This window comes from Aquarana catesbeiana, linkage group LG08 (assembly GCF_042186555.1).
Source record: "Aquarana catesbeiana isolate 2022-GZ linkage group LG08, ASM4218655v1, whole genome shotgun sequence".
NCBI lineage: Eukaryota > Metazoa > Chordata > Amphibia > Anura > Ranidae > Aquarana > Aquarana catesbeiana.
The window spans coordinates 154227283-154371461 of NC_133331.1; the positions used below are offsets into that span (position 1 = coordinate 154227283).

General features: G+C 42.9%; 1 protein-coding gene across 2 annotated transcripts; it reads left to right on the plus strand.

The window, feature by feature from the left end:
- Positions 1–30629: 30629 nt before the first annotated feature.
- LOC141106129 (acyl-CoA desaturase-like) lies at positions 30630–114436 on the plus strand. Of its 2 annotated transcripts, none has more exons than XM_073596579.1 (6): positions 30630–30779; positions 78032–78293; positions 87325–87455; positions 91051–91256; positions 96737–96969; positions 107892–114436. In XM_073596579.1, exons 2-6 carry the CDS (start codon positions 78050–78052, stop codon positions 108089–108091), a joined length of 1014 nt encoding a protein of 337 aa, XP_073452680.1. In that variant the 5' UTR covers positions 30630–30779; positions 78032–78049; the 3' UTR covers positions 108092–114436. The 2 variants fall into 2 exon arrangements, with proteins under 2 accessions (XP_073452680.1, XP_073452679.1); XM_073596578.1 differs by lacking the exon at positions 30630–30779 and adding an exon at positions 52857–53182.
- Positions 114437–144179: the final 29743 nt, after the last annotated feature.

Sequence of the window (144179 nt, forward strand, 5' to 3'; positions counted from 1 at the left end):
CTTGTGACTTTCTATCAGTGTCTGCTTAAAGCTTGTAGGATGAGTTTTCATTCTACTCTGACTATCCTATGATGCTGCAGGACCCCTGACCCTCTGTCTTGGCAGTGCTGATTGGCACTATGCAGATCACATGCACTCTTCCAATAAAAAAAAAAAAATCTCTAGCAATACACATCAAACTGGGCATGTGCAGCATGACTCCAAAGGCTCTGTCTTAGCAGGAGATGGATTGGGAACAGAGGAAGAAGGGGAAGGATAAGAGAAGACAGGATCAAACAGCCTTTTTACACGACACAGATGATTAACCCTTAGGTTCCACAGTGAGTATAACACGCATGCTTTACTGCATATACAGACTGATTTTACTGTTGTGGGTTTAGTAACACTTTAACTCTCACTGCAGGCAACTTAGGCTCAACTGAAACACATTAGGGTCCTTTCACACTGATCAGTTTTTGATGCACTTTTGGTGTTTAAAAAAACACAACAAAAATGCATTAAAAATGTATCCCTTTAAATCCTATGAAATTTTTGACACCAATGTGTTGCAGGTGCGTTTTTAAAAGTCTTGCATGCTGCATTTTGGTTTTTCATTTTTGAAATTAATAGAAAAGGCATGAAAACGCATCAAAAATGCACCGTTTTTGCATTTTTGGTGCGATTTGAGTCCCATGTCCATGTTTCACAAGTACATGATTGGAGTCAGGCAACCAGAAACACACCAAAAATACATTAAAAAATGCAAATGCGATTTTACTGCGTTTTTTTCAACAGAGCAGTGTGATAGGGCCCTTACTCTACAAATTGGGGAACAGACAGGTAATGTCTGTTGAACCTAAAGGTTGGTAAAAGCTATAAAATTGTGTTTGTGGAGGCTGACAAGTGTTTGGCTTGAACAGCCTGATAATTAGGACTGTGAGTATGAAGTAAGAGCCAAGACACGGCTAGGTTTTTGTTAATTGTCATTTTCCTATGAAGCACAGTACTGCACCTGTAAAAAGCCTGTGTATACAGTAGCACCAATAACTCACCACTGTTTGAATCACATCCTTGGACTGGTATTTAGGCCTGAAAAGGTGACTCACCCCAGGGAGCATTGCACCTGCTACCCATCCTCAGCTCACATATGGATGTGTGCAGCTTTAGTAAGAAACTACTATTTAAAGGACCAGTACCTAGACTTACAGGAAATGGAGCAGATCATGAAACAGTTGATGTTGTCAAAAGCAGCACTGCAGCAAGCAAACAGTGAACAACAACAGACAAAAACCCAGTATCGAGACCTGATTAATATGGTGCAGGAACAAACACAGATGTCGTTCAGACAAAATCAACAATATGACAATGCTGTCCAGGAGTAAAAACAGGTGCTGCACAAGCAGATTAATGTAGTACTTTGTACAAGAACCAGTTAGCAACTGTTGCAAAGATGGATAGAAAGGAAGTAACAAGTGGCAGTGCAGACGCTTGCGGAGAGGTCTCTGGGAAAAGTTGCAGGTGTTCTTTACAGTTCCTCAACCATTCGCGTTGCCTGCTTTCTGTCCAAGTTAACAGTTGAGGATGACCCAGAGGCCTTTCTAGTAGTATTTGAAAGAACTCCCAAGAGGGAAGGCTGGCCTAAAACATAGTAGGTAGGACTTGTGGCCCCTTTGCTAACTGGGGAATCACAGAAGGCCTATTATGACCTGGAATCTACTGATGTAGCGGATTATGACATTGTCAAGTTGGAAATATTGGCACGGGTGGGTGTTACCTTGGCAATATCAGCACAGCAGGTCAACAGCTGGTGTATATATTCGGAATGTATAATGCGCTAATATTAACTCCCAATATAACACGGTGTAACCTCCTAATGGTTAATCAGTGAATCGTGCAAAATAATCAAATGGAGCCTATTATAAATAACATAGCATCCTTCACCATAACAAAATCCTAGAACTAAATATCAATGTGATAATAAATTATTGAACACAATAAAAGAGAAAGAAAGAATGATGAGATACCGTATTTATCAGCGTATAACACACACTTTTTTTCCCTTAAAATCAGGGGAAAATTGTGGGTGCATGTTATACGCCGATCCTCTGCCGATTGTGAGCCTTTTGGCGGCTTTCGGCCACTCTCGGCGGCTCTCGGCTGCTTTCGGCCATTCTCGGCGCCTCTCGGTGGCTTTCGGCCATTCTTGGCAGCTCTCGCAGTCCCGCGTGAGCCTGCGAGAGCCGCCGAGAGCGGCCGAAAGCCTCCGAGAGCGGCGGCGCCATTTTTAAACGGCAGCTCTGCAAATGACACAGGGGCAAAGCTGCAATGCAATGACACTCACAAGACTGCAATGATGGACAAGACTACAGATGGACACTCACAAGGCTACACTGACACTGACAACGTTGCAATGATGGACAAGGCTACAGATAGACACTGACAATACTACACTGACACTGACAAGGCTACACTGACAAGGCTGCAATGATGGACAAGGCTACAGATGGACATTGACAAGGCTGTATTGATGGGCATTTAAATGTAAGTTTTTTTCCTTAAACTTCCCTCCTAAAAGTTTTTTCCTTAAAATTCCCTCCTAAACTTGGGGTGCGTGTTATACGCCGATAAATACGGTATATTAATGTGATGAACCACAGTGCACAGATATCTTAATAGGACAGCATACCGCTGTGAAGAAATATAACGTCTTTGGTGATTGATGAATATAGACAGGCTTCAATGAGTAATCCCCAGTGATAGATGGCTTGCTCATATATTCAGCTGCTCATTAGCATGGGCTGGCTTCTGGCTTTCAAAGAACTTCCGCAGTATGAAACAACAAAAAAAGAGACCATTGCGCAGGGAGTATAATATATATTCCCTATAAGCTAAGGGTAAACTTCACTCACACTTTTCAGCAGAATAAATCGCATATGGTAAGGTCAGTTGCATAAGGTCAGTTGCATACTGGGATCTCCTCACACGCCAACAGTGCACACACAGCACTGCTCGTCACTGGCTCCTTCCGACCGGTTTCATCACTAGACACGTGACTTTTTTCATGAGGTCAACAACTGGACCTTTCAAGTCTCCAAGATCTCAGATGTTTGACCTTATCCACCTGGTGCAGATGTTGTTGCAACCGGAGTCTGTGTCTAGGCCACAAATAGTGGAGTGGGTGATCACGGATCGTTACCTAAGGTCATTGCCCCTGCAAAAATGGGTGAGTCAAGGGGATCCCAAGCTGGATGATATTCTCATGGAGCTTGTTGAAAGGTATTTTGCAGCTAAAGACTCTCCCTGTAAGCCCACAGACTTTCCACCCATAGCCACGATCTCCCCCAGCAACCGGTAAGACTGTTCCAGGGAACTAGGTCTTGGCAAGGAGACAGGGAGGAGAAACTCTGGGGTTAGATCTGGAGATCAACATTGCAAGTCAGGAAGGCCAGTGCTTGTTATAAACCTAACTGGGGAAATAATAAATGTTTACTTTGCCAGGAACTTGAACATGCGGCAACAAACTATCCATTGACTGATGAACCTATGCATTGTGATTTCTGTTTCGGGGATAGACAGCAGTCACTGTTTACCAAAACCATGTAATACAAGGGCCTGCCTGTTTGCATACAAATAGAAACTCTTAAGGTTTGACCTCATATTATATGGTTTTGGTAAATCTGAAGCCAAAAATCTGCAGAAAATCTAATACTGTGCATGGGGTCCTAGTTTCTAAGGTCTTTGATGTGTTCTCTACATTACAATGGTGTTCACTGACACGGCAGCAGGAGAGGTGTGTTTTTGCTTTCTTCATACCATGTTCCACATTTATTAGAAAATTTAACAATGTTGACAGGTTTACATTACATGATACAATAACATAAAGGCAATACAGCTACCAATTGCTCACAGACTGCCTGTGTGACTGGGTGATTTTTAGCTGAAATATGAAGGAACATCCAAACTCTGAAATTTCAGAACATTTTCTCCTCATGGCTTAACAATAAGAAATTTCCAAATCACATACAATTATATTGTCAGGGAGTGTCAGCTAAGCTTTCATGGGAAACATCTGAGAACGAAAGAGTCAAATCAAGTGGGCTATAATACAAAGCTGAATAAAACTGTTAAAAGGTTAGAGGCACACCCTGTCTGTAGGGTTATTGGCTCTTGTCGTCTGTCACAATTACACAATGGATGAGTCACTACTTGTATGATTATTGTGGCCATATGAAATGAAAAATGTATAAAAAAGTGTGACCATACAACATTCTAGCTTTATAGGATATATGTAAAAAAATGAAATAATAATCTACATATGCACCTCCATGCTGTAGCATTAGTGTCACAATGTAGCTGCCCCTCAAGCTCTCACTGGAGTACCAGTGGGGCAGGGGATGGGCACGGTTGGCTCTGGCTCTCAGTCTCAAGCAGACAGCTAGGTGAATCATGAAAAAATGGTCAGGATCACTCCCAAGCCTGGGTCAGCCCTACCAACTGATAGTAGACCATAGCCTATTTTATCAGCTGACTGTGGGTCACAGGAGAACATATAGAAATGTACTCCTGTGACTCTAAAGAACAGTATGGCCAAAAAAGTTTTGGCCATACTTTTCTTTTAAACAACAGGAAATAGGTGACCTTTATAAGGTACATAAGAGTCAGTCCACCAAAAAATTGGTAATGCATACAGGTTTTGATAAATGCAGAAGAGGTTACCAAACTTCCATTTCTAGTGGGCCTGCACAAGAACAAGAGCGTCTGGATTACAAAAAGATGGGCATGTAGGGGTTTGAACGGTGGGCTCCTCCTCCATGTTCCTCTCATCAATGGGTGGCAAGTGTGGATCACATAGGAGGCCTACCCCAGGGTGGACCCTTCTGGGCTACCTCACGGACCTTAGATAGGGTCACTGCCTTACACATGGGGTTCCTTTGCTCGAACACATGACTAAACTCTAGTTGACTTCCTTGATGTTAATGTACACCAACACCATGATCACTGATGCAATTAGGAGGAACATGCTGAGCCAATGCCCTCTCCACCTGTCTAGCGTATCTCCCCTATCTCCACTACCTCACTCCCAGTAAGAGAATGGGGCCCAGTTGTGCACCTAGCACGAGCTCCATGCGCGCACTCACTTAATTCTTATGCCCTGTACACACGGTGGGATTTTCCAACGGAAAATGAGTAATAGGACCTTGTTGTCGGAAATTCCGACCGTGTGTGAGCTCCATCACACATTTTCCATCGGAATTTCCGACACACAAAGTTTGAGAGCTTGCTATATTATTTTCCGACAACAAAATCCTGCATTTGAATAACTAAATGCTTAATAACACATGTATACACTGTTTAACCTGTAGGAGGGTAACCTACTGTACATTTAGTTAGTACCCAACTGCCCAGGTCAGGGGGAAAGGGTTAATGTCTTGCCCCCTTCCCGATGTGTTTGCAGGCTTTCTCTGGATTCCAGCCTCCGTCCCATGTTCTATAAAAGAGAATAGGTCTGGATCCTAAAGGGACACACAGGGATTTACGTAATGGGGACACATGCAACTAGGGATATGTGCAGAGACTTGCTGGGACCTGTGGTCCACTCTGGAATGCTGATTCGTCAGAATACCCCAAGAGCATGAACCTCTATGTTTGGGCATTTTAAAGTATGAACTTTTCCCAAAAAGGCTTTACCTATGCAGGCAGCCACAGTTAGGTTCAGTTAGGAGAAAGACGTTATTGCATGTCATACATGTTGTGCCATGTTTATAGTAAAAGTTGATTTAATTACTCGGAACCTGGTCTGAAGTTATTCAAGGGGTGTATGTGGGGTATTCGGCCATTCATAAAGAACTTGGGTCGATGACAATCACATGGGGCATGTGTAACACCACTACGACAGAGGTCCATTTGGCAAAACAAGAAGGAAAAAGTAGTTGCCATGAGTAATCGCAAGAAAGAATAGCAACCAGTCGTTGGTGTGGTACCTGGTTAGGTGACAGGTCCTCTGGTAAAAAGGGGGTCGTGCTCCGACTTCCTCCCTAGATGTATGTCTCTGCCGGTCACCAGGAGTGGACTAGCATTACAGAGATCTACGGCCTGATCACTAGGTATGGGAAGAGAAGAGTTAAGTATGAGCATTAGGGATGAGCTTCGCGTTCGAGTCAAACCCATGTTCGACTCGAACATCGGCTGTTCGATCGTTCGCTGAATTGCAAACGTTATGGGCCGTTCGCACCAAATTTGTGTGGCGCGTCACGGCCCATAATTCACTGCGGCATCACAGTGCATTGCTGGCTAATGATTGGCCAAGCACTATGACCCACATGCTTGGCCAATCACAGCGCCGTCAGTAGAGAGAGCTGTAATTGGCCAAAGCCAGGGTGGCTTTGGCCAATTATGGCTCAGGGGGTTTAGAACACGCCCCACACTATATAAGGCCGCCTACACAGCGGCCCTGTGTAGTGTGTTCCAGCGTGCTTAGATAGACAGAGAGACAGTGTCATTTCATTTGAGTTAGCTAGATTAGGCAGGACAGTCAGTGAGTTAGCTGCACTTGCAGTGTATTGTGTGTATATATATATATGTGCATCCCAGGTGTTGTATATATATATATATATATATATGTATATATATATATATATATATATATATATATATATATATATACACTGTATTCAGTTTAGCTAGATCCGTTCCTGTTATCTTCCTACTGGCAGGCAGGCTAGTCTTGTTACAGTATTTACAGCTACCTGAAGAAAATTGCTGGTGTTTTTTTGATCCTATTAGTACCACAGTCAGGCAGCTAGACTATTTAGAGTTAGTGTAGTGCGTCCTCCCCACAGTGTTCAGTTAAAGCTACAAGTTAGTTTAGTGTGACCTCTGCACAGTGTTTAGCTAAAGCTACAAGTTAGGGTAGTGTGTCCTCCTCACAGTGTTCATCTAAAACTACAAGTTAGTGTAGTGCGACCTCTGCACAGTGTTCAGCTAAAGCTGCAAGTTAGTGTAGTGCGTCCTCTGAACAGTGTTCAGCTAAAACTACAAGTTAGTGTAGTGCGACTTCTGCACAGTGTTCAGCTAAAGCTACAAGTTAGTGTAGTGCGTCCTCTGAACAGTGTTCAGCTAAAGCTACAAGTTAGTGTAGTGCGTCCTCCTCACAGTGTTCAGCTAAAACTACAAGTTAGTGTAGTGCGAGCTCTGCACAGTGTTCAGCTAAAGCTACCTGTAGAAGGTTGGTGGTGTTTTCCTGATCCTATCACTACCGCAGGCAGCTAAATAAGCTACAAGTTTGTTTTTTGTGAGCTCTGCACAGTGTTCACCTAAAGCTACCTGTCGAAGGTTGGTGGTGTTTTCCTGATCCTATCACTACCGCAGGCAGCTAAATAAGCTACAAGTTAGTTTTTTTGCGAGCTCTGCACAGTGTTCACCTAAAGCTACCTGTAGAAGGTTGGTTGTGTTTTCCTGATCCTATCACTACCGCAGGCAGCTAAATAAGCTACAAGTTCGTTTTTTGCGAGCTCTGCACAGTGTTCAACTAAAGCTACCTGTAGAAGGCTGGTGGTGTTTTTCTGATCCTATCACTACCGCAGGCAGCTAAATAAGCTACAAGTTAATTTTTTGCGAGCTCTGCACAGTGTTCACCTAAAGCTACCTGTAGAAGGTTGGTGGTGTTTTCCTGATCTTATCACTACCGCAGGCAGCTAAATAAGCTACAAGTTAGTTTTTTGCGAGCTCTGCACAGTGTTCAGCTAAAGCTACCTGTCGAAGGTTGGTGGTGTTTTCCTGATCCTATCACTACAACAGGCAGCTAAATAAGCTACAAGTTACTTTTTTGCGAGCTCTGCACAGTGTTCACCTAAAGCTACCTGTAGAAGGTTGGTGGTGTTTTCCTGATCCTATCACTACCGCAGGAAGCTAAATAAGCTACAAGTTAGTTTTTTGTGAGCTCTGCACAGTGTTCAGCTAAAGCTACCTGTAGAAGGTTGGTGGTGTTCTCATACTACAGGCAGGCAGTTGATTTTGCTAGCTGCAGTATCAGTCCATTAGTATGTCTGGAAGGCCAACAAGGAGATGCAGACAATCACAAGCCAATAAAAGAGGGCAAACAGACTCTGTGTCTAGAGGCAACAGTGCTGGTCGTGGAGACGGTGCATCCTCATCAGCACATGGCCGTGGGACATGCTTGGCCTTTTTTTCGGCAGCTGGCCGTGTTGGGCCACAACATGCGGAAGACTTGGTCGAGTGGATGACCAAGCCATCCTCATCCTCCACATCCTCTCTCACCCATGCTCAGGGTACTTTGTCTGGCAAAGCAGCTGCCAACGCGGCCTCTTCCCTCGGCTCAATGGCATCAGTGACTCCTTCCCTAGCCCCACCATGTTCTCCTGAGGAGTCCCTCGAACTGTTTGACCACAGTGTTGGGTACATGCTCCAGGAGGATGCCCAGCGTTTAGAAGGCTCTGGTGATGATACTGAGCTAGATGAAGTCAGTAACGTGAGCACGGACAGAGGGGGTGCCCAAGAAGGACAGCAATCTGGCAGTCATGCTCCCCCTGCTGCAGCATACTGCCAGGTTTGCTCCAGTGATGAGGAGGGAGGGGATGATGAGGTCACTGACTCAACGTGGGTGCCTGATAGGAGAGAGGAGAAGGAGGAGGCACATCACCAACGAGGCAGGATGCCCTTCAGGGGCCAGCCTAAGGGCAGCACACTGACTGCATCATACCCCAAAGCTCCGCATGTGCAGGGCGCTGCTGTCTCTGCGCGTTATTCCAAAAGTTCTTTGGTGTGGGCCTTTTTGAGACGAATGCATCAGATCGCACCGCTGCTATTTGCAACATATGTCTCAAGCGTATCTCGCGTGGCCAAAACATCTCCCGCTTGGGCACCACATGCTTGACCAGACATATGTTCACCTGCCATGCAGTTCGTTGGCAAGCGTATCTAAAAGACCCACACCAAAGAACAAAGAGGACCTCTCCTTGCTCCTCATCAGCTGAGATCTCCAACCCCACTATACCTTCAGTCCTCTCTGAGACCTGCACTGAGAGGAATGAAGGTGTAGAATTAGGTGTGTCACAGCCAAGTACTTGTGGGCAATCTGCTTTCGGTACACCGACGTCAGATTGTACCAGGCAAATTTCCCTGCCCCAGCTGCTGCACCGCTGAAAGAAGTTCGCTCCTAGCCATCCACATGCCCAGCAGTTGAATGCTAGCTTGGCAAAATTGTTAGCACTTCAACTGCTGCCTTTTCAGTTGGTAGACTCTGCCCCCTTCTGTGAGTTTGTGGAATGTGCGGTTCCTCAGTGCAGGTACCCAAACGCCACTTTTTCTCATGGAAGGCGATTCCGGCTCTCTACCGGCATGTGGAAGGCAATGTCTTGGCCTCGCTGGACAGGGCGGTAAGGTGCATATTACCGCTGACTCATGGTCCATCAGGCATGGACAGGGACGTTACCTAAGTTTCACCGCACATTGGGTGACTTTGCTGGCAGCTGGGAAGGATGCAGGACAAGGTGCAGTAGTGTTGGAGGTTGTTCCGCCACCATGCCTCCAAAATGTCACTACTAATGATTGTGACACACCTCTCTCCTCCACCCCCTCCTCTTCTTCTTCCTCCATGGCCTCTTCCTGTGCTTTATCCTCGGAACCAGCGGTGCTCCGTAGCAGTTCAAGGGACTATGCAGGTATGCAGGCCAAAAGATTCCATGCGGTGCTTGAGCTGGTGTGCTTGGGGGACAGGAGCCACACTGGGGCAGAGGTTCTGTCAGCTCTGCAGGGGCAGGTTCAGAGGTGGTTGACGCCACGCCAACTTAAGGCAGGAATGGTGGTTTGCGACAATGGCACCAACCTCCTCTCTGCCCTCCTACAGGGACAAATGACCCATGTGCCCTGTTTGGCTCACGTCCTTAACTTGGTGGTGCAGCGGTTCTTGGGCAGGTACCCGGGCTTACAGGATGTCCTGAGGCAGGCCAGGAAAGTCTGTGTGCATTTCCGCCGGTCATATAATGCCAGTGCTCGGCTGGCAGACCTCCAAAAGGAGTTTAACCTGCCCAAGAACCGCCTAATCTGTGACATGCCCACCAGGTGGAACTCAATGTTGGCCATGCTGCAGCGGCTGCATACGCAGCAGAGGGCCATCAATGAGTACCTGTGCGACTATGGCACCAGGACAGGGTCAGGGGAGCTTGTTTTTTTTCCCAGTTTCCAGTGGGCCATGATCAGGGATGCATGCACTGTCCTGTCACCATTTGAGGAGACCACGAGGATGGTGAGCAGTGACAGTGCATGCATCAGTGACACTGTCCCCCTTGTCCACCTGTTGGAGCACACGCTGCGTGGAATAATGGTCAGGGCACTTGAGGCAGAACAGAGGCAGGAAGAGGAGGACTTCCTTAGCTCTCAAGGCCCCCTTTATCCAGACAGTGTTCCTGCGTGCCCGTCGATCACACAGGAAGAGGACGAGGCAAGGAGGAGGAGGAGGATTGTGTCAGTATGGAGGTGGAGCCTGGCACTCAGCATCAGCAGCAGTCTTTAAGGGATCAGTCCCAAGAAACACATGGACTTGTACGTGGCTGGGAGGAGGTGGCTGCGGACCATGTCGTCCTTAGTGACCCAGAGGACTCCGGACCGAATGCCTCAGCAAACCTACGCTGCATGGCCTCCCTGATCCTGCAAAGCCTGCGTAAGGATCCTCGTATTTGTGGTATCAAGGAGAAGGACCAATACTGGCTGGCAACCCTCCTTGATCCACGTTACAAGGGTAAGGTTGTGGACCTTATCTTGCCATCGCAGAGGGAGCAGAGGATGAAACATCTTCGGGAGGCCTTGCAGAAAGGTCTGTGCAATGCGTTCCCAGAGACTGGGAGGTTACAAACTCCTGTTTCTGGACAACGCGTTGCTGAGGCTTCGGTCAGTCAAAGAAGGAGCGGTGGAGAAGGTGGCCATCTGACCGATGCGTTCAGACAATTTTTTGGTCCGCAGCCCCAAGGTATGATCGGTTCCAGCAACCATTGCCAGCGTCTGTTTTACATGGTGCAGTAATACCTAGGGGCAAGATCTGACTTGGACACCTTTCCCACCGAAAATCCTCTGGGTTACTGGGTCTTGAGGATGGATCACTGGCCAGAGTTTGCACAGTATGCAATTGAGCTACTGGCCTGTCCTGCATCCAGCGTTCTTTCGGGACGCACATTCAGTGCTGCTGGAGGCTTTGTAACCGATCACAGGGTGCGTCTGTCCACTGACTTGGTCGATCGACTGACCTTCATAAAAATGAATCAGTCTTGGATCACCACCAGCTACCAAGCACCTGATGCTGATGTAACCGAATAATTTTTTTTGAAATCTCAGATCCCTTCAAAGACTGCCTATGCTGATGCTGAGTGACTATCCTGAGTAATTATCCTCTTCCTCCTCAATGATCACGCTGATAGCTTGTAAGAACATTTTTGGTTCTGGGCACCACCACCAGTGCCTAAGGCCCAATTTTTCAGCCCCTGTTTAACAGGGGGCATGTAATTACAATTTTTGATGCAATACTTTGCAGCAGGGCTCGTTCCTGCGTTCCAACTAGAGTATCTGTGAGGGGTTGCAGTGTTGTGGCACCAGCACTAGTGCCTATGGCCTAATTTTTCAGCCCCTGTTTAACAGGGGCGTGTAATTACGATTTTTGATGCAATACTTTGCAGCAGGGCTCATTTCTGCGTTCCAACTAGAGTATTTGTGAGGGGTTGCAGTGTTGTGGCACCAGCACCAGTGCCTAAGGCCAAATTTTTCAGCCCCTGTTTAACAGGGGCGTGTAATTACAATTTTTGATGCAATACTTTGCAGCAGGGCTCGTTTCTACGTTCCAACTAGAGTATCTGTGCAGTGTTGTGGCACCAGCACCAGTGCCTAAGGCCCAATTTTTCAGCGCCTATTGAACAAGGGCGTGTAATTAAAATTTTTGATGCAATACTTTGCAGCAGGGTCCGTTTCTGCGCCCACCAAGAGCGAGTGAGGACTTACAGTGTTGTGGCACTAGCACCACCACCACCAAAGGCCCAATTTTTCTGCCCCTATTCAACAGGGGCATGTAATTACAATTCTTGATCTAATATTTCACAGCAGGGCCCTGTGAGGGCTTACAGTGTTGTGGCCACAACAACACCTAAGGCCCAAATTTCTGCTGAGTATATAGGGCAGACCCCTACTTTCAAACATCCAACTTACAAACGACTCCTACTTGCAAACGGAAGGAGACAACAGAAAGTGAGATGAAATCTACCCCTAGGAAGGGAAATTCTCTCCTGTAAGAGTTGATATGGGAAAAACGTTTCTCCTTTCCACTGATGCTTTATCACTAATCCTTGTTTCACAAAAAAACCCAAATTTTCAAAAAACATTTGTCATTGGGACAAAAAGTGAGGTGAAATCTTCTGAAGCGGAGCACAGACAGCAAAACAAATGTCACAGAGGTGATAACCCTTCTCTATGTTTTCCAAAAAGCTTAAAATAGATTTTTTGGCTGGAGCTAAACACGTTAAAAATGTACCAGTTCAAAATTACAAACAGATTCTACATAACAACAAACCTACAGTCCCTGTCTGGTTTGCACCGACTGTATACTGCTGTTCAGAGTATATAGGGCCTGGTGGCCCCACGCCTTTCCTTTTTTTAATTTAGGTGCGGGGTTCCCCTTAATATCCATACAAGACCCAAAGGGCCTGGTAATGGACTGGGGGGTACCCATGCTGTTTGTCTCACTGATTTTCATCCATATTGCCAGGACCCGACATTACATTAAAGCCGCAAGCAGTTTTAAATGACTTTTTTTCCTTTAAAAATGACATTTTGTGCAGGGACTGTTCTAAGCACGGGAAACACGCGCCACTTTACAGGCATACTATAGACACCCCCAGGTATGATATTTAAAGGAATATTTCACTTTTTTTTTTAACTTTAAGCATCATTAAAATCACTGCTCCCGAAAAAACAGATGTTTTTAAAAGTTTTTTTTGCATTGATACATGTCCCCTGGGGCAGGACCTGGGTCCCCAAACCCTTTTTAGGACAATACCATGCAAATTAACCTTTAAAATGAGCACTTTTGATTTCGAACATTCGAGTCCCATAGACGTCAATGGGGTTCTAACGTTCGTGCAAATTTTCGGTCCGTTCGCAGGTTCTGGTGTGAACCGAACCGGGGGGGGGGTGTTCGACTCATCCCTAATGAGCATGCATGAGGTCCATGCTATATGCTCGGAAGGACCCTATTCTGTTACTGGGACTGAGGTACGCTGACTGGTGGAGTGGGCAGAGGCTCACCATATCTCTCCCAATGCAACACATATATCAGTACATGCGTGTAGGACATGGGACAAAGCAGCTTATGGAGGAACTCTGTATTTTGGTACTGCACACACGTGGCTCATCTCTGAGTTGGAGAGCCGACTTAATGTTTGATTCTTCACATGACTGCGGCCACTCCTGGTCCTGGGCATTGGTGAGCATGCCTTTGGGTTAGGTTTTACCCTACATTCCTTAGACCTCTGTGCAGAATGGTATCACAGTGTTTCCTTATAAAATGTGGCAGAAATTCTAACTCTTCTCCATCATATTCAACACTAAAAAAATACTTATAGTTAGAGATTGGTTTCATAACTGGCAGGACATTAATGCATCTACACTTCCGTGATGTCTTTCCATGAATAAGGCTCAATTCACAGAGCTAACACACCAGGATAAAGATACTTATTTTCAAAAAAGTGAGTTTGTTTTTTTAGTTGAGTGCAATGAGCTTTAAAAATGACAGTCATGAAGATCCTTATACCTGTGTTAAAGTATAATCATTCTCTGATTTATAAGCTCAGACTTCATCCTCACCACTCTATATGTACAGAGGATGGAAGAGCAGGACTATGCTTAATCCCCATACACACGGGCAGAATGTAGGGAGACATTTGCCGGTACAAAAAATACCGGCCGACATTCTGCCTGCGTGCATGTCGGTCTGTCCATCAGAAGCCAGCTGTACGGCCAGCTTCTGGAAAACCATCACAGGACCAACTCCCGATCAGCGCTCTCAGTCAATGACAGAGAGCATTGATCGGAGTGTTCTGGCGGGGGGACCGTCCCCCTGTCAAAAACAGCTCAGCGGGGGAGATCGCTGGACTAACCTCGCATGATTAGTACAACAGCTCCTAACTGGAGCTGAAAGTTTTTTTTTTCGTACAACCCACGGGGTTGCACGAAATAAAGAACTGTAGTGTGTACCAGGCTTTAGTGATGGTGATGTAATTTATTGAGGGGAAAACACAACCTTTACTCTTTTACTCGTATCAGCCGATAGTGAATTATGAAATTCAGCAGTTCTGTACTTTGAAATGTAGAAGGACAACATTGTGTCATCCAGACCATACTTTGCACAGTATTAAATGGTGTTGTAAAAAGGGCTTTCTAATCTTGCAACACAAATCACATTAACATAAGTGCAGTAAATAGGCAAAAAAAAAAAAATAACGGATTTATTAACTGATTATTTGTAATAATATTTCAGCCATGTACAGTTGCTGGTTTCCTGGTGCTTAGCCTATCCTGTAAATAAATATGAGCAAACTAAAAGTCAACCTGACTCAAGTACACATTTAATCAACACAAAGACAATCTCTACCCCTCACACTCATACTCTACATATCATCAACAGGGGATACCAGCGCTTGCTCAGACTCCTATTAGACTCATAATGATCCAAGTCACAAAAAAAAAAAAAAAGGCAGCACGTGATTTCTGATCACCTATGTGTTCTTTATTTTGTCCTCAGCTTACAGTCATAGCATGGCAAAAATGATAAAGCATTTCAGAAAAAACTAAAGCTATACTTATAAGTAAGGCCACATCCACTGAAACATGCATGCATTGCTACCATGTTCTTTCTGTAAGCTTAGGACAAAGTAAAGGACACATAGAAGATCAGAAACCGTGCGTCAGCCTTCTTTTTACAAGTACGCATCGGGGTAGATTTACTAAAACTAGAGCAATCAGAATCTGGTGCAGCTGTGCATAGTAGCCAATCAGCCTTTAACTTCAGCTTGTTCAATTAAGCTTTGGCAATAAAACATGGAAGCTGATTGGTTTCTTTACAGAGCTGCGCCAGATTTTGCCCTCTCCAGATTTAGTAAATAAACCCCAATTTGGTTTGTCTCAACATCCAGTTTATACTGTGACACCGTGATATTTACGTCAGAGTGAGCACTTGCAGTGTGTGGACATTCTGTTTGCCTCTCCCTCCTTTTAGTCTCTTGGATGTGTGTATATGAAGGTGGGATCCTGCACCACAGCTTGCTGAGGTCTAGCTAAGCTGGTTTAGATGAGCTTTGCTAATAGGGGTACATGTAAGGTTGCCAGCTCATCCCTTTAAACCTGAACACATGAATTACACAGGTTTTGTGGCCAATTTAATGCAGATAAGGCATTAAGTGGGTTTAATTATCACCTTAATCAGCCACTGAACCTGTGTAATTAATATGTGTTCGGTTTTAAAAGGTTGAGGTGGCAACCCTAGCTGCATGTGACCTTCTCCCGTTACTTCCAGGCCAGAGTGGTCCATTGCTACAGAGAAGAGGGGAGATAGTTAATAAACTTATGTATGTACCAACACAGATCAGCAACTAAAACACAGAAGCCATGGGGCCTGTATCAAGGTGTGTTTTCTTATATAATACCAGTGTTTGTGTTTAACAGTTTTTGCACGAAAAATATGCTTCAAAAATTAAATGTCACTTCTACACAACCCCATATGAACTATGGGATTGATTTACTAAAGGCAGACTGTGCCCTCTGCAAGTGCAGTTGCTCCAGAGCTTAGTAAATGAGGTGAAGCTTGTCTTTGCGAAGAGTACCCAATCACGTGCAAGGAAAGAAAAAAAACAGCATTGTTGCTTGCACATGATTGGATGATGGAAGTCAGCAAAGCTTCTGCTCCTTTACTAAGCTCTAGAGTAAACGCACTTTGCAAACTGCACAGTCTTTTTGTCTTTAGTAAATCAACCCCCATATATAAAAAAAACTAGCTGTCCATTTTTCAGATATTGAAACTGGTGCCATCAGTTGTGAAAATCTGTCTGGTTACTGCTGCTTTGCAGTCAGTTACTGTTAGTCCCTTGCAATATTACTAAGAGCAAACATTTACAATATGTGATTATTTCTTTAATTTTTGCTTTGTCTGCCTACCTTATATGTATAACTTCAGCAACAGAAGTGAAGGAGAGCAGGTAGAGGAGTTCTAGAGAGAGGAGTCCTAGGAGTTTCTGTAGTGCAAATAACACCTGCTGTTTCTCTGCAGGCTCTAGAAAGGTACAGTCAGGTCCATAAATATTGGGACATTAACACAATTCTAATCTTTTTGGCTCTATACACCACCACAATGGATTTGAAATGAAACAAACAAGATGTGCTTTAACTGCAGACTTTCAGCTTTAATTTGAGGGTATTTACACCCAAATCAGGTGAACGGTGTAGGAATTACAACAATTTGTATATGTGCCTCCCACTTTTTAAGGGACCAAAAGTAATGGGACAATTGGCTGCTCAGCTGTTCCATGGCCAGGCCATGTGTTATTCCCTCATTATCCCATTTACAAGGAGCAGATAAAAGGTCCAGAGTTCATTTCAAGTGTGCTATTTGCATTTGGAATCTGTTGCTGTCTACTCTCAATATGAGATCCAAAGAGCTGTCACTATCAGTGAAGCAAGCCATCATTAGGCTGGAAAAACAAAACAAACCCATCAGAGAGATAGAAAAAACATTAGGTGTGGCCAAATCAACTGTTTGGAACATCCTTAAAAAGAAAGAACCAGTGAGCTCAGCAACACGAAAAGACCCGGATGACCACGGAAAACAACTGTGGTCCCCTGATTTGTATGTAAATACCCTCAAATTAAAGCTGAAAGTCTGCAGTTAAAGCACATATTGTTCATTTTATTTCAAATCCATTGTGGTGGTATATAGAGCCAAAAAGATTAGAATTGTGTTGATGTCCCAATATTTATGGACCTGACTGTATAGCACGGAGTAAAATGGAGGTTCTATATTAGGGTTGCCACCTGTCTGGAATTCACCCGGACAGTCCGGGTTTTGAATCATGTGTCCAGGTTTCAGTCCGCCTGAAACCGGACACATTATTCGGACTAATGCCACCCAAATTCTCCCTGCAACCACCTGTAAATCTGGATTTGTTAATGGTACTAGAAGATACGTTTAAGAAGTTCTGCTCAATGTGATGAAACAGAATATTGACTAATATAAGGCTTTAAAAATGTTAAAAAGGTTATCACAGTGCAAACAAAAGCATCATTACAAAGGTTATTCAAAGTCACCTACATCTGGCAGGAAGCTATCAGGCATTTGTCATTAACTATGCACGTGCAAATCTCATAGCTAGATCAGCAAACAACATGTTATACAACAATAATCGTATGACTGCATCGTGATCTGTGTCAGACATGTAAATACTGTAATTGAATTACACATAGCTCAAAAATAACATTCAACTTTGTAATGCTTTATTCTGCAATTTACATCTCATGTTAAAGAGAGAAAACGTGTATTTAAAGTATAACTAAAGGCAAAACTTTTTTTTTTTGTTTTGGATAGAGTGAAGAGGGATTAGAGCATCTGTCATTTTTTATTGCTGCCTGTGCTCCCGTTAAGGAGATTCACACTCTCTATTTGTCATTTTTACCATTATCATTGAAAGTGAAGGTTAGAGAAAACCCAAATTTTGGGTTGTCCTGAGAAAAGTAATAGAGAGGAAATCTTCTAATGGGGACCTGGAATCCCCAAGAAATTCCCTTAATTTGCAATGATTTTTTCTCACTTCCTGTTTGGCTATGGGACAGGAAGTGAAGGAAAATGTCTGCGATGGGACACAGATGGCAAAAAAAATCTGACAGGGGGGAGGGTTCCCTTCTCTATCCAAAATAAGAAAAAAGTTTTGCCTACAGTACTACTTTAAGGGAAAAGGCAGTGTCCAGTAACCATACAAACTACAAGTAAATTTATATATTGCAAACTCGTCAACTGTACCATTTCACCCAGCACATTTCCAGTTTTTTAACAAGCACATCGGTCCTTAGGGCATTAGCCATTTAAAGTGTTACTGGCTCTGTCGATCGACTGCTGTACAACCACCCTGTCAGTTTTTTTTCTGAACAATCAGTGCTGCTGACTATAGCTGGAAACACTGATCTTTGTGTTCTGATGGAAGAGAAGGCTCCCCACCGTGAGAACCACCTTAAATGTGTGGATGGGGGAAGCAGCACATTTATTTTTTTTATTGGTCAACTCGCTGGTTGAACCAAAAAAAAATGTATAATGTATGGCCTGCATTATTGGCTAACTTAAAGTGGAATTTCACGCTTATCATGAAAAATACGACAAAGGCAACCTTTTTTCTTTTCCCCCCTATTCTTCTCATGGTGGCCATTTTGATAAGGGCAGATGAATCCTTCCTGAAACTTTGCCTAGAATTCTGGGTCTGGAACATGTGACAGGAACTTTCCCAGATGCACCTGTAAAGTAGAAAAAAGTATCTGTAAGTAAAAGCAAAAAATGTGTTTAACTAATTCCTCTAATATGATTTCATTGCATGCAGAGCCATATGCTGATGTGATTTTTAGTGAAAGAGGGGAAAGGTTTGCTTTAAAGGGTCTACAGAAAATATGTAAGGTGAACTTACACTGGACCCCCTCCCCATCCCCCCATCCCCCCATCCCACTGTACCGTAGTCCCGCAATCCCCACAATATCAGGCACCTGGGGCGTCACTTTACTGGTCTGGGGATTTAAAATCCTTCTGGCTTTCTCTCCTCTCCTCCAGCGCTGACAGGACGGACTAGGCGGATTCTGATTGGTCAGCGCCGCCCATGTGACTGATTAGAATGCCTCCTATCTGTACATGCTGAGAGGTATGGATAGGAGGTTAAGCCATGGGGATTTCGAATCCCCGGGTCGGTGAAGCGGCAACCCAGTGTCTGACAGTGGGGGATTGTAGGACTCTGGAACAGCAGCACTGGGAAGGGAGGGGTCTAGTATAAGTACAGATTTTCTGTAAAGGTGAACTTACACTTTTAAAGATACAAGCTGAAGCTCAATCTCAAGCCTGAAGAAGGGAACTATGTTATCCTGCAAGCTTGCATGCTCAACAACTTAAAGAGGATATTTACCCTGTAAACAAAAATCTAAAAGTCAGCAGCTACAAATACTGTAGTTGCTGACGTTAAAAAAACACACACACACTTACCTGTCCCAGGATCCAGCAATGTCCCCACCCAACCCTGCTTTTACTGGTCTTTGGGTGCCGACAGCTTAAAGTGGTGTTCCACCCAAAAAAAAAAGCATGAATTTTTTTTAAACTCACCTCTAAATGGCTGTTGCTAGGGAGTCCCTCGTAGTCTGCCTCCTTCAGTGCCTGGGCTGGTGACACATTACAGGTCCCAGATGACTGAACGGCCAATCACGGCGTGCGGCGCCGCTCGCGCATGCGCAATGGGCGCCCGGCTGTGACTTTACAGCCGGGCATCCACAGTTGCAATGCCGGCGCTGCTGAATGGAGGGGGAGACGAACGGTGCTTCTATCCCCCGCATCGCTGGACCCTGGGACAGGTAAGTGTCCGATTATTAAAAGTCAGCAGATGCAATATTTGTAGCGGCTGACTTTTTATTTTTATTTTTTAAATGGGAACGCCTCTTTAACTGTGGGTAGCCGACTGTGACTCCTTGCTGCTTCACAGCCGGCTGCCCATTGCACACGTGTGAGCCGTGCTGCACCACTAAAATGCTCCCGCAGTATCCTGTGACCTGTGACTTTACCCAAGAGGCTGCAGTGGAAGGGGGGTGGGAACCTCCTGGAAATGGAAGCGAGTCAAAATCAACCTGTCAAAATCAGATACCCGCTCCCCCCCCCCCCCCCCAAAAAAAAAATTCCAAATGTGGAAGGGGGAAGAGGAGGAAAAGCAGAACTTCCTCTTTTGGGTAAAGTTCCACTTTAAGTTAACTAATCAAATGCATCATTTAAACTCCAAACTTTTTGTGCTAATCAATGGATAACAAGGTACAATACTCCATTAACTTTTAAGTCCAATAAAACAAGCACATATGGTCTTATCAAAGTCACTTCAAAGTCGTATCAATGTTGGCTAGTGTGAAAGGATCCTAAATGCTAGCTCTTATGTCAATGATTAGGCTCAAAGGGGTTGTAAAGTATCTTAATACATTCAGTGCATTAGGATAAAAAGCCTTCTGTGTGCAGCAGCCCTCCTAATACTTACCTGAGCCCATCTAGATCCAGCGATGTTGCAGGACTCCCCCCAATATTGGCTGAGACAGCAGTGCACCGTCATTGGCTCCCACTGCTGTCAAAATCAGTCAACCAATGAGGAAAGAAAGGGCAGGGCCAGGACACAGCTCCGTGTCTGAATGGACACACAAAGCTGTGGCTCAGGTCCCCCCATAGCAAGGAGTGCCAAAGAGGGACCAAAGAAGAGGAGGATCTGGGCTGCTCTGTGCAAAACCAACTGCATAGAGCAGGTAAGTATAACATGTTTGCTATTTTTAACTAAAACCTATTTTGTTAGAACCCCCCCCCCCCCAAAAAAAAAAAAACAAAACAAGAATTTAGTATTACTTTATATTATTTTGACATAATTGATGCTATAAAAAAATTTGACCCACATGCATTCATCAAAGGAGACAGTAACCCATAAATGAGCAATGGGCTACAACCGTGTTCTTTGTAAAAACTGGCAGGAGTTGATGCCAGCTGTGAATGGAATATGTGCTAAAATTGAGCGGTACACCAATGAGGGGGTGCACTCTGAAAAAGAAAATAAATTGTAGAGGGCCATATAGTCATTTTTATTTTACTGTAATAATTAGGTTTTTCCTATTCTTTTCTTATTTTTTCAAATACTTTGTAATAAAATTATATAAACATAAGCACCAGTAAACCACCACTGGTAAAACCAACCACTATGTACAGTAAATATTAGAAAGATGCTTTAATTGTAAATCCTATCCCATACTGTAATGCTTTACAACAAAAGAAAAACAAAGTATGTCTGTGTCACTTGATTTAATATAATGGATTATAAACTGGCACAGCATGATGATATCTCTGTGTTCACAGTAACTTTCCCCACGTAGTCATGTATACCTCCTCATTATATGTTAAGCATATGATGCTTACCATGCTAATATTGTAAATTAGACCTCGATTTAAACTTTAGTGCTATCAGGAGACCATCGGGTGTATCCTGATGAACTTTGAAATGTATTCTGACTACACAATATATCATCCTGCCCTTACTGGCCCAATAGAAAGCTTACATATCTTGCAACAGAAGTCTTGACTGTGACATTAGTACACAATGAGAACACAGACTCTATGAACTGATGTGTTGTAATAATGGTTCATGCATTTATTTTTATCATTACCATTGGCCTCTTAAACTCTTTGTTAGGTTAGCAGGCAGAGAAATACTTATAAAGAGCAATGTTGGGGCACAAAGAAATCAATACCAAGTATTTCTCTGCGTAGGGTTCTTGATACCAAAGAGAGAAGTATTCATCTACACCCCTGTCCTAGCCTGACTGACTCATTTATCTAAACATAATGGCAAAACTGTTTGTTAAAGTGAACGTCAAGCTAGAAACATTTTTTTTTTTTTTTTTAGGTTTGGATAGAGTGGAAAGGACTAGAACCCCTATCTGGCTTTTACTGCTACCCAGGGCTTTCTGTCCTGCTATTAATAGCTTTACCTGGCAGGAAGCAGGAGACAATCTGCAACAGGGACACAGACAGGGATTCTAGTCTACCTCTCTTCTACAAAAAAAAAAAAAAAAAAAAAAATAGTTTTTAATTTCTTTCTGTTACCCACAGAGAGTTCATCTCACATCCTATGTGGTAAAATTTTGTCAGCAGTAGTGAAGTGAGGTTAATTCTCTCTAATGGAACTTTGGGATGCACCGATGCCGAGATCGGTAGTCACGCAAATGCTCCCATTACCGAAACCGATACTTTGCAGTGCAATTTACGTCAGTACAAAATGAATGGGTGCAAATCACACTGCAAAGAATCGCATAGAATTTGAACAAGAATCGGATGTTTCGCTCCTGTGCGTGTATATAGAAGGGCAAAAGTGCCATCTAGTGGGCAGTTTTTTAAAAATGTTAGAACTCACAGTACATATCTGGCCAAATGCAAAAAAAAATCTACATAGGTGTCCCGGTCCCGCCTATGATAGCAAACCACGGCCGCTGGAGGTACTAACAGGGCTGGAGGAGATGTAGAGGTGGTCCGCCCCCAAGATGACATCACTTCCGCCCTATACCCACGGGGTCCTGGAACTTCTCCTCCAGCCCTGTGAGCACCCCCAGCTGCCGTGATTTGCTATCATCGGTTGGACCAGGACACCTACGTAGATTATTTTGCATTTGGCCAGATATGTACTTTGAGTTCTAACATTTTTAATAAACTGCCCACTAGATGAGGCTTTTCTCTTTCTACACACACAGGAGCAGTGGGGGAAATCGCATTTGATTCGGACAGGAATCGCATTGCATTCCTTCTCAAATCACATGTGATTCTTTGCAGTGGGATGTGCACCATTTTTTTTTGTATTGATGCAAATCGCATCGCAAAGTATCTGTACTCGGTATTGGTGAGTATTTGACTGAAAGTATTGGTATTCGCACTCGCCGATAAAAAAAACGGTATCGGTGCAACCCTAGTTTTAATCTTTACGACCTAACATGCACTTTACCATTTAAACACCTGTCAGTTTACTTTTACTAACTGTGTCCCAAGTTTTAGTTTACATACACTTTAACCTTCCTATCGGTATTCCCGAGTGTGGCTCGGGGTGAATTTTTACTACCAAAAGCGGTAAGCCCGTGCCACACTCGGGATTGCAGCGCTGGATTCAGGCAAAGTTACTTACCTTGTCCCCAGGATCCTGCGATGTCCTCTCGCTGTGTCCACGGGCTGTGTCCTCCGCCCCGATGTACTGTGTGCTGGGCTCCATTCCCTGCGAGCGTTGCAACGCATGGGGGTGGAGCCTGGTGGCAAATTCAAAAAGTGCAAAAAATAAAACACATACATTACACTGTAATCCAGGGGTAGGCAACCCCTGGCACGGGTGCCGCAATGCAGCACGCAAAGCCTCTTATGCCAGCACTTGACTCCCTCCCCATCAGCAGCGCAGGGAAGTGTCAGTGAGACACCAATGCATTCCAATTTCAGAATTCCCCATATGGCATCTGCACTGGGGGGGGGGGGGGGGGGCACCGTGCCCCCACACGTTGTAAAAGATGGGAAACATTGTTTGGTTCTCTGTAGCTGCGATTGTCTGCTGGGGGTGGGTGGTCCCTGTTTCCAGGAGGAGGAGGACTGTCTTAGCCAATGCTGAAGCCAATGGCAGTCCTGCTAGCCCCGTCCACCACCTGGAGGAAGATGAGTCACTTGGTTGGCACTACCAATCTGAGAAAGAAGGAATTTCACTGTGATTGAGAAAACCACAATCAGGTGACAGTTTGTGGAATTACTGTTGAGGTTCTGGGAACTTTGTTGAAATTATTCTTGAACCTTTGCATCACTTACTACTGAACCCATGCACTCTGTGTCCCTTTAAAGTGATTGTAAAGGTAAAAAAAAATGTAAAAAAAATAACAAACATATCATACTTACCTCCACTGTGCAGCTCGTTTTACAGCGAGGCCCCGAACATCCTCTTCTGGGGTCTCCCAGCGGCCCTCGCGGTTCCTCCCCACATCTGATAACCCCCTAGGAGAAGCGCACTCCCGGAGGTTACCTTGCGGGTACGCTCCCAAGTCCAGCATTCGAAGTCCATAGAGGCCGAATGCAGGACTCGTCCCCGCCCCCCGGTGCCCATGTCATTGGATTTGATTTGACAGCAGCAGGAGCCAATGGCTGCGTTGCTATCAACATATCCAATCAAGAGCCAAGAACCCCGGGTAGAGAAACTGCACATTCCCGCCGGGTCAAGTTCGAGGGTTCAGGTAAGTAAACCGGGGGGGGCGTTCACTGACAGGTGTTTCTTTACCTTAATGCAAAGGATGCATTGAGGTGAAAAAACACAAAGGTTTACAACCCCTTTAAGCCACAGCCAGTATTCAGCGCAATGAAAATCACACCCAACCACTTTTTCTCAGCAGCGGGGGCCCAACTTATGATCCTGCACACATGCCCACTGCTTTCAGAAAATGCCCCTGACCTGTGCTCATTGATGCGCATCCATTCCAGATGCTTGTATGTGACATCACATACAAGCACGTGGGCTGGATGCGAAAAGGAGATCAGCAGGATGAGTGTGCCAGGACAGGAAGATGTGTCTCATCTCTGCTTCCTTTCACCACTCTGCATATCACGGATATCATAGATGAGAAAAGGGTACAGCGGTGGAGCAGATGAGCAGGAGGGTACAGCGGTAGGGAAAATGAGCAGGAGGGGTTCAGAGGTGGGACAGAAGAGCAGGGTACAGTGGTGGAGCAGGTGTGCAGGGAGGTACAGTGGTGGAAGAGATGAGAAGGAGGTTCAGCAGTGGAATAGAAGAACAGGGGGGTACAGTGTTGGGGCAGATGAGCAGGGGGTTCTGTGTTGGGCCAGATGAGCAGGGGGTTCAGTGTTGGGCAAGATGAGAAGGCGATTCAGTGGTGGGACAGAAAAGCAGGGGGTAGAGCAGTGGGTCAGATGTTAAAGGAGGTGTATTGGTGAGGCAGGGGAGCAGGGGGAACAGAGGTAGAGCAGAAGAGCTGGAGGGTACAGAGGTGAGACAGATGTGCAGGAGGTACATTGGTGGTGCAGATGAGAAAGCGGGTTACAGTGGTGGACAGAATGAGAATAAAACACTTATTTACCTGGAAAACATATTGAAAAACAAACAAATATCTTGTAAGGCAGCCCGGGAAAGACAGACACTACACTTAGGCAGGCTCCTCCGCTCTAGGCAGCTCCTGTCACGGTCATGTTGGCTCTGAGCCTGAGACTCCGAGTCCGACGTGACTGACTTAATGACATCACTCGTTGCTAGACGCCAGGCGGCCCAGGCGCTAGCAACGAGTGCAGGGTTGCCAAGCCAATGGCGCAGCTCCACCCACCTCCAGGCTCCTCCTGGTCCGTCCTGCGTAGTCCTGCGTAGTTACACATTAGAGTCTCTCTCTCTGCGCTGCTGAATGGCTGATGAGACAGAGAGAGAGACTCGGGCAGAGCAGCGCTGCAGCCAAGTGAGGACCAGTGTGAGTCACCACTGTTTCATCCGATCTAGCTGAAGATATATGAATATATTTAAAATGTAAACGGGCGGGGCCCATGGGCTTGAGCCCAGTCAAGCCGAATGGTAAGTCCAGCCCTGTCTATATACAGTTGATCAGGGGTGTCCAAACTTTTTTCAAAGAGGACCAGATTTGATGAAGTAAACATGCGTGAGGGCCGACCATTTTGTCTGACATTCTTTGCACCATTAAAATTCCTTCTAAGTTTGTTTGTTCGAGCACTAATATACTGCCCAACAAGAATTCTCTTGCCTTTGTGGCTGTGTGTGGTGAATAGATGAGCTTGGGAGTGTTATTTGGATATATATATCTTTTGTAAGCCCCAACGAATCCCCGAGGATGAGCTCGGGTGTGTTATTTGGATATACCCTATTTTTCAGCGTATAACGCGCACCTTCACTTTAAGAGGAAAGTTTCAGGAAAAACTAAAATTTTAAATAAAGAACTGTGAAGCAAAATAAGGGTCAGTGCCCATCTGCAGCCTCACCATTGCCATGAATGCAGCCTCACCATTGTCATGAATGCAGCCTTATCATTGCCATGATTGCAACTTTACCATTGCAATTAATGCAGCCTCACCATTGCCATGAATGCAGCCTTACCATTACAATCAATGCAGCCTTACCATTGCAATCAATGCAGCCTTACCATTGCCATGAATGCAGCCTCACTATTGCCACAAATGCAGCCTCACTATTGCCACAAATGCAGCCTCACCATTGCCATAAATGCAGCCTTACCATTGCCATGAATGCAGCCTCACCATTGACATGAATTCAGCCTTACCATTGCCATCAGTGCAGCCTGATCGATGCCCATCTGCAGCCTCAGAGGGGACAGGGAGGGGGCGGGATGAGCGCCAACAGATTACATACAGGAGAATCTCCTGTTTAGGATATAGAGGTGGAGGCGTGGAGGCAGCTGCTGCCACTTGCCTAACCACGCATACACCCTATGGATTAGAGATTGGGACTATCTCGGCAATTGTTAATGACATAAGAGTAAGAAAAGATATGTAAAAAAATATAAACTTTAATAATTACAAACATTGCAGACCATTTTTACAAAATAGTACATATATAAATACTAAAATCAATTAGATACACCACACTTGACATAAACATTGACAGAAAAAAACGTAAAGTTTCTTGTGCAGAGGGGTATATAGGACTATAGGAAACAATCCTATACACCCCTATACACCCCTCTGCACCCCTATGTCACATATATATATATCGAAATTACCAGGGGGGCCACATTAAACCGGAATGTGGGCCGCAATTGGCCCGCGAGCCAGTCTTTAGACATGCCTGCAGTAGATCTTTATTTAGACCTAATTTTGAATAGTGTGTTCAGTTCTGGAGACCTCACTTACAAAAGAATATTGATAATAGTCCAGAAATAAAAAAGGTCTGAGGGATAACAATTATGATGACAGACTTCAGAAACGTAATGAATAGCCTTGAGGAATGAAGGGAAAGGGAAGACTAGGATGGTAATATATGAAACCAAGATCAAGAATATGAGGACATGACCTCAAGCTAGCAGGAGGAAAGTTCAAAACGAATCTTAAAATCTTATGCTGGCCATACATTATTTTCTTGTTTTATTTCCTTTAGATTTACCTTCAACTATATAGTACAAGGGCCTGCCTTAATTCAAAGTGCTTAGGTGTGACCTCATATTGCATAACTCCCAACTTTTTGAGATGGGAATGAGGAGCACCTATCAGCAAAAGTATGCAGGCATAGAACACACCCCTTGCCACTCCCCTTTAAAGGAGAATTGTACAAAAAAACAAGATTGGTTGAACCCACAGGTGCTTTTTTTACCGCTACTATTCCTTTATATTGGCTTTTGGAATTTACAAATGCAGCAATTTAGACATCAGATGAAAGGTTTAGCGCTGGAAAACACATTTTGATAGATACAAAGTGCATTTTATATACAACTTTATAGATCAGACCAAAATGAGGGACAAATGAGGAGGAATGAGGGACAGAGGGACATTGCTCCAAATCAGGGACATTCCCTCAAAATCAGGGACAGTTGGGAGCTATGATATTGTATGGTTTTGGAAAATCTAAAGGAAAATTGTACAAAAAAAGTTGTATAATGTATGACCAGCTTTAGAAAGTATTGTTTTACTAAAAGAGTAGTTGATGCTACTTCCAGCAGAGGTAGTGAATCAGTCAACAGACCAGCTGACACCAGAATGAGGTGCTGGAAAGGCACGCTTTGCGCTCTTTTTCCACACCGTGTTTTAAACACACTGCCTTTGCGATCTGCTGTGGGTGCTAATACATTGTTAACAGCACCCCAATCAGAAATCTCAAATGCAGATTGCATGGTACTGCAGCATCATGTTAATTGGTGCGGCGCGTTTTTCAAAAGTAGTGCATACACTTTTTTTGTGTTGAAAAGCGCACTGCAGTGGAAGGCACAGTAACTGCACAGGAACACAATGGGATTAATTTACTAAAGGCAAATAGACTGTGCACTTTGCAAAGTGCAGTCACTCGAGAGCATAGTAAATGAGGTAAACCTTCACTTTGCAAAGAATACCCAATGACGTGCAAGGGGGAAAAAAACAGCGTTATTGCTTGCACATGATTGGATGAGGAAAGTCAGTGGGGCCTCTGCTCATTTACAAAGCTTTAGAGCAACTGCACTTTGCAAAGTGCACAGTCTATTTGCCTTTAGTAAATCAACCCCAATGTTTCTGGTGTGAGTTGGCCATACACTGTACAATCTGATTGAACAATCTCCTTTAGCTCTACCATCAACTATGTAGTGCAAGGACCTGCTTGATTTGATACATATTGAATAGAAGATTGTTCAGGAGCCCTCCTATTCCATAGTTTAGATAAACCTAAAATAAATTGTACAGAGATTGTACAATCAGATTGCATAGTGTATGGCCAGCTTTCGTAGATTCAAACATGCTTGGGCCAAACATAGATCTATACTCAGACAAAAAAAGCTTAAAAAAAAACAAACAAACAGAAAAATACAAAACATATATATAAATCAAGAAAAAAAATGGGGCAGACTCAACGTGTAATTTTCCTGCCGTCACTCTTCTATGTTTCTATATAACAAGAACCTTTGATGCTTTCAGCTGTATATTTAACAGACCAAAAGGGAGTAAATAAGAGAAGTTCATTGTTAGGGTTCACATACACTTTAACCAGTTCCCGAGCAGCTCGCGTACATATATGGGGGCAGAATGGCTCCCCTGCCCGAAACCCTGTACAGGTAAGGGGTTCCTTTAAGAGCCGACAGAGGGCTCGGCAGAAGAAATGATGCGCATGGCCAGTGGTCGCAATCGCCGCCAGCCACATGCGACTGCCTGCACGAGCGCCAGCATGGGGATTTGTGCGTGTGAACACACAAATCCCTGTGCTGTCAGAGAGGAGACATTACCTTTATTCCTACAATGTAGGAACAGCAAAATGTCCCCTCTCCTACTCAGTCCTATCCCCATACCCTTAGAACACATTGAGAGAACACATTTAACCCCTTAATCGCCCCCTAGTGTTAACCCCTTCCCTACCAGTGTCATTTACACAGTAATCAGTGCATTTTTATAGCACTGATCGCTGTATAAATGTCAGTGGTCTCAAAAATGTGTCAAAAGTTTCCGATGTGTCCTTTGCAATGTCGCAATGCCGCTAAAAATTGCAGATCACTGCCATTACTAGTTTAAAAAAATGTTTTAATAAAAATACCTTAAAAATGCCATAAATCTTTCCCATAGTTTGTAGACGCAATAACTTTTGCGCAAACCAATCAATATACGCTTATTGCAAATTTTTTTACCAAAAATATGTAGAATAATATATATTGGCCTAAACTGATGAAAAAATGTGTTTTTTTTAAATTTTTTTAAATTTGGGGATATTTATTATAGCAAAATTGTCACTTCTTTTTGTTTATAGCCCAAAAAATAAAAACCGCAGAGGTGATCAAATACCACCAAAAGAAAGTTCTATTTGTGGGAAAAAAAGGATGCAAATTTCATTTGGGTACAGCGTCGAATGACCGCGCAATTGTCAGTTAAAGCGACACAGTGCCAAATTGTAAAGAGTGCTCTGGTCAGGAAGGGGGTAAAATCTTCTGGGGCTGAAGCGGTTAAGATAACACTTAACACCCTAAAACATAGCCACAGCACTAAGTTAGCCCCTTTAAATCCATACATACTCATACCTCCCAACATTTTGAGATGGGAATGAGGGACATCTACTACCAAATGTATGTAGGCATAGGACAAGCCCCCTAAAGGAGAATTAACCAAAAAAAAGGTTAATGAAATCCACAAGGGCTTTTTTTTACCACTACTATTCCTTTATACAGGCATACCCCACTTTTAAGTACACCATGGGGTTTATTTACTAAAGCTGGAAAGTGCAAAATCGGGCTCCCTTCTGCATAGAAACCAATGAGCTTCTAACCTTGGCTTGTTAAATTAAGCTTTGGTAATAAAACCTGGAAGCTCATTGGTTTCTATGCAGAAGTGACCCGATTTTGCACTTTCCAGCTTTAGAATAAAAATAATACTATTGTGTACTTAAAAGTGGGGTATGCCTGTATATGCTTTTAAAGTGTACAAATGCAGCAATTTAGAAATTGGATGAAAGGTTTAGCACTGGGAAACACTTTTTGAAAGATAAAAAGTGCATTTTATATACAACTATATAGATCAGACCAAAATGAGGGACAAATGAGGGGGAAAGAGGGACAGAGGGACATTGCTCCAAATCAGGGACAGTCCCTCGAAATTGGGGACAGTTGGGAGCTATGCATACCTTGTCATCACCAAAACTATTGAGCCATCCTGTATAAAGATCAGGGTCACATTCACTTAGACCCTGGCCCAACAACAAGCTCATTTGTGTCCTAAAGTCCTTCTCGGGGCAACACATGACCTACTGACCAGCAACACAGGGGCATTTTTTACTCCCACTGACCACTGACGTAAGGGCATTTTTAACTCCCATTCACCACCAATGTAGAAGTATTTTGTATTCCCACTGACTACTGTCTGACCCCCGAAACAGTGTGATGGACAGTAAATTGGCCTTCATTTAAAAAGTTTGGGGACCCCCTGTGCTTCATACCTTTATTCCTCTATAATATTTGATTAAATAATGAAAATAGCAATGCATACAGTATTAATATAGATATCATAGAACTGTGCTTTTTTTTTATTATCCCATTTCATCATAGTTTGCTTTTGTTATTCAGTGAAGCTGTGGAATGTTCATGACACATCTGTTATCGAGTCAGTGGCAAGGTCACTGAGATCGGATGTTTTATCTATGCCAGGAGGATGGACTTCTAGATAAGGCACATGTAGTTGTGGGTATAAAGCTGGAGATAGGATCGCTGTCTCCTTATCTGAATCTGCTATAGAGATATCTCCAGTCCCTGTGGTCCAGATCTCATTGATTTGCTTCAAGACTTTCACTAACCTGGTAAGTACAGCAGACTTTCTTCAAACTGCATTAACTGCAGCAAATATTTTGTTCTGTATTATTAATACAATAATCTGATAAAGCCTTAAAATAATTCTACCTAACTGTATCTCACAATATGTCTGTTAAAGCGATCACATTACTTTACAGTGTGCTGTTCTACTCATGCGGGCATCTACCAAAAATGCCTCCAAGAATATTGTAGCTATAGTTAGATTTCAAGCTTAACAATGTGTATTTTAATTTGAATCTAATATTCAGCATTTTGTTGACCATTTGGGCATATACAGTTTTCTAAGATTTGATTCTAGAGCAACTAGCATAGGCGTTACGCAGCGGCATAGGGTTTGATTCACTAAAGGCAAATAGACTGTGCAGTTTGCAAGTGCAGTTGCTCCACAGCAGAGGTAGGGAACCTGGGGCCCTCCAGCTGTTGCAGAACTACAAGTGCCATCATGCCTCTGGAAGTAATTGTAACTGCCAGCTTTGCCTCATGGGAAATGTAGTTCCACAACAGCTGGAGGGCTACTGGTTGCCTACCCGTGCTCCAGTGCATAGTAAATGAAGTGAAGTTTCACTTTGCAAAGAATAATCACATGCAAGGAAAAAAAACAGCATTTTTGGTTGTATATGATTGGATGATGGAAGTTCTGTTCAATCTGTATGGCTGAATTTGCATCACACAGCCATCAAATGTGGTTTGCACTGCAGTGCGAATCACATGCGATATCACACAACGCACTAGTGTGAACCGCGTTCAGTGTTTCCCAGTACTAAACCTTTCATCCAAATTCTAAGTTGCTGTATTTGTAAATTTCAAAAGCCAGTATAAAGGAATAGTAGTGTTAAAAAAAGCAATTGTGGGTTTAACTAATCATTTTTCTTTGTATAATCCTCCTTTAATGGGGCGTGGCGGGGGTGTGTCCTATGCTTACATACTTTTGCTAATAGGTGTTCCTCGTTGCCATCTCAAAAAGTTGGGAGGTATGAAAGTGTCACTAAACCCACAACATACAAATCTCTCTGTATTACATGCTGTTCACTCAGTCACTATGAGATTTGTTTTCTGTATTCTGCAAAAACTTGATTGATCCTGCTACTCTCTATCTCCACCTTCTGTTCATATTCACGTTCAGATAGGGATTTTGCAGCTGTGGTGGCAAATCTGCACATGCTCAGTTTTCAGTGAGTTTCTATGCTGAGCATTTCCTCCCCATCACATTAGAGCAGCCCATATGACTATATAGTCACACATATGGGCGTATACACCGTGGTAAATGACAGCCCACTCCCTCCCTCCTTCTCCATGCCAATTAACCAGCTAAACACAATGGGGGCGGGATATTACATGTAGAATAATGGAGGCTTCACTTCCCTCTTATTCTAAGACACAGGCTGGAGGGGCGTGACACAGCCTGTGACTGGCAGAAATACACCTACACCATGTTATTCCTACAAAATTCCGTATTTATTGGTGTATGACACGCACCCCAATTTTAGGAGGGAAGTTTAAGGAAAAACTTAAATAAAGAACTTTGAAGCAAAATTAGGGTCACAACTCATCAATGCACCCTGCTCAGTGCCCATCTGCAGCCTCTAAATTGCCCATCAATGCACCCTGCTCAGTGCCCATCTGCAGCCATTAAATTGACCAACAATGCAGCCTGTTCAGTGCACATCTGCAGCCATTAAATTGACCAACAATGCAGCCTGTTCAGTGCCCATCTGCAGTCTCACCTTTCCCATCATTGCAGCCTCGCCAGTGTTGGATTATCCCTGCTGTCTCTGAGGGAAGAGGTGGAGCGAGAGCCGCTGAATTACACAGAGCCGCGGTCTCATATGTACCCGGCGCTCCGTCAGTCACAGCCACGCCTCCTGGCCCTGCTAAAATGATAGACAGAACAGTGGTCCAATGCGGGGGCCAGGAGGCGTGGCTGTGAGTGATGGAGCGCCGGGTACACAGGAGATCGCGGCTCTATGTAATTCAACGGCGCTCACTCCTCCTCGTCCCTCAGAGACAGCAGGGATCGGTGTATGACACACACCCACGATTTTCCCCTGATTTAAAGGAGGAAAAAGTGCGTGTTATATGCTGATAAATACGGTAATAAAGATTTGATTTCAAATATATATTTGTATGTCAATTTAAAACAGTTTATTTTTATTTTCACTCTGTATTTCAACGGCTGTTATCTTTATTATTTTGAACATGTGACCAGCTGCAGAGGACTAGAAGAGCCTCCTGCTTATGTTTCCCTGCAGACAGGCTGGGAAAGATCTGGGCCATATGACAGTTGTATATCAATTAGGAAAAAAGGTACTTAGATCTTTTTTATTAAAATAATTATAGTGCCATCATCCACTTACAGAAATAGTAGGGACAATGTAAATTAAACAGTGTTTAGTATTAAGTAGATGTCACCAAGACCAAGGGACACCTGGTTGTACCCATTGCAGAAATATGCTGATTCATAGCTGCAGCTTTTCTTGGCTGTGAGCACTTTCCCAAGACAAGCACCGGCAGGAGGAATGCAGAGGCTGATGTGCCCCCCCCCCCCCACCCCCCTTCCGCATTCTACACAGAATTGTAAAGTTAAAGTTAAAATGATAGATCATCTTTAAGTAGATGTCACCATGACCAACGGGCACCTGGTTATACCCACTACAGAAATAGGCTGATTCATAGCTGCAGCTTTTCTTGGCTGTGAGCACTTTTCCAAGACAAGCAACGGCAAGAGGAATGCAGAGGATGATGTGTCCTCCCTCCTTCCGCATTCTACACAGAATTGAAAAACAAAAAAAGTTACAATCATAGATCATCTTTAAGTAGATGTCACCGTGAGCAATGGGCACCTGGTCATACCCACCACAGAAATACGTTGATCTTGGTGGTTTATGGCCCTAGACAGCAATGTGAATGAGGCCTAATGAGGTTATTGGAGCTCCACACTAGCCAAGCTGTTTTACTGCCAGTCCTTGGGCTAACAGTTGGTAAATTACTGTGTGTTTTTTTTTTTCAACCTGATGAACAATGTAGATTGCACATCTTGTAGGCTGGGTGCTGGTTTTTGTATTTTTTTATCCACTCCACTGTAGTCTTGGCATCTTTAACTGGTTGGGAAAGAAGTCAATAAAGTTCATATATCTAGAATGTCACAATTTCTATTCCTTCTGAGTGTACAGTGTACTCATGAGATAAGTGTAGCATTTAACTTATTTGAAGCCAAATTCACATCAAGTGTATTTGAATGAATCTGTGATGCAAAAAGTGTTTGTCTTTCTCTAATACTATAAATGTCAGGATCTTAGGACTGCATTCTGAAAATGTAATTAAACAATTATCAGCCACTTCACTGGTTCTTGGGTCTATAAGTGACCTCCGCTTACTGGCAACTGAACAGGGCACAGGTGCACATAAGTGCTAACTTTCACATCTAAAAATGTTTTAGATTCAAACAAACAAAAATCAAATGCTAATATCGGAGAGCTGCAGGTGGATTAAAATGTATCAAATGCCAGTATACATTGTAGTTTAACATACAGGTATACTGTAGTTAGGTGTCATAGGGCTCATTCAGATGGGTGCCGTGACCTGTCCTGCGTGCTGAGACGCCCATAGAAGTGGGTGTGCTACTCAACTGTGCCTCTGTTTGTTGTCCTTGTCAGAAATAAATATATCATAGTTCAGAGTGGAGGGAAACGTTGCACAAGGCTAAAATCAACAGAGATGAGGCTGATTTACTAAAAGAGTTGAAAAAGGTAAAACAGAAAAAGAGTGAAGATTTACTTCATGTATCCAATTATGCGTTGATGAACTATATAAACCAGAATTTGCTGTTCACATAATTGGAATAAGTGAATCTTCACTCTTTTTTTTTGTGTGTGAACAGTCTCAATGGCAGCAGTGAGCTACTGTAAGATCACATTACATGCATCCTGTTCATTTTGAGTTTATCTCCCCTTTTAAAATGTCAACCAAATTCAACAAAGTAACAAAAGGAGAAAAGGTCATCAAGAAAGGGCATTTGGGATAGGCACAGTTAAACAGGAGTGTTTTATTAAGCAGCAAAGGTCATGTGATTTATAGGTACTTGTTAAGTTGCCTGGACATTGTTATGCTGTAACCCGTGGCAACAACCAATCTAAAGTTAGCTTCTATTTATAAGTTTAGTGTATTCTACTGGTCAGTTTTAATGCAACTTTTTATCCTAATTAATTTGTCATCATACCAGTCACTGAACGTTTTACAATACATTTACAATTGTCATAAGCAATCCCCATTCTGCACAGAGTTCATTTAGTACTCTTCAAACAGCAGTCACATTTTTGCTAGTTTTATTATCTATCTAATCTATCTATCTACAGTAGTTGTATAGACATTCACACTAGTACCTAAACCAACAAGGGAGAGAAATATGGAGAACACCACTGAAGCAGGTTATATCAGTCTCCAAACATCTGCTGCTTGAAAAAAACATTACACAGCTCCTTTTCATCAGCTCAATGTATCTTGACATATGGTAGAATCAACCATCCAAACTTTAATTTACATTTCCTGATCAAAGTTCTTGAGAGTAGAAGTAATATAATCAACATGTCCTTTTGAATCCATCAGTTGTGATAGAATTTGTAAACTCAACAGAAATACTGAAAACACTTCCCATCTGCGGTGCTGTTACAAAACAAAAGATTTGACAGGATTTAGTAAAGAATCCTTAATTTTTAAATGCAGTTACTCAGAATTACCAATAATTATCCCCTAAGTGAGCAAAGTGAATTCTAACTATTTCTATTTAAAAAATTAGCTCCACTGCACAACTTCATTACTGTGGATACTCTGATATTTTAATGTAATTTCTTTTGTTTTGTTTTAAAGTAGATTTCCATCCTAAACCTAATTAGACCTAAAATGCCCCTCTTCCTTCAGCACTAACCTCTGTAATAAAAGATGCATATACTTATCTATTCTCAGCCTGCTCCAGTCTGGTCATGTGATCCCTTGTGTGAGCCAATGGCGGGTGTGGGGGAGAGTAGGGAGCGCCAACAACATGGGAGCCTATGGGTGATGTCACTACTCCCAGGCATTCCCAGTCGCTGACAAGCACTCTCTCTTCTCCTCTGCAGCTGACGCTGGCTGACACAGGGGATCACTTGACCTGGCTGGAGTGGGCTGAAAATAGGTGTGTATATACATCATTGTTACACAGGTTAGTTAGCACAGGTGTTAGGAGGAGGGCAGGAGGATTTTTAAGAATGGTAAGGTTGAGGCTGGAAATCCAGCATCTTCAAATGGTCTTGCAGACTACAGCTTCCCCTCTCCGCAACATGTAAGTACAAGGCGAAGAGGACCCGACAGGGGCACTATTGAAAGAAAGGCTATGTAGCTCCAGGCTGGGCCATACGATAATTATCACTGGAATAGGACAGAGGTAAATAGTTAAAGGGGTTGTAAAGGTTCTTTTTTTTAAATAACAAATATGTTACACCTACCTGCTCTGTGCAAGGGTTTTGCACAGAGTGGCCCTGATCCTCCTCTTCTGGGGTCCCCCCAGCAGCACTCCTGGCTCCTCCCTGCATCGAGTGCCTCCTTGGAGAACCACATTTCAATGGGGCACTCATGCAGGCGGGCTCCTGAGTCCTGCTGCTGCGTCCATTGACACAGAAAGTAGGACTTGGCCCCACCCCCCGTGTCACTGGATTTGATTGACAGCAGCGGGAGCCAATTGCTCCCACTGCTATCAATCTATCCAATGAGGACCCGAGACCGTGGCTTGTGCTGCTGGGTTCGTTCTTGTCGGGTTCAGGTAAGTAAAAGGGAGGCTCTGGGGGGCTGCTGCACTACAGAAGAATTTTTCACCTTAATGCATAGAATGCATTAAAGCGAAAAACCTTGAAGGTTTACAACCCCTTTAACTTGGTTTGGATGCACTGGGAGTAGAGGTATTCCATAATGGACAACTTGTACAAAAGGTACAGGGGTATTTTTACCTGCTTCTAGGCATTGCATACTGCCATTCTGTTTTCACTGTTGCTCTTCACAGAAACCCCATCCTGGGCCCGAGACATGCTGCATCAACCTCACTTTTGCCTGCCGATAGATTAGTTCTTGGAGTCTTCTTCCGTCCACCTCCATAACAGTGTATGTGAATTTGTTTACACAGTAGCCTCCCTGGCGGTTTTCCCGAGTGTGGCTCGGGGTTAAATTTCAGCACCATTAGCGGTAACCCTGAGCCACACTCGGGATTGCATTGCAGGATCCTGGTGTGGTATACTTACCTTGTCCCCAGGATCCTGCGATGTCCCCCTGCTGTGTCTGTGGGCTGTGTTCTCCTCCCGAAGCCTCTCTGTGCCGGGCTCTGTTCCCTGCTAGCATTGCAACGCATGGGGGCGGAGCCTGGCGGCAAATTCAAAAAAGTGAAAAATCATAACACATACAGTAATGTAATCTTACAAAGGAAAGGAATATACCATGAGTACAAATAAACATGTTATAGTGGCGCTACGCAACCACAAGGCGGCAGTAGATTCCAGAATATTGGATAATACGATGGCAACAGCCCTAAAACAACATAACAGATGGGACGCAACAGTATTATATTTGAACTTTTTCGTAGATAGTGTCACAGAGGTGGACAGAAGGAGATTTGTAGCCAAGAAGTTGGTTATAGAGTTCTAGCACAGCCTTACGTGGACTTAATATTAAATGTTCACACTATACCATTTGAAGTGATTAAACAAGAGCTTTCCAGAGGGAATGAAGGCGCTTTTAGGTCAATTTTATTTATTTTTTGTAGATTTTGAAGCTTTTAGGTTCTGATCACATTATTGCGATTTCAGATGTGACTTGAGTCTTGTTTTCAAAGGTGCCCATTCCCATCGAGGCAACTCAACATGGCACAATTTTGGGAGAGGTTCCTGTACTACTTTGGTGTGATCCCAGCATAATTTTGGCCCCATAGAATTTGCAAACAGCATCTAAAGTTGATAATCGCACTGAAAATCGGATTGCAGCAGTGTGAAACTAGTCGTAAACTGATGTGTTATATCTGCTTTTCCTATATATACTATGTATACAATGAAACCAAATAAACCTGTGCTTAGTGACCAAATTCTCACAGCTGAACTCACAAAACACCTAAAACCAAATGTATGATAAAAATAAACCCAAATAAAACAATGCTACAGAGACACAGCATTTTATTTGTGTTTATATTATGTATACAGTCTTTTTTATTATGTATAGAGTCTTTTTTTTTCAGATAAATCATTCCCAGAGTACTATGGGTCAGCTCAAGAAGAGACAGACACCTGTAGTTATCTGGTTTCCATCTAGCTCTGACCACTGGAGCTATTGTAAATTACCTGCATTTTACAACACTAACTACCATGAACTGCACTGCAAGTAAACAGGATCCTACAGCTCCACCTGCTGGCTGGATAAAAGACTACATAATAATAAAATGCAATATTTCATATTAATCACTTCAGCCCTGGGGGGATTTATCCCCTTCCTGACCAGAGCATTTTTTGCGATTCGGCACTGCGTCGCTTTAGCTGACAATTGCGCGGTTGAGCGACGTTGTACCCAAACAAAATTGACGTCCTTCTTTTTCCCACAAATAGAGCTTTCTTTTGGTGGTATTTGATCACCTCTGCAGTTTTTATTTATTTTTTTTTATTTTAGAGCATCAGAGTGCAATGCAGAGGGACTACTTGTAAAATTGGAGCTGTCGTAGGAAGCAAGAGCCGATGCCTCCTCTGTAGTTGAAAAGAGGGGGGGGGGGGTGGCACTTTAAATGGAGCATGCGCGTGCAAGTAATTAGATGAATGGATAGGTAAACTTAATATTTATTAGTTCATAAATGAGGTATAATATGGTAATATATTGAAATCCAATCTGATTCATACATGGTAATGATACACAATCAAATAAAGTTCATGTTATAAAACAATTATAATACAAAGTTTGGCCAATATGATCTGGGCCTCTCCAATCCCCAACATATAGAGTAAACCAAGCTATACAATAGAGTGATACACATGGGGGTTATTTACAAAAGGCAAATCCACTTTGCACTACAAGTGCAAACTACAAGTGCAAAGTGCACTTGAAATTGCACTGAAAGTGCACTTGGAAATGCAGTCGCTGTAGATCCGAGGGGGACATGCAAGGAAGATAAAAAACAGCATTTTAGCTTGCACATGATTGGATGATAAAATCAGCAGAGCTTCCCCTCATTTCACATCTACCCCTCAGATTTACAGCGACTGCACTTCTGAGTGCACTGTCAGTGCAATTTCAAGTGCACTTTGCAATTGTAGTTTGCACTTGTAGTGCAAAGTAGATTTGCCTTTCGTAAATAACCCCCATAGTCCTCTGTAGTGATGGCTTCTGTCCCATGTGGAGTGATACCAACTGCACTGCATCTCTTATCCCATCTAGCGGTCTCCAGAGTGGTGCCAGCAGCAGGAAGGAAGAGATTTTCGTGTCAGTGTGAAGCAATACACTGGGCATAATAGTATAAGGCTGCGTTCACTCTGATGCGCTGCGGTTTGCTCACACCGCGAGTGCAGTGCAGGAAACTACACTGTGCCCGGTGATCTTTAACTCCTCCCATTTTGTTCAGGTAGATCTTCACCTCATTAAGGTTGCCTACCCCTGCTCTAGAGCTTAGTAAATGAGGTAATGCTTCACTTTGCAAAATATACTCAATCACGTGCAAGGAAAATTGAAAAAACAGCATTTTTACTTGCACATGATTGGATGATGGAAGTCAGCAGAGCATCTGCTCATTTATTAAGCTCTGGAGCAATTGCACTTTGCAAAATACACAGGTATTTGCCTTTAGTAAATCAACCCCATTGTGAAATAGGTGTGCCGAGCAGAGCTGGGGGGGTGTTAAGGAGACTCATTACTTGGTACACCGATAGCCACCTGGGGTGACCAGTTTCCTCCAAAAGATATGCCCCCGCAAGAACAGCAATAGAGGCAAATTTCCTAACCGCGCTTGGTGTAAAACAAACAAGAATTAAAAGAGAAGCATGATATTTTTTTTTGTTGCTGTTTTATACTTACCTAGGTGGATGCAGCACCAGCACCTCTTCAGTGAGAACTGAGCCATTGAACACCGCTGATGGCTCAGATCTTTCAGCTCCCCGGGCAGAGAGCTGCTGACTGTCAGTCAGCATCTCTCCTACTCTGCTCCTCCTCGCTCACTGGAGCTGAACTGTAGAGGGGCGGGGAGCGGCCGTCTCAGGCTCTCATTGGCTGAGACGCCTATATGTTCAGGCACCTCCAGACTTTATTATCGGAATGATGCCATGCACTCCTGTGATCCATAGGAGAAGCCCAGCCAAACAAGGCTGGACTTCTCCTTTAGGCTGCATTCACACCTGAGTGTTTCAAAGTTTTTACTGCGATTTTGTCACGTTTTTGTCGCGTTTTTGTTCAGGCACCAATGTAGAAGGCAGAAAAATGCTCATAATCTGCCCCAAAGAAGCTCATGTTCTTTTTTGAGCTTGGGGTGTTTTTCAGGCGTTTTGCTTCAGGTGCCAAAACGCTCAGATGTGAACAGGTGCCATTGAAATGAATGGTATTTAGCTTGTTGGGCATTTTTCAGGCGTTTTATGAGCGTTTTATGAGCTGAAAACACTCAGGTGTGAATACAGCCTCAATATATGAAAATATAGTGATAACAGCAGCACTCATTGATATTTGAATACCCAGTATCCACTTTCAACATAAAGAAACACAGGGGTTAATTCACTAAAACTGAAGAGTGCAAAATCTGGTGCAGCTCTGCATAGAAACCAATCAGCTTTTTATTTTTATTTTTTTTGTCAAAGCTTAATTGAACAAGCTGAAGTTAGAAGCTGATTGGCTACAATGCAGAGCTGCACCAGATTTTGTACTTTCCAGATTTAGTAAATCAACCCCAATGTGTTGTGCTGTTATAAGTCCAATAGGCAATTAAGTGAAAATACAACAAATTCTGTTGTGATTAAAAACACTTTAACCACTTGAGTTCTGGATGGTTTTACCCTCTTCATGACCTGGGCATTTTTTGCTATTTAGCAGTGCGCTACTTTAACTGGTAATTGTGTGGTCATGCAACACAGTGACCCAAAAAATGTATTCTATATAATACGGTATATATTATATTATGTTTTTTTTTTTTTTTTTTTTTTTTTTTTACATAAATTGAGCTTTCTTTTGGGGGTATCTGATCACCACAAGGTTTATTATTTTTTATTATATAAATGAAAAAACACCATCGATTTTGAAAAAAAACAAACTGTTTTTTACTTTTTGCTACAACACATATCCAATAAATTAAAAAAAAAAAAAAATCACGTATCTTCATAAATGTAGGCCAAAATGTATTCTGCTACATGTCTTTGGTAAACAAAACAAAAAAAAATCCCAATAATGTATATGATTCTGTTTTTTGTGAAAGTTATAGCGTCTACAAACTATGGTATATATACTGAAATTTTTATTTATATTTTTTTGAATACTAGTAATGGCGGTGATCAGCGACTTATAGAGGGACTGCAATTAGTGTGGCGGGTAATCTGACACTAACTGACACTGGTTGGAAACTGTCTAACTGACACTTACATCACCAGTGATCAGTGATAATACTATACACTGTCACTATACTAATGACACTGACTCGGAAGGGGTCTACATAGGGTTTCCACCTGTCCGGGATTCACTTGGACAGCCTGGGTTTTGAATCATGTGTCCGGGTTTCAGTCCACCTGAAACCCGGACACAATATTCAGACAGGAATGTGGTGCAGAACAGGACCTGATAGGAGGGTGAGGGAGCACTATGCATGCCACATTACTATTCTCTTTGGAGCGCGCAAAGGTGTCCCAGGTCTGTTACAATCCTATAGTATTTGCTGTGCACCGCTAAAGTGTTCGGGTTTGGCTTGTGGAAAAAGTGGCAACCCTAGGTCAACATCTCGGGGTAATCAAGGGGTTAAATGCATGCCTAACAAGTGTTAGGGTGGGTTCACACTGCCACAACTTGGGATCTGACTTGTGAGACCCCAAGTCGCATGACATGTCAAATTCAATATTAGTCAATGACAGCTGTCTTAATTAGCACTACTGAACTCGCTCTAACTTTAGACTTCTATCCGACTTCTATCAAAATAGTATTCAAGTTGCCAAGAAGTCACCTGGCTAAGTCGCAGCACAGGTTGCAGCAGTGCGAACCAAGCCTTAATGTGTGCTGCTTTTTACTAACAAATCTGTTTCAAACAAAGCAGAGAAGTAAGAAACAAAGATCATTCCCTCTGTACAGAGCTCTGTGTTGTTTGTCACAGCAGGGAGGATTCCCTCATCCAATACCGAATGTGTGGATGGGGGAATTGGGTCTGTTTTCTTTCATCTGTACGAAAAAAACAGTGCCATGTATGACCAGTTTTACACTTAGATTTACAAACGTACATAATAACAGAATACAGGTTTCTAGGAATACTGTGCAGGGACACGCTGGTGGCCAGAACCACTGCTGAGGTGATTATCATCTTCAACCAACTGCACCAACCCTGACCCATAACTTCACATCAATCTTACTGCACTAAGGTTCCAAACTAACAGCCTTATATTTGTACAGATGACGCTTTAAGCCGGCCATAGATGGTTGAAATCTCGGCTGGTTCAGCAGGGACCGGCTGAGATTCGAACCATGTATGGGCAGGCCGATTGTACCCAAGTTGATTGATTCATCGAAGTGAAATGTTATCATCTATGGGCAGCCTTCGGCCCCTTTTACACATGCAGACCATTTGTCCGTTTTTCATCTGTCCGTTAATGGACGAAAAACAGACATCAATTTACATCCATTTACATCTGATTACATCCGCTTCCGTCAACATGCAATTTTTGGAATGGATCAAAAACATCTGTAAACGGACATACAGTCCGTTTTTGTATGAAAAAATGACTCAGGACTCAAGTGGATAAAGTGTAAGTTCACCTTTACAGTAAAATCTGTAAGGTGAACTTACACAGGACCCCCACCTCGTCCCCCCCCCAGGTCCTGCTGACCTGCATGGTGGCAATCTCCCCGTTCTGAGCCACGGTATATCCGCCTCTTCTTCCCCACTGAGAGGACTGGCTACGTGGCTTCTGATTGGTACGCGCCGCCCCTGTGATGGTGCAGACCAATTAGAATGCTCCTAAACGTACCTCCTGACAGGGTATGTTTAGGAGATTAAGCTTCAGGGATTTCTAAGTCCCGGGGCCGTGAGGCGGTTATACCGGGGCTCAGAACGGGCGATCGCCGCCATGCAGGTCAGCAGGACTGGGGGGGGGCAAGGTGGGGGTCCTATGTAAGTTCACCTTACAGATTTTTCTGTAAAGGTGAACTTACCCTTTAAGGATTCTAGCTGGCAGATGTAAAAAATTGATGTAAAAATGGATGCAAAACTGATGACAAACTTATGTAGAGTTCATCCATTTTTTCTTTGAAAAAAAGGGACTAAACTGATGAAACGAACGTTCCACATATGTGAGAGGGGTCTTACTCATGGAGTGGGAGCACGAGGACTCACTCTAGCAAACCAACTGCCGCGGCTGCCGAGCTGGAGCCAAAGGGGGTGTACCACGGCACAGGACAAAAGAATATCAGCCATTAAATCAAGTGGTACGCATGGCTCATCCTAAGCAGATGGGTGACATGGGATAGAAGGCAGAAAGCATTTTACATTGTATATATAATAAATCCAAATCCAGACAAGCAATTAATTTGAAATAAAATATTTTATTGAATAAATATTTTGGTTTAATACATTTTCTAAAATATTTACAAATAATTTTATTATCACTTAAAAGTATAGATAAATAAATAGATAAACTCCAAAGACATGCTGGTAGGTTAATTGGATCCTGTCTAAATCGGCCCTAGTATAGGTATGAATGTGAGTTAGGGACCTTAGATTGTAAGCTCCTTGAGGGTATAGGGACTGATGTGAATGTATAATATATATATGTAAAGCGCTGCGTAAATTGACGGCGCTATATAAGTACCTGAAATAAATAATAAATAAATAAATAAATAAACTCAGCCACTATGACTCAGGCTTAAAGCGGAGGTCCGCTGAAAAAAAAAAATATTAAAAGGCAGCAGCTACAAATACTGTAGCTGCTGACTTTTAATACATGGACACTTACCTGTCCAGGGAGCCCGCGATGTCGGCAGCCGAAGCCGATCCGTCCTTCGGCTCTCGGCTGCTGCCACCGCCATCCTCGGTAAGGGAATAAGGAAGTGAAGCCATGCGGTTTCACTTCCCGGTTCCCTACAGCACATGCGCGAGTCGCACTGCGTGTCCTCTCAGGTCCCTGCTGTGTTCTGGGACCTGTGTGTCTCCCAGAACACAGCGGGGGAGGACAGGTTAGGCGCCGGAAGTGGCATAGGTCACCGCAAGCGCCGCGGTGATCTATGCCAGGAAGTGGGGCAAATACCTGTATTAGACAAGTATCTGCTCCCTCCTCCCCCCTGAAAGGTGCCAAATGTGACACCGGAGGGGGGTAGGAATCCAAAAAGTAGAAGTTCCATTTTTTGGTGGACCTCCACTTTAATAATATTCTCTCTTCTGAATAATCAAAACAAACTTACCCCAAAGACAAAGATCTGAACCACATAAAAAAAGCCACGACAAGGGAGAGGGGGGGGTGGGGAGCTGTCCTCTTCACTTTCTTCCGGCAACTGTCAATGGTCTATAAGCAGTAGTCCCTATTTATAGGGGTATTTTGCAGTATACATGCATTCATTGGTAGGTTAACTGATCTGTCCTATATTAAATTTAAAATTTATACAATTTTATTGGATAACTCATGCTAGCCTATGAATTTATCCCATTTTCAAAACTATTGGGATATATTTAAGACAATTACCGCTGCCTCAGATCCCATGAGGAAAGGAGGGGCCTATAAATAGGCTCCCCCCCCCCCTTTTTCTTTACAATCCTATAAGGGGAGCTGCTGGTAGGTAGAAGGTGTTAACCGCTTCAGCCCTGGAAGATTGTACCCCCTTCCTGACCAGAGCACTTTTTGCAATTTGGCACTGCATCGCTTTAACTGACAATTGCGCGGCCGTGCGACATTACACCGAAACAAAATGGATGTCCTTTTTTTTGCCACAAATAGAGCTTTCTTTTGGTGGTATTTGATCACCTCTGCAGTTTTTATTTTTTGCGCTATAAACAAAAAAAAGAGCATCAACTTTGAAAAAAAAGCAATATTTTTTACTATTTGCTATAATAACTATCCCCCAAAAATATATAAAAAAATTAATTTTTTTCCTCAGTTTAGACCGATATGTATTCTTCTACAAATTTTTGGAAAAAAAAAAAATTGCATTAAGCATAAATTGATTAGTTTGTGCAAAACTTCTAGCGTCTACAAAATAGGGGATAGATTTATAGCATTTGTATTATTAATTTTTTTTTTCATTAGTAATGGCGGCGATCTGCGAATTTTATCGGGACTGCGACATTATGGCGGACACATCAGACATTTTTGACACTATTTTGGGACCATTGTCATTTATACAGAGATCAGTGCTATAAAAATGCAATGATTACTGTGTAAATGACACTGCCAGTGAAGGGGTTAACCACTAGGGGGCGGTGAAGGGGTTAAGTGTGTCCTAAGGAGTGATTCTAACTGTGGGGGGGAGGGGCTAGACCTCACATGACAGTGATCACTTCTCCCAATGACAGAGAGCAGTTATCTCTGTCCTGTCACTAGGCAGAACGGGGAACTGCTTTATTTACAAAAGCATCTCCCCATTCTACCTCTCCCTGACATGATTGCGGGCACCCGGCGGACATTAAGTCCGCGTGACCCATGGTCAAGGAGACCGCGGCGCGCGTGCCCACAGCACCGCTTCTTAAAGGGGACGTACCTGTACGCCTTTTTGACCACCAGTGCCATTCTGCCGACGTAAATCAGTGTGTGCTGGTCGGAAAGTGGTTAAACACCGAGGAGAACAGAAGGTATTGATGGAGTGGCATACTGAGGTAAGGGAAGCTGCTGGTAGTAAAGGAGAGGTAACACACTGAGGTAAGGGAAGCTGCTGGTAGTAAAGGAGAGGTAACACACTGAGGTAAGTGAAGCTGCTGGTAGTAAAGGAGAGGTAACACACTGAGGTAAGTGAAGCTGCTGGTAGTAAAGGAGAGGTAACACACTGAGGTAAGGGAAGCTGCTGGTAGTAAAGGAGAGGTAACACACTGAGGTAAGTGAAGCTGCTGGTAGTAAAGGAGAGGTAACACACTGAGGTAAGTGAAGCTGCTGGTAGTAAAGGAGAGGTAACACACTGAGGTAAGGGAAGCTGCTGGTAGTAAAGGAGAGGTAACACACTGAGGTAAGGGAAGTTGCTGGTAGTAAAGGAGAGGTAACACACTGAGGTAAGGGAAGCTACTGGTAGTAAAGGAGAGGTAACACACTGAGGTAAGGGAAGCTGCTGGTAGTAAAGGAGAGGTAACACACTGAGGTAAGGGAAGCTGCTGGTAGTAAAGGAGAGGTAACACACTGAGGTAAGGGAAGCTGCTGGTAGTAAAGGAGAGGTAACACACTGAGGTAAGGGAAGCTGCTGGTAGTAAAGGAGAGGTAACACACTGAGGTAAGGGAAGCTGCTGGTAGTAAAGGAGAGGTAACACACTGAGGTAAGTGAAGCTGCTGGTAGTAAAGGAGAGGTAACACACTGAGGTAAGGGAAGCTACTGGTAGTAAAGGAGAGGTAACACACTGAGGTAAGGGAAGCTGCTGGTAGTAAAGGAGAGGTAACACACTGAGGTAAGGGAAGCTGCTGGTAGTAAAGGAGAGGTAACACACTGAGGTAAGGGAAGCTGCTGGTAGTAAAGGAGAGGTAACACACTGAGGTAAAGGGAATTGCTGGTACTGATGGCGACAGGTAATACTCTGAGTTACAAACAGCTGCTGCCAGTGTAGGAAGAGGTAATGTAATAGAGTAAGGCAAACTTCTTGAACTAAAGGAGCGTTAATACTCTAAAGTAAGAAGATCTGCTGGTGGTGAAGGATAGGTGATACTCTGAGATAAGGTGAATTGCTGGTTGTAAATAGGGGCAATACTCTGAAGTAAGGGGAATTGCAGGTGGTAAAGGTAAGGTAATGCACTGAGGTAAGAAAAACTGCTAGCGGTGTAGATGGGGTAATACACTGAAGTAAAGGAAGCTGCTGGAAGTGAAAGTGGGGTAATACACTGAGGTATAAGGAATTGCTGGTAGTAATGTGGAAGGGGGCGCTCTCTAAAATAAGAGGCTCTTCTGGTAGTGAAGGAGGTGTAATACATTGAGGGTATAGGAATCTGCTGGCAGTGTAGGAGGGGTAATACTCTGGGGTAAGGTAAATTGCTGGTTGTGAATAGGGGGTAATACTCTGAGGTAAGGTGAATTGCTGGGGAGGGGGGCTCTCTAAATAAGAGGATCTTCTGGTAGTGAAAGAGGTGTAATACATTGAGGGTCTAGGAAGCTGCTGGTAGTGTAGGAGGGGTAATATTCTGAGGTAAGGTGAACTGCTGGTGGTGAATGTAATACTCTGAGGTAATGTGAATTGCTGGTTGTGAAGGAGGTGTAATACTCCGAAGTAAGGTGAATCACTGTTTGTGAATAGGGGGTAATTTTCTGAGGTAAGGTGAATTGCTGGTGGTGAATAGGGGGTAATACTATAAGGTAAGGTGAATTGCTGGTTGTGAAGGAGGTGTAATATTCTGAGGTAAGGAGAATTTCTAGTAGTTTATAGAGGGAAATACTCTGAGGTAAGGTGAACTACTGGTTGTTAATGGGGTAATACTCTGGGATAAGGTGAATAGCTGGTGGTGAGTAGGGGGTAATTCTCTGAGGCAAGGTAAATTGCTGGTGGTGAATAGGGGGTAATTCTCTGAGGTAAGGTAAATTGCTGGTGGTGAATAGGGGGTAATTCTCTGAGGTAAGGTAAATTGCTGGTGGTGAATAGGGGGTAATTCTCTGAGGTAAGGTAAATTGCTGGTGGTGAATAGGGGGTAATTCTCTGAGGTAAGGTAAATTGCTGGTGGTGAATAGGGGGTAATTCTCTGAGGTAAGGTAAATTGCTGGTGGTGAATAGGGGGTAATTCTCTGAGGTAAGGTAAATTGCTGGTGGTGAATAGGGGGTAATTCTCTGAGGTAAGGTAAATTGCTGGTGGTGAATAGGGGGTAATTCTCTGAGGTAAGGTAAATTGCTGGTGGTGAATAGGGGGTAATTCTCTGAGGTAAGGTAAATTGCTGGTGGTGAATAGGGGGTAATTCTCTGAGGTAAGGTAAATTGCTGGTGGTGAATAGGGGGTAATTCTCTGAGGTTCCAGTGGAGTGGCTGTTTATCCCTGGGTCCAGGATCCCTTCAGCTGTTCACTGCTGTTATCAGAGCTAGCCTGGACTTCACTGAGAGGAACGCTGTTTACAGGAAAAATTTGCAAGTAGCTGTTTGTGTTCTTAACTGATTTACTGAAGTAATGGTTCTCAGTGAATCTCTGTTGTTGCTGTTATTATTATTATTGATGTGGGCAATAATATATATATATATAATATCACACCCAAAGAGGTACAGCAACCACAACTTCTAATCTAGACCGAATCAGATGTGGATCCCTGACGTCACGGGCTCTGCTGATGCCACTGCGTTGCTTTGATTTTATCCAAACGCTTTTAATGTCTTCTCAAATGTGAGTGACCATTTTAGCATTTTCAATAAATGTTTTACATCTAAACGGAATCACACTATGTGGCCCAATTTTTTCTCCTTTTGCTATATGTCACACTGAGAGGAACTGCTCACGAATTCCGGTTGCTATTCATATGGTGGATACTCACTGATGTCGCAATCATCACGGAACCACATCCGATTCGGTCTAGATTGGAAGTCGTGGTTGCTGTACCTCCATGGGTGTGTTACACCAAAAGTTTGGTTGACTCATCAGGCATACGCCTTGTTGGGTTCTACCTGTCTGGTAAGCCTCTTTCCTTACGGTGGTGGATTATCTACAGAAAAGTTCACATTCATTTATAGTCACCATTTTGATGTCACGTGTGAAAAAGGTGCCAGAATTAATGGATCAATATCATATGGCACTGCAATCGGAAAACGCATATTTGGTTGCCATTCATTTTTAATGGCACCTAGAAAGCGGTGCGGTTTTGCCGTGATAAATCATGCAGAAAACCGCAACACATGAAGCTTGTTGCCCAAAAAGGAGTAGGAGCTTCTTTTGAGTGATAATCTTCACACATTGTGGTTTGCCGTGATTGCTGTACGATTTATCATGGCAAAACCGCACTGCATTTAGATGCCATTAAAAATGATGGCACATGAATATGCTTTTTGCGACTGCAGTGCAGTTTGAGATCGCAGGCAGAATTGCATCTTTTCTCCCCGAGATCTCAAAATGGCAAATGTGAATAGAGCTGTAAAGCGGAGCTCCAGCCCCCCTCCAAAAATTTTAAGTCAGCAGCTACAAATACTGTAGCTGTTGACTTTTAATATTAGGACATTTACCGGTCCAGGGAGCCCGCAATGTCGGCACCCCAAGTTGATCCATCCATTGGCTCTCGGTTGCTGCCACCGCCATTCCTTGTAAGGGAAACCGGCAGTGAAGCCTTTCGGGCCAACTTTCTTGTGGCAAGGTCTCCCGGAAGTGGGGATGGGTACCTGTCAAAAACAGGCACCCACTCCCCCCGAAAGGTGCCAAATGTGGCACCGGAGGGGGGGAGGAGGCACTTTTGAGTAGAACTCTGCTTTAAGCCTCATACACGCGGTGAGCATATCGGATGAATGATCGTCCATCTCTTTGTGTATGCTAGTCTCGTATTGAAAATGAAGAGGTTACGCAGTTTACGAAAATTCTCATACGACAGAATACAACTTTGGATGTGATGTAATGTATTGCAGTGTATTTGTATTGTATTTTCAGATGAAAACTGCATTGATTAAATGTAAATCATACGATCTGGTATCATACAGTAAAAATTGTCGTGTTTGTCCCTTTGGATAATTTTGGATGAACTGTCGGGGATTGTCTATGGAAAGCTCTGTACTAATGATCAGATTATTGTATGATCGCTTTAAAAGCTGTATTTTTCATCTGATTTTCTGATGGCGTGTACGGCAGTGGTGGTGCGTCCATTAGGGGTGCCCGGGTGCCGCCCCCTCTGTCACGCCATACCCTCTGTGTAGAATGGATAGATTCATGCATAACATGAATCTATCCAATGTCTTTGTAGCCATCCCTTATTCAGGCGTTGGGCCCCTTTCCGGACGCCGGGCGCTTGAATTACATCGGCAGGAGTGTTTTTTTTTAAGCACCTGATTAGAGCCACAGGCTCTAGTAGTCTTCAAAAAGGTGGACTTGGAGCGCAGAGCATTGGGCTCAGAGCCCACCCAGGTGTGTTAGAAAAATGAATATCCGCTTTTCTAACACTTAATTGCCTCTCAGCCAATCAGGAGACGTGGGTCTAATACCTGTCCCCGAATTGGCTGAAGGCACAGGTGCTCCAATTCAACGCCTAGCAGGAAAGAAGAAGAGACAAATGGAGGACACAGAAGCCGCCACCTGACCCGCTGCTCATCCCACAGCTCACCGCCATCACCCGCTGCCTGATCCCCCACCAAGATGGGGTAAGTGTCGGGCAGGCAGCAAGCGAGCGGGGGGGACACAGTGGCTGCATTTGACGGGCACAGTGGCTGCATTTGGCGGCACAGTGGCTGCATTTGATGGGCACAGTGGTGGCATTTGATGGGCACGGTGGCTGCATTTGACGCACGGTGGCTGCATTTGACGGGCACAGTGGCTGCATTTGACGGGCACAGTGGCTGCATTTGACGGGCACAGTGGTGGCATTTGACGGGCACAATGGCTGCATTTGATGGGCACGGTGGCTGCATTTGATGGGCACGGTGGCTGCATTTGACGGGCACAGTGGTGGCATTTGATGGGCACAGTGGCTGCATTTGACGGGCACAGTGGCTGCATTTGACGGGCACAGTGGTGGCATTTGATGAGCACAGTGGCTGCATTTGACGGGCACAGTGGCTGCATGTGACGGGCACAGTGGCTGCATTTGACGGGCACAGTGGCTGCATTTTATAGGCACGGTGGCTGCATTTGACGGGCACAGTGGCTGCATTTGACGGGCACAGTGGTGGCATTTGACAGGCACAGTGGCTGCATTTGATAGGCACAGTGGCTGCATTTGATAGGCACAGTGGCTGCATTTGATGCGCACAGTGGCTGCATTTGACGGGCACAGTGGCTGCATTTGACGGGCACAGTGGCTGCATTTGATGCGCACAGTGGCTGCATTTGACGGGCACAGTGGTGGCATTTGACGGGCACAATGGCTGCATTTGATGGGCACGGTGGCTGCATTTGATGGGCACGGTGGCTGCATTTGACGGGCACAGTGGCTGCATTTGACAGGCACAGTGGTGGCATTTGATGGGCACAGTGGCTGCATTTGACGGGCACAGTGGCTGCATTTGACGGGCACAGTGGTGGCATTTGATGAGCACAGTGGCTGCATTTGATGGGCACAGTGGCTGCATGTGACGGGCACAGTGGCTGCATTTGACGGGCACAGTGGCTGCATTTTATAGGCACGGTGGCTGCATTTGACGGGCACAGTGGCTGCATTTGACGGGCACAGTGGTGGCATTTGACAGGCACAGTGGCTGCATTTGATAGGCACAGTGGCTGCATTTGATGCGCACAGTGGCTGCATTTGACGGGCACAGTGGCTGCATTTGATGCGCACAGTGGCTGCATTTGACGGGCACAGTGGTGGCATTTGACGGGCACAGTGGCTGCATTTGAGGGGCACAGTGGCTGCATTTGACGGACACGGTGGCTGCATTTGAGGGGCACAGTGGCTGCATTTGATGCGCACAGTGGCTGCATTTGACGGGCATAGTGGTGGCATTTGACAGGCACAGTGGCTGCATTTGATAGGCACAGTGGCTGCATTTGATGCGCACAGTGGCTGCATTTGACGGGCACAGTGGTGGCATTTGATAGGCACAGTGGCTGCATTTGATGCGCACAGTGGCTGCATTTGATAGGCACAGTGGCTGCATTTGATGCGCACAGTGGCTGCATTTGACGGGCACAGTGGCTGCATTTGATGGGCACAGTGGCTGCATTTGACGGGCACAGTGGCTGCATTTGATGGGCACAGTGGCTGCATTTGACGGGCACAGTGGCTGCATTTGATGGGCACAGTGGCTGCATTTGACGGGCACAGTGGCTGCATTTGATGGGCACAGTGGCTGCATTTGACGGGCACAGTGGCTGCATTTGATGGGCACAGTGGCTGCATTTGACGGGCACAGTGGCTGCATTTGACGGGCACAGTGGCTGCATTTGATGCGCACAGTGGCTGCATTTGACGGGCACAGTGGCTGCATTTGATGGGCACAGTGGCTGCATTTGATGGGCACAGTGGCTGCATTTGATGGACACGGTGGCTGCATTTGAGGGGCACAGTGGCTGCATTTGAGGGGCACGGTGGCTGCATTTGATGGGCACAGTAGTGGCGGCATTTGATGGGCATGGTGTTTGCATTTTATAGGCACGGTGGCTGCATTTGATGGGCACAGTGGTGGCATTTGATGGGCTTTTCAGTATTTTTTAATTTGTTTGCACCCCCAAAATTTTTGAGCACCAGCCACCACTGGGGGCTTTACTGATCAATACACAAGTTTCCATACATGTGTGTGTACAGGACCATTACAAACAATGGGCTGTATTTCGATCAGTAAGAAAGATGCCAGAATGCCTAAACAGGTGATCGCAGGGTGAGTGGAGGGAGGAGGCGGGTGATGTACGATTGGTCGGGTCTATGGAGACATTATAGCAGCCAGGGGTCACGCAGAGCGACCACATCCACGTAACGTGTCAGCACGTAGACGGTATGTATGACTGTTCATCTACACGTAGAATCAGGCGATGAGAGCGCTGCGTAGGTAACTATAGGTCTCCTCCTCCTCCTCCTCTTCTTCTCCAGGAGTGAATGGTCGGTGAATCCCCCGGGGCTCTGCCTGTCATTCACACACAGCGCACTTGTAGTGCAGCAGACTCGCAGTCAGCAGATTGCTGGCGGCCAATGGACGTGCCTGCATCGTGTGGCACCAAATTTCTCTGAGCCAATAGGCGGCGGCGCTGTTCCTGGAATAAATTTGCAGGCTGTATTATCATTTCTCCGTCACCAGCAGCAGCAGAGAGAGGCAGAGCCGTGCTGGGGATCAGAGGAGACAGGAGCTACTGACATCTCTTCACCACCCAACTACAGGACAACAACCCGACCATTGTCCTCTACAGCTGGAGGAAGAAGCCCCATCCTCACCTAGATACACCAGGTACACTCACAATACTCCCCCCTCCCCAGGTACTCCTAATACTCCTCTCATTATTACTCGGGCTGCTCCTGCAGAGGAATGACGACATGACATGGTGGATCAACCCCCCTTTTCTCTGCTCTCTTCATGTATACATGGACTTGTCATGTACACGGAGCAATTATCTATTCTGAACCATTGATTCCATAGGACTTTTTAAAAAAATATATATATTTTTTATTTTTATTTATTTTTTTATTTTTTTCATGTAATTAGCTACATTGGATGTCTTTGAGATGGGATCAGTATATCGTGTATGTCCCCTGTGTGTAGTGATGTTCTATGTGGGCATCCATGAGAAGGCTGAATGAGTGGGGTGATATTCATGGTCATGGAGGAGAGGGGAGAGGAGAGGAGAGGAGGGGAGAGGAGAGGAGAGGGGGGTGGTCTATATAGGACACACTGCGCTTAGGATGTGATGGAGCTGATTCATTCTAGGTTAATGAAAATGTAGCAGAGAACGCCACTTTCAGGTCTATTTATAGCAACGTTAAGCCTAACAGAACAAATTGTCATTTCACAGCCCTATTCCCTCGCCTTCCTTAGGCTTTGATGATCTATTCTGCCCTCTTTTTTCTCTACTCCGCATGACAACAGCAATACTGCCTTTCTTAACGACTGAATGGAAAGAGGGAATGTGCAGGCTTGCCGTTTACAAGAAACAATGCCATATTTCAGGAAAGTTCTGTTGCAACCGTCATCTTTTGTTTGTATGTGTATATAGTTCACCTGATCCCTTGTTGTACATTCATCTGGAAACCATGTTTATGGTGAAACGCAGCGAGTGTCATACAGGCCTTTGCTCAGACACATTTAGGTGCTGCAGTCATTTTTTTTTTCACATGTGTAATAACAGCTCTGATGCAATGTGGTGTGTCAGGATTACAGTGGCCAACATCAGACATCACTGAGAGGGCCAGATCCACTGCGATTGTAAGCTCACTTGCTGGGCCACCCATCTCTAGCAATGCAGGAGAGCTGCCTTTTCCTGATTTACTAAAATAGACCATGATGCACTGTACATGTGCATGGAATGACTGGAAATCTGTTCATTCACATTCAATAAGATTGTTGTGTTAGGATTTTAGGCTCTCTTGCTGGACCTTGATTTTTGGGAACAGGGATTCCATACTCTGATTTACTAAAACTGAACACAGTTGACATGTACAAATTCATTAAAGTCATGTTTACACGTCCATGGTTGTAACATATATTTATTTCCATCTGGGGATCAGGGATTTTAAAACAAGTATAATTATTTTAGGAACGTATTAATGCAGTTGTAATGTACATCATTTAGGTAAAATACACTCACCAGCCACTTTATTAAGTACACCTTGCTAGTACTGGGTTGGACCCCCTTTTGCCTTCAGAACGACCTTAATTCTTTGTGGCATAGATTCAACAAGGTGTTGGAAACATTCCTCAGAGATTTTGGTCCATATTGACATGATAGCATCACGCAGTTGCTGCAGATTTGTCGGCTGCACATCCATTATGGGAATCTCCCGTTCCACCACATCCCAAAGATGCTCTATTGGATTGAGATCTGGTGACTGTGGAGGCCATCGGAGTACATTGATCTCATTGTCATTTTCAAGAAACCAGTGGTGAGATGATTTGATCTTTGTGGCATGGTGTATTTTCCTGCTGGAAGCAGCCATCAGAAGATGTGTACACTGTAGTCATAAAGGGATGGACAAGGTCAGCAACAATACTCAGGTAGGCCGTGGTGTTTAAACAATGCTCAGTTGGTACTAAGGAGCCCAAAGTGTGCCTAGAAAATATCCCTCACACCATTACACCAGCCTGAACCGTTGATACAAAGCTGGATGGATCTATGCTTTCATATTGTTTACGCCAAATTCTTACCATACCATCTGAATGTCGCAGCTGAAATCGAGACTCATCAGACCAGGCAACGTTTTTCCAATCTTCTATTGTCCAATTTTAGTGTGAATTGTAGCCTCAGTCTCCTGTTCTTAGCTGAGATGAGAAGCACCTGGTCTTCTGCTGCTGTAGCCCATCAGCTTCAAGATTCGATGTGCCGTGTGTTCAGAGATGGCATTCTGCACATCTTGGTTGTAACAAGTGGTTATTGAACCAGTCTGTCCATCCTCCTCTGACCTCTGACATCAATAAGACATTTTCATCCACACAACAGCCGCTCACTGAATAGTTTCTCTTTTCTGATCATTCTCTGTAAACTCTAGAGATGATTGTGTGTGAAAATCCCAGTAGATAAGCAGTTTTTGAAATATTCAGACCAGTCTGTCTGGCACCAACAACCATGCCACGTTCAAAGTCACTTAAACCCCATTTCTTTCCCATTCTGATGCTCGGTTTGCATTACGGCAAGTCGTCTTCACCACATCTAGATGCATTAAGTTCTTGCCATGTGATTGCTGATTAGCAATTTGTGTTACCAAGAAATTGAACAGGTGTACCTAATAAAGTGGCCGGTGAGTGTACATTCCTGCAATTTAGTTGGAAGCAAAACTCCATGCAAGAAGTTAAAGTGATAGTCAAGGTTTTTTTTTTTTTTTTTTTCTTAAAATGAAAAAATAAGTTTTACTTACCTGCTTTGTGCAATGATAGTCACTTACCTCCTCTTTGGCAGTCGCTCGCCTGTACTGTCCGCTTCTCCTTCCTCCGTGTGCTTCCTTAGCAAGCCGTGTGCAAGGGTGGTTTACAGTCTGGGCGCACTCACAATACGGGCTGTGTGTGTCCATAGACACCCACAGTGTCGGTAAGCAGCTTTCTGACTCCCTCCTCACAGGAGTTTGACTGACAGCAGAGTGTTCATACTCACAAAACCGATAAAGCATTTTTTTTGTGTAGAGTGAAATATACCTGGTTGAGCCTGCCTTCATCTGTCCTCTACTGAGCATGCTCATATTTCACTTCCCTTCTAAGTTCTTTATTTCCTCTTTTTGCTTTATCTGTGCAGCCCACATGACTACAGAATCACACATGTGGGCATATACATGGTGGTAAATAACACTCCTCTCCCTCCCTCCCCTTCCATGTCCTATGGCTAAACACTATGGGGGCGGGATATAGTGTGCTGATTACATTCACTAAGACACTCACAAAAAAGCTTAGTTTAATATAAATCAGTATTAAATATATCTACTGTAATCACTATTACCTGTAAAGTAAAAAAAGAGCCTTGGATGCAGATGCTATCTGAAAAGATAGTGTCAATCATCTTTGACTCCACCTACACCATATTAATTCACAAAAAATACACATTTGATGTTTAATAAAGATCTATAGGAAGCTATCAAACCGTTATTTGATATTTATAATTTAATTTCAATTGCTCTTCTCAAACTGTTTATTTTTTTGTCATGTGACTGGCACAACGCCAATCAAGGTTGGCCAGACACAGACTCACACAGTAGAGGGCATACATCAGCACAGTAATAGAAGCCTCTCCCAAAGATCTTTCCCTGCAGATGCCAAAAAAACAGGGAAAAAATCATATGACCACACAACAGTGCTGCGGAAATAAGGTACTTAGAGGATTTTTTAAATAAACAAAATACAGTGGCATAATATATACGATTTATGTAAACAAATTATGGCAATTTAGGCTCCTTTCACACTTATGTGACTTTTCCTGCAACTTTAGACATCTGAGTCACATGACAAGTCGTACCCCATTATTCCCAATGATAACCATTCATATCTGTGTAACTTCAAGTCGCACCAACTTCTAAGTAGTCTCTGTACTGCTTTGGTCCGACTTGGATGCGACTTGGGGTCCATAGACCTCAAGATTACACAGGCATACCCAGAAGTCGCAGCAAAGTTGCGGCAGCAAAGTCGTGGCAAAATCGCGACTTTCAGGTCACGGCAGTGTGAAAGGGGCCTTAACACTTCTCTGTTTAGTATCACTTAACTCTCCTGTCAGCAAGCTTTCAGTGATAGATTGACAGCGCTGTATAGTGCAGTGGTACTTGATTGGTCTGCAGTGCCGCTACTCCCAGTCTGCACATTGCTGTGCAGGGATTATAGGATGCTAAGACAAAAGTTATTGTAGGTGCTAATAGTGTACATTCTGTATGCAAAATACATTTAAAGTGATTGTAAAGGGTCGTTTTTTTTTGTTTTTTTTCCAAATAACAAACATGTTTTGCACAGAGTAGCCCCGAACATCCTCTTCTGGGGTCCCCCGGCGGCTCTCACAGCTCCTCCCCACATCAGATAACCCCCTAGGAGAAGCGCTCTCCCGAGGGGGTTACATTGGGGGCGCGCTCCCGAGTCCAGCATTTGTGTCCATAGACACGAATGCCGGACTCGGCCCCGCCCCCTGGCGCCCGCATGATTGGATTTGATTGACAGCAGCAGGAGCCAATGGCTGCGCTGCTATCAATCTATCCAATCAAGAGTCGGGACCCCGTGGAGAGATGGACATCGCATCCCCGGTGAGGAGATGAAGGGGTTCAGGTAAGTAAAATGGGGGGCTGGGGGCCGGTGACTGCCAGGAGTTTTTTCACCTTAATGCATAGGATGCATCCTATGCATCTCCTAATTTATCAGTACCATCAAGTAGCTCTGAGGCTTCTACTACTTTTGGCTGCTTAGCTTTCTGTGTTTTCAATGGGGTTTTCAAGGCTGGACCAATCAGGCATGGAGCAGCCCACCTCAAAAACAGGGCTGGACGACCTCATACTGAAATGAAATAAGCAGCCCTCCAGTTGGTGTTAGTTCTTGTAAAACACTGTCGAAAAAGCTGATCAACATGCATAGGATGCATTAAGGTGAAAAAACACAAAGGTTTGCAACCCCTTTAACTTTTTTTTTTTGTAACACATAACTGGATTAAATGTTGATCTGTTATATCTTCCCGAAGATGGGCTGTAATGGAGATCTGTGCTAATAAAATGTAGTCTGTCATTGCTGAACTCTTCATATGAAAATGCTACTTGCCTGGCTATAATTCTGATCAAGTAGCCTTGGTGCTTTAAGTCGCCAACCTGGAAAAAGCACAAAATAGGGGAGTTTAACTTTACTTCAGATTAAAGTAGCTGTAGAAATAGAAGGCTGGCACAATACTTGTTGTGGGTCAGTAACTCAGTAAGTTTTGAAGTTAGAGAAAGCCAAACAACTAGCAATTTAGAAGGTCAGAAATGGAAGCCTGTGTATCTCTTTTAGCACAAGTTTCCTTGAAAAAACTGATAATTGTCATCTAGTATTTCATGTATTTTTTTTTTGTCAGTAGCATTTCATTTATATTTATATTTGAAAAACTTAATACTACTGTCATGATACTCCTTTCTTGGAAACTAGTTGATCAGCTTTTTTGACAGTGTTGTACAAGAACTAACACCAACTGGAGGGCTGCTTATTTCATTTCAGTATGAGGTCGTCCAGCCCTGTTTTTGTGGTGGGCTGCTCCATGCCTGATTGGTCAAGCCTTGAAAACCCCATTGAAAACACAGAAAGCTAAGCAGCCAAAAGTAGTAGAAGCCTCAGAGCTACTTGATGGTACTGATAAATTAGGAGATCAGTGGGGTTCCAAGTAGGACAGAAATACCGCATGTGGACAGGTTTTCCACTTTCTTTATGAAAATGAAATATCACATCTCTAATCCAACATTTTCTCATAAAGTCTTGTTTTTTTTTTTCTTTAAAAATAACAAGCACGTTAAATTGACCTACTTTGTGCAATGGGTTTGCACAGAGCAGCCCAGGTCCTTACTTTTCTCTGGTCTCTTGGTCCCTCCCCCCTGCTGAGTGCACCCAAGTCGAGCCGCAGCTCTCTGTCCATTCGGACGTGAATCTGCAGTTTGGCCCCACCCCCTCTCTCTCCTAATAGGCTAACTGACCTTGATTGACAGCAGCAGTGGACATTGTTGGATCGAGATGGGGCTCAGGTAAGTGTTAGGGGGGCTGCTACACACAGGAGGTTTTTTTTTATCCTAATGCATTCAACGCATTAAGATAAAACACCTTCTGCCTGTAGAATGACTTTAACTCTAATATAGTAAAAAAACAGTAAAACATTTGCTAATGTGGACCTGAAGTCTAAACTTTTGAGCCAGTTTGATAAAATTAGCATCCAAATACTTTCCATTTGGTCTCTGGGCTGCTCATACAAAGGCAATGCCTCTGACATTTTCTGTCTCTGAAGTCTCTGGCTTTAGACTGGAAACAAAGGGGACTCTGCAGCTTGTAGGACCCAGAGAGAGACTGTGCCAGATCACAGGTAAGTGTTTGGGTGCTCTGTTTAGCTTATAATATGAAGAATGTAGGGAAAGGAGGGCATATGAATCTAAAATCAAATTCTGACAAAATGTTCCATTTAAGCTTTCAATAATATTCATTAAACCTTCCACTGCTTGTGCATATACATGCCCATGTACATAAGTCTAAATTAGCCTTCAGCCAGATGCCTTCCATTTTCTTCACGTTGCAGTTACTAACTATGCAGACCTCATCTGTAATCCACACGCATGCTTGCCGGATATCAGATATATGTATATAATGATCTATCATATAATTAATTACTCTCACTTTCATTATGTGCAGTTTGAAAAGCATAGCTGTGCTGAAATCAGTGGAGAGGGCAGCCTATCTTTATAATAATGTGAAAAAGTAAATGTATTTATTGGTTTTGGGTGTGTAGTGCTAATTATGGGAAATTAAAAAAAATATTTTGAATTTGTTTACAAAATGTATACTTTACAATTTTCTTTTTACGTTCAACAACTGCTTCCAACAAATCTAAAATGTATAAAGGCCTTGTGCAGGATGAAGCCATCTTTAGGATGAAGAATTTGTGGCTTCAGCCAGCACCAGGCAAGCAGATTTCTCTCTTGAGATGGAATGACTGGGGAGACAACTGCCTATCGTCTTTTGCACTAGGACCAACCACTATTTGTTGTATGGCTTTCCTGGTGGGCTGAAGCAACTCAAATGTAGTTATTGTTTCTCCTTTCTTCTCATGAAGAAGAGGGAAGTATCCGCCAGTTTAAACAGAGATTACAAATTATAAAAATCTCCATGTGCTATATAGCTAGCACTTTTAATATCAATATTGGCTCCTAGTGGTACTCAATAGGGTCTGATCAGTACATCTAAGCCGGCCTGCTTTACTTATTGTTCAAGTGATCATGACAGAGATTGGTCGCCAGGCACTGCCTTGTTTGCATTCCGAGAAAATATGATTAAGCAGGCATCAGTTTGCCAGTGAGGAGGAAAGAACAAGACTCATCCTTATTGGTTGTATGAGCTGAAGTAAATAAGACTTAGCACTCCATAGAAAAGACTGCCATTGCTATATGTAATATGGATAAAAGCATTTTGACATTTTTGTCCAAGAATTCTTTATCCTTCACTATAGCATCAATATCACAATAATCTATAGTATTATGTCATAAGTAAAATAATGGCTCTTCCATTTTTGGAAAAATAGGTCTCTGAAATGTGTCTCTTTGTTATGTCTCTTGCCTATTTATAGCATTGGCAATGAGTCGTGCCACTGTAAAATATTGGTAACTTGGCAACCAGTTTATAAATTATTGCATAAAAATGGTTAATACTAGGGCACAGTTATCTGTATCAAGGTAGGCTTGGAAGATGGTCATCAGCAGACTAGATGTTCTGCTCAGATAATCATTTGGAACCCAAACATCTCTAAGGCCCCATACACACTTATTAGATTTTCTGCAGATTTTTGTCTTCAGATTTACCAAAACCATGTAGTGCAAGGACCTGCCTGATTGCATACACATTGAAACTCTTAAGGTTTGACTTTATATTATATGGTTTTGGTAAATCTGAAGACAAAAATCTGCAGGAAATCTAATAGTGTGCATGGGGTCTTAGTCTGAAGGTAGCTTCCATATTTTACATGTACAGTATGTATACTTAGAACAGTCTGTTTATTTTATAGTTCTCTAGGGAAACCTGTCTGGCTTGAGATTTGTCTTTCATGTAAAAGTGCATTTTAGTATTTAATATAGTGGGTCTGTCACATATAAATGTGAGAAAAAAACATGATAAGGCTTTATAGAAATTTCAAATATATTAACTACAGTGTATTTTCATAGATATAATATTGTGAAAGAATTAATAGCTATAATAGTAGGAAGAAAACGCCTTGTAGTGGTAATACAATGTTTACTGGGTTGCAAACAAACTGTTACATCATCATCATCACAAGGTAAAAAGGATCCCCTTTCTTGTCTGAAAATGGATTGTGAAAGAACGTATCTACTTACTGTATTCATCATCTTCCCCTTCTCAGTAAATGATTGGTGGCTGGAATTGAGAATCGCCTACTACCTACTGTATCTTATCTGCATGTTGAGCCTCCTAACTGAGCTATTCCTTTTGGAGGAAGATCCTCTTCCTTGATACACAAGCTCAGCACAGTAGTGGCTCATGATATGGAGTTCCTGTTAGCCCACCCTGAACCTGTGGACCATAGAGTGACCCATTCAAAAGACCTGTCTACAGCTTGTAATTGTTCAGTTTCCGTGGTCACCAATTTTAAAAGTAATGGGTATGAAAAGGAACCCTGTAGTGGTAATTTATAAGCCACCCACCTCTTACCACCAGTGTTAAAAGGGAGGAACATTATAGGTCACCAAACACTGACAGCCCAACCCCACATTTTTTTTTTTATTCAAGTCTTATTAACCCCATACTGTAAGTATATACTTAGCTGTTTTTTTTTCTCAGTAGCATTTGAATTGTTGCTTAAAGTGGTTGTAAACCCTTACAACACACTTTTACCTACAGGTAAGCCTATATTAAGGCTTACCTGTAGGTGCTATAAATATCTCCTAAACCTACACTGTTTAGGAGAAATTTACAATTCCCCGTACAAGGTTTTATTCTGCGCATGCGCTGACCTATTCGGCGCATGCGCACTTTAGAAATCTCACGCTGTGCCGTTCCAAGGGAAGGTCGTGCTGTGACTGGCGGCTCTCTCACGCACGGGCGGGAGTGACGTCACACGACTCTGGCCGGTCACAGAGCCAGAGTCCGCGACCCCGGAAGGAAGATGGACACTTCCAGCCGGTGAGGAAATCAGGGACATCGCAGGCTCCTGTGTCAGGTAAGTGACACATAATGGGCTACTATGCGATGCATAGTAGCCCATTATGCTTAACTTTTGCAGGGAAACAAAGAGGAAGTAAACCCATCAGGGTTTACTTCCTCTTTAAAACATACATTTTTACATCTAGGTGACATTGAATCATGGTGGGATTAGCATACTAAAATAAGTGCTTTATTCATAAATAATGTATATTCTTTATTGTTAATTCTCTGTTAAAGCCAAAAGGGGAAGCCCCGCTTGTTCACACCCACCCCACCCTCCACTGCCACATTTGGCACTTTTTTGGGGGGGGGGGGGGGGGGGCGAATACCTGGTTTTGACAGGTACCTGCTCCAACTTCCAAGTAAGATCGCCACAGAGATCTACGAGCATTTCCAGCCCCTACTCCCCCCCCCCCCCCATTCAGAAAGCGCATCGCGACTGGCACATGCACAGTAGGAAACTGGCTGTGAAGCCTGAAGGCTTCACTGCTGGTTTCCCTTACTTATGCCCCGTACACACGAGCGGAATTTCCGTCGGAAAAATCTTGGATGGCTTTTCTGACGGAATTTGGCTCAAGCTTGCGCACACACGGTCACACAATGGATAGTAAATAAATAAATGTAGCGCTGTGTGCAAAATTATAAATTTAAAGTGCAAATCTCTAAAATAAATAAATCCTACATATAAATGAATAGTCCATAAATTGAAAAAATGAAGAAATAAAACATGAAAAACTCTTCTTGTGATCAGTGTATCCACGCAATTCCACCACAGTGATTGTTCGTCCTCAGAAGGAGTGCACACCACCACCAGTAAAAATGCGCGCTCACCTCCCAGATGTATCAAAACTCATATGCAGATCTCCCCACAAGCTCTTTGCTCTCACTTCCTCTTCCCAATCAATGGTGGGTAATCCAGATGGCTCTTTTCTTAATGGTAACTCAGCTCATTAATAACCAGACACGATCACACAAAACTTCTCGGAACTTTCGACCGCCAAGAACGCGGTGGCGTACAACACTATGATGAGCGAGAAAATGAAATTCAATGCTTCTGAGCATGTGTCGAATTGTTTCCGAGCATGCGTGATTTTTTGCGCGTCCGAATTGCATACAGACAAACGCATTTTTGGATAGGAACTTTTTCCGACCGAAAAATACAGAACATGCTCTCAATCTTTTGCTGGCTGGAATTCTGCCAGCAAAAGTCCGATGGAGCATACACACGGTCGCAATTTCCGACCAAAAGCTCTCATCAGACTTTTGCTGACGGAATTTCTGCTCGCGTGTATGGGGCATTACAATGCCGGCGCCTGCAGCCAAAGCTAATTGATGAATGGGCTCAGGGTGCCGACATCGAGGGATCCCTGGACAGGTAAGAGTCCTTATATTAAAAGTCAGCAGCTACAGTATTTGTAGCTGCTGACTTTTACATTTTTTTTTCCAGACTGGAGCTCCTCTTTAAAAAAAAAAAAAAAAAAATACTTCTCATTCCTTGGGGCTTTTAGGTAGTTTTTCAGGTAACATTTATGATATACATACAGTATTTTTGATTCCTTTCTTTGCAAGAATAGATAGCTGTTATATGCAGGAAGTGTGATACACTTCCAAGTACTTCCTGCAGGTTATTAGTTCACACATGTGCACACCACTTGCGTCCTGCATCAAATTATCCTCTCTGTTATGGTCCGGATATGAATGGCTAGATCCATGATAATACGTGTTTCTAGTTTCATCAATCAATATTTTTATATCTGTCATTCAACAAAAATATATTTCCTCTATGTCAGGTACAAACAGGTACAAAATCTAGCGACTCTAGTCAGATAAAGCCCTATAAAGCATAGTCCAATTTGCTCCAGTGGGGGGAGAAAATGCTCCCTCCTGATCCCTTGAAAGAAATCAGATATTCCCTGGATCAACAATCTTTAATGTGTTTACATATAAATGTTAATATCCAGTTATATTTGGTGCATTTAGGAATGCATAACATACTTTTTTAAAACAATCTACCAAGTTGGGATAAACTATTTCTTGAGGGAGTCTATTCCAAATTTACACAGCTCTTACTGTGAAGAAGCCTTTCTGTATGTGGTGGTTTAATTTCTTTATCCAGGCAAAAAGAGTACCCCCTGTCCTTTATAATCACCATAAAGTAAATAACTCTGCACCAAGTTCATTATATGAACCAGTATAAGCCTATAGATTTTTGCTTACACATTAGCAGTGTGTGGGGGGTCTCCAAGCTTTCTAAACAAAGGGCAAGATAACAGTCCTTCAAGCTTTGAGGGGGTCGGACTGCGGCCAGTGATGCCCTGGCATCAGTGGGAGTAAGTAATGCCCCATCATTGGTATTATTAGGAGGAATAGTGCCTCACTGTTGGTATGAGTGGGAGAAATAATGCCCCAATGATGGTGTCAGTGGGAGGAATTGTGCCTATCATTGGTGTTAGTTGGAGGAAAAGTGTCCCAAGGACCTGATAAAGGCAAGCAAAGCACCGCATCTGGCCTTCGGGCCACAATTTGGAGACCACTGGCCTACACTATTGTTTTTTAACAAAAACTTTCCTATGCGGATCAAACTCTCAAGTTTCTCCCGACTAAAGAGGTTAAACTAACCAGTCTGTAGTTAACTTGGTAACTTTGATACCTTTTTAAATATGGGAACCACATTGTACTTGTGCCATTCAGGTGGCACAAGCCAGTCATTAACCATTTAACAACTGTCCTATAGTGGCCGTTCTGTGCAGAGTCATATATATATATATATATATATATATGTGTGTGTGTGTGTGTGTGTGTGTGTGTGTGTGTGACTCTGCACTTCTGGCTTCTGGGTAGGGAGCGAGCTCGTGGCCCTTCTGCTGATCAGTGGATTCTGGCCAATGGATGTCTGCTGGTACCCCCCCGAACATCAAGGAGAGAGGCTGGATGGAGCTCTGCATATGTAAACAAGGCAGAACTCCGTTCTGACAAGGGGAAGTGATGGATTTTCTTTCCCTTTTCTTTCCCAAAGCAGGGAAAAAATCCATCACACCCCTTAGTAAAAGCAGCACACAGTACACAAAAACACTGGATAGGCACACATTTAACCCTTTGGTAGCCCTAGATGTTTAACCCCTTCCCAGTCAGTGACAGTACATATTTTTAGTGTCACAAAGTGTCAGAATGTCCAGAAGTGTCAGAATGATCGCTATCAGTACTAGTATAAAAAAAATTAAATAAATAAAAAATCCAATATGTATCCCATAGTTTGTAGACTCTGTAACTTTTGCACAAACCAATTAATATACGCTTATTGGGAATTTTTTTTAATAAAAATATGTGGCAGAATATAAATTGGCCTAAATTTATGAAGAAATTAGATTTTTTTAAAAATGTGTTATTGGATATGCTTTATAGCAGAAAGTAAAAAATATTCATTTTTTTTTCAAAATTGTCAAAATATTTTTGTTTATAGCACAAAAAAATAAAAACCCCAATGGTGATCAAATACCACCAAAAGAAAGCTCTGTTTGTGGGGAAAAAAATACATAACTTTTATTTGGCTACATCGTTGCATGACCGCACAATTGTCAATTAAATTGACGCATTACAAAAAATGGCCTGATCATGAAGGGGGTAAATCTGGAGGTCAAGTGGTTAAAGAATCTTTAGAATTGAAAATCCCACATCCATGCACAAGTGGACATTACACTTATGAATGCAGTGTTCCGACCGGAAGTTACACTTACAAATGCAGTGTTGCGCCTTACGAACAACTTCGACTTACGAACAAACCTACAGTCCTTATGGTGTTCATAACTCAGGGACTTCCTGTATACTTAAATCCCAAAAGAGGGGAGGGACCTCTGTGTACTATGATGTACTCCAAGAAAAGGATTTTACAGGTAAGCTGTAATAAAAATCCTATTTTCTTTATCGTACATCATGTGACACAGAGCAATGCTACTTGAGGGGATGGAGAGACAACCCGCAGGGTACCCCCAGACTTGAGGACTTATACTGCTGCCTGCAGCACACTGCGCCCGAAGGCGATATCCTCATACCTCCGTACATCCACCTGATAAAATTTTGTGAATGTATGCACTGAAGACCAAGTTGCGGCCTTACAGATCTGAGCCATGGAGGCCTGGTGACGCACTGCCCAAGAAGCACTAACCGCCCTGGTAGAGTGTGCCTTAACTTGAAAAGGGGGAATCCTGCCCCTTAAATTATAAGTTTGAATTATAACTTGCCGAATCCACTTAGCGACAGTGGATTTCGACGCTGCCTGTCCTTTCTTAGGACCCTCTGGCAGAATAAATAAGACATCAGTCTAAAGAATCTGAGCAGTTGTCTTTGAATAGATTTTCACTGCTCTCACCACATCAAGACAATTTAGTGACTTCTCTTCCCTGGAACATGGTTTTGGAAAAAACAATGGCAGGACAATATCGTGGTTCAGGTGAAAACCTGAAACCACTTTAGGTAAAAAGTCTGGACGAGGGCGTAACACCACTCTGTCCTCATGAATAATCAAATATGGCTCTTTACAAGAAATAGCAGCCAATTCCGAAACCCACCTTGCTGAGGATATAGCAACCAAAAATACAAACTTCCTTGTCAGAAGGACTAAGGGAATATGCTGTATCGGTTCAAATGGCTGTTTTTGTAACACTGACAAAACTAAGTTCAAGTCCCAAGGGCTCAAAGGTGATTTAACTGGCGGATTAATCCCCATCACCCCTTGCATAAAACCCTGGACTAAAGAATGCGTAGCAAGCGGTCTTTGAAAAAAGATCGATAAGGCTGAGACTTGGCCCTTAATAGTACTCAAGGCCAATTTCATCTCTACGCCTAATTGTAGAAAGGCAAGAATTCTGCCTATGATATATCTCTGAGGGTGTCAACCCTTGGATTCACACCAGGAAACATAAGCCCTCCAGACCCTATAATATATAGTTCTGGAAACTGGTTTCCTTCCATTAATCAAAGTAGAGATAACTGACCCGGAAAGCCCACGTTTCTTCAGAATTTAAATTTAGCGTTCGTAAAGTAGGATGGGATATCGGTCCCTGTGAGAGCAGGTCTGGCCTTAGTGGAAGGGACCATGGATCCTCCACTGCCATCTTTACGATTTCTGCATACCATGACCTTCTGGGCCATGCTGGTGCTGCCAGAATTACCGGTTTTCTTTCCAGCTTGATCCTGCAAAGAAGTCGAGGCAGCATAGATCAGCGAGAACTGATCCCACGGTATCACCAACGCATTTGTTCTGCATGCGATTGGATCCTTTGTTCTGGACACAAAGTTGACCAATTTTATGTTCAACTGGACGCTAGAAGATCTACGTCCGGAGTCTTCCATCTTTGACAAACAGCCCGAAAATATGTCGGGGTGAAGAAACCATTCCCCTGGGAATAATCTGCTGGCGGCACAAGTAGTCCGCCTGTCAATTCTCTATTCCCAGAATGAAGACTGCCAATAGGCACGGAATATATCTTTCTGTCTGCCCAAGTTAGAATATGGTTCACCTCTCTTTGCGCTGAGAGTCTCTTGGTGCCCCCTTGGTGATTGATATAGGCCACAGCCATGGCATTGATGGATTGGATCCTGACAGGACAATCCCTTAACCTGAAAGTCCAGGCTTTCAGAGCCAGTGTTAATTTCGATGACTAAAACATTTTAGTCGACTAAAATACGACTAAAACTAAAACAATTGAGATGACTAAAATACGACTAAAATGGCATTTTAGTCAAAAGACTAAGACTAAAACTAAATTGAAATTTGACTTCAAAATTAACACTTGCCTTTAGTGCATGTTCATTCCTCAATACCTTAAATAATAACATATGAGATTTTTCACTCCAGCAGTATATAGTGAGTTTGGAAATTGTAGAGAAATGTTAACTAATGAATTACAATTTAATTACACCCATTCGATTTCAGACAACTAAAAATGAGTTTTAGTCGACTAAAATGTACTGGAGATTTAGTCGACTAAATACAACTAAAACTGAAACAATTGCAGAAGACTAAAATGGGACTAAAACTAAAATACCATTTTAGTCCTAAGACTAAAACTAAATCGAAATTTGCTGCCAAAATTAACACTGTTCAGAGCCAGACGCACTGCCTGAATCTCTAGGATATTGATGGGCAAGGCTCTTTCGGTTCTTGAACACTGTCCTTGAACAGTTGTGTACTCTAGTACTGCTCCCCAACCTGAAAGGCTGGCGTCTGTCGCTACCACTTTCCAGATGACTGGTCTGAAGGATTTTCCTTTTAGCAGATTCTTTAGTAACCACCGGTTGAGGATTTGGGACACCCTTGGGGACAGCCGCATTGGCAAGTCCAAAGCTTGAATCGTTTTGTTCCAAGCAAATAGAATACTGTTTTGAAACAGTTTCGAATGGAACTGGGCATAGGGAACTGCTTACAATAAAGGCCACCATCTTTCCTAACAACCTCATGCAAAGGCGAATGGAGGCATCTCCTTGATCTGACCCTCCGCACCAACTCTCTTATGGAGTTGTTTTTTGCCTGGGCAAAAACACCTTTTTCTGGGCTGTATTTATGATCAGACCCAAATACTCCAGCTTTTTTAGCGGTTTTAAGGGAGACTTCTGTAGGTTGAGAACGCAACCCAGACTTTTCCAGGTAACTGGTTGTAATGCGTACACTTTACTCTAAACACCGATTGGTCTATTAGCAATAGATCGTCCAGGTATGCCAAGACTGTTTATGCCCTGTGCCCTTACCCTGGCTAGAGGTGGGACTAGCATTTGTGAACACTCTGGGTGCTGTAGCTGGCCCGAAGGGTAAGGCTACAAACTGAAATGCTGTTGTTCTACTTCGAACCGCAGAAATCTTTGGTGAGCGGGAAATATATGGACATGCAGATATGCATCCCTGATGCCGATAGATGCCAGAAGTTTTCCTCCTTGTAGGATAAAAACTACTGACCTGATCAGCTCCATAGAAAGGAGCAGATCTTCAGGAACTGATTTAAATTCTTTTATATCTAGAATGGATTTGTTGAATTTTTGCGTGGATCTGTACATGTACAGGAAACGCATGAAAAAAGGCAGTGAAGATTTTAAGGAACCTAAGAAGAAACAGAACTGTCAGCTGACTCTACTAGAGGTAGCTTTAAAGAGACACGAACTATCTCTGTAAGTTGGTACCAGCAATCTCTCAGATTGTGAGGCTGAAAAAGGTTCAACTCCAGTTGTTTCTTCCACAGAGGTGTAATCGGTTTGCCTTTCTTCCTGATCACCTGAGGGTAACCCCTCATCCTCTACCCACTGTTCCCTTGATAAGGGGTCTAAGGTGGGGGAGTGGGATCTAACACGCTTCCTATCCTTTTGGATAGTGGATGCAATTAAAGTCACTAATTTTCCTTCTAGGCCCTACAGGGTAGAGGAAAAAACGCATTTTCAATCATGTATACAGGGGCTGAATGTTTTCTGTACCTGGGCCTGACCCTGAGGCTTTCATCTAGAGTCTGACGGTGGAGGCCGTCGCCTCTGCCTAGAGGCAGATGCCCCTGGCACAGGGGAAGGCCCAAATAGTCTCTCCCCATGAAAAAGGAAACTAGTCAGAAGCTTTTTGCAAGGTGCTTCAGCTGACCAACTTTTTAACCACAGGGTCCTACGCATGTGTTTTAGCACAAGCGCAAGGGGGACGCTTGGTGAATAGAGTCTTTCATGGCGTCTATGGCAAAACATAGCACCTTTGGTAGTTCGGCTAACTCACGGGCCTGTTGTGCAGGGACCTCCTTAAGGGCCTCTTTGAACTGGTCCTTTAGGGACTGACAGATGCCTATTGCAGCGGCTACAGGCTGAGAAACGGCACCTGCCGAGGAAAAAGAGGATTTTAACAGAAATTCCAACTTTTTATCTGTTGGACCCTTAAGCATTTGTGCATTGTATACTGGACAAGTTAAATTTTTATTGATGCTGGAAATCGCAGTGTCTATTGCTGGTACTGTCCATCTTTTGTGAATTTCTCCTCCATGAATAGAGAACGGAGAAACTCTTTGGATGGGGAAAAATGCTTATCCAGATGATCCTATTCAGCATAAATAAGCTTTTCTAGTAATGCATGGACCAGAAATGCATGAAAAGGCTGTAAAGGTTTTAAGGAACCCAAGGAAGAGACTGAACTTTCAGCTGACTCTGTTACGGGTAGAATGAAAGGGGAACGAACCATCTCCGTAAGAGTTTGTACCATCAATCTCTCAGATTGCGAGGTTGCATAAGGTTCTTCAACTGTTGTTTCCTCCGCAGAGGAAAAAACGGCTTATTGTTCTACGTGATCGCCTGAGGGTAATACCTCATCCTGTACCCACTGTTTCCTTGGTAAAAGGTTTGAGGTGGGGAAGGGGGGTCTAGCACGCTGCCTATCCCCTTGGATGGAGGATGCGATTAAAGCCGCTAATCTTGCTTCTAAGCCCTGCAGGGCAGAAGAAAATGCATCTTCAGTCACATATACAGGGGCTGAAGTGTGAGAAGCAGTTGCACCACTAATAGGTTCCAATGACTCACCCTGGCTTGCCATATCTGGGATCTCCGGAAAGGATAACAGTGTGGAGGCATGACTGGAGTTCCCAGTACCTAGGGGTGGCATTTTTGACACTCTTGTGGTAGCTCTGGAAGCCACAATGCTAAGCACAAAAGCAGAGGCACTTTAAGACAAATATACAATTTGCTGAGCAATAGTCTAGCAATAATGTTACCATACAGATCAATTTCTGATACTGAATAACAATTGTATTTCCTGTTTACATGACCCAGCGCTCCTGTGTGATAGCCTCTTCACTTCAGCTGCTCTTGATAGAGACTTTCTGTCATAAGAGCATCAGCTTTATATGAGAGACTTCAGGTGTGAGCCTGATTACTTCCCAGTATGTGCGCCGTGTGCTCCACGTGGACACTGAGTCCTGCATACGGCGCCGCCTGTCTTAGACCACGCCCCCTTTCAGTGACCTGCCCTCCTCCTTTGAAATTAACTTTAGCCCACGTGTGTGGCACGCATTCGGGACTGTAATGCAGACCCGAAGGAGGAGGCTGCCGCCGCCATCTGGCGCTCCTGGCAGTTTCACTGTATGGGCGCAACAAGCTTTAACCTCCCTGGCGGTATGATTATTTCGGATTTTAGGTGCTGAAAGCGGTACAATTATTTTGCATGGAAATTTGGCGTTTTATATTGTAGGTCTGTAAATCTTAACAATAACACACTTAAATCTGTCCAAACCAGAGTCTAGTAGATATCCCGGGTATGATAAAGTTTGAAACACAAAAACATAAATTATAATATAATAAATAAAAATAAATAATTAAAAAAAATTAAAAAAAATAGTAATAAAATAAATTTCCCCACAAAACTCAATTCTGCAAGTGTTCTAATTTACTATCGCTGTTTTCTAGCTGGTCTAAAGCCACTTTTGACGTAAAGGGACACTTTTTGATTGCTATGGACAATCTCCAGTTTCCAGGCAGAAAGAACAGTGTATATCATGTAAAACTGCATGCAGGGCATGGGCCAGAGCACTGGGGACAAAAGGGATGTGAAATCATTTCATACAGTACTGTAATCTGTAAGATTACAGTACTGTATGTGTTATGATTTTGACATTTTTTTGAATTTGCCGCCAGGCTCCGCCCCCGTGCGTCGCGCCGCTCGCAGGGAACGGAGCCTGGCACGGAGAGGCTTCGGAGGAGGACGGAGCCCTCGGACACTGCGGGGGACATCGCAGGATCCCGGGGACAAGGTAAGTAACGCTGCCCCAGGATCCTGCAATGCGATCCCGAGTGTGGCTCAGGGTTACCGCTAATGGTACTGAAATTTAACCCCGAGCCACACTCGGGAAAACCGCCAGGGAGGCTACACAGGCAAGTAAAACATGATAAAATGTTATTAAACTGGCTGCTGCTAAACCGCCCAAACCAGAACCAAGCTCCACTTGATGAATAAAAAAAATAAAAAAAGCCACGCCGCCCCGCACCCCTCAAAGGGGGGATATATATATATATATATATATATATATATATATATATATATATATATATATATATATATATATATAATTATTTTTATTAATTTTATTTTTCTTATATATATTTAGCAGTTGAAACGTATATTCTCAATAAGTGTAAATCAGTTTAGCGCTGACACATTGCCAAATACTTAAAATATGCAATACTACCCAAATGATGTAGTACAGCTTTTACATTGCTGTACCCCCCATCCCCTTAGGTTCCCCAATGGGGGTGGAGAGGAACATTTTGTTCAGTTCAAACCCCTACGTGCAACTGGGACCACACGAGCTGTTGTAGCTGAACAGAGCTGCTGAGAAACAACGTAATAAGGTATCTTTACTCCTTCTAGAGGAGATTTTAAGGCATTGCAATGTTTAATATATGGAAGAAAATGCATAGGTGCACTTTTTACAGTTCCTAAGCTTCTTCCCTTACCCTCATCCTCGCTGCAGGATACTGCTGAAACAGACAAATCCAAACTCCACCCATCACAACGGGCAACGTTAGTAAACCTTCAAAGACCGGGTCCCTTTTAATAGGGGTTCCACTCCTTTGGACCTGTATAGCACCCCTCAGGACAACTTTAGGTAATGTAGCAAAACCAAAAAAAGTCCTGGGTCCAGCCCTCAAAGAGCAGCGTTACAGACAAAACCTTGCTCTTCTATGCGAGGCCCGGGTACCATCCTGTGGCCTCAGTGGCTTGGATGGATCCGGCTGTGGAGGTTATTTAAATCCAGCATGGATCCCTCCTGGAGCTCCTCAGAGCACATCTTCACTCGTGACCAATACCTTACACACTGGCGAAAAAACTGATGTGCTCCTGGAGGGAGGAGGGGTTATATAGGGACTGAACGTCCTTGATTGGGTATACCAGTGTCAACACCTGAAGGTGGCCCATAAACCATTAAGTAATTACTTAGGCTCTGTGTCCAATGATGTATGATAAAGAAAAGTTCTTTTGTACAAAGCCCACTAACATATAGCAACCAGTACACAACATTTATTGTTGGTCACTAGCAAATAGAAAGGTCATTGAGATAATATCTGTAGGAGTTTATGGATATAGAGATGTGTGTGACTTTTATGATTCACTCTGGTTACTCTGGACCTGCAGCTAAAGTAAAATTAAGTTATTTTTTCTTTTTGGTTTCCCCCAAAAGCAATTATTGACAATTTTTACTTACTGCTCTACACTCCAGTGCTTCCCCCTCAGTTCACCGCTACTCTTTGGCTGGAACAACACTCTAGTCACAAGTCACTATGACTTTTTTCCTGGACTTACAGTACGCCAGGACTGAGCAGCTCTCACACATCATTACATGACCGCTACTACTACCACTATGGGTTAGGGGGAGGCAGCTCTCTGGAGTTAAAGGTCCGCTTTAAAGAATGTAAACGCAATCATTTAAACATAGGCGCTTTAATATGTCAGTATAATTTCAAATATAATTTTCAGTCATTTTACATTGGTAGCCTTCACTAAAATGGTTATCCTGCCATGAAGGGCCTGGTTTTAGACACTCCTTATTATAAGCTGACAACACTCTCACCCTTTATTCCAGTTCCTTTCTGGTTGTCATCCTATAGCATAGGCTTCTGATGGAGACTAGACAGTTTCGACACCCAGTAGGTAGGCAGAGTCCACTGTTGTAACCATCATGAAACCCATCCTGATTAATTCCCTGAAGCCATTGCTGGTGTAGAAACATAGGGCTTCAGTAAGGCTGCAGGAGATCAGCAACACCTAGATGCACCTAAGGATGAAAAAGGTGAAAACAAGCATATTATCTGCTTGGTGCCAAAGTACGTATATATATACAGCCTGGGCAGCAAGCGGTTATACCAAGATCATGGCTGCACAAGTCTGTTTACATCCTCCTGTCCGTAGGCCGTTAGAACATCAGGACTGATCAAATACACACTATATTGTCAAAAGTATTGGGACACCTGCCTTTACACGCACCTGAACTTTAATGGTATCCCAGTCTTTGTCCGTCGGGTTCAATATTAAGTTGGCCCACCCTTTGCAGCTATAACAGCTTCAACTTTTCTGGGAGGCCGTCCACAAGGTTTAGGAGTGTGTCTATGGGAATGGTTGACCATTCTTTCAGAAGCGCATTTGTGAGGTCAGGCACTAATGTGGACGAGAAGGCCTGGCTCGCAGTCTCTGCTCTAATTCATCCCAAAGGTGTTCTTGAGGTCAGGACAGTCAAGTTCCTCCACCCCAAACTCGCTCATCCATGTCTTTATGGACCTTGCTTTGTGCACTGGTCCAAACCATTTGGTGGAGGGGGGAGTTCCATTTACGGGAACTCTTAAGGCATCAGCATGCCAAGTGGGCAGCACAGTGGTGTAGTGGTTAGCACTTTCACCTAGCAGCAAAAGGGTCGCTGGTTTGAATCCCAACCACGACACTACCTACCTGGAGTTTGCATGTTCTCCCTGTGTCTGCGTTGGTTTCTTCCGGTTTTCGCCCACACTCCAAAGACATGCTGGTAAGTTAATTAGCTCCTGTCTAAATTGGCTCTAGAAAAGGTATGTATGAGGTATTATTTACCTTCTCTTTCCTTATCACAGTTTTTCTCAATTCATTTGACACAGGCATAGCAGGAGAATGTAAAAGTATTGCATATAGGAACTAACTGAATCTGTTGCATGCATTTGACATAACAAGAAACCTGTTGCATGTCTTTTATAAATTTGGTGAAGAACTTTAATATGGCCATACAGCCAGAAAAGTATTGCACATACTGTTTTGGATCGTCACAAATCTATACTACATACAGTTAGGTCCATATATATTTGGACACAGGCACAATTTTCATACTTTTGGCTCTGTATGCCACCAGAATAAAATAAAAACAAAGCAATTCAAATGAATTTACAGTGCAGACTTTCAGCTTTAAGGCTACATTCACACTACAGCGTTTTGAATCTCGGGCGGATCTGCCTGTGATTTGACAGTGCTGATGTATGAATGACAAAACGCGGAACTTGCATTTGAGATGGCATTCATTTGAATGACTCCTCAAATCGCGGTGCAGATCTGCCGCGATTGTCACGTGATAAAACGTGCTGCAAACGCGACAACCCGCATTGCGGGATGCATGTTGCCCAAAAATAGTTCAGGAGCTACTTATGGGAGACATGCATCCCGCGATGCCGGTTGCCGTGATTGCAGCATGTTTCGCAGCAGACCTGCACCGCAATTTGAAGTGTCATTCAAATGAATGGCATCTCAAATGCGAGTTCCACGTTTTATCATTCACACTTCAGCGCTGTCAGATCGCGGGCAGATCCCACAATGGACATTACCAGAGACTGGGTTTCCTCCTTTCTGATGCTTTGCCAGGCTCTAACTGCAGCTGTCTTCAGTTGTTCTTTGTTTATGGGTCTTTCTGCCTTTAGTTTTGCCTCCAGCAAGTGAAATGCATGCTCAATTGAGGTGAGATCAGGTGACTGTCTTGGCCAGTGCAGAATATTCCACTTCTTTTCCTTCAAAAGCTCCTGGGTTGCTTTTGCAGTGTGTTTTGGATCATTGTCCATCTATACTGTGAAGCGCTGTCCAATCAACTTTGCTGAATCTGGGCTGACCGTATATCTCTAAACACTGCAGAATTCATCCGGCTACTTCTGTCTTCTGTCACATCATCAATAAACACCAATGACCCGGTGCCACTGGAAGCCATGCATGCCCATGCCATCACACTGCCTCCACCATGTTTTACAGATGACGTTGTGTGCTTTGGATCATGAGCTCTTCCAAGCCTTCTGTACACTTTTTTTTCCTGTCATTCTGGTACATCAATCTACATTAATCTTAGTTTCATCCGTCCGAAGAATGCTTTTCCAGAACTGGTCTGGCTTTTTTAGTTGTTTTTTGGCAAAGTCTAATCTGGCTTTTCTATTCTTCAGGCTTATAAATGGTTTACACCTTGTGATGAATCCTCTGTATTTGCTCTCGTAAAGTCTTCTCTTGATTGTAGACTTTGACAATGATACGCCCACCTCCTGGAGAGAGCCCTTCAGTTGACTGGATGTTGTGAATGGGTTTTCCTTTACCGTAGAGAGGATCCTGCGATCATCCACCACTGTTGTCTTCCGTGGACGTCCCGACCTTTTTATGTTGCTGCGCTCACCAGTGCATTCTTCTCTCCTCAGAATGTACCAAACTGTTGTTTTGGCCACTACTAATGTTGCTGCTATCTCTCTGATGGATTTGTTTTGTTGTTGCAACCTTACAATGGCCTGTTTCACTTGCGTGGACAGCTCCTTTGAATGCATGATGTAGGTTCACAGCAATAGACTCCAAATACCACACTTCGAATCAACTCCAGGCCTTTTACCTGCTTAATTGATGAAGAAATAACAAAGGAGTAGCCCACACCTGGCCATGAAACAGCTTTTGATTCAACTGTCCAATTACTTTTGGTCCCTTGAAAAAGGGGGAGTGGCTATACTTAAGAGCTATAATTGTAATTCCTAAACCCTTCCTCCGATTTGGATGTACATACCCTCATATTAAACTTGGGAGTGTGCACTTTCAGCCCATATCCATTATATAACTATACCTTGAATATGTATTGGTAAATACCTGGAAAAAAAAAACAAAATTGTGCCTGTGTCCAAATATATATGGACCTAACTGTATGCCAAAGTAAATTCAGTAGAAGTGAATATTTTAAAGCTGAATTCCAGCTCCAGTCAGGAGCTGTTTTACATTTGTGTTTCTGTCTAAACTTACATAGCTCTCCCACATATCACTGACCTACCTGGTTTTCTCTGCTACAATTCAGGAACATGTACAGGTATTGTCCCTTCTCCAGTAAGTCCTTTGTTACTATATGAGCACTGCAGCAGTCTGAGTTCTGCTGTACAGGGGACTGCAAGAGGCTGATATCAGGTCAAATTAAGAAACTTATACTGCTTGTAGTGTATTGTTCTAAAGTTCAGCTTTAACGTGTTACTAAACCCCCAACAGTAAAATCGGTCTGTATACCTGCTTCAGCCCCGAAAGATTTTACCACCTTCCTGACCAGAGCACTTTTTACAATTTGGCACTGCGTCATTTTAACTGACAATTGTGCGGTCGTTGGATGCTGTACCCAAACAACATTTTTCACACAAATAGAGCTTTCTTTTGGTGGTGTTTGACTACCTCTGCGGTTTTTATTTTTGTGCTATAAACAAAAAAAGAGCGACAGTTTTGAAAAAAAAAACAATATTTTTTACTTTTTGCTATAATAAATATCCCCAAACTTTTTTGAAAAAAACTAATTTCTTCATCAGTTTAGGCCAATATATATATTTCTACATATTTTTGGTAAAAGAAATCACAATAAGCGTATATTGGTTTGCGCAAAAGTTATAGCGCCTGCAAACTATGGGAAAGATTTATGGCATTTTTATTATTATCATTTTTTTTTACTAGTAATGGCGGTGATCTGCGATTTTTAGCGGTACTTCGACATTGCGACAGATAGATCGGAGACTTTTGACACTTTTTTGGGACCATTGGCATTTATACAGCGATCAGTGCTATAAAATTGCACTGGGGGGGCACTCTGCGCATGCTCAGCTTGGTGTATGTGATCAGCAGGGTCCTGGGTTTAGTAACACTTTAACACTGCACTGTTTCCATTACACATTTTGTATAGCATGGATATACTTAGATGTGCTTATCTTAGTCTCTTTAAGAATTATAATATTTATTTTGTTTTGCAGATTTCTTTTGTTAACATCATGTATCGAGGGAGTCAGACTGTGGGTACATGTGTGGAAAATCCCAGTGTAACTGCTGAGGATATTGGAGCACATCGTGGAATGACGGATGATATATTTGACCCTTCGTATCAAGAGCAGAAAGGTCCCAGACCTCCCATGAAAATAGTATGGAGAAATGTCATACTAATGACTTTACTACATGCCTCAGCAGTATATGGGATTTTTCTTATACCATCAGCAAAGCCTGCTACCTTGGTTTGGGGTAAGACATTACACACTTTATGTTCACTAATATCAGGTGTTATCATGTCAGAACACATGCTTGTTCGAGGTCAGAGACTCACTGGGGATGATTTACTAAAACAGGAAGCAAATCTGGTGCAGCTCTGCATAGAAATCAATCGACTTCCAGTTTTTTTTTTTTTTTTGTCAAAACTTAATTGAATGAGCTGAAGTTAGAAGCTGATTGGCTACCATACAGAGATTCACTCTCTGGTTCTAGTAAATCAACCCCACTGTGTAATAAAGCAAGGATAGTGATGACAGCGCCAGAACCTGAATCTTCAAATGATCAGCAGCAAAGGTGCTTAGATTGATTATTAAAACAAATGAACAAATCTTTCTTAGGGTCATACAATTTTTGTTCACTTAATCTTAGGTTTACCAAAACAATGTAATCTGAACCTACCTATATTATCCAATTCATTTGTATCCAGTCAGGCATGCCTTACACTACATAGTTGTTGGTGGATCTAAAAGCGATACCCATATTTAGCCACTGACCTTGGCAAATATTGAACATGCGTCCATGTAAGGGCACTGACGTCACCAGCATCCCGCCCCTTTCTTTATGTGTGCTATGGGATGGGGAATGACCTGGCCCACCGCTGACTTGAGTCAAAAAGAGTGCAGCTTAGAAGTTCAAACAGAGATGAGTTTGGTGGATGCCCAAGCTCATCTCTAATCTTCATGATTCATACATTATGCTTTAGTAGAAAATGTTTATCCGTTCAGGATAAGAGAACAGTGAGAGTGGCTGCACAAATATACTAGTTTTAGTTCAGTTTTTAAATTCTTCCATGTATTCCTTTTAGAGTCATTCTGACCCCATGAACCATGGGGTTGTTTATTGCAAAGAGCAAATCTAAAATGCAGCGTAAAGTAATACAACATAGCAACCATTCGGGTGCTATATTATTGATGTCAGGTGATGGAAAGATGAATGCTGATGGTTTGCTTTGCGTTATTTCACTTTTCTCATTTTCTTAGGGCTCATCCAAACCATGTCCGTTGAGCTGAATTGATCTATGTTAATAAACTCAGGCTCAACACAAGGACACATAGAAAACAACTGTGTATCACCTGAGGACAGTGACTTCACTGGGTATATGTAAGGCCCCTTTCACACGGGGTGGATCCGACCAATCTGCCTACTCAGCGGGGCATCTCCACTGATCCCCGCTGAGTAGGAGGATGATAGGTCCGCTCCGCTATGCAGAGCGGACAAGGACAGAGCCCGCTCTACTCTATGGGACGGTCGGATGAAAACATCCAATTGTCATCTGATCAGACCCACTGGACGGATGACGAACGTATCACCTAACGTCTGTTTTCAGCAAATTTAGTCGAATCGGGTGTTAGGCGGGTGGCAGCGGACACATATCCGCTGACATCTGCCTCCTCGTAGAGGACAATGGGTGGCCCGATCGGGTCTGCCTGAAAAATGCACAGGCGGACATGATCGGTCCGATCATGTGAAAGGGACCTCAGACCCCTTTCACACTGGGGCAGTGCGGGTGTTAGCGGTAAAGCGGAACTTTACTGCTGTTATAGCTGTGCCATTAAGCCACTAGCGGGGCGCTTTTAACCCCCGCTAGCAGCCGAGAAAAGGTTAATAGCGCCTGTGTTGCGGCTTTGCCCAAGTGCTTTTCTGGTGCTTCGGCAGCGCTGACCATTCATTTCAATGGGCAGGGGCGGTGTAGGAGTGGTGTATACCCAAAGATGCTGTTTGCAGGACTTTTTTCCCCGTCCTGCAAGCACACCACCCTAGTGTAAAAGCACTCAGACTTTCACATTGGGGTGGCTTGAGAGGCGCTTTTCAAGTACTTTACAGGCGCTATTTTTAGCGCAAAAACGTCTGAAAAGTGCCCCAGTGTGAAAGAGATCTAAGGGTTTGCAACCACTTTAACTGAACAAGCTGAAGATGATTGGTTACTATGCACAGCTGCTCCAGATTCTGTGTGCACCAGTTTTAGTAAATCCCCCCCCCCCATCTTTTCTAAGTGGATTAGACAATTGTATTTATTGACTGAGCACATTGTATGAAATTTATAATAAATTGCACATCTTTTATTTAGCAGAAAGAATTGGCACAGATTCATACATCTGCTAACTTTCCATGTGCAAGCACAGTTGCTGAACCAAATACATTATTAGCTGTTAGAATCTTTATTGACGGTTTATAAATTAGCAGGAAGGGTTGTTCCTCTCTTGGTAGTGCTTGGCATTGCACCGTAGAGATGAATGCAGGACATAACGCCATATAACTGTACACTGATTGTGTAAATGTTAAGTTGAATGCCAGCTTCAGTTAAAATACACATAAAATGGTATACCTGTCAAATGATTTCTGATTCTCTTCGGCTAATTGTGTGATCTATGCATCCCTGCCAGACAGCACAGACAGGTATGCAATCCCTTCCAACAGATTACATTGCAGGTAAACAAATCAGAATGGACAAGACCCACCCCAGCCTTTGACTTGACAATGAATGGCCAACAGACCTAAAAAAGTTAGGTTATCCTTGTGCCCCTCCCTTTCTGTAAAAGTGTTCACAGTGTTTATCTGACAGAGCCCTGATTGGCTAAGAGTACCGCCCCTCCCTCCCCAAATTTTAGCTCTACAGTTAAGGGTGGGAGAGGAGGCATTTGCACCATGTTACATGGCACACCCTAAATACTGATATAACATGGTGCAAAAGGTGGCAATGAAGCCTTCAAACTCTATATACATTTTCCCGTTTCTGCTCTGTTTGTCACAATTATGCCACGTACACACGATCGCACATTCCGACAACAAAATCCAAATTTTTTTCTGACGGATGTTGGCTCAAACTTGTCTTGTATACACACGGTCACACAAATGTTGTATCGAAATTCCGAACGTCAAGAACGCAGTGACGTACAACACGTACGACGAGCCGAGAAAAATTAAGTTCAATAGCCGGTGCGGCTCTTCTGTTGATTCCGAGCATGCGTCTACACACGATCGGAATTTCCAACAACGGATTTTGTTGTCGGAAAATTTGAGATCCAGATCTCAAATTTTGTTTGTCGGAAATTCAGACAATTCAGAAAAATGTCCGATGGAGCCTACACACGGTCCGAATTTCCGACAACAAGCTCCCATCGAACATTTCCCGTCGGAAAATCCGATCGTGTGTACGCGGCATTACTATGCATTTAATGGTGTTGATTAGGTGGTGAAGTAACAGCAGTAGGCGCAGCAGCAAAACAATGTCTATGCGTTAAGCATGGTGCCTTATTCATAGATCATGATAGGTTATGTATGTACAGACCTTACCTGCAGTTAGTTATTTGGTTTTAACGCAACAGGCTTCATTGCCAATAAGTTACTTGCCAGAATAATAGCTAAGCTAAGCAAACTGATTGGCTAAGCTCTACTGCCTCTGCAACCCCATGTGACACCACTGCAGTCTGAGCTGAAAAATGGGTACAATTAGCAATTCCTTTTTTTTTTACCATCACATTTTTAAGTTAATTACAATACTTATTCACCATGCTATATGCACATATGCCACTTTCTGGAAAATGTTAAAATTTTAGTGGTAGACTACACAGACACAATTTTGATAAAGTCATACTACATTTAACAATCATCCAGAAGGTCATAAAGTCACTCTTCATAAAGAACTAGCGCAGTGCATTTTCATGGGATCTCAATTGTTCAGGGCTTTATCCTGCTAATTCAATTATTCAGCCCTTCCTGAACAAATGTGAAAGCATTTCTGTGTAGTGGGAAAATGTATGAGCCTCCAGTCAGCAGGCAAACCATCTATTTCACTAATGGTACAAGCATTTGCCTCATTTAAAAACAAAAAAACAACTTTGCTCTGCTTGTTAATAAATGTGTTGGTTTAAAATTCTCGAACAAGCAGTGTGTACATTTTATAGCAATGTCTCTTGAGAATGCTTCATCTACAGGTATTCATTTATCACTAGCATATTGTTGCTCATATTATGAAAATCTATCATTTAATCTAAAGCAGATAATTGCACTGAGATCAGACAAGTTCTCATGGGAAAATATGTCTCAGGTTGTAAGTACTGTATATAATTGGTGCAGCAGTTTTGTAGCAATCACTGACACCACAAGAACGTCTTTTTTATTCCTGAGAAGGGCCATGTAACTGACCCAAGGGGCTTATTTGTAAAGAGTTGAAAGTTCACCCAAATATCATCATACAGTTGCCAATGCATCATTTGCTGAGTTATAAATCACATTTGCTTTCTTTGTTTTAATGCTAAATGCTTTGACAGTACCAGGAAGTACCAAAGTCTTCTTTTTTTTTTTTTTAATCTAAATAGCGCTACATTCAAGTATGTGCAAGCATCACTTTATACCCATCAGCAGCTTTTTTTTTTTTTTTTTTTTGTTCTTTATTAAAGTGGCATTTGTTATTTTAATGGTTTCTCTTAGTTATGTTTAGGGGTTTGGATTTTAGGATAGTTGATGATGAAGTAGACTTTGGTTAGGGTGAAGGGATAGGGCGTAACCTGTAGGGTGGAGATTAAAATATAGGGATAAGATCAAGGCTTGAGGTTTCATTTTTGAGGTTAGACTAGGAGATAAGGGCTTCTTTTAGGAGTTAGGTTAAAGGTTTGGGCAGCAGGTTTAGGTGTCCATTTATGAAGCAATGAAACATTTTCACTGCTCCATTCTCCGACATTCACATAGGAGTTTGTTTTCCTCTGGATGTCAGTTTATGAAGCGGTGTAGATCGCTTGTCCTTTGGAGGAGTGAAGCGATCTACAAATGCTTTGAATAGTGGAGAATGGCCCCTGATACTGGAATCTCGTGATACTTTACAAGATTACAGTACCAGAAATTCATTGAAACACAGAGATGTCCATTTATTAAGCAGTGATAAATTATCACTGCTCAGTACGTAGACATTCTCAGAGGTGACCGCCCACCTAGTTAACAAAACATCTGTCCCCCTACACTTTATATACATATATACACACACACATTATATATATCTATAGATAGATAGATATCTATATATATATAGATAGATATATATATATATCTATCTGTATATATATATATATATAGATAGATATATATATATGTATATATCTATCTATATATATATATATATGACATGGCAGGGGGACATGGTAGTGGCTTGGGGGGTCTGAAGTAGGATGTCAAAAATCTTCCTCCTTCCCCCCGGGATTCTCTCTTCTCTCCCCGATTCTCCACCTCTGAGCTGGTGAATCGGGGAGTGTGAATTCTCAGAGATCGCCAGTGAAGTGCTGAGATCGCAGCTTCATAAACTGGGCGTTTCTGTGTCAGTCAATCACAGATTATCAGTGTGTGGAGATGATCGGCGGAGATGAGAGATTCTTCCCGATCATTTCTGTTTCATAAACTGTTAATGGACTGTGATCAGCGGTGACCCTTGGGATCACCACTGATGACAGTTTCTCAAACAGACACCTAAGAGCCCTTGCACACTGGGGCGGCGTCGGCGGTAAAACGCCGCTATTAATAGCTAATAGGTTTTACCCCCCGCTAGCGGCCGAGAAAGGGTTAAAAACCACCGCAAAGAGCCTCTGCAGAGGCGCATTGCCGGCGGTATAGCCACGCCGTCCCATTGATTTCAATGGGCAGGAGCGGTATACACACCGCTCCTTCACCGCTCCGAAGATGCTGCTAGCAGGACTTTTATTACCGTCCTGCCAGCGCATCGCTCCAGTGTGCAAGCCCTCGGGGCTTTCACACAGGAATACATGCAGCGGCACTTTCGGGGCGGTTTGCAGGCGCTATTATTAGCGCAATAGCGCCTGCAAACCGCCCCAGTGTGCAAGGGCTCTAAGCGTTTGATACACTTATCATGTTAGTGTGAGTAAGGACAGCTTAAAGCGGAGTTCTAGGCTAAATTGAAACTAGGTCTTAATCAATTAAGCACCCCATCCCCCCTTGTTTTTGTATATTCTTTTTTTTTTTTTTTTTTTGCTGTTTTGTAGGTCTTCTGTCCTACCCCGCCACAGCGATGTACGTCGTCAACTCACAACGCAACTCACGCATGCACAGTAGGAAACTGGCTGTGAAGCCTGAAAGCCTTACTGGCAGTTTCTCTTATGCCGTGTACACACGGCCGGACTTTTCGACCAAACTTGTCCGACGGAACAAATTCGACTGTGTGTGGGCTTCATCGGACCTGCAGCAGACCTTTTCTGTCGAAAATGTGACGGACTTTAGATTTAGAACATGTTTCAAATATTTCCGACGGACTCGAGTCTGGTCGAAAAATCCGTTCGTCTATGCTAGTCCGACGGACGAAAACCGATGCTAGGGCAGCTATTTTTCCTTATGCTAGTCTGGTCGTATGTCATGACGGTCAAATCCGTCGGACTTTGGTGTGATTGTGTGTAGACAAGTCCAATTCGACAGAAGTCCCTCAAAGTCCGGCGTGATTCAGTCTGTCGAAAGTCCGTTCGTGTGTACACAGCATTGATTGCAATGCCGGTGCCTGCACCCATGCCGATGGATGAATCGGCTTTGGGGGGGGACGACATTGCGGGATTCCTGCAAAGGTAAGTGTCCTTATATTAAATGTCTGCAGCTACAGTATTTGTAGCTGCTGACTTTTAAGGCCTTATGCCCACAGATGTTTTTACAGCCACTTTTAGGAGCATTTTTCACAGCTTAAAAACACCTCTCCATGTTAGCCTATAGCCTCATGCCCACCAAGGCGTTTAGGAGCTGTAAGTGGCATAGGCTTTTTTAAGCTCCAAAAAAAACCCAGGACCAGCGTGTTCTGAGGCTCCAACGCTAGAGCTGTAAAAACGCCAGATGCCGGTAAAAGGTGTTAAACGCGATTTAACGAGGCTTAACGCTGTATACACAGCATTAAGCCTCATCTAGTGTTTCTCTGTCTCTATTCAAAATCAGTGATTCCCTATGGGAGCCCATTGTCAAGAAAGTGAAGGTCAGGAAAGGGGGGGTTGGATGGGCGAACACCCCCCCCCCCTCCTGGACCATACCAGGCCACATGCCCTCAACATAGGAGGGTTGACGCTTTGGGGTGCCCCCCACCCCAAAGCACCTTGTCCCCATGTTGATGAGGTAATGATTAAGCACAAGATGTATGTGAAACGCATCTACGTGACCACAGTTTGGTGTCTTTGGTGTTATTTTTGTGAAACAAAATAAAAGGCAATTGGCAAGTTCTGGATGTGCAGCCATTTCTTCTTTCCTGTCGTCGGGGCACTGGAAGGAAGTTCACCTCTCCCCCCTCCCTCCCTGCAATCTTCTGGGACATGTCACAGGTCCCAGAAGATTGCCCGGCCATTCATAGCGCGGCTCGCGCATGCGCAGTGCGCGCCCGGCTGTGAAGCCACAGCCGGGCGCCCACACTTGCAATGCCAGCGAGGAGTGGGAGACAAATGAGGCTTCAGGCGGCCGAATGGCTGGACCGTGGGACAGGTGAGTGTCTTTTTATTAAAAGTCAGCAGCTACACTTTTTGTAGCTGCTGACTTTTAAATGGGTGGAACTCCACTTTAATCGGAGTTCCACCCACTTTTGAGAGGTGGTCTTAAACGAAAGATCCCCTCTCCACCCCTCGTTTTTGGATATTCAAAATTTATTCTATTTTTTTTTCTTCTAACATACCTTTTTATGAAGTACATAGTGTACTTCTGTTCCATCTGGTCCGTGGCGCAGGATGTCATATCCTTTTTGTGCGGCGAGCCCCCCGCTGTCTTCTTGGACCTGTGTGTGTCCCAGAAGACAGCTGGACATTCACAAAGCGCCACACGACTCGCGCATGCGCAGAAGGAAATGGGCAGGGAAGCTGCAAGGCTCCACTGCTGGTTTCCCTTAGTTAGAATGGTGGCGGATGGACAGATCGGCCTCGGGGGGCCGACATCACAGGCTCCCTGGACAGGTAAGTGTCCTTATTAAAAGTCAGTAGCTACAGTGTATGTAGCTGCTGACTTTAAAAAAAAAAGAAAAAAAAATTGCGGGTAGAACACCGCTTTAACTGTGAGAAAAACATGGGATTATGGGTAATCCTTATACCCATAAACCTATGTTTTTTCCTTGTAGTTAAGAGGGCTGGGCTGGAAGGGAACATTTGTCTTTTAGACACAATCCCCCTTCTATGACACTGCAGTGAGAGGACAGCCTCCACTGCAGCATTTTTAATGGACAGCTTAGACCAATGGTGCTTTACCATTGGTCCAAGGCTCCAAGCTGTCCATTGATCTCAGTGCCTCTGACAAGAAGTGAGAGGCACTGTGAGCTCATCCTCTCAGTCTGCTGCAAACAGGGTGTGCCAGCTTGTATTTAAACTGGCCACGCTGTATGTAGCTTCTGACAGGCTGCACAAGGAGCCCCGTATCTCTGGAACCATGGGTGCTAGGAGCCCCAAATTTTGACCGGGGTGAGGTAGGACTTTGACTACTTTGCTGAACTACGACCCTCATAGCTGGATGTTTTTTTTGTTTTGTTTTGTTTTTTATGTTCATGACAGGTGAGGCTCTGACTGCACCTCCCTGCTCCCCGCCTCATCCCAAAACACTGCAATTACAAGCCAGTTACAATAAAATGAATGTGGTCAAGCAAAAACAAAGCAAGATATAGCTTTGTCAGAAGGACGTATGCATACTGGATGTTTAAGATTTACACAAATGATGTCTGTAGCAGTCCAGTTTGAGCTACCAGAAAGAGAAGGGCAGCGGCTCCTGGATTTTTAAAAAACCAATGAATCTAAAACAAATGCTGGAATAAGTTTTTATCTGTTTACCATGTTTTATCAAAGGCAGGTAATTTTTAACTACGTGTGACGAAAACCTTGAAATTTAGTACATATTTGGCACTACAGTGGCATACATATATAAAAGCTGAGTTTTCATAGAACCCAATAATTATATTGTCTTGACTTACTTCTCTCAATGACAAACTAACTAGCTGGAAACTAGATTTAGAATGTTGAGGATGTATTCACAGATCTAACTGATCATTGTCATTATTTCACAGCTCTATTGTGCTTTATGCTGAGTGCCCTTGGAGTTACTGCTGGTGCCCACCGCCTATGGAGTCACAGATCCTACAAAGCCAAGCTCCCCCTGAGGATACTTCTGGCAGTTTCAAATACAATGGCATTTCAGGTAAACATTTTATATTGTCACTGTACAGAAAATTGAAGGATGGAATATTTACTACAGCAGAATTAAAGTGAGACTTTGGGTTAAAATTAGTCCCCCCCCCTAAAATGAGATCTTATACTTAGACCTGTTCTGTGCAACACATTGGGAAGTCCTTTACCTCCTGTTGTGGAGTCCCCAGCTCTCACTGTCCGCCCTTTCTTCTTCCTTCTTTTTTCTTGGGTGCCCCAAAAGCAAGATTTGTACTATGGGGTCACGCTCCTGAGTCAGGCTGTGTGCATCCATAGACACACTCAGCTGGGCTCAGCCACATCCCCTGCTCCCTCCTCAGAGAATTTAACTGAGAGCAGCATTAGTCTATAGCTCCTGCTACTCTCAGTGTGTCTTGTGATCGATGGAGGTGTCAAGTGTGTGTTTAGGGAGGGGGGTGAGGGAAACGGGTAGTGGAAGGTTTTTTTACCCTAATGCAATGAACGTATTAAGGTAAAAATAAAAAAGACCTTTTGAATGTAGAACCACTTTAACAACTTTAATACTAGGCACTTTCAACCCCTTCCTGCCCAGGCCAATTTTCACCTTTCAGTGCTGTCACACTTTGAATGACAATTGCGCGGTCATGTACTGTTGTACCCAAACTAAATTTTTACCATTTTTTTGAGCAAATACCGAAAATTGAAGAAAAAAAAAAGTTTTTCTTAGTTTCTGTTATAAAATTTTGTAAATAAGTAATTTTTCTCCTTCACTGACGGGCACTGATTAGGCACTAAAATGCAGGACTGATGGGCACTTATTTGTCGGCACTGATGGGCACTAATAAGTGGCACTGATGGGCAGTCTTTATGGGCACTGATAGGCGGCACTGATGGGCACTGATAAGGAGGCACTGACAGGCCTCACTGATGGGTGCTGAAAGGCATCATTGATGGGCACTGGTGGGCACTGATTGGAATCATTGATGGGCTCCGGTGGGCATCACTGATGGGGCTGCACTGATAATCACTGCACTAATTATCAATGCAGACCCCCCCCCCCCCCTATCAGGTGAGCCACTTTTTGGCTCTTCTCTACTCACGCCCTGTCAGCGTGAATAGAGGAATGCCGATAACCGTCACTTCCTAGTTAAGCTGTGATTGGACACAGCTGATCACATGATAAAGAGCCTACGTCATAGGCTCTTTATCGTGATTGGACACACCACACTACCGATCGTCGCACACGTCATATGACGGCCAGTCAAAAGGGGAAAGCCACCGTCTGGCCGTCATTTTGCTATAGGACAGGTGAGATGTGGTTAAGATTTATAACATTTTGTAACATCTACAATATTTTGACTCCTGCGTAACCAGTGCTGCCATTCTCGAAAATATCATCATGGGAAAATTGTTTAATACTTTGAATGCATGTGGTCAGTCCATATAAACAATATACATAGTTACATAGTTAGTCTGGTTGAAAAAAGACAAAAGTCCATATAGTTCAACCAAAAAAATAAAAAAAAATCATACAATCCAATATACACAATCCTATACCCAACAAAGCATGATCCAATTTGCTCCAGCAGGGGAAAAAAATCCTTCCTGATCCCTCAAGAGGCACAGATATTCCCTGGATCAACTTTACCTATAAATATTAGTACCCAGTTATATTATGTACACCTAGGAAATAATACAGGCCTTTTTTTTTAAAGCAGTATACTGAGCTGCCCAGAACCAGCTCTTGAGGGAGTCCACATTTTCGCAGCTCTTACTGTGAAGAAACCTTTCCGTATTTGGAGATTACATTTTTTTCCCTCCAGATGTAGAGTGCCCTCTTGTCCTCTGTGATGACCTTAAAGTGAATAACTCAACACCAAGTTCACTATATGGACCCCTTATGTATTTATACATGTTGATCATATCCCCCCTTAATCTCCTCTTCTCAAAAGAGAATAAATTCAGTTCCTATAACCTTTCCTCATAGCTGAGCTCCTCCATGGCTTTAATCAGTTTGGTTGCTCTTCTCTGCACTCTCTCCAGTTTCCCGATATCCTTTTTGTGAACTGGTGCCCGAAACTGAATTGAATATTCCAGATGAAGTCTTACTAATGATTTGTACAGATTTGTACCTGTAACTTATTTGTGAATATGTCCATAGCAGACCTTGATTTTCCAGCAGTTTTAAAACTAAACTCTTTTGTCGGGTATTTAGTCCAAACTTAGAAAAATATAAAAATATAAGGAACAAGGCATATACAGTGTGTATATATATATATATATATATATATTTTTTTTTATATTTTTTTTTTTTCACAAAAATACATTAACAATTCTGTAAGGGTTGGCTACAATACTAAATTATTTCCAATAAAAAGGTTAAATTGTGACCCTTGTTCTGTCATTTAGCAAAATGAATGTCAAGAACACAGGCAGTCTACAAAACTGCTAAAAATAATAAAACAATTATCAATAGAGAACAAAGAAAGCATTGAAATTTTTGCATATTTATTTTCAAAGGTACTGTTTCCAGCTAACTGTTTTGCTACTGGAGGTTTAAAAACCTTTAGATCAGTTTAGCTTAGCTGCACCTATCGTAGAGATGAATATCATCCCATGTAAAAGAGTGGCAAAATGCACTATATGCACAGGAGGTTTTCTTCTCTCTCTCCCCATAAAGAAAAGAACATCAAAACGCACTGCAGTATATAAAACATTCAACTAAAAACATCCCACTTTTTAAGAGCAAAAGTAAACAGGGGCCCTAAGTGTTGTAATCTTTCTGTCTTAACTCTGAAAATGGCAAACGCTAATGCCGCGTACACACGGTCGGAATTCCCGACAGAAAAAATTTGATGGGAGCTTTTAGTCGGACATTCCGACCGTGTGTATGCCCCATCGGACTTTTTCTGTCAGCATTTCCGATGGAGTTAAATATAGAACATGTTCTAAATCTTTCCGATGGAAATGCCGACGGAGGTTATCCTGTTGGCAAGTCTGACCGTGTGTACGCGGCATTAGAAAATGTTTTACTTTGTGGTAATATTCAAAAGATGTAATATTAACTCTTTAAAAACACTGCATCTAGTTTAAGGAGAAGTAGGGCCAAAACTTTTTTGGCTGTACTTCTCTTATGGATCACTGCACTCCTTCAGCCAACAGCAGGCTAGAGTCCGCTGTCGACTGACCTCATAGAGCCGGTCCAGGCTCTGAAAAGGTTGTGACCATATGGTCCGGATCCGCCCAGGAGCCTGGACTGACAGCTGGCTCAGCCTCTCAGTGATCCGTTCAGAGCCTGAGCCAGCCCCTTCAGCCCCCTCCTCAGCTCAGCGCTCCAGTGAGCGCTGGAGGGGCAGAGCAGAGGGCCAGAGACTGACAGTCCCGGCTCTCTGCTCCGAGTAGTGTTTGATTTCTTAGGCCTCACTGCAAATCCGGCGGGGGACATGCAGTGTCAGATCGCTGCATCAGCCACCTAGGTGAGTATATATGTTTAGTCCAAACTTCTCTTTGTGTGTAATTAGGTACTGTAGTAATGTGTGCTTTATTAAGTTATTAAAATAACATACTTTAGAAAGATTCTGGTAAGTACAGCTTTTTTTTTTTTTTTTTTTTTTACTTTGTTTTAGAATGACATATATGAATGGGCACGAGACCACCGGGCACATCACAAATACTCTGAAACAAATGCAGACCCTCATAATGCAATGAGAGGCTTCTTCTTTGCACATATTGGTTGGCTTCTAATGCGAAAACACCCAGATGTAATAGAAAAGGGCAAAAAGCTTGATTTAAGCGACCTCAATGCAGACAAAGTGGTGATGTTTCAGAGAAGGTGAGTTTTCTAAGATGCGACTCCAATGTTGACGATATGTATTGCAGTGTATATATGCAGTGGCAGAGTCTGTAGACAACTGATGTCCATTATAATCGGTGCTAGTAAATTTAATGTTCTGAAGCATTAGTAAAGATGCAAACATTATTAATTATACAGCAAACTATTTCATTGTTCTTTCTTAATCAATCCCAACTATCATAGAAATAAATGAAGCAGAACACAGCTATGGTCTATAAATGGCCTTGTGCTAACATCATCAGCACTATCAGCCTTTTTTACAGTGTATGCGGAAAGTATTCACTTTTTCCACATTTTGTTATGTACAGCCTTATTCTAACATTGATTAAATTAATTATTTTTCTCAAAATTTTTCTCAATATTCTACAAACAATACTCCATAATGACAGCATGAAAGTAGTTTGTTTGAAATCTTTGCAAATTTATTAAAAAAAAAAAACACATGTACATAAGTATTCATAGCCTTTGCTCAGTACTTTGTTAAAGCTCCTTTGGCACTAATTACAACTCAAGTCTTTTTGAGTATGATGCTACAAGCTTGCCACACCTATTTTTGGGCAGTTTCTCCCATTCTTCTTTGCAGGACCTCTCATGTTCCATCCGTTTGGATGAGGAGTGTCGGTGCACAGTCATTTTCAGATCTCTCCAGAGATGTGCAATAGGGTTCAAGTCCTGGGCTCTGGCTGGGCCACTCAAGGACATTCACAGAGTTGTCCTGTAGCCACTCCCTTGTTATCTTGGCTGTGTGCTTAGGGTCGTTGTCCTAATGGAAAATTAACCTTCGTCCCAGTCTGAGGTCCAGAGCGCTCTGGAACTCATTTTCCTCAGAGATGTAACTGTACATTGCAGCATTAATGTTTTCCCTTAATCCTGACTAGTCCCGCAGTTTTTGCTGCTGAAAAACATCCCCACAGCATGATGCTGCCACCACCATGCTTCACTGTAGGGATGGTATTGGCCAGGTGATGAGCGGTGCCTGGTTTCCTCTAGACACAACGCTTGCCATTCAGGCCAAAGAGTTCAATCTTTGTGTCATCAGATCAGAGAATTTTGTTTCTCAAAGTCTGAGAGTCATTCAGGTGCCTTTTGGCAACCTCCAGATGGGCTGTCATGTGCCTTTTACTGAGGCTTCAGTCTGGTCACTCTACCATACAGGCCAGATTGGTGGAGTGCTGCAGAGATGGTTGTTCTTCTGGAAGGTTCTCCTTTATCCACAGAGAAACACTGGAGCTCTGTCAGAGTGACCATTGGGTTCTTGATCACCTCCCTAACTAAGACCCTTCTCCCCCAATCGCTCAGTTTGGCCGGGCGACCCATTCTAGGAAGAGTCCTGTTGGTTCCAAACTTTTTTCATTTATGGATGATGCAAGTTATGTGCTCATTGTGACCTTCAGTGCTACAGAAATGTTTCTGTGAATATAGAAGAAAATAGAAGGCGTGTGGGCCTAGTGCATTATCCTTAACGAATGCCTTTAATAAGTAAAACAGGTAAGAATCATGCTCACAAACAAATGCTATAGTCATTGCATAGCATAAAATTCATCCGCTGATGTCCATGTAGAACTTGTCAACATCGCATAGGACTATCTTGCAGAAGCATAGGTTAATGCGTTTTGAGGTTTCCCTCTTCCTCAGAGGGCTCTGAAGAAGGGGGAAAACTAGAAACGCATTAGGCTATGCTTCTGCAAGATAGTCCTATGTAATGTTAATAAGTTCTACATGGACATCAGCGGATGAATTTTATATTATGCAATGACTATAGCATTTGTTTGTGAGTATGATTCTTACCTCTGTTTTACTTATCAAAGGCATTCGTTAAGGATAATGCACTAGGCCCACATGTCTTTTATTTTCTTCCATATTCCCAGTGTTATCGGACTTCCCCAGTCTTTGGAAGGCATCGGGGTGTGTGTTATCCACCCAGATGTGTCAGGAAAAAGCAGTAGGGCCGACTGCACAGCGTGTGAATGAATAGTGTGTTGTGGTATCTGAGAAATTTTTCTGTACCCTTCCTCAGATCTGTTCCTCGATACAATTCTGTCTCGGAGACTTTATTGCTTGATTTGTGCTCTGACATGCACGGTTAACTATGGGACCTTATATAGACAGGTGTGTGCCTTTCCAAATCATATCCAATCAACTGAATTTACCACAGGTGGACTCCAATCAAGTTGTAGAAACATCTCAAGGATGATCAGTGGAAATAGAATGCAGCTGAGCTCAATTCTGAGTGTCAAGGCAAAGGCTGTGAATACTTATTCACGTTGTCATTATGGGGTATTGTTTGTAGAATTTTGAGGAAAATAATTAATTTAATCCATTTTTGAATAAGGCTGTAACAACAAAATTTGGAAAAAGTGAAGCGCTGTGAATACTTTCCGGTTGCACTGTATTTTCACAAAGTGATAAAAGGAACCTATACTTAGGACACACAAGGGAAACTAACAACCTATACTTAGGACACACAAGGGAAACTAACAAAGGCTGCACACCTCTACCTTTGTGGTATTCCTACTCTTCTCTGATCTGCTGGTGGAGCCCTGAGGAAGACCAGAACTTCTGAGTATGGAGATATATGTACCCAGCATTCTGCAATAAACTGCGCAGTGTCTGGGAGACATGTTACCAGGTCTAAGCACTGTCACATGGGGCAAGGTGTGCCTACCTCCTAGGCAAATGACTTTCCAAAAGGGTAGATTTTAGGAGTAGGGTAAAGGAAAGAATCAGACACCTTGTGATGCTTTCCTGTTAATTTACCCTGTATGTTTAGACAAAATTAAAAAAAAGTACATCTCTACAATAAATGCACATTTCCTGTTTTCTGCCTTTTATAAAACCACTGCAAGCACAGAAAAATACCTGTTGATCTGGCTAGAATTCCAGTGAGCCCCTAACATCCTGTAGTGAGCTGACAACGCTGCTTCTGCTTCACTGACATCCCAATGCCTGAGTTTTCCTCTGCTGGACCACACAGTGGGGTTGATTTTTCTAAAACTGGAGAGTGCAAAATTCTGTTCAGGTCTGTATAGAAACCAATCAGCTTCCAGGTTTTATTGTCAAAGCCTAATTGGACAAGATATAGTTAGAAGCTGATTGTCTACCATGCAGAGCTGCACCACATTTTGCATTCTCCAGTTTTAGTAAATCAACCTCATAGTCTCCCCTTTATGTTATGAAGATGAAGTGAAGTTTGCTGTAGTCTGGGAGTGTAATCATTCTACATTCTCCTTTTGATTTACCAACAGCTACATAGTGTATTGGCCTACCTCAAAAACCAATTAATTTATATCCAGTCAGTTGTGCACTTGTACTACATAGTTGTTGGGTAATCTAAATGAGAATGCTCAATCAGGTTGTAAACTGCATGACCTAGTCATGGAAATTTGAAGCAGCAAGTATGTAAACCTGAAAATCACATCAAAAATGAATTTCAGTAAAATATTGCAAAAATAACTCCCTCAACATACACTACTATAAATGAAAGCGGAACTTTACCCACAACAATAAAAAATAACGTTTGTTTGCAAGGAACATACATTCCACATTAATAATAATGTTACCAAAATTAGTGTGTGCTGTAAATTGCCTCCAGCATTGCTCCTGTTTCTTTTTGCTGGAGGCTGCCATTTTGCTGAAGCCCAGAGCCCCTGAACAGCAGTAAATCACAAAGTGGAACTAAACCAATCGATTTAACCATTAAAAAAAAATGTACATTCCTGGAATGCCGAGATTGCTAGCTGTCACATTTGCTTGTTTCCTCAACCAAACCGTCAAACCATCAAATGGCTGGTGTCATAACTGATCACATGTGCAGCACCAATGCAGTTACAGATCAAACAGAAGCAGCTTTCTTTGCTGTAAAGGATAGGAGTGTTGAATTCCGCATTAAGGCTGTCAGCAGATTGGCCTCTGCAAATTTTTAAGTGCCTAAAAAATGCCTAAAAATAGAGAGCAACTGAGCATGTGCAGAGCAGAGTGAGACAGTGTATTACTGAATTTTAAACAGTAAAGGCACTTATTTTTAATGTTTTATATAGCTATACCTGCAAAAGGGGCCAATCTGAAGTGATCTAGCAGAACTTAATTTTCTGATTTAAGTTCCACTTTAAGTTAAAGTGGATGTAAACCCTCACATATACCCAGTGAAGTGAACAGCCTCAGATGATACACAGGGATGAAACAAATCTCCCTACATACGTTTTACATGTATATCTGCTGTCTTCAGCTTTATATATTTTTTAGAAAGTGCAGATCGTATTAGAATTTTCACTTCCTTATTCCACACTGTGAGAGAAGTCTCGGATTACAGTGGGAGACAGCTGAGGAGGAAAGGCACACACCCCCCTAGATAGGCAGAGACCTGCAGAGCTGTCCTGTGAGTAAAGCAGCCTTCTGCTAATCAATTTATAGCATCCTCCCTGACACAAATTTCAGGCTGGTTTTATCACCTGTCTGAGAACTTGTCAGAAGTTATCATGCTAATAACAGAAGAACGGAGCAGGAGAAAGCCCCGGGACTTCATGCTTTGGAGAGAGACAAGAAAACACTGCAGATATATGTGCTCAGCTCAAATTTCATGAATCAGGTTTACATCCACTTTAACAGCCTAAAGCCTCGTACACACGGTTTGATTGTTGGCCAACCGAACGTCTGATTTTTGTCAAAAGGGCTTGTGCCGGGATCTTGTCTTGCATACTAAAGGTACGCAAATTGTCGTTCGACAACACGAACATAGTGACTTACTACGAGGAATTTCAGCTCTTGATTCCGAGCATGCGTGTGTGTACTTTCGACTTGTGTGACGGATTTGTGTACTGACCATATGAAAATCAGACGTTGAGCCGTTGTCCACTGAAAATTTACTAGCCTGTCATCCAACCTTTGTTGACAGAAAATTGGACAACAGTTGTCAAAAGGAGCGTACTAATTGTAACAATTTAGGACAACAGTCTGTCAACAGACAATCCCCTTCCAACAATCGTACCGTGTGTACGAGGCTTTAAGCTGCCCATACATTAAAAACTGACCCCATTCTCCCATCGACACATTCAAGGGGAATCTTCCCCGCCGAGCTATTGTATTCTGACAGTGGGGTGACTGCTATCAGAATACTCTGATTAGAGTTGTTGTCTGTAGCCTGCAGTGCTGTTCCAGCAGCTAAAATCTGACAGGGTGGTTGTACAGAAGTCAATCAGTAGACTGATGAGACAATCTGAAATCTGATCCTTGTCTTCAGCAGGGCTAACAAGCCAAATGCTCATTTTTTTTTTTTGCTCATTTGTATAGCACTGGAGGGATCATAGAGCAGTACGATGAGAAGAATCCCTGTAATCCATATCTAAAACATACTGTAGATTTGCCATACCCTAGCAACATACCATATGTTATATTACATTTTAGCTATTATTTCACACCAGCACCACTATGTATTAATTTCTTTATCTGCTTGTTTCTACCAGGCATTACAAGAAACTCATTCTATTGATGTGCTTTATCTTTCCCACTGTGGTCCCTTGGTATTTCTGGGGTGAATCGCTTTACAATTCAATATATGTACCCTGTCTATTGCGCTATGCTTTGGTACTTAATGCAACATGGCTTGTGAACAGTGCAGCTCATATGTTTGGAAACCGACCATATGACAAGAACATCAACCCAAGGGAGAATCGATTTGTTGCTATAGGAGCAATTGGTAAGTATTTATTGTCTTTGATTATGAAGCTTTGTTAAATTTATAAATTAAATAAACTGTGAGCTGAAATGCAATTGTTACCTCTCAGAATACACTCACCAGCCACTTTATTAGGTACACCTTGCTAGTACCAGGTTGGACCTCCTTTTGCCATCAGAACTGCCTTAATTCTTCATGGCATAGATTCAACAAGGTGTTGGAAACATTCTTTAGACATTTTGGTCCATATTGACATGATAGCATCACGCAGTTGCTTCAGATTCATCGGCTGCACATACATGCTGCTATTCTCCCATTCCAACACATCCCAAAGGTGCTCTATTGGATTGAGATCTGGTGACTGTGGAGGCCATTGGAGTACAGTGAACTCATTGTCATGTTCAAGAAACCAGTTTGAGATGATTTGATCTTTGTGATATGGTGCATTATCTTGCTGGAAGTAGCCATCAGAAGATGTGTACACTGTAGTCATAAAGAGATGGACATGGTCAGCAACAATACTCAGGTAGGCCGTGGCATTTAAACAATGCTCTGTTGGCCCAATGTGTGCCAAGAAAATATCTCCCAATATTACACTACCACCATCAGCCGGAACCATTGATACAAGACAGGATGGATCCATGCTTTTTATGTTGTTTACACCGATTTCTGACCCTACCATCTGAATGTCGCAGCTGAAATCGAGACCCATCAGAGACCCAATGTTTTTCCAATCTTCTATTGTCCAATTTTGTTGAGCCTGTGCGAATTGTAGCCTCAGGTTCCTCTTCTTAGCTGACAGGAGTGGGACCCGGTGTGCTCTTCTGCTGCTGTAACCCATCTGCTTCAAGGTTCACTGTGTTGTGTATTCAGAGATGGTATTCTGCATACCTTGGTTCTAAGGAGTAGTTATGTGAGTTACTGTTGCATTTCTATCATCTCGAACCAGTCTGCCCTTTCTCCTCTGACATCAACAAGGCATTGTCATCCATGCAGCTGCCGCTCACTCTTTTTTGGGCCATTCTCTGTAAACCCTAGAGATGGTTGTGTGTGAAAATCCCAGTAGATCCACAGTTATTGAAATGCTCAGTCTGGCACCAACAACCATACCATGTTCAAAGTCACTTATGTCCCCTTTCTTCCCCTATTCTGATGCTTGGTTTGAACTTCAGCAAGTCGTCTTCACCATGCCTAGATGCCTTAATGCATTAAGTTACTGCCATGTGATTGGCTGATTAGCAATTTGTGTTACCAAGCAGTTGAACAGGTGTACCTAATAAAGTTGCCGGTAAGTGTATATTACCCAACACTATAGATATTATAGCATAGCATTTACTCATCAGTGCTATCAGAGCTCAATTTCATTGAAAATATGTACTGTACTTACACTTATGCTTAAGGGACAGGATCTTATTAGGTGAAAGTGATGTTGTAAACCTTACATTAAAAGTTTCACATACCTCAGTGATTTCCACAAAAAAGATCTTTTACACAAGGCTGTATTGTGACCTGTCTTTAACCATTATTAAGCCAATGATCTACTTTACACACGACTAAGGAGTCACAGCAAACAACAGTTCTCATTGAGATCACCATATGTTTTTTTATTTTTTATAATTTGTCATTTCTGACCAAAAATACTGAAATTTGTACATGTTAATACTCAAAACAATTTAAATAGTTCATTTTTAAATGTTATGATATTTTATGTTATACACAGTATAAACTTATATATTGAGTCAGACCAGCACTAATACATTCACTCCGTGTTAGGCAGTCTCCATCTCAATTGTTTTATACTATAAACTTGTAATATACTGTACAGTATATTGTATGTGTGGCTCTGTGCTGCTACTTAAGCTATGCACAGTTCAAATCTGGGCCGATTGAGCAGGAACAGGCTGAGATTCGAGCCACGTATGGGCGGGCTGATTGTACCCAAGGTGATCGATTGATCTACTTGGGTACAATCAGCTTGTTAGATCTTTCATGCAATTATTGCCAGTGGCTATAGCCGCTAGCAATAATTACTTTGTGTTCTCCCTGCTGGGACGGCTCCCTGCTCCCCCCTGCCCCCCGCCAGGAGAACACAGTAGCTTCGTGGAAGGATTTACCCCATCGGCACTTACTGACCCATGGTTGTAGGAAAGAAAAACTCTCCATCTATGACCGGTGTTCTGTCAAATAGTGCCTCCCATCGAAAAATGCCTGCGATGGGTCAGCGCATGTGCAGTACCAAACGTCACTCCAGCTGATATGTTGATCAGCTGGCAGGACCTGAACACAGCGCATGCGCAGATCGTCTGCACCATTATCCGACGATATGCAAACAGCAGAGGGAGAACGTGCTTGTCAGATTATGCCTCGCTGTTGTGTGTTTTGTGTGTTGCAGGGCGGCTTCAGTGTGTTGAATGGCGGGTTTTGCCTGTGTCTAAGGGCATATTGCAACACACACAATACCTGCCATTCAACACACTGAAGCCGCTGCGCAACAGCGAGGCATAATCTGACAAGTACGTTCTCCCTCCGCTGCTTGCATATCGTCGGATATTGCAGCAGACGATCTGCGCATGCGCTGTGTTCAGGTCCTGCCAGCTGATCAACATATCAGCTGGAGTGATGTTTGGTACTGCGTATGCGCTAACCCATTTGAGGCATTTTTCGACTGGAGGCACTATCCGACAGAACACTGGCTTTACCTGAAAGAAAATGCTGCTTTTGGTGTTATCAGATTTCCGCTTACTTTTCTGTGTTTCTTTTGGAGAAGAGACTAGACTTATAATTGCATTCCATTCAACCCATGACCTCGGTTCCCAGACCATGTTTGCTTAGTTATCAGTTCCTGTATCACTTGTTCCTCTAATCTTTGCTGCTATACAGTAGCCATACAAATCCAAAGTAGTTGTTGATTTTAATGATTCTTGTACAAACATTTCCACTATAGGCAGCTCATTCACACTGGATGCCTTTTTCCAATGCAACCAAAATTGGTCACAGAAAAAAGTACAGTGTTCAGAGGGGATTGTTCATGTCTGAGTGTGGTATTGCAGTGCATTGAAAAAAGTCATGCAACTATTTTGGCACATTAAAGTATAAATAAAGGCCATTTTTTTGTTTTGGATAGAGTGAAGAGGGAAATGAACACTTCTCAGGTTTTTCCACTTCCTGTGCCCATTAGGGGGATTCACTGTTTATATTTGTCCTGTTTACCGTTATCCTCTGTTAACCACTTGCCGACTGGCTCACGCCCATATACATCGGCAAAGTGGCGTGGGTGCGCAAAACGACGCTATTGGCGGCTAGCAAGCGATCGACCAACGCGGGAGTGGGTTCTGCGGACTCGGTGGCCCACGATCGTGACATGGAGAGGCAGAACGGGGAGATGCCTATGTAAACAAGGCATTTCCCTGTTCTGCCTAGCAACATGACAGGGATCTATTGCTCCCAATGATCTCTGTCATGTTCTAGTGAGCCCATTCCCCTTACAGTTAGAACACACTTAACACCTTGATCGCCCCCTAGTGTTTAACCCCTTCCCTGCCATTGACATTTACACAGTAATCAGTGCATTTTTATAGCACTGATTGCTGTATAAATGCCCATGGTCCCAAAATAGTGTCAAAAGTGTCCAATCTGTCTGCCGCAATGTCGCAGTCATGATAAAAATCGCAGATCGCCACCATTACTAATAAAAAAATTAATTTATAATAAAAATGCCATAAATCTATCCCCTATTTTGTAGACACGATAACTTTTGCGCAAACTTTTGTTTTTTTTTTTTACCAAAAATTTTTAGAAGAATAGATATTGGCCTAAACTTGGAGGAAGAAATTGATTTTTTTATATTTTTTGGGGGGATATTTATTATAGCAAAAAGTAAAAAATATTATTTTTTTTTTCAAAATTGTCGTTTTTTTTTGTTTATAGAGCAAAAAATAAAAACCTGCAGAGGTGATCAAATACCACTAAAAGAAAGCTCTGTTTGTGGGAAAAAAAGGACGTCAATTTTGTTTGGTTACAACGTCGCACGACCGTGCAATTGTCAGTTAAAGCGACGCAGTGCCGTATCGCAAAAAAGGGCTTGATCAGGAAGGGGGTAAATCCTTCCGGGGCCGAAGTGGTTAAACAGATTTTACTATCAAATTACATGTTCTGCTCTGGTTTGGATTCATTATTATTATATATTTAACCACTTGCCTACCAGGCTCTTACACCCCCTTCCTCCCCAAGCCATTTTTCAGCTTTCAGTGCTGTCGCAATTTGAATGACAATTGCGCGGTCGTGCTACACTGTACCCAAACACATTTTTTATCATTTTCTTCACAGAAATAGAGCTTTCTTTTGGTGGTATTTAATCACTGCTGTTTTTTTTATTTTTTTACAAAAAAAAAGACCAAAAGTTTTGAAAAAAATTTTATTTACTTTTTTTCTGTCAGTAAATTTTGTAACTAAGTAATTTTTCGCCTTCACTGATGTGCGCTGATGAGGCGGCACTGATAGGCTGAACTGGTGGGCATTGATGAGGTGACACTGATGAGGAGGCACTAATATGCTGCACTTATGGGCACTGATAGGTGGCACTGATATGCTGCACTGATATGTGGCACTGATGGGCACTGTTAGGTGGCACTGATGGGCACTAATAGGCGGCACTGATAGGCGACACTGCTGGGTACTGATAGGCGGCACTGGTGGGCATGGATAGGCGGCACTGATGGGCATTAATGGGTGGCACTGATGGCCGACACTGGTGGGCATTGATCGACAGCAGTGATGGGCAGCACTGATAGGCGGCACTGATTGCCAGCACTGACTGACATCACTAATGGGCACTGATTGGTGGCACTTGTGGGAACTGATTGCTGCCACTGGTGGGCACTGATTGCTGGCATTGGTGGGCACTGTATGGTGACACTATTTTACTATACTGTAATCAGGTCACTGATGATCAGTGCCCTGATTACATTCCTACATGTCCCCCTGCGTGGAGATGCCGCTGATCGGCTCTCCTTGCCACATACTCTGTCAGTGTGAGGCGAGGAGCACCGATTACCAGAACTTCCTTGTTTACATGTGACTGGCTGTTATTGGACACAGCCGATCACATGGTTAAAGAGCCGCGGACACGGCTCTTTACAGAGATCAGGGTCAGAACAAGAGCCGTCCCGCCGCAATTTGACGGTGGGCGGCAACTAGTTAAAGAATAACAACCAAGTACCTTACATGACCTGTGTGGTTTCCATTATATGAATATATGAATGTGATCTGTGCGAGGTGCGTATGTGGAGCGAGCAGCTTCAAAAGGACCCACACACATAAGGCTGCATTCATCTGATGCAAAAAAATATGGATAAACAGCGCATATATATATGTGTGTGAACTTTGGAATAACAAGGACCTAACAGCAACTGCCACAAAGGTACTAAACCTCACAACGTAAATAATGGTATATAAACAGTGCTTATGACAAAGAAAGGGGTAAAACATTGTAACCCTGATGTTGATCTGGGATATTCAGGATATGCGACCATGCTCAAAAAATGGGAAGAAAGAGAAAGGACTAATAGTGAAGTACTGTAGGTAATGTGAAGAGTTGCAAAATCCAAGATACAATATCTAGTTTTAACAGGCATCAGTACAGACATCCATGAATGCCACTGATCAGTGTGCGTTCCATGGAGGGCACAAGTAGCATCAGTGGTTAGACAAAACCGGAAGTGCGTCAACACGTTTCGCACCTCCACCAGGGCATCATCAAGGACATCACATCCGGTTTCAGAAGATCTAATTTATATGCAGGGAGCTGCATAACTCCACCCGCAACAGCCAATCTAAAGCGACACCTAAAGTAATTGGTCACTTTAGATTGGCTGTTGTGGGTAAAGTTATGCAGCTCCCTGCATATAAATTAGATCTTCTGAAACCGGGTGTGAGGAGGGGAGAAACGCGTTGATGCACCTCCAGTTTTGTCTAACCACTGATGCTACTGGGGCTTCAGGGCACACAACCCCTTGGAGAGTATATAGGATGAATTGTATTTGTGCATATTTCTTTTTGTCTTCCATGTGATGCATTGTATGTATCTTTGTTATATGTTAATGACATATGTTTTTTACTCTATATCATTAAAAGATATGTTTTATTATTGAGTTGGTGATCTGTCAAAGTCTCATACAGGGGGTTACTTTTTCCTTGTACTGATGCTACTTCCGCCGTTGTTGGAACGCACAGCAGCGTTCTTGGATGTTTGTACTGATGCCTGTTTAAACTAGATATTGTGTAAGTGTTGCCTTGGATTTCACGATTCTTCACATTACCTACAGTACTTCACTATTAGTCCTTTCTCTTTCTCCCGGCTTTTTGAGCATGGTCGTGTATCCTGAATATCCCAGAACAACTGTTGAAGAGGTTTCTTGACATATCCATTCATCATATACCAGATCTTATTGATCACAGCGTTTTTGACCCCAGATTGCAAAGCTGAGGGTCCATGAATTTTGGTGAGTGGGGTCACAAGAGGGGAGTGTGGCACACGGCACCAGATATCTCCTTGGAGCACATATGCACTTTATTTGGAGCACTTATCACTTTGATTATTGAATATGTTTATATATTCACCATTATCTTGAATGTTTTGCCCCTTTATTCCTCACTTGTTTTTCTAATTATCCTATAAGCGCTGTTTATATACCATTATTTGCATTCATTTGATACTTATGAATTTAAAAGGTTTCTGAGAACTAATCAGCTGTCCAGATTGCGTTAATGACTGTAGAATAATTTAACCACTTGCTGACTGCCCGCCGTCGTTGTACATCGGCTGTTTGAAGAGGAATATCGTTGTTATGGCAGCAGCTAGCTGCCATAACCCTGGTATTCTCTTCAAGAGCGGGCAGTCGGGTTTCAGATAAAAGTGGTCTCTGTGGTGCATTCGCTGCAAGATCACTTTTATCAGTGGCGGGAGAGGGCCCCGCCGTGTTCGGGTGCCCTCCGCCACTTACCGGAGCCGCCGGCAGCGGCGGAGGCAATCTGATCCTTTTCCGCGTGTGGTATGGAGCTGAGTGAGGGGAAGATGGCCCCCACCCAGCTCCATACCATTGCAGGGCTAAAGTGACGTCAAAACATCACTTCTGCCTATAGCTCTTAAAGGGACATTTTTAAAAAAATTATTTTATTATTTATTTTATTTTTATTTTTTATTGCATTTTAGTGTAAATATGAGATCTGAGGTCTTTTTGACATTTAAGAGGTCCTGTCATGCTTTTTTTCTATTACATTCCTTGTAATAGAATTTTTTTTTTTTCAAAAGAACAGTGTAAAAATAAAAAGTAAAATAAATAAAAAATAAAAATACATTTTTAACGCGACCCGCCGAGCTTGCGCGCAGAAGCGAACGCATACGTAAGTAGCACCTATGTAAACGGTGTTCAAACCACACGCGAGGTATTGCCACGATCATTAGAGCGAGAGCAATAATTCTAGCCATAGATCTGCTCTGTAACTCAAAACATGCAACCTGTAGAATTTTTAAAACAACGCCTATAGAATTTTTAAGAGTTAAAGTTGGTCACCATTCCACGAGCGGGCGCAATTTTGAAGCATGACATGTTGGTTATCAATTTACTCGCTGTAACATCATCTTTCACAATATAAAAAATTTGGACTAACTTTACTTATTTTTTAACTCAAAAAAGTGTATTTTTTTCCAAAAAAAGTGCGCTTGTAAGACTGCTGCGCAAATACGGTGTGACAGAAAGTATTGCAACAAATGTTTAGAGGTTCAAAGTAATTTTCTAGCAAAAAAAACTGTTTTAAACCAGTAAACACCATATCTCAAAACGAGGCACTGTCCTTAAGTGTTTAAAGGATAAGTTCACCTTTTAAGAAAAAATAATAAATGCACATCTCCTGCAGACCTGTCAGTGTATCTGTGTGCCAGTACATCGTATGGCCAAGCAGATACAATCTGACAGGAAGACTCAGTGATCTACCACAGTGCTCCACAGCGCCGTGGTAGTTCATTGAAAACTACAAGGCTCTCAGCCAGATCAAAAACTATAAAACAACTGGCTTCAAGGTGGCATCTATCCTAACAGGGTGTGTGGACTTGATGTGATGGGTCTGTTATATTTAAATTGTATTTATTATTGCTCTCACACCATGGACCACACATCAAGTTATTATCAGACCTTTAGATTTCATCTTTGTAGAAAAACGTCTTATGCATCCCATCCATCTTGGCTTTGTTAAATATTATGGCAGCTGTATTCCAAATAACAACCTCATCTTAATCTTTTTTTCTCTCAATAAAGGTTTATTGTATAAATGTAAAATTACAAAATTGTTATCTTAATCTAAACTAATCCCATTTTACAAATTTCCCCAATAACCTGGATTTCATTTCCAACCAAAGGTTGTCTAAACCAGTTACAATATATCTATATTATTAATTAAATTGTTAAACTCATATCAGAAATTAATACTCAAGTGATTATCTCAATATCACATCCTAATTCTAATATATATCCACAGATATATATATTTTCCACTATCAAAGGATATTCAATTTGTGTAATACACGGTTAAATGTAACCTTAATTTTACCATGTTTGGAATACAGATTAAAAAATAATTGTGATCACATTGTTTATCATTAGATTAATTAACCCGCCACATTTTATTATAAATGTTTTGTCTAAAAAAAATGAAATTGGCATGGTGTCCTTCCAGTTTATCACTGATCTCTCATCCCAGCTACATTATTTCATGAGAGCGCAAAGGAGGGAGTCACATCTGCATACATGATACGCACAAGAGATAGAACTAAAGGTTCCAGCATTCACACACATACACGAGTATCTCTCTAAAATCGCTTAAATTTTTCCCATTTGTACACAACACATGCATATAATTCTCTCACTTTCTTTTAACTCTCTTGAATATTACCCTGCTTAAATTCTGCTTTCCTTATTTTGTTCTGATTACTTTTGCATCCCATGTATTGTAATCCCATACTTCACGTACTCTAGCTAGATTCTATGATCAGACGGGCAGCCATAGCGCTCATCCCATCTTCCCTCTCTGACAACATATAAAGTATTCTGTTTTAACTTTACTAGTTGTTGTGCCTGACCCCAAATTCATCCCACAACTTAACATGAGAATGTCCCTTTCTGTCTAGTGTTAATTGTCACCCTTGATCCATCCTGCTCAAATAGATAGCTGTTTCACTAGCAGTTTACTCTGCATGATTCTTAGTCCCTGTGGACTTTGGTAACCCAGTTACCCATTGTGGATCCCTGTCAACTTTAACCATTAATCTAGGGGCTCAGTGTAGGCGGAACCACACCTTCGGTTCATATATTTTATAGCGTTCCTCTTGCGCTGGGCATTTTTACTTAATTTAATGCCCATAATGACTGGCCAGTCTTCTCTACGTGTGCTAATACCCTCTTGCCTGTAAACTACTTTATCTAGCAGATGTACTACATATTCCCTTTCTTAAATATAACACGCCGATGGACAGTAGACAGTGACAACATAACATATAACCACCAATCAATACAGTTCGATTAAGGAGAGTAAAATAAGTACCCTTTGTCCCGAAAATGCCTTACTGAGGAAGGAAGCCTGATAACTCAAATGTAAGCAAAAGGCTTATCTCAGCCGGCTGATTATCAGAAATCGTCTCAAACTCCTCATTTTGGATTCTCAGGGTCACCTGTAAATCCCCTCCTAGGCAAAGCTCACCATCGAAATGACTGGAGCAGGGGGTCCAGTGCATCCCTGTTCACCGTTTCAGGGGCGAATTTGGTCTGAATTTTTGCCTGAATTCAGACCTGAAACAGAGCCAAAGACGCACAGGACCCTTCTGCAGTGCACTCCGCAGCCGCCCCTGAGATGTGTGAACCGGCTCCATTGAGAGCTGGTCACACTCTCCTGTCATGCGAATAGGATGGGGGGAAGCCCCATCCAGTTCGCATCAGTGTCATAGACAGCCTCATAGACAGGCCTCTCATCTATGTAGAGAAATAGGCATAGCTCTGTGGTTTGCATCCTTTGTATGGCCATAGATAGGCATGCCTGTAAAGATGAGATCAGGTAAGAGACATCTCTTGACACTCGATTTTTGTGTTACTACTGCCTAATGTGCAGGGGTGCCAAAGAAATTCTCTCACAACAATTACCTCTGGTAAGACGTTAACTTGATCTTATCTGGATCATGCAGCATCTGGGCACACCACAAGTTGTGTTACTGCTGCCTAATGCCCCTACACATTAGGATCATGGTATCTGGATCATGCAGCATCTGGGCACACCACAAGTCCAAAGACATTTGGATGCAAACACATGTAGTAAAGGATCATTCACTTATCAGTGGAAAAATAGAGAACAAATGCTCACAGGGATTTTCCAACACATTGGAATATATCTTTGTACTATGAGTATTTTTGTCAGGTTGTTGTAGATAGCAGATAGCGGTAATATTTTAGGCTTCGTGCACATAGATGGTGAGAGGCTGAAATTATTTCCAGCATAAAATTCTGGGAGCTCTCCCATGCCCAGGGAGCCACAGGTTCTGCACAAAGCCTGCCATACAAGTGAATAAATGTACGTGGCACTGATGTTTCTGGCCTTACACTATTGTGAATGCTGTATATACATCTTTTGTACATACACAGAAGTACTGACACCCTAATTTACCACAGATATAAATGATCTTTTTGGTGACACATACAGTATTTTTTGATGCACTTACAGTATCATACGTAGTTAAGACAACAGCATCTCCTACACCCGTGTGAAGAATTCTAATGCATAATCTAAAATAAAGCAACAATGACATGTATATGTAAATTACATTTTGTGTAAAATGACCTAGTATATAAAATGTTAGCTCCAAATATTCTGAATTCTGATTACCATTTTTGATCTTCTTCTAGGTGAAGGCTTTCATAATTATCATCACACATTCCCTTATGACTATTCTAGCAGTGAGTTTGGAATCAAATACAATTTCACTACATTGTTTATAGATCTAATGTGCTACTTGGGCCTTGCCAGTGACTGCAAGAAAGTCTCCAAAGACATTATCAAAGCTCGGCGGCAGCGTACTGGGGATGGAAGCCTTAGGAGTGGCTGAATACTGAGAAAAGAATGACCATTCTCAATATAGTGAACAACAAAAACAAAAATAGAGCAAGGATGAAAATGATTACTTTAACATGATCCAGCAGTGTTCTTTTAACAATGTATTTAAAGTAATTATAACTCCACCTTGAAGTTTTAGCATTCAGACCATTTCTTCTATTTGTTATATGTACTGTTTCTTTATTAGGCTTTTGTATTTTGTTCTTATTTAAATTGTGTTTTATTGGTTGATATTTTTGCCAAGCATTCACTTTCTTACATTTAGTGTAAATTCTTGACCTAATTCCATGAGATCTCTACTTGCTGTAAATTTTGTCTTGAACACTGACCACAACTCCAGCTCCCTCTCTTTCTCTTAAGTTTTCTCATTGACAGCTCTCAGGCTTTCTGCAACAAGAATGAAATCAAATAAGTGGACAACTTACAAGTGCCATTTTTTAACAGTTTGTACATACGGGGAAAAAAACAGCTAGAGGAGTTTTGTATCTATTTCATTTACTCTTAATTGTATAAAAGTGGTTTCTAGATGTTCCTTTGCTGTCTTGCAACTGTTTGCCCTACTACTGATTCTAGATTAGGTGCAGTGCTAGGTTGCAGACTTTGTGACAAATGCTTCAAGTGAGTTGTGGCAGTATGCATATTATAGGTTGCTTAGACTATTAATGTACGCATAAAGGTACCACTCAACTGATTCAAATGGAAACGTATAGTAGAGAGGTCAAGTAAGTAGGTGCTGAGTTGGCTTCCTCAGTAGAAATGTGTTGCCTCGTTTTATGATTGCAAAAAGAATTCAAAAACATTTAGGTTAATGCATTACTCTGTTTTATCCAAAACCACCAACCTAGAGATTGTCCTGTGGCCTTGTAATAGCTTACAATGTTCCTGTTTTGCTGAGCATGGTAGAGGCCTTCTAATTTTAGCATTGAGCTAAACATTACCATTGTAGAGGTTCGGTTTAGAAATGTAGCACCGAAAAAGGCACAGGAACTTGGCGATAAAAGTATGTTATGTTTCATTTCCATATAATACATTGTTGACGAAAACGTGGAAGCCAGATTTTTGGCTTCATACATTGATCATCCTGGCTAGCTGTGCCAACTTGTTCAGTAGATTAGCATAGTTTCTAGAAATTTAGTGCATAGATGGGCATGGCTTGAAAACCCCACCCTTTTGTAATTTATGATGCTTACTGTCTCTCTTTAGTTAATAATGTAAAATATTTTGTCTGTCTGTTGAAAATATTTATAACTAAGATTTCTGTAGCAGTAAAAGCTAGTTGACATCCAAGTAATTAACTGCTTACAAGATATAGATAATACTTATAGTATTTATCAATTGAATGCACTTATTAGATACAGACCTGCATAATTGTAGGAGAATAACGTTATTTCATTTTTTTCATTTTTTTTTTTTTGAACAAGAAGCACTTAAATGGGCCAAAAAGGATTGTGAGTTTGCTTTATGATAGTCTTCAGTTAGTACATGTTTACATTTCAACCAAGGATTATCTGGAAAGACAATGCTGTAAGGGTTGCTATACAACTGGGCAGGTTATGCTTTAGGATAGAGCAAAAATTATTTTCCAAAATTTACTACAGCAGATAGCTGTATGATGTTAAGGGTTGAAATTTACTATTAAACACTGTGGGTCCATACATATGGGCAACATGGATTGAATGGTGGATTTTCCCTGCATGGATTTATATTTATTTATTTTTTATGATGCTTTAGAAAGTATAATATTTTGGGGGTTTTTGTGTTTAATGGACATGCCCAGTAGATTAGGTATTTAGTGCAAACAACAGTGTCTACAGGCTCTAGACATCCGTGCAGCAATAAAGTAACACAAAAAATGAACTAATATTTGGTTTAAGAAAACCTTAACAAATGTGTGAGTTTTATTCCTCGTCTTGATGGTTACTGGTCCTGCATGCATAGAAAATGTAAGCAACATTCTGCTAAAATGCAGTGGTTAGATCTTTTAAATAGAGGTCTGTTTTCCCCTTTGAAATATGGCAGTGTACTAAGACTAGTCGTGGACATACGTGATTATCTTCTGCCATTGCTGTATTGCATGTCTGATTTACGGTATCATTTGATATTATACCTATTAGAATGGGGGGGGGGGGGGGGTAGTATCAGGCCTTCTTTACAATATTGCTACATTTGTTGCAGCATGCATGACTAGTTTATCTTTGGGAATCCAGCTTAAGCCCTCAACAAGAAAAAAATAAACTTTGAAAACTTAGTTTTCTACTGATGACTAGATAACATTAAGTTAAATTAGTAATATGAATAATGTAACCAGTTTCAGCTCTGCATAGATAGGTTATTCTAGCTGTCCATCCATAGATACAGTCTGTATTTGTATTCTATATATGAGCTATGAGATTCTGCTTCCTAATTTATTTTGTTTTTTACAGTACAGATTCTCTCTCTCCTGCTTCGTAGCTCAACTGAAGTAAAATAATATTGCCATGCAGGCTGTCATGTCTGTTATGTCTTTTTTCCTTGCAGCTCTTAATTGGTATTGGTTATAAAATGTAAGAGAACAAATACATGAATTACATTAAAGTAATATTAATGTAATATGGAGTACTTGAAATGTAGTCAAATGTGTGGTAACGAACTTAATCTTATAAACCTTTTCCTTAAAAAGCTTTGTTGACGTGGAAGGATTGAAAATCTGAAATTTGATTCTTTAATTTACAGAATCATCTCAGTGTTATATAGTAATGTCTGTGCATTCCTTCTGTTGCTTTGCTGTTGCACGCAAATACTAATAAATTATTTTTGTAAATTTGTTGGCTTCTAGCATGCCACAGTCTCTCACTATAAAGGAAAAATAATTGTGTATATATACACACATCTAATATCCCTTTTGCCTTTACGCTGTAAAATATTATTTTCCTGGTGTTGTATGTTTGTTCTTCCAGCCTTCATGTGTAGTTTGGAAGCCACAACTCCAGTTTATATATTACTTTTTCAAAATAACCAAATAGTCTCTAAAGACTGGAGGTCAGAGCCTTTTGGCCATCTAAAATCAAATATGTTACTTTTTTTTAACCTAGAGCTTGCCTGACAAATATGGTGCTGTATTAAAATACACACTATGGGGGTTATTTACTAAAGGCAAATCCACTTTGCACTACAAGTGCAAAGTGCATGTGGAAGCACAGTCACTGCAGATCCGAGGAGGACATGCAAGGAGAATAAAAAACAGCATTTTAGCTTGCACATGATTGGATAATAAAATCAGCAGAGCTTCCCCTCAGTTCAGATCTACCCCTCAGATTTACAGCGACTGCACTTCCAAGTGCACTTTCAGTGCAATTTCAAGTGCACTTTGCACTTGTAGTTTGCACTTGTAGTGCAAAGTGAATTTGCCTTTCGTAAATAATCCCCTATGTTTTTATTTGTATTGCCTTTAATTGCATCAAAATTATGACTAGACTAGCTTTGTAGTAAGAATGGCCACAATGGATTGGCCTTGCAGTAGGCTTGTTTAAATGTAGGCTGGTGCATTGATTCCTTACAAAAGTGTATATTCCCTTGATTTTATAGACAATTCATACTTTAATAAACACAAGCACTTAGACATAAAGCACTTATTAGAAATATTCCCTTGGCTTTCATAGACAATTCATACTTTAATAAACACAAGCACTAAGACATAAAGCACTTATTAGAAATGTTGATTTCCCTGGAGCGAATCTTCAGCCTAAAAGACACATATCCCCTATGAACCTAAACTATTTCAATACAAACAAGTTTAGGGCTCAGAATTAATAGTCATAAAAATTGTATGACCCAATGAAAGCAAAGGGGACTTTTCAAGGGTGGCATTGCTGTTAAATTGCAGAATTTTACAGGAATCAAGGAACCATCTTGGTTTCAGACAGTTCATGTGTATGACGACAAGTTTAAAGGGGCCCAAATCCATGCAGTAGAGGTTGTTCTTTAAGGCACTTTCAATTAGACCAGGCTGTCAAACCGGTGAATTTTGCACTGTCAGTGGTCTCCTCTACAGTTAAAGAATTAAAGCCAAATGAGGCAATAGCAGTTCCTCAGCTGATAAAGGCTACACCTTCCTACAAAGTTTTGAAACTTCCTCCGGGATAAAATGCTGCATGATGCAAGTATTACTATGATGGTAAAGCCCATGACTTTGCATTAATCTACTCTTTAGTGCTGGGTCCCAAGGTGAAGCCACCTCAGGGGGGAAGGGGTGAATTGATGCTCTGCACTCCAGGAATTGTGTTAAATGATACTGGATATCATTCAGCCTGCAAGAAAACCAGCGATGGATCACAGATTGAATGAGTCTGTGCTGGTCAGTCCTGGAGAGCAAAAATAAGCTTTTTTTTACAATTGATGTACTATTTAAAAAATAAAGTAGACTTGGGCTGTATTTTTCCCGGTGCTATAATCCTGGCATTAGATGTGGCTTGAATTTGGTGTACTTTTTTAAAAATACCTGTCTGAGCAATCTATTTTCTTCCAAATATAATTTACTACATAATAGCAGTACTTTAGATAGCTGTTTTTGGTTCATTCCAGTATTCCAAAGAGTGTAGTAAATGTGCAGGCTGCCCTGTCATACATATTGGTTGAGCCCATGTGATTGGTTGTGTACTTTTGGGTGTTTTTTTACCAAAAAGCTCACATTGGTATGTCATTTGCATATATTTTAATTGAAAAACATCCTGTTAGTACAGGTCTTAGTTTATGTGAAGTCATTCAGGCAGCAGGACTGAGCAAAAATAGGACATCAGGTTAAATTTACTGTTGCTAGACCAGTAAAAGATGACATCTTCCTGCCTTTAATGGATTACTATACAATGTACACCTTTGCACTGCCTCATTTGAAGTGTAACTCAACCCCAAACTTATTAGTAGTGTGGAGAAGGATTGGAACATCTTGTTTGGTTTTTATTGGATGTCTCAGTCCCCATTGGTGTGATTTCTCTTTACTGCTCATCTTGGTGACCCTGTTAATGGAATACAAAGTGAGGGAAATCCTCCCCAACAAGGAAAGACTGCAGTTAAACCTGATAGGGATTCTAAACCATTCCCATTCTATGCAAACACACAAAAGGTTTGTCCTGGAGTCATCTATTGCACTGTAAAATGAACCAAGTGAAAAGTATTAGACAAAAAAGGACGATGGGGGCGCTGAAATGTAAATCTGGCTTATCTATGTGACCCTATTTAATCTATTTTCCTGAGGTTCTCCTGTAAAATACTTTTAATACTAATCAAATTTGTTTTTGAGGTGCCTTCTCTGCAATGCCACTTAACTAACCAGATATTTTTCCAGTGGGCCTTGAAGTCGAAGCTAATGCACAAATTTGGCAAGTGTCAGTGTAGACTTGCAGTAGAGTTCATGTAAGAGATTGTGTGTATGAGTGTAGGGTTTGAAACTGGGTTTCCTAACTTATGGGCCAAAACAGGAACTTTTTCCAGATAGCTTTGCCTGGTTGTGGCAGGCAGGGAATAATGCGTATTTCAAAGTTATGGAACTTACATTTGAAGTGGTTGTGCTAGGTTTGGGTTCTGATGTTTGATCAGTGTAGCAATGGTAAGTTAAATTTAAGATAAAATGTATACTCATAGTTAGACTAAGTACGTAACATTCTTTTTGGTTTGCTGCTCAAGTCCCTTCTACTGGTTGCTTGAAGTACAGAAAGCTTCCTAGCTAAAATATAAACGTATTAATTAATCTGTAGTTGCTATAAACTACAAACTGAGGTTAGTCAGTCTTATTGGTTGTTCAAAGCATAACCCTTATCTGCGTCAGTAAATCATACCTTTAGTATACAGATTTAGAGCTTATACGATAAAAAAATGCTAAAAAGCATCTCAACAATTGCAGATTTGTTTCCATCAATAAACTGTGAATAAAGGGAATATGATAACAACACAATACACAAAAGTCAGGGACTTTTTATTGAGACGGCAATGGACAACATTTCTTTGAACATACAAATTATTTTAAGGATGTTTGTTTTCTCTTTATTGATCATTTCATTCTAGTATATTGTCTTGTGATTTTGTTGGAGAAACCATAGTTAAAGTGTTTGTCTGGGTCTCTCAGTTTTGGACTAAAAATAAAGAGGTCTGTGGGTGCAAATATATATATACTGATAGCATTTTGAAGCTTGAAAAAAAAAAAACCTACACAGAGAAACACACTAGGGAACAAGAATCAAAATGGCACCCAAGTAAACCGGACTTTGAAATGTAATGTTAATTGTATGTATACTGTTCCAACAAAACTGTTAAAAACTGTGTGACAGAAAGTAACATTTTCTATTAATAAAAATTGTTAAGACTACTTTTTTGTGCTTTTTTTTTTTCTAAAATTTTCTGCTGCAATTGTGCTTGAAGAAGCTATATGATATAGAAACACTAACGCTAGGGGGTTGGTCTACTGAAGGAAAATAGGCTGTCCGCTTTAAAAGAGAATTTTCCCATAGCTTAGTAAATTTGTTTCAGCTTCTTAAAATGGCAAAAAAACTATTGTGTTAAAAATAGGCATAGGTAGACCAGGCACTGTGAGTGCAGGTTTAAATGGGCAGCATGCAGCTGTCACTGACTGGTGGTACCACTCTGATCAATGCCTGGATGGTGAATGCAAGCAGTGTGGATAATCATAGTTATAATTAAACTCTACACTGAATGTATTTACCCTAACATAGAGGCATATATGGGGAAATGATCACATATAAATATATAATTCATTCATATAGAAAATTGAAAAGCTCTTTGCTGTAAAGTGTATCTTAAAACCAAAAATGTAATATATTGCAGCTTGCTAGTCCTCGGTGTGGTGGCTGCATTTGTTTTAATTTTTCCAAACTTATATTTCTTTATTTTCTTATTTTCACCTGGTAATCCTGCAAATAACACACTTTCCTGGTGCATCATGGCAGCATACATATGGGTTGTGACTCCACCCCTACAACCTGATAGGACTGGTTAACTATAAATCAAAGACAGACCCGGCTCACAGCATTCTCCCATTTTTCCTCACCTGATCAAGACTGGAGTAGCGAGGTATCCCTTACCGCTTGTCGCCCCAGCCAGGTTCAGCCTCTCCTGGGTGGAAGTCCTTTCTGTACAGCCTTCTAAACGAAGATATATGGTTGGAGCCCCATTCTGGTGGTCTGGGGGGGCATATTTCAGCCACTCCTGGGCAGAAGTCCTTCCTGTACAGCCTCTAAATGAGCAAGATGGTTGGATCCCCATTCTGGAGTTGCAGGCTTCTCAAAGAAAGCTTTAAGCAAGCTTTGACGTAAGTGACAGCGTTTTCTTTTGTTTTCCATATGCTTTTTACTTCTTTTCTCTGTGTTATGGGCGTTTGCCATTTCCAAGATGGCTGCAGCAGTGCAAGTACACTCTGAGCATGAGAGGCAGGAAGTGATGCGGCCTCTGTGTTTCCTGGCTAGAGCTTTTCCAGGATGGTGATCTGAACATGCTCAGGCACTGATATCATCGCTAATGGCAAATGTGAGTTCTAAATGGTTTTATGGCATTTTTGGGCAACAAATGGTGGAGCTCTCTACTCATGCATGCTGGATGCTTATGTGGTCATTGTTTGCAGGTATGATTTCCCTTTTTATGGCATTCATCTGTGTTTTTCCTATCTCCTTCTCAGTGTTGCTCTAGGATCATTGTGCTCTTTATGGCATTCACCTGGGCTCTTCCTATCCCCTTTTCTATGCTTACTCTGGGATCACTGTGTTGGGCTCAGTTTCTACTAGTGCGACTTGACACTGCAAAGTCACATGTCAAGCCGTACCCCATTATTTCCAATGAGTACCGTTCATATCTTTTTTCATAGACCTTAAGAATACACAGGCATTGCTTCAAGTCGCATCAAATTGCAGCAAAATCTTGAGACTTTCAGGTTGCAATAGTGGAGGCTTAGCTTGCTGTTTTTCATTTCAATATGCTGCTTTGCTCTGTTTCTATGGGAAACGCTGTCCAGCCAGACCACCCATTGCTTTTAAGGTATAGGGATTAGGTAAGTAGTGAAGATTGAGAAAAAGAGAGCCAATATATATAGTCCTGTGAGGACTACAAGATGGAGGGAGCCTTCTGATGGTCAAGACAAAGTCACCATCTAAGAACAGACATCGAGGCAGTGTTGATTAAACTCATCATCTCACCCCTCATTATCATTGCATCACAAGTTACCAGCCCTAATAGTCGCTGCATTTGTGGTGGAAGGTCATTTGCCTGCCAAGCTAGTATGTCAAAACTGCCTGGAACAAGCACTATACAGCCCTGCAAGGACCTCAAGGTGAAGAGATCCTGCTATAAGCCAGAACAGTCACCGTTCAAAACAAAGACATACAGGCAACATTAATCAATGTCACTGAATTCTTCTCAATGCACACCTTGAAAACCAAAAACCTTCTGGTACTTGGGGATTTCAACCTGTGGGCAAACTCTGCCCAAGACCCTATTGCAACCGCCTGCGTCAACCAAATGGAAGAACTTGGCCTTCAACAACTGATAAATGCTCCCACGCACGGTTCAGGACACACTTTAGATCTCATCTTCAAACAGAATATGGACATCGACGTATTTGACAACACTCCACTACCATGGACGGACCACCATGCTATCAAATTTAAAATCACCACTAACACCATCCTCCAAAAACAGAAACGGGCAACAGCAACACACTGGAATAGATCTCAGAAGAAACTACACTCTGAACTCTTCAAAACTACATTATCGAGCAAAATTCTTTTGCTAAACTCAAATCTCTCAACGGAACAAACACTCAACTCCCTAAACAATGTTTTACTACAAACAGCAGACTCAGTGGCGCCAAAACGCAGAACACTCGTCCGCAAAAAAAACTTGAGTTGGTTTAATGGCACTCTCACCCTTCTCAAGCAAGAACGCAGAAGAGCTGAGAGAGCTTGGAGAAGAAATCCCACCAAGGAAAACCATGCTAACTACAAAGCACTCACGGTGAAATACCACAAGGCAATCTTCAAAGCCAAAAAAAAACATTTCGCAGACACCATCTCATCCGCCTTAAACCGCCCACGGGAACTTTTCAAAATAGTTGCTCAGTCAATGAACCCAACCTGCTTAGAGCCCCCTGCAAACGATACTCAAGAATTCTGCAATGAGTTATCAGACTTCTTCATCGACAAAATCGACAACATTCGGAAAGCAATTCATCAGAAAATAACAACCAACTTCACTCAACCAAAGCAAAAAGAGGATATCGACAGGAACATCACTCAACCACCGAATTTCTTTTTGTCCCCAATCACTACGGACACGACTAAAAACATCATCAGAAGCCTTCGTGACAGCACATCACCGAACGACATCATCCCCACCAAATTGCTCAAAGAATGTTCCGACATCCTGGCCCCCACCCTCACACATCTCATAAATCAATCATTCAAAGAAGGGACTGTGCCAACCTCCCTCAAGCAAGGCATCGTCAAACCCCTGCTAAAGAAACCCAATCTTGACCCGAAAGACCCTAACTGCCGCAGACCAATAACAAGCCTCAACACCATCTCCAAGATTATAGAGAAAGCAGTAGTACAGCAGCTACAACGCCACCTGGACACACACCACCTCCTGGACCCTCTGCAATCAGGCTTCCGCCCAGGCCATGGCACAGAAACAGCTCTTCTCAAAAAGTCTCCTGGTACTGTTAGACCTCAGCGCAGCATTCGATACAGTAGACCACAATACTTTACTTGTCCGCCTCTCAGAAGTTGCAGGAGCTACAGATTCTGCCCTAAAATGGTTTACATCCTTCTTAGAGAATCGCTCCCAGACAGTGAAACTAGGAGCATTCACCTCGGAATCTCGGGCAGTCTCCTGTGGAGTCCCTCAGGGCTCACCCTTGTCACCAGTGCTATTTAACATCTACATCCCCCCGCTTCTCAATATCATCAGAAAAACCGACCTCAGCTTCCACTCATACGCAGACGACACCCAACTCTACCTTCGCATCAACGGACAAAAAGATCTTCAACAGCAATTACAGAAATGCCTTACTTTAATAGATGACTGGATGACCACTAGCTCCCTTAAACTCAACGGATCAAAAACAGAACTTCTTCTCCTACAAGCCAACAAAAATTCCAAAATTAAGACCCCGTGGACACCACCCTCCATCCTCGGACAGACCATCTCCCCTAGCACCAAAGCCAAGAGTCTCGGAGTCATCTTTGACTCAGGAATGACAATGGATGCACAAATAGGATCAGTGGTGAGCGGATCCCACCATCTCCTCCGCCTGCTTCGCAGACTCATCCCCTTCATCCCAGGAGAGGACAAAGCGGCAGTTGTGGGAACAATCATCAATTCTCGACTCGACTACGCAAACTCACTCTACGTAGGACTACCACAATATCAGCTTGCGCGCTTGCAACTCATCCAAAACACGGCGGCAAGACTGTTAACAGGAAAAAAGCCCTGGGAATCCATCTCCCCATCCCTAAAGAGCCTACACTGGCTAACTGTGAAGAATCGGATCACATTCAAGACCCTCTGCCTCACCCACAAATGCATACAAGGAAACGTTCCACTATATCTCCGGGAAAAAATAAAACACTACAAACCGAACCGCAGTCTTCGATCAGCTAACCAAAACCTCCTCATCATTCCCAAATTCCGCTACAAAGCAAAGGGAGAACGAAGATTTGCAGTCCAAGGACCTCGACTATGGAATGCTCTTCCAACCAACATCCGCATGGAAGAAAACCACCAGGCCTTCAGGAAAAAACTAAAGACCTTCCTTTTCTAGCAGCTGACTACAGAGAATACATCTAGCACCTTGAGGCGATTCAGTTCGCATTTGCCGCACTTTACAAATCACTCATTCATTAATTCAATGTCATCTTCTCACCTCTCATTTTGTTTGCTCCCCGTTTACGCACACCACAGATTACCAGCCCTAATTGTTGCTGCATTTGTGGTGGAAAGTCATTGCTTGACAAGCTACAGTGCATAAATTGCCTAGCACTTCCAACCAGAACCAGTAGGTGGTGTCCAAATAAGAAAGCTTGCCCAATAGACACTTTATTTTGCAAGGACAGCTAAGGACACAATTGCCTGGGTTGAAGTGGAGGAAACTCTCCACAAGGTTAGAAAGTACTAATTTCCTTCACTGAACAACTGGAAGAGTTAATCCAGGAAGAATTGAAGGGGTCAGAGAAAAATTCCCTTATAAACAGGCTGTCAAAACTGTATACCCTGAAAAAGCTAGAGGTCAACCTGCTGCAGTCTTCTCGATGATGGATGCATCATGAATGTAGCTGGCAAGACATGGCACATTCAAGGAGGCTCTAGTCCGAAAATTAGATCTAGATCTGAAGTTCTCCTTCATACTGTAGCATCTGCAGGTGCTGGCACACCACCAATAACCAGCCCATGTGCTGAATGAGTCTTAATGGGAGTGGTTTGATAATTGTCAACCAGCTGCTGTACCTGCAGGACTCTCAGGAAAGTGGCAGGGTCTGCATCCCTTTAGACGTGATTCCTTTTTGGGAGTATCTTTCTATTAAAAATGAAATTTTTGTTGTGGTGGATGCCAAAGAATCTGACTTTTATCTTGGTGCAGACTTCTGGGAAATTATGTTTAGGGGGGTGTTCTGTACACATTGTGTGCAGAGCACCTCCAGATGGTCATGTTTAATTGCATTTTACAGAAAACTGCAGCCCTGAAAAAAAAAAAAAAAAGTGGTGTAACCCTTTAAATAAGCCCGTCTGGAAGAAGTGAAGAGACAAGGTGGTAGCAGCTTTGTAAGAGCTGAAATTGGCGGCATACTCTGTGGTGGATGTGTCAGACATTAATTGATGTTTTTCAAGAGCGGTGTTCCCCGTGGTCACGGCAAGGAGTGCATTATGGCTGAAGCCATGGTTGGTGGATCCCGCCAAAAAAAAAAAAAAAAATGGTGCAAGACACCAGAACACAGATCCAATCTATTTGGGAGTAGACCGGATACAGCCACCTCAAGGGTGACCATTAGCAGGTCAGGGCGAATATCATCTGTCAAAAAACAGAAAATTCAAAGGTCCAGCATACAGGTCCCAAGTAGACACCAGGAGGCAAAATCCTACGGACCAGGAAAAAGATTAGTAAACGAACTGGAGAAGTACCCAATCTTCATTATTGAGGCCTTCAAGCTCTAAGGCTCCTGTCTGAACAGAACAGCGGAAGTCCCTTTTAAGGGTGCACTAATCCAGGGGGTGCCTGTGCAAAGCTTTACGCACACACCTGGAGGGAAAACCTTCAGGATCAGTGGGCCATATCAGCTATATTGGCGTGACATTGGCGGAAGTTTAAGGGAGGTCTGCCTTTCTGGTACAATAATTTTTATTGAAAAAGTATAACATGACAAACTCACCCATGCAGGGGCATAATTCAATGAGCATACCGATCATATAAGATTGACAGGCGGGAAGTCCACCTTTCAACCTCTTCCAGTCAGCCAGACTACCAGAGTTGATGGGAAAGTAAAAAATTCTGTTCCAGTTTGTAGCTGGATATATATTAAAAAAAAATAACGAGCAATCGTGAAGGTTCCAGTTACCCATAGGAGATGAGGATTCGGTTCACCTCTGTTCCTAACAAAAATAAAAAATGAAAACCAGGTAATCTGTGCCCAGTGCTAAAGTTTAAAAAAAAAAATTGACAAGCAACACAGGAAGTTAGAGTTGTGCAAGATGCAAAACCTCAATAAACGAAAACAAAGTGTAGTGCTATAGGCCCCAAAGATAAATTAAAAATGTGTCAAAACCTAGTATATTGTATAGACATATAGGTCAAAACAACACTCAATATGTATATGTGAACAATATGTAAAAAATATATCGCCACCTTAAAGTATAACCATAGAATATAAATTACACCATAAAGATGCAAAACCTCCAATCAATTATATTATTCATAAATCTGGGAGACTGGATTCTCCTGTAGGTTTATCAGACACCTACTTGTCCCAATTCATCCTCAATTTCTCTACCAGTTGAGATCCTCCCCTTCGGTCTGTACATCTCTCCCAGAGCATTCACAAAGGTCTTACTGTCTGCAATAGCGACTGGAAAAAATTCAGCAGAACTTACACAAGGGAATTACAATCCTCTGATAGAGAAAGCCAAAGGTGCTTTGGGAGTGAAGTCTCTTCCAGCAGAACAGTGGCGGAGTATCCTTGGTTCTTCGTAACTGACCAATTATTCTCAGATGGAACATTATCACATCAGACCCCAGCTAGAAAGGTTGGGGGACTCATTTCAAAGACCAGGCTGCTTAAGGTCATGTTAAGCTTATTAGGAATAGTATTGAATTTTCTTGAACTGAGTAGTGTTCAAAGCACTTCTGTCATTCGCTCCTTTTAGCAAGAGGAGCAAGATTTGTACTGTGCCTAGGCAGCAGTGGAAGGGTAGAATTCTTAGGCTGTCAGTGGAGCTTCCTGTATTAATAATTGCAAATGTACCATTTTGTCTTAGGAGGCTCTAGTGTCTCTCTCTGCTACTCTTAAGCATTGAATCAATCACCACTGCCCCTTCCAGTGATGACGGATTCGCTCTCTCATGGACAGTTTTGCCATCCAGCTCCAAGAGACTACTTTTGATGGCATGGAAGTTGAGAGGCAGTGGATACCAAGTCAAGTATGCTCAATGCAGGTAGTGCCTACCTTGAGTCAAAACAGAGAGGTCTTCATGAATAAGATTTACCTAAGAATTTGGGAAAATTATGCAGATCTCACACAGCAAAAGCCTGGAGTCCTTTATCACCTAAACCATCCAAGGTTCCACAGTTCTTACAACTGGGGCTGAACAGGGGCCTAGGTTCACATATGTTTAAAGCTCAAAGTTCAGCTCTGTCTGCACTTGCAGGGGTTTAAGGAGTCCTTAACCCTTAGTGATGCAATTCTTAAAAAGCTTGCATGAAGTTATAGGCCTCCCAGGAAACCATTGTTCCCTATGTGGAACTTGCTTTCGGTCCCCATTTCTATCAAAGACTCATTTCTATCCTACAGAATTGACTACACTCTGCAAACCCTAAAGACCTTATTTCTGATTGCTACAACCTCTCTGAAGAAGGATGTCAGAACTGCAGGCTTTGCACTCAAGGAGCCTCACTTAACATTATACCCAGACAGAACAGAATAGTCCTAAAACTCCAGACTGCTTTTATCCATGGGGTGTCTTTCTCCTTCCAATTTAACCAGGAAGTCAATATCCTGTCTTTCTTGGTTGAGTGGGGGAACCACATCTCCTGTAGGTTGAGCTAACGCTGGTGACCTGCTTGGCAGCTACCCTTTCATTCAGGAAAGCTGAAATATGTACTTGGTTCCAGCATGGCTTAAGGCAGGGTTAGTCAGCATCAATACATTCAGTCACCTCCTAGATTTTTAAGACAATTAAAAGAGCCTACTCTTCAAGGCCTTCCTGTTTTGGAGGTCTTAAGAGCACATTTAACTAGGGCAGTGCCAGCTCTGTGGACAGCTCAGCGCTGAGTGTCTCCTGAGGTTATTTGCAAGTCAGCAATATGGTCCTCCCAGGACACCTTCATTACACTTTTATAGGTGAACCCAGCTCGCGGGTTCACCTATAATTTGGAAAAATTCATGGTGCATACTTGCGCTACTGATTACAACATTTTTCTTGCACCCTCCCATGTGGCGAGTTAGTCCCCATATGTATGCTGCCATGATGCACCAGGAAAACGGAAAATTGTATACTCACCTTTCCGTAATTTTCCTTTCCTCGTGCATCTTCATGACAGCATACAGATACCCACCCAAATGGTGAGAGTTACAGAGAATGCTGTGGTCTGTCTTTGATTTATAGTTAACCAGTCCTATCAGGTTGTGGGGGGCGGAGTCACAACCCATATGTATGCTGCCATGAAGATGCACCAGGAAAGGTAAATTACGGAAAGGTGAGTATACAATTTTCCGTTTTCTGTCCCTGGGTATCTTTGTCACTCCTCCACTGTATCTATGGAGGGTGCAATTGTTGTCACCCTAGGCTGCCCTCCTGATATGATCTACAAACATGTCTTTATCTCTTCATCTTCATTACACCAGGAGGGAACAATTGGTAGATTAATAAAAATTTAAAAATCTGCGCAACCTCCCATGTGTAATAATTCCTCCAGATGACCATAAAAATACCCCCAATACATTAAGTGTTGCTGCAATGCACTGAAATCCCCACATTAAACTTATTATCAATCATTTAAAAAGTGCTGCGCTACATTAAATCATAAATACCGCAATAATAAGCAAAATATGGTGAACTTTTCAGTCATGATAACAGTATCTTGCTATAGGGATGAGCTTGATGTCCGGGTCAAACATAAGTTCGTCTCGAACATCATGTGTTCGCCGAAGAGCGAACATTATGGGGCATTCGTGGCAAATTCAAGCGCTGCGGAACGCCCCATAATGCACTGCGAGATCGCTGTGCTGTATGATGATTGGCCAAAGCATGCACCTGACCTGCATGCTTTGGCCAATCACAGCGCCCTCTGCTTAGAGAGCCATATTTGGCCAAAGGCAGGGTGCCTTTGGCCAATCATGGCTCAAGGGGACAAAGTCCATGCCTCACACTATATAAGGCTGCTTGCATGGTGGCCGTGTGTAATGTTGTTGGTGTGGACAGAGAGATAGCTTGATTTTGAGTAAGCAGGCAGGTTATTCACTTAGTGGCAGTGTATTTGATATATATAAAATATAAATACAGTCAGTCTTATATATATATATATATATATATATATATATATATATATATATATATATATATATACACAGACACAGTATCTCACAGAAGTGAGTACACCCCTCACATTTTTGTAAATATTTTATTATATCTTTTCATGTCACAACACCGAAGAAATGACACTGGTACAATGTAAAGTAGTGAGTGTATAGACTGTACAACAGTGTAAATTTGTGGTCCCCTCAATATAACTCAACATGCAGCCATTAATGTCATAACCGCTGGCAACAAAATTGAGTACACCCCTAAGTGAAAATCTCCAAATTGGGCCCAAAGTTTCAATATTTTGTGTGGCCACCATTATTTTCCAACACTGCCTTAACCCTATTGGGCATGGAGTTCACCAGAGCTTCACAGGTTGCCACTGGAGTCCTCTTCCACTCCTCCATGACGACATCACGGAACTGGTGGATGTTAGAGACCTTGTGCTCCTCCACCTTCCGTTTGAGGATGCCCCACAGATGCTCAATAGGGTTTAGGTCTGGAGACATGCTTGGCCAGTCCATCATCTTTACCTTCAGCTTCTTTAGCAAGTGAGTGGTCATCTTGGAGGTGTGTTTGGGGTCGTTATCATGTTGGAATACTGCCCTGCGGTCCATTCTCCGAAGGGAAGGGATCATGCTCTGCTTCAGTATGTCACAGTACATGCTGGCATTCATGGTTCCCTCAATGAACTGTTGCTCCCCAGTGCTGGCAGCACTCATGCAGTCCCAAACCATGACACTCCTACAACCATGCTTAACTGTAGGCAAGACACACTTGTCTTTGTACTCCCCACCTGGTTGCCACCACACATGCTTGACACCATCTGAACCAAATAAGTTTATCTTAGTCTCATCAGACCACAGGGCATGGTTCCAATAATCCATGTCCTTAGTCTGCTTGTCTTCATACTGTTTGCGGGCTTTCTTGTGCATCATCTTTAGAAGAGGCTTCCTTCTGGGACAACGGCCATGCAGACCAATTTAATGCAGTGTGCGGTGTATGGCCAGTTCACTGACAGGCTGACCCCCCTCTCCTTCAAGCTTTGCAGCAACACTGGCAGCACTCATACGTCTGTTTCCCAAAGACAACCTCTGGATATGACGCTGAGCATGTGCACCTAACTTCTTTGGTCGACCATGGCGAGGACTGTTCTGAGTGCAACCTGTCCTGTTAAATCACTGTATGGTCTTGGCCACCGTGCTGCAGCTCAGTTTCAGGGTCTTGGCAATCTTATAGCCTAGGCCATCTTTATGTAGAGCAATAATCCTTTTTTTCAGATCCTCGGATAGTTCTTTGCCATGAGGTGCCGTGTTGAACTTTCAGTGACCAGTATGAGAGAGTGAGAGCGATAACACCAAATTTAACACACCTGCTCCCCATTCACACCTGAGACCCTATAACACTAATAAGTCACATGACACCGGGGAGGGAAAATGGCTAATTGGGCCCAATTTGGACATTTTCACTTAGGGGTATACACAATTTTATTGCCAGTGGTTTAGACATTAATGGCTGTGTGTTTAGTTATTTTGAGGGGACCGCAAATTTACACTGTTATACAAGCTATACACTCACTACATTACATTGCAGCAAAGTGTCATTTCTTCAGTGTTGTCACATGAAAAGATATAATAAAATATTTACAGAAATGTAAGGGGTGTACTCACTTTTGTGAGATACTGTATATACTCTGCATCCAGTGTAGCCTATATCTATAGTGCATTCCGTGGTGTACTGTTTCTAATACACTTCAGGTGGTGTACACAGTATCTAATACATTGTGTACAGTGTCTTCTACACTTCTGGTGGTGTACACAGTATAAAATACAGTGCAGCAGTAGTACAGTTGCTAATACAGTGCAGGCAGTGTACACAGTATCTAATAGAGTGTGTACAGTTTCTACTACACTTCTGGTGGTGTACACAGTATCTAATACAGTGTAGTGTGATGTTGCAAAACAAAATATACAACATGTCCGGAAGGCCACCAAAGAGAGGTAAACACTCACAGGCCACTAAAAGAGGGCAAGCAGTCTCTGTGTCTACAGTCAACAGTGCTGGTCATGGACATGGTGCATCCTCTGCAGGTGGCCGTGGGGGAACATTTGTCCTTTTTTTCTGCTGCTGGCCGTGTTATTGAGCCAGAACATTGCAGAAGAGTTGGTGGAGTGGATAACAGAGCTGTCCTCATCCTCTGTCACCCAGGCTCAGAGTAGTTTGCCTTCCAACGCAGCTTCCGAAGCGGCCTATTCCACCGGCTCCTTGTCCACAGTCACTCCTTCCGTAGCCCCACCATCATGCACAGTGGAGTCCTCAGAATTATTCGACCACAATGTCGGGTACATGCTGGTTGCCAGGTTGAGGAAGGGAGTAACATGAGCCTAGAGAGAGGGGGTGTCCAAGAAGGACAAGAAACTGGCAGTCATGTTCCCCCAGCTGCAGCATACTGACAAGTTTGCTCCAGTGACGAGGAGGGAGGGGATGATGAGGTCGCTGACTGTACTTGTGTGCCTGAGAGGAGGAGGCACAACTCCAAGGCAGGATGTCCTCTAGGGGGCAGCTTAAGGGCAGCCACCCTATTGTATCACACCGCAGAGCTCTGCAGGTGCAGGGTGCTGCTGACTCCCAGACGACTTTTAAAAGTTCCTTGGTGTGGGCCTTTTTCAACACGTGTGCAGCAGATCGCACAGTTGCTGTTTGCAACCTATGTCTGAAGAGAATCAAGCGTGGTCAGAACAGCAGCCGCTTGGTCACCACATGCTTGACTAGACATATGACGACCTGCCATGCAGTCCATTGGCAACAGCACTTGAAAGACCCACATCAAAGAAAAATGCGGACTTCTTCAACCCTACTATACCTCCAGTCCTCTCAAAAACCTGCAATGAGAGGAATGAAGGTATAGCAATAGGTGTCCCAAGTACTTGCAGCCAATCTGCTAGCAGTATACCACCATCTGATTTTAATAGGCAAATTTCCCTACCCCAGTTGCTGAACCGTAAAAAGAAATTCAGTCCCAGCCATCCACATGCTCAGCATCTAAATGCTAGCTTGGCCAAATTGCTAGCATTGCAACTGCTGCCTTTTCAGCTGGTAGACTCTGCCCTCTTTAGTGAATTTGTGGAATGTGCTGTACCTCAGTGGCAGGTTCCAAAATGTAATTTCTTTTCACGGAAGGCCATTCCGGCATGTGGAAGGCAATGTTTTGGCCTTGTTGGACAGGGCGGTCATCAGTAAGGTGCATATTACCGCTGCCTCATGGTCCAGCAGGTATGGGCAGGGACGTTACCTTTCCTTCATGGCACACTGGGTAACTCTGCTGGTAGCTGGGAAGGATGCAGGACAGGGTTCAGTATTGTTTGGCCTTGTTCCGTCACTACACCTCCAAAATGCTAGTGGTGAATCTGCCACAGCTCTCTCCTCCACTCCCTCCTCTTCTTCTTCCTCTATGGCTTCTTCTGCAGATTTGTCCTCTGAATCAGCGGTGCTCTGTAAGCGTTCAAGGGGCTACACAAGCAGTCAGGCTAAAAGATGCCATGCGGTACTTGAGTTGGTCTGGGGCAGAGATTCTGTCAGCTCTGAAGGGGCAGGCTCAGAGGTGGTTGAAGCCACGCCAGCTTCAGGCAGGAATGGTTGTATGTGACAATGGCACAACCTTCTCTCCGCCCTCCGACAGGAACACTTGACCCATGTTCCATATTTGGCACATGTCCTGAATTTGGTGGTGCAGCAGTTCTTGAGCAGGTACCCAGGCTTACAGGATCTCCTGAGGCAGGCCAGAAAAGTCTGTGGTCATTTCCGCCGGTCATACAATGCCAGTGCTCGGCTGGCTGACATTCAAAGGGAATGCAACCTGCCCACCAACCACCTCATTTGTGACATGCCCACCAGGTGGAACTCAACGTTGGCAATGCTGCAGTGGCTGCACACACAGCAGAGGGCCATCAATGAGTACCTGTGCGAGTATGGCACCAGGACAGGGGAGCTTGGCTTCTTTTTTCCACATGCTGGTGGCTACTGATTAAGGATGCATGCACTGTCCTGTCACCATTTGAGGATGGTGAGCAGTGACAATGCACGCATTAGTGACACTGTCCCTCTAGTCTTCCTGTTGGAGCACACGCTTCGTGGAATCATGGACAGGGCACTTGAGGCAGAACAGCGGGAGGAAGAGGAGGACTTCCTTACCTCTCAAGGCCCCCTTTATCCAGATAGCATTCCTGCGGGCCCTCCAAACACACACGAAGAAGAGGAGGATTGTGTCAGCATGGATGTAGAGGATAACACTCAGCAGCAGTGTTCAAGGGATTGTTTTCAGTCCCCAGAAACCCAAGGAGTTGTACGTGACTGAGAGGAGGTTGTTACAAATCATGTGATCCTTAGTGACCCAGAGGACTCAGAATCGAATGCCTCTGCAAACTTATGCTGCACGGCCTCCCTGATTCTGCAAAGCCTGCGAAAGGACCCTAGAATTCGTGGTATCAAGGAGAGGGATCATTACTGGCTGGCCACCCTTCATGATCCACGTTACAGGGGTAAGGTTGCAGAACTCATCCTGCCTTCGCAGAGGATGAAACATCTTTAGGAGGCCTTGAAGAAAGGTTTGTGCAACGCATTTCCAGACCCTGGAAGGTTACAATATCCTGGTGCTGGACAACGTGTTGCTGAGGCTTCGTTCAGTCAGAGGAAGAGCGGTGGAGAAGGTGGCTGGCTGACCAATGCCTTTAAACAATTTTTCAGTCCTCGGCGCCAAGGTCTGATTGGTTCAAGCAACCATAGCCAGCGTCTACATTACATGGTGCAGGAATATCTAGGGGCAAGAGCAGACTTGGAGACCTTTCCAACAGAGCATCCACTAGGTCTTGAGGATCGACCACTGGCCAGAACTGGCTCAATATGCAGTTGAGCTACTGGCCTGTCCTGCATCCAGCGTGCTTTCTGAACGCACGTTCGGTGCTGCTGGAGGGTTTGTAACAGATAAAAGAGTGCGCCTGTCCACAGACTCACAATCACAAGACTTGATAGGCTCACAATCATTAAAATGAATCAGTCTTGGATCAGCAGCTATCAAGCACCTGATGCTGATGTAATTGATTGAATTTGCTATGGATGTGGGATCCCTTGAAGACTGCCTATGCTGACTATCCTATTCCTCCTCAGTCTTGATGATGCTAGCTTCCAGCAATATTTTTGGTTTAGGGCACCACCACCACCACTCAAGGCCCAATTCTCCTGCCCCTGTTTAACAGGGGCATGTAATTACAATTCTTGATATAATATTTCACAGCAGGGCCAGTTCCTGCGTCCAACAAGAGTAACTGTGAGGGCTTACAGTGTTGTGGCGCCACCACCAAAGGCCCAATTTTTCTGCCTCTGTTTAACAGGGGGATGTAATTACAATTCTTGATATAATATTTCACTGTAGGGCCTGTTCCTGCGCCCACCAAGAGTAACTGTGAGGGCTTACAGTGTTCTGGTACCACCAACACCTAAGGCCCAATTTTCTGCAGTATATAGGGCAGGCCGTATAGTATATATGCACAATATTTAAAGGAATATTTCATTTTTATTGTTTCACTTTAAGCATTATTAAAATCACTGCTCCTGAAAAAATGTCTGTTTTTAAAACTTTTTTTGCATTGATACATGTCCCTTGGGGCAGGACCCGGGTCCCCAGACACTTTTTATGGCAATAACTTGCATATAAGCCTTTAAAATTAGCACTTTTGATTTTTCACATTCGTGTCCCATAGACCTTAACAGTGTTCGCGTGTTCGAATTAATTTTTTGCTGTTCACATGTTCTGCTGCAAAGCAAACCGGGGGATGTTCGGCTTATCCCTATCTTGCTATAACGTATACATATAAACTCAATGAGATACTGTATGTCAAATGTGCAAGTAAAAAAAAAATTTTTTTTAAGTCAGTAAGTGAGAGGATTCCACCACCACTATAATACTACAAATGTAATACACAGTTCATAAATTCCACCAGTGTCTTGATTTGTAATATAATTCACCAATGTGAGTCCACTTCAGCGTAAACCACCACCAATCACTCTCTGTGCTCACCCTAACTCCTAGACCTTCTATAGGTCATCATGTGTTTTCTCCTTTAAGGGGTCTTAATGGGGTCAAGGTTTCCAAATACTTCATCTAGATTCCTCCTCAAAGGTTGCCAATGTTGTCATATTTGCCCAGCCATTTCTCCATCATCAGAGAATGACATCGTCTCTGACGGCTCAGGGAGGAGTCGGCGACGAGACGCTACTGCATGTTGGGACACAGTGGTCACATTTGTGGTGGGGAAAGGCTGCATACATACAACCAGAGCTCGATTTGTTTGTTGTCAATGTGAGTAAATTTTATTAGTTTTTACTCGATTAAACACTATCCTGATGTACTGTGCAATGAGGCATTTTTCCTTTTGTCCACATGGGATGTTGTATGTGTGGTGATTACCGCTGGAGTGCTTCTGGGGTGAACCTTGAATAAGGAGAGTTATACCCGAGTTTGCTGCATCCACTATCCAGTCTGCTGCTATAGATGTATGAAGATCGATGGGCTTGCTGTATACTTCATATGTGCTGATGTGACCTTTGTGATGAGGGTCCATTTAATAGGGTAAGCTGCTGTATTGTCGGGTGCTGGTGACGGGTCTCCCTATCTTTTGCTTACCACAGACTGAGCCATCATTTGAACATTTGTTCCTGAATAATTTCTTGGGACTATTAATTATGCGCTGTACCTTTACTATATACACAAATGGAGATAACTTGGAACAGTGGTGAACAAAAATTACTCCAAGAGCATGACGACGACCCATCCAGGAGGTCATAAAAGAACACAGAACAACATCTAAAGAACTGCAGGCCTCACTTGCCTCAGGTAAGATCAGTGTTCATGATTCAACAATAAGGAAGAGACTGGGCAAAAATGGCATCCATGGGAGAGTTCCAAGGCCAAAGCCACTGCTGACCACAAAGAACACAAAGGCTCATCTCACATTTACCAAAAAACATCTTGATTATCCCAAAGACTTTTAGGCAAATATTCTGTGGACCGATGAGACAAAAATGTAACTTTTTGGAAGGTGTGCGTCCCGTTACATCTGGAATAAAACAAATACAGCATTTCATAACAATGTACTTCCGCCACTGACAGAAGTATAGGGGTCGCTGAGGTCGTCATGGCTGCCTGGGGCCCTTGAGGCACCTGTATACCTCGATAGGAGGAGAGACAAGGACAGCTGAGTCCAAGTTCCCCGATCCTCAGCCGAACTGTAATCGGCACTACAGGGAGCTTGTCACATTGATTTGACCTAAAGTGAAATCACAGTGTGTGCTGTACTCTTTGTCTCCCCCTACAGTGCAGTACCCGGCAGGAAGAGGTAAGGTAAAGCACTGCCGTTTTTTAAAAGGCTATCTGTATGTATGCATGTGTGTTTTTATGTGTGTGAATGTATGTGTGTGTATGTATGTTTGTGCATGCATGTATGTATGTGTGTGTGTGCATGTATGTGTGTATGTACATGTATGTATGTAGGTGTGTGTGCATGTGTTTATACGTGTGTGCCTATGTGCATTTATATATGTGTGTGTATTTATATGTGTGTGTGTGTATGTATACAGTAAATGTGTGTGTGTTTATATATGTGTATGTGTGTGTGTGTGTGTTTACATGTATGTATGCACATTTTATGTATGCGTGTTTAATCCTGACCCCCTATATGTGTACAATAAGAGCTGATTTTTTTTCTTGCTTGTTCACAGTACCAGCAAAAAAATGCTGTTACTCTGAAAAGCGATCCATGCTCAGATCGCTTTTTAGAGGCATTTGACAGCCGGTAAAGAGGCAATATGTTGCCTCCTGACAGCCTGTTTTAACCCCTTAAATGCATCATCGCTATGCTGCAACTGCGTGCAATGCACACAGTTGCGGAGTGGTTGCAGTGCAGCCCCATTCACCTAGGGGTATACTTCGAAGGTGCTCTGACTGGAAAAAGATCGAGAAACACTGGCATAGAGGAACCGATCTCTCCATTTTCCTCCTGCAGCCGCTGAATACCTGCAGGTGGGAGAGGAGGAGAAGCGGGGGGAAATGGAGAAATCGGTTACTTTATATGCAGCCACCCACTTGCGACTGGGCCCTGTTGTTCTGCCACCAGGTTCGGAGGAAAGGGCCCGGTCTGGGGGTCAGGGGGGCCCTTCATGGTTTCTTGCGTTGGGGCCCTGAAGATTCTAGTTAGGCCACTGTCTGGGGCTGCTTTGCAGCTTCAGGACCTGGATGACTTACCATAATTGATGGAACCATGAATTCTGAGCTCTACCAGAAAATCCTAAAGGAGAATGTCCGGCCATCAGTTTGTGACCTCAAGCTCAAGTGCACTTGGGTTATGCAGCAGGACAATGATCCAGAACACAACAGCAAGTCCACCTCCAAATGGTTCAAACAAAGCAAAATGTATGTTTTAGAATGGCCTAGTCTAAGCTCAGACTTAGATCAAATTGAGATGCTGTATCATGACCTTACACAGGCTGTTTATGCTGAAAAACCCTCCAATGTGGCTGAATGAAAACAATTCTACAAAGAAGAGTGGGCCAAAATTGCACCACAACAATGTGAAAGACTCATTGTCAGTTATCACAAACGCTTGATTGCAGTTGTTGACGCAAAGTTATTAGTGGCACAACCAGTTATTAGGTTTAGGGGGCAATTACTTTTTCACATACAGCCAGGCAGGTTTGGACAGCTTTTTTGCCTTAATAAATGAAACCATCATTTAAAAACTGCATTTTGTATTTATTCGGGTTATCTTTGTGTAATGATAAAATTTACAAGTAAAGGTGCAGAGAACTAGAGCAGTAAGTATCCCACAGTATTAGGTAATGTGCTGTATAGGCATATTAATATATGCACAGTAAAGATAACATAACAAAAGTCCACAGTCTTATGGTTATTTAAAAAGTTCATGGACCATATAAGGTGATGATGAAGGGGGGTCCCACACTCAGGGCTGCCATCAGGGGGGAACAGAAACCATGTTCCAATGCACTGAAAAGACACAAAGGGAGAGGCGCCTCTGGGGGTAGATATAAGACAAGTTTAAGGTATATTAAAAATACACAGGGAACTCACATTTGGAAGTCATAATAAGCACTGGTCCCAGCATAGGGGTATCATCAGTGTAGTCAGTCCATTCCTGCTTTGTGGGCACTCTTGGCTCACTACAGACACACACCTCAAGTCTCGGTCTGATTAAAACCTCCACTGCGGCCGGCCAATGACCATCCAGCGGTGTCTGTAGCTTGGGCCAAGAGTGCCCACAAAGCAGGAATGAACTGACTACACTGATGATACCCCTATGCTGGGACCAATGCTTATTATGACTTCACATATGTGAGTTGCCTGTGTATTTTTATTGTACATTAACCACTTGACAACTGGGCACTTAAACCCCCTTCCTAACCAGACCAATTTTCAGCTTTCGGTGCTCTCACATTTTGAATGACAATTACTCAGTCATGCAACACTGTACCCATAAGAAATTTTTGTCCTTTTTTTCACACAAATAGAGCTTTCTTTTGGTGGTATTTAATCACCGCTGGGTTCTTTATTTTTTGCGCTATAAAAGAAAAAAGACTGAAAATTCGGTAAAAAAATGAAATTTTCTTTGTTTCCGTTATAAAATTTAGCAAATTTAGTAATTTTTCTTCGTAAATTTTGGCCACAATTTATACTGCTACATATCTTTGGTAAAAATAAGTACAAATCGGTGTAAATTATTTGGTCTTTGTGAAAGTTATAGAGTCCAAAAGCTATGGTGCCAATATCTGAAAATTGATCATACCTAAATTACTGACGGACTATCTATATTCTTGAGACCCTAACATGCCAGAAAAGTACAAATACCCCCCAAATGACCCCTTTTTGGAAAGAAGACATTCCAAGGTATTTAGTAAGAGGCAGGGTGAGTTTTTTGAAGTTGTCAATTTTTCCCACGATTCTTTGCAAAATCAAGATTATTTTTTTTCTTTTTTTTTTTTCCACAAAAATGTCATATTAGCAGGTTATTTCTCACACACCGCATATGCATACCACAAATTACACCCCAAAATACATTCTGCTATTACTCCCGAGTATGGCAATACCACATGTGTGAGACTTTTACACAGCGTGGCCACATACAGAGGCCCAACATGCACGGAGCACCTCCAGGCGTTCTGGAGCACCCAGGCCAATTCTGACATTTCTCTCCTAAATGTAAAAATCATCATTTATTTGCTAGAAAATTACATAGAACCCCAAAACATTATATATGTTTTTTTTAGCAAAGACCCTAGAGAATACAATGGTGGTTGTTGCAACTTTTTATCTTGCAAGGTATTTGCGCAGCAATTTTTTGAACGCTTTTTTTGGGGGAAAAAACAGTTTTGTGCTTTAAAAAAAAAACAAAAACAGTAAAGTTGGCCCAATGTTTTTGCATAATGTGAAAGATGAAGTTACGCCGAGTAAATAGATACCTAACATGTCATTCTTCAAAATTGCAAACGCTCGTGGAATAGCGCCAAACTTCGCTACTTAAAAATCCCCATAGGCGACGCTTTAACATTTTTTACTGGTTACATGTTTTGAGTTACAGAGGAGGTCTAGGGCCAAAATGATTTCTCTCGCTCTAACGTTCGCACCGATACCTCACATGTGTGGTTTGAACACCGTTTTCATATGTGGGCGGGACTTATGTGTGCATTCCCTTCTGCATGCGAGCACACGGACAGGGGCACTTTAAAATTTTTTTTTTTTTTTTTATTGTTCATTTTACTTTATTTATTTTAGTTTGACACTTTTTTCCAAAAAAAAAAAAATTTGATCACTTTTATTCCTATTACAAGGAATGTAAACATCCCTTGTAATAGGAATATGGCATGACAGGTCCTCTTTACAGTGAGATATGGGGTCAATAAGACCCCACATCTCACCTCTAGGCTGGGAAGCCTGAAATAAAAAAAAAAACAAAAAACGATCCTGGCTTCGATCGTAGTGGTGAGGCGGTAGAAGCACCGGAGGGCGGCGGGAAGGGGGGGAGGTCCCCTCTCGCCTCCCATAAGAACGATCAAGCAGTGGAATAGCCGCTATGATCATTCCTATGGTGTAGGGAATCGCCGGCTGAAAAAGATGATATCTGAATGATGCCTGTAGCTGCACCCATCATTCAGATATCCCCACACAAAGTCAAGGACGTCGTATGATGGCCGGCGGGCAGGAAGTGGTTAAAACACATTTTTTTTTAACACAAAGTTGTCCAGTTATACAATATTTCGAACACATAACATGTACATACCAAAAATGACACCCCGAAATAGATTCACCTACTCCCCCTGAGTACGGCGATACCCCATGTGTGAGACTTCCACAGCCTAGCCACATACAGAGGCCGAGTACAGCTGAATATGGCCGAGCATGGCTGCGCATGGCAGGGTATGGCTGCGCATGGCAGGGTATCGCCGAGTATGGCTGGGTATTGCGGGGTGTTGCAGAGTATTGCGGGGTGTTGCAGAGTATTGCGGGGTGTTGCAGAGTAGTACAGAGTATTGCAGAGTATTGCGGGGTGTTGTGGAGTAGTGCAGAGTATTGCAGAGTATTGCGGGGTGTTGTGGAGTAGTGCAGAGTATTGCGGGGTATTGCAGGGTATTGAAGAGTATTGTGGGGTGTTGCGGAGTATTGTGGGGTGTTGCGGAGTATTGTGGGGTATTGCAGAGTATTGTGGGGTATTGCAGAGTATTGTGGGGTGTTGTGGGGTGTTGTGGAGTATTGTGGGGTATTGCGGGGTATTGTGGGGTGTTGCGGAGTATTGTGGGGTATTGCGGAGTATTGTGGGGTATTGCTGTTTATTGTGGGGTATTGCGGGGTATTGTGGGGTATTGTGGAGTGTTGCAGAGTAGTGCGGGGTATTGTGGGGTATTGTGGGGTGTTGCAGAGTAGTGCGGGGTATTGTGGGGTATTGCGGGGTATTGTGGGGTGTTGCAGAGTAGTGCGGGGTATTGTGGGGTATTGCGGGGTATTGTGGGGTGTTGCAGAGTAGTGCGGGGTATTGCGGGGTATTGTAGAGTAGTGCAGAGTATTGTGGGGTATTATAGTATGGAGGGATGGCTAAGCATGGAGGGATGGATGGCTGGATGTGACTGTATTTGTCACAGAGCAGCGTTGTGGGCACTGCAGATGCAGCCCACAACGCTGCTACCATCCGATCCCTCCCCTGCTCCTCCCCTTCTGTACCGATCGGTACACAGAGGGGAGGGAGGAACCGGCGTCATGACATGACGCCGGTTTGTTTACATGTGATCGCTCCGTCATTTGACGGAGCGATCACATGGTAAACGGCCGCGATTAGCGGCCGTTCACCGTGATCCGTGATGCGCCGGGTCCTCTGGACCCGGCGGTCACGGAAGTTCTCGGGTGCGCACCCCAGGGGGCGCGCGAGAGCAGTATTCTGGGAGGACGTCCATGGACGTCCTCCCAGGATAAGCCGACCACGCTGTGGCCGTCTTTCGGCTATGGCCCGGTCGGTATGTGGTTAAACTTGTTCTATATCTACACCCAAAGGTGCCTCTCCCCTTGTGTCTAATAATAAAATTTGTTTGATGATCTGAGTCATTTAAGTGTGACAAATATGTAAAAAAATAAAAACTCAGAAAGGGGGCAAATACTTTTTCACAGCATTGTATGTAGTCCAATAGCAATAGATGCCCAAGCCTTGTAATAGCCTAGGGCAGCGTTTCTCAACTTTTTTACCCCAGAGGAACCCTTGAAATGATTTTCAGGTCTAGGTGAGCTCTTGCTAAAAACACCGTTGAACACCGTTTTCATATGTGGGCGGGACTTACGTGTGCATTCCCTTCTGCATGCGAGCACACGGACAGGGGCACTTTAAAATTTTTTTTTTTTTTTTTATTGTTCATTTTACTTTATTTATTTTAGTTTGACACTTTTTTCCAAAAAAAAAAAAATTTGATCACTTTTATTCCTATTACAAGGAATGTAAACATCCCTTGTAATAGGAATATGGCATGACAGGTCCTCTTTACAGTGAGATATGGGGTCAATAAGACCCCACATCTCACCTCTAGGCTGGGAAGCCTGAAATAAAAAAAAAAACAAAAAACGATCCTGGCTTCGATCGTAGTGGTGAGGCGGTAGAAGCACCGGAGGGCGGCGGGAAGGGGGGGAGGTCCCCTCTCGCCTCCCATAAGAACGATCAAGCAGTGGAATAGCCGCTATGATCATTCCTATGGTGTAGGGAATCGCCGGCTGAAAAAGATGATATCTGAATGATGCCTGTAGCTGCACCCATCATTCAGATATCCCCACACAAAGTCAAGGACGTCGTATGATGGCCGGCGGGCAGGAAGTGGTTAAAACACATTTTTTTTTAACACAAAGTTGTCCAGTTATACAATATTTCGAACACATAACATGTACATACCAAAAATGACACCCCGAAATAGATTCACCTACTCCCCCTGAGTACGGCGATACCCCATGTGTGAGACTTCCACAGCCTAGCCACATACAGAGGCCGAGTACAGCTGAATATGGCCGAGCATGGCTGCGCATGGCAGGGTATGGCTGCTCATGGCAGGGTATCGCCGAGTATGGCTGGGTATTGCGGGGTGTTGCAGAGTATTGCGGGGTGTTGCAGAGTATTGCGGGGTGTTGCAGAGTAGTACAGAGTATTGCAGAGTATTGCGGGGTGTTGTGGAGTAGTGCAGAGTATTGCAGAGTATTGCGGGGTGTTGTGGAGTAGTGCAGAGTATTGCGGGGTATTGCAGGGTATTGAAGAGTATTGTGGGGTGTTGCGGAGTATTGTGGGGTGTTGCGGAGTATTGTGGGGTATTGCAGAGTATTGTGGGGTATTGCAGAGTATTGTGGGGTGTTGTGGGGTGTTGTGGAGTATTGTGGGGTATTGCGGGGTATTGTGGGGTGTTGCGGAGTATTGTGGGGTATTGCGGAGTATTGTGGGGTATTGCTGTTTATTGTGGGGTATTGCGGGGTATTGTGGGGTATTGTGGAGTGTTGCAGAGTAGTGCGGGGTATTGTGGGGTATTGTGGGGTGTTGCAGAGTAGTGCGGGGTATTGTGGGGTATTGCGGGGTATTGTGGGGTGTTGCAGAGTAGTGCGGGGTATTGCGGGGTATTGTAGAGTAGTGCAGAGTATTGTGGGGTATTATAGTATGGAGGGATGGCTGAGCATGGAGGGATGGATGGCTGGATGTGACTGTATTTGTCACAGAGCAGCGTTGTGGGCACTGCAGATGCAGCCCGCAACGCTGCTACCATCCGATCCCTCCCCTGCTCCTCCCCTTCTGTACCGATCGGTACACAGAGGGGAGGGAGGAACCGGCGTCATGACATGACGCCGGTTTGTTTACATGTGATCGCTCCGTCATTTGACGGAGCGATCACATGGTAAACGGCCGCGATTAGCGGCCGTTCACCGTGATCCGTGATGCGCCGGGTCCTCTGGACCCGGCGGTCACGGAAGTTCTCGGGTGCGCACCCCAGGGGGCGCGCGAGAGCAGTATTCTGGGAGGACGTCCATGGACGTCCTCCCAGGATAAGCCGACCGCGCTGTGGCCGTCTTTCGGCTATGGCCCGGTCGGTATGTGGTTAAACTTGTTCTATATCTACACCCAAAGGTGCCTCTCCCCTTGTGTCTAATAATAAAATTTGTTTGATGATCTGAGTCATTTAAGTGTGACAAATATGTAAAAAAATAAAAACTCAGAAAGGGGGCAAATACTTTTTCACAGCATTGTATGTAGTCCAATAGCAATAGATGCCCAAGCCTTGTAATAGCCTAGGGCAGCGTTTCTCAACTTTTTTACCCCAGAGGAACCCTTGAAATGATTTTCAGGTCTAGGTGAGCTCTTGCTAAAACCAATTCACTGGAGGTCAGTGAGAAAAATGCTCCTTAAATTTGTGGCTAGTGAGAAGAATGTCCCCCCATTACAGTGTTCATCGGAATGTTGCGGTTATAGATCATTGATGTCAAGTAGCTGGTTCTGCCAAGTAGTGTTGGCCTTGAACTATGAAGGCATCATCAGATGAGAGGCAACCTCTGGAGGAATCCTAGGGTTTCAGGGAACCCTGGTTAGGAATGGCTGTGCAGAAAGATTATTAGTGCCATGCCACTGGTTCTTTCAGGTGGCGTTGACCCTGGAACTATGCGGCCACCTTCAGAAAGGAGGTCAATTAGTCACAGATCAGGGAACCCTTAGCAATCTCTGGAGGAACCCAATAGATCCACATAACCCTGGCTGAGAATGGCTGCTCTAGGGTCTCTCTAAATAGAGACTGTGTCTGCTATAATCTAGGCTTAAGAGGCTAACGTTCCATGGAAGGGTCTATCGTCTTGTAAGGCAGTGCAAAAAGCACTGCCTACAGTGCTCCAGACTACATTAACCAGATGTCATCACCATCATTACAATAAACTGAAAGCTAGCTTATACTATGGATTTATCCACATTATCATAACTGTACTGATAAAAGCGTGTTATGTTTAATATATTTAAAAACTGAGTGCATTTGACTGTAACGAGGTATAAAAGCATGCCTTTGTTTTGGGTGTTTTTATTTATTCACAGTCTTGAAGGATATGACAGCTGAGACATAATTAAACCAACTAACAAGATTTGAATGTCAAATTTCTTCTCTCTGTAACACTTTGAATTCAGAGAGGAACATTGGAAAATGCTTAGAAACTGTCTGCAGATTTTTATCTGCCAACAAACTGACACATTTCACTTTGCCTTTCTCTGACCTCACAGGTCTATTCTGAGAAGTCGATAGACTTCTAACCAAATGACTACCCCACATAAGTTCATGTCACCACAAAGTCAAATGGACTTGCAACAGCAGTTATCCTTGAAAACTGAAGGCTCAGTGTGAAAGCTTGCTGGTTTAATTTAACTGTGTAAGTGTTACCTGTTAAGTGTTTTTCTCACATCTGTGAATAATACAATGCAAGGATTCTGGAATATAATAGTATGCAGAGGCAAGTACAGGTGTTCCTTTGGAAGAAGAGGAAGTGTGCTACATTTTATTATCTAAATTCTGTGAAAACATGCCATAAAATTTGACTTTTTTGTAAGAAACTGGGCTTTCTGCCGGCTTAAACTATATGTCAGGGCAAAATAGAAAAATATATTTATATACAGCACTTATGTAATATATCTATTTGCATTGCATCTCTACAACACAATACATGCATGTTTGTCCATGTGTTATCCCTTTAACTACTTCAGCTCTGGAAGGTTTACATGACCAGGCAATTTTTTCAGATACAGCACTGCATTACTTTAACTGACAATTGTGTCGTCCATGCGACGCTGTACCCAAATAAAATTGACTTTTTTCCCACAAATAGAGTTTTCTTTTGGTGGAATTTGATCACCTCTGCAGTTTTTATTTTTGTGCTATAAACAAAAAAAGGCTGACAATTTTTTAAAAAATAACAATATTTTTTTACTTTCTGCTATAAAACATACCAAATTAAAAAATGTAAAAACTCGAATTTCTTAATCAATTTAGGCCAATATGTATTCTGCTACATATTTTTGGTAAAAAAAAAAAAATCCCAATAAGCCTATATTGTTTGGTTTGCGCAAAAGTTATAGCTTCTACAAACTTTAGATATATTTTTGGAATTTTAATTTATTTTATTTTTTACTAGTAATGGCGGCGATCAGCGACTTATAGCGGGACTGCGATATTGCGGCGGTCAAGTCAGACACTAACTGACACTTTTGAGGAACCAGTGACACTAATACAGTGATCTGTGCTAAAAAATATGCACTGTCACTGTACTAATGACATGGGCAGGCAAGGGGTTAACATCAGGGGTGATCAAACGGTTAAATGTGTTCCTAGGGAGTGCTTGCTAACTGTGTGGGGGGTGCTTGTACTGTGGGAAGGCAGAGATCCGTGTTTCTGTTTAGCAGAAACACAAGATCACTGCCTTCCCTTGTCACAGGATGGCAATCTGCCTTGTTTGTCCTGCCTGTGCCTCGAACGATCAGCGGGTCCTGTGGACCCGCTGATTTGCTCCCGCTGCACGCCCCAGACCCGGTAGTGCAGAATCACATGCACGTACGTAATTTTGCGGAGAGGAGCCATTGCCCCACAGTAAATGGGGCAGTAGGCAAGAGGTTAAAGATCCCACAAGAAGCACAGAAAAATATCAGTTGATCTGTCAAAAATGCACTCAGCTCCTAATAACCTGTTGTAAGCTGACAACACACAGGGGGGTCAATGCACTAAAGGTTACCTCATGCGATAACAAGGTCCTGTGACTAATTTGCATAAATTGCTGCTTGCTATAAAAAAATGTCCAATTCAAAAAAGAAATTTAGCGCAAAATGAAAAATGTGTCGGTAAAAAGCACAAAAGAAAAATTCACAAATGGAACAGAAAATAAAATAAGATACAATGTTTTTCACCAGGGTTTTGCTGGCGGTATCACAAGTGGAGGGCCACGTCCTTAACAACCGATGAGTCATCAGCTGTCAGCAGGATTCACCGCTGACAGCAGAATGTAAAAAATAAAAATGCTGGCAATGAAAAATTAAGAAAAAAAACGCAATGGGCCCCCCAATCCATGCCTGGCCCTTCAGGTCTTGCATCGATTTGAGGCATAACCCCTACGCCAAATGTAGAAAAAAATTGCGTGGGGTCCCCTCCAAAATCCATACCAGAGCTTTATCCGAGCATGCATCCTGGCAGGTCAGTAAAGGGAGGGGACGAGAGATTCCCTCCTCCTGAATCATACCAAGCCACATGCCCTCAACATGGCGGGTGCATTGAGAAAGAGGGGCTCCACCCCCCCAAAGCACCTTGTCTCCATGTTGATGGGGACAAGGGCCTCTTCCCCACAAACCTAGGGGTCTATGGGCGGGGGACTTATCATAATCTGGAAGCCCCTCTAACAAGGGGGCCTCCAGATCCCGGCCTCCTCCTCATGTGAATGAGTATGGGGTACATAGTACCACTACTCATTCACCAAAAAAAAGGTGTAGTGTAAAAAAATGACAATAGGCAGTTTTTTTTTTTCTTTATTCAAAAAACAAAAATAAAACAAAATGTCCCTCAGTGTAGATCCATGGTCAATCACGACACCGCCAACCTGAAAAAAGAAGAAAAAAAAGGCCCCCTCCCACCATCCGACAGCTCCACCATCTTACAGTTTTTAAATAACTAAGGGATGGGGCCAACCGTTGATGTCACTGGGTGATCCCACCCTCTTGTGACATTGTGTCAGAAAAGGTTTCACCCACTGGTGGCGCTGTCAGATCTTTGGGCCGCAGTACTGGTGTCCACCGGCGGGTGTCTCCCGGCAGTCTGGAGCCGACATCATCTCCTGCAATCAGGCGTCACCTGACACTGATTGCAGGAGGTGACCCAGCAGATGCTCACACATTTGCCTTGGTATTGTTCCTTGAGCCCTGACCTATGTTTGCTATCCTGAGATCTGTATTCCTGAATCCTGTACCTTGTATCCTGTGTTCCTAAACCCCGCATCCATCCCTGGAGTCCTGTCTTGCAGACTGATCCCTTCCTCATGTTGTCCTCTCCCTGTACGGTCCTGCTTCCTGTTCTATCTGATTGATCTCCCGTGTATAACCCTGGCTTGATTACGTTTATGATTATATCTTACTCCTGCATACATGTTTGGTTTAGAGTTATTATTGTCTGTCACCGTGGTTGTTTGCTGGTTTGCTTTATTGTTTATGACTTTTCCTTTTAATAAACCATACTATTATTACTTTAAATGCGTTTGGCATTCCCTATTGCAGTCCACACATTTCTGGTTGCATCGGTTCATGACACATTGTCAGCCAGGAGAATGCCTTTTTTTTTTGTGAATGAGTAGGGGTACTATGTACTTCTACTCATTCAAATTTAGGGGGGCAGGATCTAGGGGCCACCTTGTTAAAGGAGGCTTCCAGATTTTGATAAGCCCCCTGCCCACAGACCCCCCTACAACCCCCGGCCAAGGTTGTGGGGAAGAGGCCCTTGTTCCAATCAGCATGGAACAAGGTGCTTTGGCCTGGTATGGTTCAGGGGGGCACTCACTCATCCCTTCACTTTTCTGACCTGTTATGCCCTGTACACATGGTCGGACTTTGTTCGGACATTCCGACAACAAAATCCTAGGATTTTTTCCGACGGATGTTGGCTCAAACTTGTCTTGCATACACACGGTCACACAAAGTTGTCGGAAAATCCGATCGTTCTGAACGCGGTGACGTAAAACACGTACGTCGGGACTATAAACGGGGCAGTGGCCAATAGCTTTCATCTTTTTATTTATTCTGAGCATGCGTGGCACTTTGTCCGTCGGATTTGTGTACACATGATCAGAATTTCCAACAACGGATTTTGTTGTCGGAAAATTTTATATCCTGCTCTCAAACTTTGTGTGTCGGAAAATCCGATGGAAAATGTGTGATGGAGCCTACACACGGTCGGAATTTCTGACAACAAGGTCCTATCACACATTTTCCGTCGGAAAATCCGACCGTGTGTACGGGGCATTAGGGTGCATGCTCGGATAAGAGTCTGGTATGGATTTTGGGGGGGGACCCATGCCATTTTTTTTTTGTTTGGCGTGGGGTTCCCCTTAACCACTTCAATACTGGGCACTTATACACCTTCCTGCCCAGACCAATTTTCAGCTTATCATTTTGTTCCCACAAATAGAGCTTTTTTTTGGTGGTATTTGATCACCTCTGGGATTTTTATTTTCTGCTAAACAAATAAAAAAAAGACCAAAAATTTTGAAAAAAAAAATGTTTTTTTTGTTTCTGTTACAAAACTTTGTAAATAAGTAAGTTTTCTCCTTCACTGATGGGCACTGATAAGGTGGCACTGATGGGCACCGATGAGGTGGCACCAATGAGGTGGCACTGATAGGTCGCATGGATGTGCACTTATAGGCGGTATAGATGGGCACTGATAGGCGACACGGATGGGCACTGATAGGCGACACGGATGGGCATGAAAGGGCACTGATAGGTGGCACGGATGGGCACTGATAGGTGGCACTGATGTGCTGTAATGTATGGTACTGATGGCTGCCAATCAGTGCCAAACAATGATGCCCATTGTGGGCACTGATTGGCATTCATTGTGGGCACTGATTGGCATCCCTGATGGTCTAGGGTGGCATACCTGGCGGTGACTAGAGGTGGCATCCCTGGTGGTCCTGGTGGCGTCCCTGGTGGTCCAGTGTGGGCATCCTCAGGGGGGGGGCTGCG

Excerpts from the sequence above, each read along its gene's own strand:
- LOC141106129 (XM_073596579.1), top strand. The coding sequence starts at position 78,050 with ATGTATCGAGGGAGTCAGACTGTGGGTACATGTGTGGAAAATCCCAGT. Across the intron at positions 91,257-96,736 it reads GTGGTGATGTTTCAGAGAAG|GCATTACAAGAAACTCATTC; the intron begins GTGAGTTTTCTA and ends TGTTTCTACCAG. Across the intron at positions 96,970-107,891 it reads TGTTGCTATAGGAGCAATTG|GTGAAGGCTTTCATAATTAT; the intron begins GTAAGTATTTAT and ends ATCTTCTTCTAG.